The sequence below is a fragment of the Nannobrachium achirus genome (assembly GCF_963921795.1).
Source record: "Nannobrachium achirus genome assembly, chromosome: 13".
Taxonomy (NCBI): domain Eukaryota; kingdom Metazoa; phylum Chordata; class Actinopteri; order Myctophiformes; family Myctophidae; genus Nannobrachium; species Nannobrachium achirus.
Window position 1 is genome coordinate 27816484 of NC_137833.1, and position 106984 is coordinate 27923467.

Genomic DNA, 106984 nt, shown 5'->3' on the forward strand with positions numbered 1-106984 from the left:
CTTTCTCACATGTTTCTGTCTACAACGATATACATGTACTAACAACATCATCACCTACCATGAATGATATGAAGGACAAGCTGTTCTACAGTGTGTACTATTTTCTGAATTGTGTATTCACACCTCCTTAGTTAATTGAGATATGTTAATAAATGCTTTAATCTCTGAACGCAACTGCCTTTTTTTCCCCCCTCACTGACCCTTCTTCAGGACCAGGGAGGAAGGGGGTGGGGAGCCAGGATTTTGGCCTAATTTGGCATCTTGGCTGTAAGGCCAAGTTAAACTATGCTTGCTGCTGCAGCGTTATTCTGGCGTAGCACGCCGGAGTGGAGTTTGGGCGCTTGTGTAACGGGCGAGACGCGGTCCACCAAAGCGAACGCACCCAACATGTGGGCAGTGGTGTGTAAAGTAACTCAATACATTTATTTAAGTACTTTGATATATTTGTACTTTACTTGAGTATTTACAATTTCCAACACGTTTACTTCAACTCCACTACATGATCTCAGAGGCAAATATTGTACCTTTAGTATACAATTATTTGAAAACTTTATTAGGCTAATACTTTGTAGATTTTGATTACTATAAAACATACACTATCCACTTCAGCCCTATATTATGCCCCATATATTATACATTTAAAATAGCTGATCTACAAGTTCACACTGCGTCGCAAGTTCTCGCAACTCATTGTGAGCTTGCAGATCTGCTATTTTCAAAAGATTGAAAACTGGTGAAAAGGATCGACATTCTGCATAATGAGTACTTTCTACTTTCGGATTTTCAATTTTTCAATTAACAATACTTTTGTACTTTTTTTCTCCGGTGCATTTTGAATTCCGGAGTTTTACGGAGTATACTATATTCTAGTATTTCATACTTTTACTCGAGTAAAACATTTGAGTACTTTTTCCACCACTGGGTTGGTTGTGGGCGTCCTCGTTCTCGCTGACGTCATTCAATGACAGCTAGCTGTCAGAAAGTGAGTTCATTCCCCGAGCGGAGCCGCGCAGAGAGACGGAGAGCCGTCGAGACTTTTCTGCCCTCCGAAGCGTCGTTTTATCTGGGCAGCTCTTTGAACCAGCGACACACACAACACAATAGGCAGACCTTTCGCCCCCCCGAGCCCGGCCATGGACGAACAGGCAGGGCCCGGCGTGTTCTTCAACAACAACAACAACAACTCCATTCTACCGGGGGGTGGGAAAGGAGCGCTGCCCGACGGCGACGGCGGGGAGGCGGCCCGGGCGCAGTACTCCATCCCGGGGATCCTGCACTTCCTGCAGCACGAGTGGGCCCGCTTCGAAGTGGAGAGGGCACAATGGGAGGTCGAACGGGCCGAGTTGCAGGTAAAAACCCCACGATATGTATTTGTTTTTACGTGTTGGTGGCAACACCGGGCACAGGGTGTTATTTATATCCGGCAGTCAGTCCGCCGCTAGTCGCTCCATTTGATTGTGCTTAGCCTAAAGCTGGGCTATAGCTTGTTAGCAGTAGCATAGGCGGACTATAGCGTAGCTGCAGCGCCCCCTGCGGCCAGCCTGGCTGTAATAATGTGTTGGAAATGCAAGCCTGTTAAACCGCTAACTTGTTAGCACTGTGGCTGCATTTCGAAGACGGTCAGCAAAACGAGCAATAAATAATGTTTTTTGCAGTTATGGTGGAGACGTGGAGTCTGTGTGTGTGTGTGTGTGTGTGTGTGTGTGTGTTGAAGATCTTAGATGTGCCACTTAAAATGGAAACATTGGCCCGTGAAGAACTGGGACACTAATGCAATTTTGTCTTGTTGTTTTTCGAATATCCTTCCTATTACAGTTTTAATCTGGTGAATGTGGAGGAAGGGCAGATTCTCTAAGTGGTTTGACCTCTTAAGAATTTTCATTGCAGAGAGCAGTGTAGCATGAGCATACTACAAGGATTGTGGCCTTGATTTTATCATTATGTCCTGTGTTATTTATCAAGCCATATGTCCTTTCAATGCAGCCAGTAATAGAAAGTCAACAGTAAAATGTCCCTAGTTTTGAATTAAACAAAAACATTGCAGTGCTTTGGCTGTTATAGATCAACCTCTGTCCTGGCGTAGCAAGCAATCCATATCTTATTTATCTACATATTAAGCTATAAAGGAGACAGGTATGTTTTCCTGCTCTGATTCTGAAACAAACTTTCCCCAAGGGGAAGAGAAATAGTGAATGCAGCCAGTTGTTGTGAGAGCTTATGAGATGCTAATCAGCAGTTGTTGCTTTCCAAGAAATTCATCAACTCTGAAGTCCACAGTCTTTTTGTGATTAAAGTATGGTGTATTATATTGTATATTTCTTTACTTTGTTAAATACAATTGCCAGGTCTAGGATATACCTTTTACTTCATTCATTTTCCTTCTTTAGAAAGTAACTATTCAACTATGTGTCAGAACAGGACAGGTCATGACTCATGATTTGGGCCAGAATTTGTCTAAAATTTTCTCTGTTGTTTACCCATCTTACCAGTTTTCAGTCTCTTCGTGTCTGCAGAGACAGAGCAGACATCTACATCATGCTACATGGCCATGTTTAGGTGACATAGAAAAGGGCAATGCTGCTGAGTGTTGGATTTTAGAGCAGGCTCTTCCAACTATATTCCTATCTTAGGTGACAAAGGATGGGGCATGGTTATCACACAGATGTGTCAGTATGTACTACAACAGTACTCTACAAGTCTACATAGGTGATGTAAATGCTGATAAGTGTAGTAGGACTTTGATTCATTGACCTCATGCAGCAGCTGACTAGCTTATGATATGATTTAAGCTTCCGTCATCAGAAAAGACAAAGTGACAATTTCTTTCAGTGGCGTATTGGATGGTTTGATTGTGGCGGCAAAACAGGGTGCTCTCTCTCAATTTGAGTTCTTGTTTATATTTCCTGTGTCACTCTTGCGTAGGAACCTTATACCACAGGCCCAGCTAGCTGCCGCTTCAAATATTCACCTTTGATTTTGAAATCTTAAAGAGTGGTTCGAACTATTGCTTTACTCATCATTACAGTCTTTGACTCGGGGCTTACAAAAATAGACAACTATTTTTGGATTTTTTGAAAGAGGAATAGAATAACAGCAATATGATGGAAGGAAATGTATAAGATGGAGGTGCTTTGCTTAATTGTGCATATAATTAAGGAACTTACTTCTAAGTGGTATCACCCAGGACACAGATACAAAATAAGTGGTATCACCCAGGACACAGATACAAAATAAGATACAGACTGTTAGGTTTTTCTTTCTTTTGTTCCAGTGCTATAGTTATCAACTAGCAAGCTACCCATTGTGTAATTGTTTTAAGAAATGTCACTCACTTGCTCAGTCACTGAAATGAAAATAAATAAACATGTATCATTAATGAAAAGTTTCAGTGGAGTAAAAGCCCTAGTCGAGGATACCAGACATGCATCCATGTTTTTTTCTTTCACATTCCTAGATGGCCTACATTTGTTTTCATTATTGTAGCTACAGCATTATTACGCACTCATGGAATACTATCATTTATACCTGAGGTGATCAATACTCTCTAACATTCTAGGATTCCCTTTAGGCCCATTATTGCTCATTTATAGTTTTTCTGGGTGGTGCGGATATAGATATAATACAGGTCATAAGCACCTGACTTCGTGTTCCCAGGCACCTACTATGCTGGGAGTGGGACTTATTGCTATGGATACAGGAATCTGTATGGTGTGCAGAGTGATTCTACATTGAACAAATGGGTCATGGAACACCCCATGGATTGATGATTATACTTGTTTCCACACGTTTGACATGAAGCATGGCGTTGTGAGTCTAAATGTCTGCTCTATACTTTACTTACTATATCCGTGGTGTCTACGCTATACTGTAAAATAAGTGTTAATTTAGCTAATTGTATATCTGAGTGTATACATGGATGGAACCAAGTGGACTATTTGGTTCCATTTTGTACACTCAGAGTAAAAATTAACAGAGGATTTGACTGTGAATGTACTGAAGACATTTCAGTCACCGTCTCATGGCATGATGGCACTGGTTGTGACAAAGGCCAAGCAAAACCAGGGCTTGTAAGGAATGCAGTCCAGCCAGACTGTTAGGTCATATTTGGTGCCACTCCTCTCAGTCACAGTAAAGCTACCCTCAGTAAATGACTGACTAGATTTGATGCTTCTGTCCATTTCTGGTGCATAGGATTTTGCCATCCATGATTAAATTGCAGTTCAGTGTTGGGCTGCAGTAAGTCAGACATATCGATTGAAATTATTTATTTAAAAAAAAATAGAAAAAAAAGAAACTGAAAAAGTAATCAATATAATAATCACTAAGAAAATAATCAATAGTTGCAGGCCTAGTTCAGTGTTGATAATCCACTGATTGACCCCCGATTCAAGCTGGTTTGCTTCATTGGCGTTGACCATGAGCGCTTGTTCTGTTCCGTTGTATGTGTGTGTAAGCTTGGTGCTAATAGTATGCTAATAGTTTTTAACAGGATTTTGTGTACGTTTGGGGGTGAGACAGTACGTACGGTAATTGCGTCGACATACATAGTTGCTCTCTGACTCGGTTCAAGTTGGAACAGGCTTGAAGCCAGATAAGTGGGGACTCACCAGTTAAGTGTATTTATTTTTAATTAGTGTGTGGAGTACACTAAACATGCTGATAAAGACTTAAAAGCTTTGATTAGCAGCACAGAACCTCTCCGTGCCTGATTGATGAGATTGGATCAGTTACACTCGTGTGTGTGTGTGTGTGCCAGGCAGTGATCCACTGTGCTCCATCAGCCCTCTGGTCGTGGGGAAATCCCTCCTTGATGGGGGGGGGGGGGGCTATCTCCTTTGCCAGGAGCCTAGCTGTCAGCAATCATAATTTGACACCTGGGGAAGGTCAAAGGTTATAGTGGGTGTTAGGTGGCTCCAGAGGGCGCAGCAGGAGAACGTGGACCAGTTAACCCGGGTTAAAATCAAGATGCCTCGTATTCCCCAAAGCAGTGGTTTTCAACCTTTTTCATATCAAGGTCCATTATTTATTCAGCATTTGAACCACAGACCACCATTTGATGAGATCTAAAGTCTCAGACCCAAATCTTGGAATATTCTGATATCTTTGGAATTTGGATAGGATGTTGTCCACAATTCCATGCTGTATTGATGTGGTACTGGTACCATCAGTCAAACGTTAATCAAAATAACAATTCTTCTACATTCTCTAATTTTGGAGACCTCTTGTAAAGTAAGTAATGCAGATGTTTAACAATAATTGAACTCTTGAGAGCGTAAAATGAAACCAAATGGACTCGTAACTTAAGGTTTAATTTTTACAATCTCAAGAGTTAAAGATCTATAAGGGTCCACTTGGTTACCAACTGTCCATCATTTAGCTGGGGACCACCTGGAACCCCCTCAAGGACCACTCGTGGTCCCCGGACCACTAGTTGAGAACCACTGTGACACCTTTTCTTCCCCCAGCTGCATGTATGACGTAAGTTGTAAGTCCTATATGGAGCTAATTGTAGTCAGGATTTTTAACGCTGTTGTTGAGCTATTCTAAACTCACAAAAGGAAAAGGCTCTGTACTGTTTACATTCCCCACACGATTTGCCACGGCTAATTATATAGAGCAGGTTGCTAGCCTACTTCAGTTAGATGACTGAAGCCAATGTGCCGCATGTTTACGTTTACCAATAGCAAAGCCGGAGGCAATATTTAGCTCAGTGTTGCAGCAATTGAAGGGGAGGACTCCAGTCCAAGCCACATGCACACATACTGTGGCATTCAGAAATCTGAATGGGTGTCACCATCATTCCTCAGGCCATGCTAGCTACCTCCACCCCCACACTGTAGTTATTTTTGCTTACCCACCATAGTGGGTGGCTCAAAATGGATGTATACGAAATGGAAATACTTGGAACAACCCGTGTGTGTCTATATTGCTGATCGTAGAGAATGGGGTTAAACATTTGTTTCGTCAATTTCAGGGACTGCATACAATAAAATACAGTACAAAATCATGTGGGGAAAAGATTATAAATGAAAGATGCATCAATAAAATTGGTTTGGCAAATTGGTCTACTACTCTGTATCTGCTCAAGATCAGAATACATGTACAGCATGTGCCACAATTCCAGATGGGACTGCATGGTTTTCGGATGTAACATCATGCTATGGAAGCGTATTCATGCAAATTGGCCATTGGTCATTGCTTTTGGTCTTTTATTTAGGCCTACATACAACCATGTGGCATTTGTTTGCAAATGCTGTGCTTCTTGATTTTGGCCTGTGTGAAAATCAATCGAACCAGCGGCAAAAGAAACTGTTTCAACACCACATTGTCGTCCAGAGTCAGACCACGGAAGCAGACTATCTGGTGTAAAAATAAGAAAACTCTTCACAATAGCGCCTAGCATTTCATAGTTCACCACATTCTGATTATTAGTAAACTGTTTTAAATGGGTTAACTAAAGGGTGGCCATGTTTACTAAAATGAAATGTCTAGTGTCCCCGCACCACCAAACCATTTCAACCCGGCTGTGGTGCTGCCTTAAGTTGTCAGGCTTTAGCTAATTCCTCTCTTTGCCGTCGCTCCATCCATTCACACATACAGGCTTGGTCTGTCTACGTGGGTGTGCAGGACAGCTGCCTGGTCGTGCTACAGATCTGCCAGTATAGCATCCCCCCACCTAGAGGCCGGCAATTTGTTGTTGTTCTGAATTCTAAATGAGTTTGTTGTACTCCCTACTGATAGGTACCTATAATATACAGTATGTACTTCATGCACATTTTTCTGTAACAGTTGATGGTCATGGTCAGCTGCTAAAATGTTGCGATGATGACGTTCTGAAAATTGGTCAGTGGCAATGCATTTTTATCATAACAAACAGGATTTCCATGGCACCTTGACAGTAAAGTATAGTCCTCTTGGGAGCTTGACATTCCAGAGAAATATTGTCAATATTGTCACCAGGCTGCTACCTGACACATTGAGCCTTGCTGTCTTGTGACACACACACACACACACACACACGCGCACACACACACACACACACACACACACACACACACACACACTGTGGAGAGGCCAAAGTGTGCCAGCTGCTTCCCCGGCTACTCTCCTAGTTGACAGGCTTAACCACTTAAGCCCTATATATACTTTGTTGTACGACGTATAGCAAAGATAACTGATCATACAAGCTCACAACGTGTTTCATCATTGGCATGTTGTGAGCTTGTAGATTGACCATTTTCACCGTTGACATGCCCACCAGGTTGAAAATGGTTAAGGACACACACACACACACACACACACACGCACGCACGCACGCACGCACGCACGCACGCACGCACGCACGCACGCACGCACGCACGCACGCACGCACGCACGCACGCACGCACGCACGCACACACACACACACACACACACACACACACACACACACACACACACACAGTTGTCTCGGTTACTTCCCCAACATCAGCACGTTCCTTTTCACACACTGCATATTAGTCTAGAGACTCTAGACTGTTGGCTCCTCTAGGGCACTTACCCAAATCACCCTAAATCCACTCATTTTCAATGTAGTATATAAGTATATACAGTATATGGCATTGTTGCTGATTCTGTCTGTTCAGAACATGGCATTTTGCAGGAAATTACTTGCCTCAAATGCCAAACAACCTGACCTAACGTTTGCGTATTTTGCGCCATATCAGACTCCTTGAATGGTGGCCCAGAGCCATCATTTACATGTTCCCTTCTTCAAGCTTCTTTGTACTACAGTATCTTTACGTTCTACTGTGTAAAGATATACACAGTACTGTTGTACAAGTAAGAGTCTACACACACAGTAAAATCCTGTGTGATTTAACACTGAGAGACCGTTACGGGTCCATTGTTACATTCTCAGAGCAGAAAGAGAAATCCACGGATGTTGTCCATGACTGCACCTTACAGACTCAGGATCCACTCATCGGGGGGGAAAATGCTGATGATGAAAAATTCAGCTCTCTGTGTGCAGCAGCACACTGCACACGCGCGAAGAACGCATGCCTGCATTTTGTGTGTGCATGTGCTTTGAGTGTGCCCTATGTAATATTAATGCAACAATACGGTTGCAGCATTGTGCTCCTCGGTAATAGGCGACGTGGTGTCTTTGTTTGTGCCTCCTGCAAGGTAATACCACAGTGTTAACCTGCTGCCAGCACTAGAACAGCAAACTGTGAAATGGAGCACAGTGGAAACGGGTGATTACTTTGATGAAAATGCAGCAAATCTGTGGCACCAAGGATTAGAGAAGGAGGGAATGGTGAATTGGGCTGTAAATTAAGAGGGTTTCCATTCAAGACCAGTATGCTCTGAGTATATTTGGAGGTTTGTTTGTAACTCTTTTCTTTATTAATCTTTTACCTGAAATCTTTGACAATGAAAGAAATCCTGGGCTCTGCTGCTCTCCCTCTACCAACCTGGGGAGGGCCCCGAACTGAGCTCATGCTTCCTTCAGTGCATGAGGAGTGAGCAGGCCACTTATCACCTGAAAGGGGGGAGCTTCCCCAGTTGGACCAAGGAAAATTGGAGGAAGAAACGTCATTTTCCCCATCATGTAATTCCAACCGGCAGATTCGTCAACAACTGCAGCCGGAAGTTCGGTGGAATGCATTGGAGTCAATGGAAGCCCGTGGACCAGCTCATGAACAAACACTATTTCTTAATGACTGAGACCTTTGTAAAGTAATCGCTTCTGGAAAATAAAAGAAGACAAGTCACAATTTGTTTCTGCTGTGTTGAATTTAAATGTGCACACTGTAATTTTAAAGAGTTATCTAAAGAGTATAAAGTATGTTTGCCGCTGTTTAGATCCTCAATACAATGATGTACTATGCACATCGAAAAGCAAGTGATTGTAAAAATACCTGTGATATGTCTTCTTTTATATTCCTGAACCTATTATATAAAAAGGTCTCAGTCCTTCATAAATAGTGTTTGTTCATGAGCTGATCCAGCCGGCTCCATTCACTGCCAATCTGCAATGTATTTCATCGTACTTCCGGTGTGAGTTTTGGCACCCATAGTGAGGTGTCATGGCGCATCCCCACTGTGTACGTGTTTCCCTTCCTTCTATACTTTCCTTGAGTTAGACGTAGCCACCTGTTTCGAATGATTTCAGTGCATTGAATGAGAAATTATCAAGTGTTTTCAAGTGTTTGAATGGTCTGGTATCTCGGATACTCAATTCTGGGTATCCCGGTATCTCACAGTGGATGGTTGATCAAAACAATGAAACAGTGGCTTGATTAGTAGTGAAATGTCGACATCTAGTGGTCAACCTCAGAGGTACACAATAACAAAACCTGAGCTGAATTCGAGCATCGAACTAGAGGCCATGGATTCTCTGTTCCCCGGTGTTTTACGGGGTCTGTGGCTCCACGCCACAGACCCTGACGGAGCGGCGCGGTATTGAGCGCCGATGACCCCCGTGAGTCGCCACCGAGGCGAGCGCCAGCGAGCGGAGTTGCCGCGACGAGCGGTGGAAACGGCGCTCAATCCCACTCAGCCGCGTTACTGAGATATGTGCCGTTATGGACAGAATAGTAAATATTCAGTCCCTCACTATCCACGTCTACCCCACTGCACGTCTCCAGCACCCACGTCAAAGATAAATGCACAAAAAAGGAGTCGCATCATCCGTTCTTTAGCTCAGTCAGTAGAGCACGGATGCAACAAACCAACGGCTTGGGTTCGATTCCCGTGAGGGGAATATAATATTCGAGGCGACAGATATCGGCGCATGCGTACAAAGTGCACGGAAACAGGATACTCCGTGGATACCCCGTGGATACCCCGTGCATTCAAACGTCTGATAAATGGTGAAAAAGTCCGATTGAATTCGAAGAGAGCAGTCGAAGCTGGTGACGTAGCGTGTGGAAGGAACACGTTATTCCAACCAGTTCCTTTCCCCTCCATCAGTTGCCCCAGCTGGCCAGGGGGGGGCATTATAGAGACCAGGATTACTGTATGTTTTTGTGAGGGTATCTACCCTAGGAGACATGGGGAGAACATCGCCAACCCCACCTAGGGTGTGGGTGCTGATGACACAAAGGAGAGAACACGCCCCCAGCGTCCCCCGGTGGGAATCGAACCCAGGACCTTCTAGCTGTGCGGCGACAGCACTACCGACTGCGCCCAATACTGATAATTCTACACAGCATGTCTACACTCATGTCATCAACATGGATCAGGAAGATTTTGGAAAAACACATTTTTGCCCTATTTGTGGAGATAAGCCACCTACGGTCGCTTATCTCCCGATTAGGGAGTCTTACTGGTAATCACATATTACAATTTAGGCATTTCATTTAGCAGACACCCTTATCCAGAGCGATTTGCAAAGTGCAAGGTCGGCGTTGCCATGAACATCTTTTGTCAAACAATAACAGGGTAAGGAATGTGCCACAAAGTGTCAGGGTAATCATTTCAAATAATCGTGATTTCAGTACAAACCTACCATTAAAGATGTAGTGGTGCAACAGTTAATCAAACCAATCGATTATATCAAATAATCAATTGAATAAAATAATTATTAATCAGTCCCTTTTTTTCTGAAATTTTAAAAATCTTTAAAGAAAATACCTAAAATAATCTACAAACACATGATGTGGCGCGTTGTGATCTTGTATAGATATGCAATTTTTGCATATCACCTTTGTGTGTCGAAGAATTGAATAGGGTTTAAGCGGTTTATCAATTTGTTGATATGTAAAACATTTCAAAATATTTTAAAAACATCTTGATTATTTGATTAATCTGGAAAATATCAATAGTGTTGCAGACAGCCCTACATTTTTGTTGGTGCCAACGGTAATTTAGTGCTAAGGTGTTTCTTTCATGTTTCTGTGAGCAATTCTTTTTTATACAGGGCTGTCCCATTTTAGATCTACCTGTACTTTACACAAAAAAAAAGATTTACCATTTGATTGGCTCACCGACAGCCTGACTAGGATCATCCTGAATAGATGCAGGCCTGTGTATATGAGCTGCTGGCCTGGGATACATGTGATGCCTTCATGTAAGGAAGTTCCGAAGTGACATAATTGCTAGATGGAGACGGGGTTTTCACTTATGTCGGGGGTGAGAAACGGCCGTGTGTTTTTTACTATTCCTAGTATTGTCTGATACATTTGCCTATGTTTAATAGAGGCCTATATACCAGTTAAACCGGTAGAGGGCAGTGGCACCGGTGCTGTCGGTACCAGCACCACTATGCTTCGATCCATTGTACTTTTTATACTTTTTTTTTTTGAATAATATGTTTATTAATTTTTCAAACATACATTATTTGGACAACAACACACTATACAACACACAACACTATACAAGAAAAGGAAAAATAGACAAACAAACTGAAACAACAAAAACAAAAGAATAAACATAACAAGCTCAGGCAATAAGATTAATACATGATGAGCGAAGCACACAATCCCCAGCCCCCCCACGACCCCCTCAGAATGGAGAAGGCAGGCACCCAAACCAGATCGGAACTAGATTCACTGAGCACAGTTCAGCACCAGTCAAGAAACTTCAAGACAAGTGAAACAGCGACAGATAGAAGTCAAGGCCGACATGGGAACCCTTTAAGCACAGCAGCAGACAGTGTGGGCCCGATAAATCTTAAGTAGGGGTCCCAGATTTTATAGAAGGCGTCTATCTTGGAGTGTAACATACATGTTATGTATTCACAAGGAATACATTCCATTATAATATTGTGCCATGACTTTTTGGAAGGAGCAACATCCTTGATCCAAAATAGGAGAATATTCTTCCTGGCAGCGAACGTTAACACATTGAATAGCCTCTTATGATTGGCATTGACAATATGACCATCTGGGAGACCAAGTATAAGACACAAGGGGTTTGGTTCTATGGGGACACCGAAAATGGTTGACAGTTCTGTTACGACATCAGACCAGTAGTTCTGGAGCTTCACACATGACCAGAGACAATGAACGTAATTACCAATTTCTGTTTTGCATTTGAGGCAAAGTGGGGACACACTAGGATCCATTTTGTTTTTAAGGACAGAAGTTATATGTATACGATGTAATATGCGGTACTGTATGGATTTAGTCCGATTGCAGACAGAAATCTCCTTTGCGTACGTCCACATTTCATTCCAATCAGCATTATCGATAGATATGTTGAAATCTTTCTCCCATAGCTGTTTGACAGCATGGGAGTTTGTGGAGGAATTTGAATTCAGAACTTGGTAGAAAATAGAGATAAGGTTTTTAGCCAATCGGAGAGAAAGAGTACTTTCCACCTGTGAAGCACCCTGTTGACAATGGGGCTTGAAGTGTGTGACGGAAGTGCTGCGGTTAACGGAAGTTACGTCATGCGATGCGGGTCTGTTTACATTCCCCAGCGAAAAAACTAAAATAGATTGTAGCTCTTAACTCACTCTGAATAGGTGTAACATTGCTTGAATCAATGTTTTTGTTTGTATATTGTTTATTGCGAGCGTAACCGACGGAGCAGGAGACGTAGACCAGCTTTTTTCGTGCAGGGAATACGTTTGCAGGAACACGGCACCGTGACAAAAATACAGCTTCCGGGAAAATTCAGCCCCCCCCTCTTCACGTCTTCTGCCTTCTATTGTCACCAGGCTTTTCTCTTCGCAGATGAGTAAGCCAGGCTACGCGAGGCTACCTGTGAAGCCGAACAATTGGTTAACAGTGAGGTGTCTTTAGTAATAAAAGCTCTGATTTGGAAATACCTAAAAAGTTCAGGTCTCAATAAACCAAAACGCTGCTGCAGCTATGCGAAGGACATCAAAATTGGACCTTTAAATAGATCTCCGAGCTTCCTGATTACTTTTTATACTTTAATGTGAAACGTTCTCGTACGTTACTTTCTTCATTTTATTTAAACCGTTTTTGTTTCCGAATTTAAAGACTGGGCGATCTCCTCCCAGCTGTTCTGGACTTTGTTTTTGGTCTTGTGGTCAGGGTTTGTACACTCATAGAGCGATTGATATCCATGGACTAGTTGGCAAAGTTGTTCTTCAAATCTCCTTGTTGTCATGCTGGCGTTCAGTGTTGCTATGTGAGCGTCTCATCATCTCATGCTGGTGTTTATGTTCTACCCATATCGATGTACAACGTCAATTCCACCTACTCTTTGTTGACGAAAGAGGGACCAGAGGAAAACCTTTCTCTCACAACTGTCCCTACAGTTGACAAAGGTTGCTAAGGGTATGTTTAGGAAATGTACGGTGAATGCACTTTGGATTGAGTTCAGTCCAAAGGAGGATGGATGACAAATTTGTTGGACAAAACTTGACCAATTTGTCTCACCCCTCCGCTCTTGTTGTCTACCCAGTACCCACGGGTCTTATGGAAACTATGTATGGGACTTAAACCCATTCAGGCCGGGAACACATTTTGCTGTTTGGGAGGGGCTTACAGTACATGTACAGTATGTAGCAACATATTTGTTTTGTAGGCTAATTTCTGATTTAGCCCTATTCTATAGGTTAGGCCTAAATGGGTTAAGGCACACACAGTCTAGTTGTAGCCAGTTAAGTAAAGCCTAAACTCAAGATCAAGATCAGGATCAGATTTGGGAGTTGTACATTAATGGCCTGAAAACTGCAAGGTGTTGTCAGGCACTGTTTTGTCGAAGTGTCGAGAAATGCTTAATAATCGATTGTATTTTGTGCGGTTTGTCCCACGCTGTTGTTGGTAGTAACTTGTCAGGCATGAGCAGGGCTGAACACCCTATTCAGTATCTTGAATTGTTGGCAGGACTATTGGGAAGGAAGAGGATTTCATTTGCATTTGCCCCTAGAAATAGATAAGTGGGATCTTGAAAAGAGTGTGTGTGTGTGTGTGTGTGTGTGTGTGTGTGTGTGTGTGTGCGTGTGCGTGTGCGCGTGTGTGTGTGCGTGCGTGAGAGAGACTTAAGGCACTTCACGAACACAATTATTTTATGGAACACACTAATTTCTGGGAAAATAATTACCTAAATTAACTTGTAAAACCCAGGGGTATGTTCAACAACTCAAAGAGTTACATTCATTGGCGCTAACATTCTTTGGAGTCAAAAGTTAGACATTTATTCCCTCTCACGCAGGCGCAGAGTAGTGCCATCAACTGAGTTCTGTGCCATGTGTTTTGAGAAACATTTAAACATGAGACATAACGCAACGTCACCCAATATGATCTCCCAACCGTAGAGATCAACAGACCAAGCTGTCAGGAGAAGCCAGCCTGGTCTGTTCAGACCTTTTATACCAGTGGTTTCCAAACTTTTTAGCTCAAGACCTAAAAGAGAAAACACATGTTTGGGACCCAAACTAGTGAAAATAGCAGATCTACATGATACACAATGCCTCGCTTCCCGCCGCATTGTGAGCTTGTAGACCTGGTATTTGTTTTCTAATTTAGGGAAGTTGTTTGATTATGTTTATTTTATTCATGACGTTTCAGAAAAATGTTTGAATCTCTTATCAAAATGTGTATTTTTCCCCCCTTTTTAATATTTTGAAAATCTTTTAATAATGACAAAATTTAGGAAACTAAAGAGATATTCACTCGCGAGTCGCGACCTGCGAAAATTGATCTGCGACCTACTAATGGGTCCCGACCCACTGTTTGGTTTAGACTTTGCTTTAGACCACAAATGAAATCGGTGCCTTTAAAAGCTCTGCTCAGGTGCTTTGTTGGCCAGACGGGGGTCGTGGGAAGAGACTGGTTCTTCTAACGCAAGCAGTGAAATGATCCCAGCTGCCATCTGGAGGTGAGTTAAAGGGACAGCTGCTTGTAGAAGTGTCCCGGGTTCACTTCCACCGGGAGGAGGATAAAGGAACTTTGCCCCCCTGCAGAGATGCATGGGTTTCCTTCTCTTTAAATAAATCCTGCATCGTGGCTACGGGTGTGCTGCCTTTTTTCTTCACCAGTTCACCTCTAAGCCCCCCTGCATTCCTGAAAGTTTAGATGGATCAATCAGTACTTTAGTGCAAACAGGAACAGATCTCTCTCTCCCAAAGCTAGAAACCAGAAAACATGGAAATTATTTCAAGCGCCCATTTTTTTTAATGCTATTCAAACTGCTTTCTTAGAGCGAATTTCTGGTTCAGAAGTGAAGAGGGAAAAAGGCTGTATATACATACAGTATTTTATTTGGAACGCTCGAATGCCATGATGATGATTTAGGCTTTCTCACTTTCTCACTTTGTGTGTCATCTGATAAATAACAAATATACTAGCATGTAGTAATTTTAAACATCGCCTAATGTTATGTTAAACTGAGGTGTGTTTTTATTTGTGTTGCTTGTTGTATTATTTAAATATTTGGAATTCCCAAAATGAATGGAAACGTACGTACAGTAGTTCCTGGAGCACAGCAGCAACCCCGTGCCTTTTCCTCTCTTGTTTTGCTGCTTTTGTCTGTTGGTACTAGTGTAATGGAATGCGTGGAATGTACTTGGCTAGTTATCAGGTCGGCCATCTTGGAGTTCACTGGAGTTCTGCGGTAACAGTCAGAGAGTAAACCCTGTGTGCATTGAAAAGTAAGGTTGTTTGCATTGTAAATACGGAGGGGGCTTAGTTACCTCGGCCCTTGTTCCTGCTTCAATTCCTGACCACCACAGCCAAAGGGCCAGCATGGGGAGCAGCATATGTGACCTATTTGTTGTGTGTGTAGGCTCTGCGGATTGAGGATGTTTAAGTATATAGATTTATTTCACTATCTCTCTCTCTCTCACCACTGGAAAGTGGTGTAAAGTAACAAAGTACATTTACTCAAGTACTGTAACTTGAGGTTCTTGTATTTATATTAGTATTTCCAATTTCCAATACCTTTAACTCTTCTCCACTACTTCTCAAAGGCAAATATTGTACTTTTAAGCCCTTTGCACACAGGACAGTTGCGTTTTTTTTCGTTTGCGGCATGAATAAAACGCATTGGATTTGGTGTGCAAGGCTGTGCGGAATCGGCGCTGCGGATCCAAAAAGGAGTCATAAAAGGAGTGATGAGTTTTTTACCGCATGCGACAAGACACACGAATCGAACTGGGTTCGATCGAGAAAAAAACGCACGGCGGCAGCCACTCGTCGCACGGCTAATTCGGAGCCGGTGTGCATGAGGTCATAGAGAATCATTGTTTTCTTTTCAAAAAATTATATTGTCCGTTTTATCCGTGCGGTTAAACGCGCCTGTGTGCAAAGGGCTTTACTCCCCTATTTACTTAGTAGATTTTGATTATTTTTACAAAACATGCAGTAACCAGTTCAGCCTTAGACTAAAAATCTATTGAAAACAGCCGATCTACAAGCTGACAATGCAATGCGACGCAATGTGAGCTTGTAGATTTGCTATTTTCAATAGATTTTTATACTTTTGAAAACTTAGTTGAAATGTGAAATGGGACATTCTGAAAGTAGTGCAGCATTGATACTTTTACTTAAGTAAAAAAAAATGGTGAGTACTTTTTCCACTACTGCTCTTTTCCAAATGGAGTGAGCTCAATGTGGCTGTTGAGATGTGCGGGTCTTTTCACAGGCTTCGCTGTTTGTCCGCAATAAATGGTCTCATTGTGTTTCAAAACGTCTTGGGCGATGACGCAAACCCAGTCTGGAAGAGAAAACACGCCTGGAATGTGCAAAAAAATCAACCTTTAGGATCCTCAGTAAGAGGAAATGCGGGGGGGGGGGGGGGGAGTGTAATCTGGCCTTCTATCGTCTGAGGCATAATTAATTACCGTAAGAATCAGAACAGTCATCTTCCCTGACAACTTGAATGGAAGTTGAGGTTTTTGGGTACCCTATTTTCTCTCTCAAAGCTAAAGTTGTTTTGTGGTTTTTATTTGTCCACTGTTATTTGGCAGTTCTTCAATAGTTTAAGTAGCTGGTGAATATAAACAAAGTATAAACAAAGTAAACCCCAAATGATGACGGATGCGTGTCACAGTGCCTGTCTGGTGTTTTAATATCCCTCCCTGGCCAAAAGGTTATCCGTTCCCTGTCCCTTTTCCTGCCTCTGAAAAGGATGGATGCCCCATTCTACATGTCTCCTACTGGCACAGACTGAGAAGCCCTTATCCACTGGCCCAATAATGCAGTCAGTGTGGTGCCTAGAATCAAATGCTTCCTGTGTCTTTTTATGGCCCGAGTTGACTCACTGCGCTGCTCCCAAGGTTAATGTTTGATGGAGGAGAGATGAGGAGCCAGAGAATTCACAGAGCTGCACTCTTCTCCATCTCTGGCACTGTGGGGGTGCAGAGGGCTGACGAGCCTCTACTTTATCTGAATTAGCAAGTGAGTGGTAATTAAGTGTCTCCATTAGCTAGCCTATGTCAATTTTATGTCCAGCAAAAAGACTGCCCTTTTTCCATTGCACATTGCATTGATGATGTAACCCTTTCATTGTATGTGTGCAAACCTGACTATGTATTAGTGTTGGGCATGAACCTACTTGCAACCAGACTTTTGTGCAATTGAGACGTGGCCTTGCTTTAGCTATCATACCACGAGTAAGCCGTTCTGTCTATAGATGAAGCCATGGTAATCTACCTTAAGAATCCATTGTATAAATATATTGCCTGTCATCAATATTAACTCATTTAGTGCCACCCTAGTCACCACTAGAGGGCGCCCAGTGGCCATAGAAAATCCCATAGAGATATGCTGGTATATGCAGAAGCCCTGCAGCCATGACTTGCCTGAACACTTTCCTTTGTGCATGTACAGGAAGAGGATGAAGTTAGCTTGAAGTTAGCTATTGGCTACCAAGCATTTTAGAAGCCTTATTTTCGTCAACTTAGCCATGATTAAACCTTGCACACCTCATGCATGGGAAAAAAACAGAGAAGAATGAGCTCTAAAAAATCCAATGCAATCCTGGATTGCATTGGAGTGGATTTTGCAGTTTGTTCACAGCTTTCAAACAAAAAAATCCGATTGGAAATCCGTTCAGGCATTCTTGAGATAATCGCCATTATGTTTTACATGTTATGTAAACAAACATGGCTGCCCTGTATGTTAGATGGGGTTGTATGGGGGTGGAACATGCAAAATCGCGATTGAAATCATGTTCACTAGATTTGATGGGGTCCAAAAAAAAAATTCATTTTTTTTTTTTATTTTTTTTTAATATCCCGAACTAGTTCGGGATAGGCACTCTGGGATGCGATAATATATCCCGAACTAATTCGGGATAGGCACTCAATGAGTTAATATTAATGATGCCCTGTTAGAGAGATCACTGTGATGCCAGGGGGAACAAATCCCTTTTTTGCCCATATATGGAGATATGGAGATCCCTGTGATGCCAGTCCCTCATCCACACAACGGTAGAAAATAAGCAACATGATCAGTTATAACTCTTGATTTAGCCACTTTCATGGGTTAGTTTTCTACCTTTGCTTTTGTTGCGACCGTCAGGTAGCAGTTACTATCAAAACCTGGCCTTCCGTCAGTCAGTCCATCAGTCCCTCCGTCTGTCTGTCCATCACGTCACGTCACACTTTTGGCCCTACTCTTATCTCCGGCACCGTTGCCCCTTCCATGCCAAACTTTGCACACACACTCCTTGGTTGGCAAATCACAACCTCCGCCTCTCATTTCTCACATGCCCTTGTTCTAGCGCCACCATGAGGCTTCTTTTTGCTGACAACATTAATGGACACTGCTCCTATAGATCTTGCCTAAAAATCACACAAAGTTGTACAGTACACTATCTCGCAACTTATGTCAGCAACAGCAACATGCATCTGTACCATTTCCCATATTCCCTCCTGATAGGCAATGATTGCCTTCTAAAGTTTGCTGGATTGCTCCCTTTTCAACATAATTCCACAAATCATGAACACCACATGCCTTTTCTTTGCAATTAGTGACGCATATTCCCTCAACACATAGGCACACATGCCACTTAAAATCTTCACATCTACCTCCACATGGGCTAGCGCCACCATTTGGCCGATTCTTGCAAAACACATATTTTGCCACTGCCCCTACTGACTTCGCACACAAATCACGCGAAGCGGTAGACATTATCTCTAAACTCAGTAATCCCACTTGAAGGCCAATTTGTGTATACATGCGACCTGACGGACACTTATCTCCCGATTAGAGAGTCTTACTGGTGATATAATACAATGATACTGTATCATGCAAATTAACAAGTTCAAGTCTGATATGTATCAAACATTGGCATTTTTGTCGATGTAGAATGTGTTGTTATGGATCCAGTTGTGGCACAGATGCACATAAATAGGCTAAATATGGTTCTATATAGACTCTGTAAATGTATTAGAGATGAACGTCTGCACCGGGGTAGATCATGATCATCATGATTTACTTGAGTCCAGAAGTGGGGATGTGCGCACGCTGACTACATCTGCAGATTAAACCTTTTCCAGTTATATCATAAATGCTTTGTCATCTTAAGATTGCTTGGAGGCTTGAGTTGCTCCTTGTATATTTGAATTTATCGTCTTGCTATACCAATGTGATGCTAGCTGCTATGGTAGCTAAACACATGTACTGTTGAAAGTTAACGCTTAAGGCGTAGGTGGGTGGTTACTTCTATGTAGGTAACTCCTTAGGTCTGCTATCTTCATTATAAAAAGTATAGCGTTAGTTCATGCAGGACATGGCAGTCGCAAATGCAATTGAACTGCTCTTGTATACCTGCAGGGGGACTTTGCATAGCTTTCCCTGATTTTGCTTAGCATGCTGCTTAGCAAAATTAGGGAATATTTTAAAGAGCAGATCCGTTAATGCCAAGTTTAACTGTATTCCAGTTGTTGCAAAAAATGGCTAAATCTACTCTGGCGTGAGTGTTCCTGACTGAATTAATATTATCCTCACTGAATTGATATCAAGGTGTTTAGTATATTTTATTTTGTGCATATTGCCTAGCCCTACAACATCTTGTACCCATGTTGAGTTTTGTACAACACATGGACAGCACAAGCACATCATGGGATCCAGCAGCAGCCCTTGTTTGTTTCACTATTCATCTGTTAGTCTGTTACACTCACTCCTTTACTCTCTGTTGTTGGCTCTGTCCATGGCCCTGTGTGCGAGTCCTGCTTCCCGTAGTCTGCTCTTGTGATAGGCCAAGTTCAAATCCCCTCAGACCTGTGAAAAAATGCTAATAAACTGCTTAAATGTGGGAAAACTGAAGAATCAGCTTTGTCAGTCCTGACTATGCCAATGCTTGATTTCAGATCGATTGTCCAACACACTGAGGAGAGGGGGAAAAAGGATGCTCGCAGACAATGTTTACTCAATTTTATAGTAGAATTGGCATAAATACTAGCAATCTCTTAACTCATTGAGTGCCAATCCCGAACTAGTTCGGCTTTATTAGCGTATCGTAGTGTGCCGATCCCGAACAAGTTCGGCTTTAAAAAAAAAAAAAAAAAAAAAAAAAATTTTTTTTTTTTTTTTTGAAAAAAATTTTTTTGAATTTTTTTTTTTTTTTTTTGGACCCCATCAAATCTGGTGAACATGATTTCAATCGCGATTTTGCATGTTCCACCCCCATACAACCCCATCTAACATACAGGGCAGCCATTTTTGTTTACATTACATGTAAAACATAATGGCGATTATCTCAAGAATGCCTGAACGGATTTCCAATCGGATTTTTTTGTTTGAAAGCTGTGAACAAACTGCACAAATCCACTCCAATGCAATCCAGGATTGCATTGGATTTTTTAGAGCTCATTCTTCTCTGTTTTTTTCCCATGCATGAGGTGTGCAAGGTTTAATCATGGCTAAGTTGACGAAAATAAGGCTTCTAAAATGCTTGGTAGCCAATAGCTAACTTCAAGCTAACTTCATCCTCTTCCTGTACATGCACAAAGGAAAGTGTCCTTTCCTTTGTAAAAAAAGTCATGGCTCCAGGGCTTGGGCATGCATTACCAGCATATCTCTATTATTCTCTGGTCACTGGGCGCCCTCTAGTGGTGATAGGCTGGCACTCAATGAGTTAAATTGCTGCCAACAGCACTTAGCGTTTTTTGTTGTAGTATATGTTCTGGGAATCGTATCGCAGACAGTAGTGGTAAGTATGAGCGGCACTCTAGAGAGAGAAGCTTTGGAGCAGGGTTTTGCTGTAGAACCTCTCTGCAGAGAAACATAGATGGTGTGAAATCATGTTATTAATACCAGGCAGATTGAAGCCTCGTCATGACTCCTTGTTAGCAGTGTTCGCCCCTCATGGGGAAAAAAAAATCATAGCCTACTCAGTCTGCCGAAAAGCTGTGGGCTTTCAGTGAGGTTTCTCTGTTTCTATCCCTTCTAAACTGATGTGGGTTGGCAAGGGATATTATTATTTTTTGAACCTCTTAAAAATGTGTTTATAAATTTAGCGTTAAAGGAGCTATAGTCAACTTTTTCATTGTAGGGCCGGCACTTTGTTTACATCCTAGTCTATAGACTAGAATGTAAACAAAGTGTCAGTCCTACAATGGCCAAAATTATTATTTTATCATTATTTTACGCTTTTTGTTGTAATTTTTGAATAGAAACACATATATGAAGCTTATTTTTTAATAAAATATTTTCGAAACATTATTTTTATTTTAGCATCCGTTTTTCAAGAAAAAGTTGACTATAGCTCCTTTAAATATAGCTTTCCCAAGAGGGAAGTTTGATCCCACGAACCCTGTTTGAAACTAGAAATCAGCTGCTGTTTGACCGTACTTCAATCATTTGCTGTTGCACAAAAACACTGCCACTTTCTGCTGCTTCAAGTTTGTTAATTCTGCTTCAGATTGTTATATTTACTATTCAGTTGTGATTAGATTAGAAGAAAGAGGCTAGGTCTTAAGTGTTTCTAAACAGTTGCTCCTAGAGTCATGTTTCTTCCCTGTCTCGGTTGTGTCTCTGTCGGTGGTGATTTAGAACAACAAATAGTAATTGTGAAACTGTGAACTAGGGATGTCGGCGGTTAACCGGTTAGCCGACCGCTAAGAAATAACCGGTTATGCTTAACGCCCGGTTACACGGTTAATTTTCATAACAATATTATCGCATTGTCCTGGTCCTGGAAAGTGATGTTTGACTATGGGGATGTGATTTTGTTAAACAGACTGCTGGTTTGGTGTCGCGCACTGCTGTGTTTTCATTTCCTCCTCCTCCTCGCCTTGCAAAGCTCGCTTGGAAATCAAATGGCAGCGCCGTCGCGCCCGATGATTTGGTCAAGATTGGCGATAAAACACGTATACGTATCCCTCCTCGTCAACATCAGTGATGTCAAATCACATCAATGCGGTCAGAGAGCAGTGGCAAACTTTACCGTGAAGCTGCAGTGTGGAGCAGAGCTAACCGTGAAACGAAACTTCGCCACCGTTGTGATGCACGACACATGCAGAAAAGATGATTTGATAGATAGCCAAAGATATTATTATGCCAAGGTACTATATTAGTGTTGTCGTGGCCGTGGGGAAAGGCTTCCGAGGTGATTTATCCAACCAGAATACACTGTGCCGTGTGCCCTGTCGCCAAACGGCATCGCGATGAGAAGAGAGAACGCTGCTCAGTTATCCGGAACGTTTGTCCAAAACACACTTTTTATGTGTAGGAGTGCTTGGTGGATGTTATCCCGGGGGCGGGGGCGATCATGTCTTTGGCGAGTAGAGTATTTTGCATCCGCATCTCAACTGCACAGCAAAAAAATAATAATAATTAAAAAACGTTAATTAACCGGTTACCAAATTAACCGTTAGTGACATCCCTACCGTGTGTGTGTGTGTGTGTGTGTGTGTGTGTGTGTGTGTGTGTGTGTGTGTGTGTGTGTGTGTGTGTGTGTGTGTGTGTGTGTGTGTGTGTGTGTGTGTGTGTGTGTGTGTGTGTGTGTGTGTGTGTGCGATCCGTGCACTATGGATTACATGGCAGTATATGGAGAAGTTCAGCCTGAATGTGGCCATTTTTAAAAAGCAGCAAATGAGTTAATCCAGAGCAGTAAGCAAGGACAGCACAAGGACAGTCCAATAGGATGCCAAGTCAAAAATGGCATGGCATCCATCTATATATACGGTAAATTACATTTTAGCCTTTTGCGTAAGCCTGTACGGTCATCGAGGGTAGGCAAGGGTATAACAAGGAATCCCGCTGAAGCTCCAGGACGAAGGCTCACTTGACATCGCCTTACACTGCTGTAGACAATAACTTAATACAGGCCATGAAAGGAACTAGACTTTGTTTTGTTCCATTCAGTTTTGGCCCATCTTTGTTCACTAGGGATGTGAATAGAGAGGGCCAGTGTGTTGGTTTGGTTACACTGCAGAACAACAAGTGAAAAATTGTAAGGGTTGTTGATCATGATCCTGCTGATATCTGTTTCACAACCTGGTGAGCATGCATTGTTAATGTACACACACACGTTTAAATGGTCACCGATCAGTGTAGCGTTCCTATTTACAGATCATAATAAATTACATGTTTTTAATTTTGCAATGCAAAGTCAATATCTTTAATGTTCAAAACTATTATAGCAGAAACTATAGCGGAATATTGAAGAATACAGTGACTTGAGCATGTGTGACCTGATTATTGTAGTGTGCAGTTTCCAATGTGGTGGACAATCACCTCTGGTGTCATCTATCCTCGATTGTGTTTTAGTTTTTTTTTAAGCTGGTGTCGTCGAGGTCGCCTCTAGGAGTCAAGTCTACTACTGTGTGTGTGTGTGTGTGTGTGGGTGTGTGTGTGAAAGAGAGATGCCTTATTGTGACGTAATGCTGACTCAGACGTGGTGCTAGTGCGACAACAGCTGCCTGTCTGCTGCTGGCGGTGGAGGAAGGCCTGATTTATACTTTGTTGCGTGCCGGTGTCGCGTGCTAAAAATAGCAGATCTGCAAGCTCGCTGTATACTAGGTCGGCCATTTTCGACGCGCCACACACACACCAGCGTGTGCCGAAGTATAATAAAATCGGGCTGAACGCTGGTTTGCACAGGATGGTTGGCTAGGGGAGAGAGAGAGAGAGAGAGGGAGAAGGAAGGAAAGAGGGAGAGGGAGGGACGTTGTGTGGGAAATGAGGTAGGTTGTACCAAAATAGAACGGTAACAGATTGTCTTTTTATTTACCATCATACCACACACATTGATTTGACAGCATCCTATTTATGGCTGCTCCTCTGTACGTCTTCAGAGGTTTGCACCACCTGGATGTTGTTGACCTGTTATGTAGCCTCTGGTAGCGGAGGATGTCAAGCACACTGAATTATATCACTGCATTGGTTTATATACTATGTATACTGCGTGAGGTCATGGCCTGACAGCAGTGGTGGAAAGTACTGTGCTTAAGTAAACTTTTGAGGTATTTGTACTTGAATATGTCCTCTTTCCAATACTTTTACTTCTACGCCACTCGGAACCAACTGTTGTTGTACTTTAACTCCACTACATTTATTTATGAACATATTAGTTACTCTGTATGTTGACTATTATTACAAAATATACATTAAAGGAGTAGTTCACCCCCAAAATGACTTTTTTTCTATTGATTAGTCACGCCATGGAGACTAGAGTTCAATAATATTTTTCGTTTTTTGTCGCATTCCTAAGACAAAAATGTGATAACAATAAATTTACCCCCATTCGTTCCGGATTGGAATCAATGGGGATCCGGAATCCGGAATCAATGGGGGTAAATTTACTCGAATCAAATTTTTGTCTTAGGAATGTGACAAAAACCAAAATCTACTCTCCATGGCTTGACTAATCAATAGAAAAAAAGTCATTTTGGGGGTGAACTACTCCTTTAACCGCTTCAACCCTCTATATGCAATATTTGAATACTTTTTCCACCACTGCCTGACTTTCTTTTTTTTTGTTTTTGCGTTTTCAGGCCCAAATCGCATTCCTGCAGGGGGAGAGGAAAGGCCAGGAGAATCTGAAGAAGGACCTTGTCAGGAGGATCAAAATGCTGGAGTATGCCTTGAAGCAGGAGAGGTGGGTGCCTGATCATACCATCTGCTAACACCTGCATCTCCTAATGGACCACTTCACCCACTTTCATCTTCATATAATTGGTCCTCACTAGTGCTCATGATACATCTTTCTACTCTGCCTGTGTCTCATAGGAGCAGTGTTTAATTTTGACTGCAAATTCATATACTGTGTATTTGCCGTTCAACTATAAAATATATATTGTTTTTAATGATGAATGCATTGTAATTAGGCTACGCTCCCAAATCCATATTATTATCGTCTGTTCGCATATAGAATGAGTCCCGCGGCGCAGCCAATCTGGAAGATGCAGGTTGGAACGTCATTTTATGGAGCATGTTTCACATTATCAGCGGGGATGGGCGACATAAAGTCGTCAAAAAAGTTCTGTCCCCCGACGGACGAAAGACAGCGGAGTACATGGCAGGGGTTGACACTAAGGTCTCAGAGGCACTATGAAAATAATCATAGACCTGGTTGCTTGTTTCTCTCTCACAAACAAAACCTGGCAACACGGACAGCAGACGAGTCGGAGATGTACACAGAACGCTAACATGCAGACTACAGTGGACACAGTGACACACATGCTGCTCTTGATTAAATGCATTATGTAGCGCAATAGTGTGGATGTGTGTGGCTGGCTACCAACAGGGAGTTGATAGCACGGAAATATTAGACGCTTCGCACGGAAAATAGACGATTCGCGGACATTTTTAGCGCTTTAGCGCTGGAGCTCTCCTTCAGCAGCCTTTGCTATAGATTTTGGCACTTTTACGGGAATAGTTCTGTCTTCTTTCACTTTCTCCCCACCGTAAAGCGTGTGCATTAATCTGGCCATGCTTTAGCATAATGTGAGTTTGCACGCCTTGTAGATTAGCTGTTTTCGACTGCTAGCTCACGTAGCCACTGCTTTTACAGTCTATGAGGAGCCACTGGTTGCACGTTCGTTCAGTGAGTGTGTGTGTGTGTGTGTCTGTCTGTGGAGGCGGAGGGATGGACTTGGGAGCGAGAGTGAGATAGAGAGACGGAACACTAGCCCCGTTCAAGTAGGCACAGATCTCATTAGTGTAACTCAAAATGTGCACTTGCCCTGTCGGGCAACCCAGTAGCAAACTTCACCTGCCCGACCTCTTTTTTTACTTGCCCCGGGCAGTCGGGCAACCGTTAGTGTCAATCCCTGCATGGGTATGGCAGATACCATATCTTGGCTACAGGGGAAAATAATAAAATGTACTTCTTAAAATAAATTCAACATGCCTGTTGCTAAGGATTGGTAACATGACTGGTGTCTTGCATGTGTGCCTTCGCACATGCAAGACACCAGTCATGTTGCCATACCTTAGCTTTTGCTGAACTGATGCTGCTGGCTCTGGAGCGGCGCAGCAGACTATAGGAGGAGGAACTTTTTTGTGATATTTGTGATGAGCGAGTGTGTAGTCGTGGTCTCTGACTGGACAGTAACAGTTTATTAAATAATATAAATAATATAGGTCTGACTGCAGTGACTCGCTGCCGGCTGCACACGCATCCTGCAAGTTTATGCGTCTGGAAAATAGCCGATCACAAAATAAACTAACTGAATAAATAAATGAACTGACGCCACTGTCATAGGCAGTCTGTGATTTCTCTGGAAGTCACAATCATACAGTAAAGTAGCCTTGCATTATGGCTTTAAGTTAGCCAGTTAAGGAAAGGCACAATATGTACTCACATTGGCTGTTAAAGTTCCACCATTCTTCTTCCCAGGAGTAACGCATACTGTATGTCCAATATGTCCCCCTTCGAAAAGTGAACCTTTTTCATTTAATAATAACTGACAGACAAACACACACCATTCCTCTCGGGGGAGGGAGAGGGGGTTCTATGACCAACGTCATCGTATTCTCCCATATTGTTTTTTTTTTTTTTTTTTTTTTTTTTTACACAGCTGCGAAAACGATACGCAAACGCACTAATCCACTTCCAGACCCGAATAAAAAAAAAAAATCGGATTAGGTCATAAAAACGTGTCTCTGTGTGTCAATATGGCCGTATCAGTAGTAAAAACTAGTGGCCTCAGGGGCATTCGTCCTTGTGTAAAAATACCATTATGCACCTTAAGTTAAAGGAGCTATAGTCAACTTTTTCTTGAAAAACGGATGCTAAAATAAAATGTCAGACCGACACTTTGTTTACATTCTTGTCTATAGACTAGGATGTAAACAAAGTGTCGGCCCTACAATGAAAAGGTTGACTATAGCTCCTTTAAATCCCTGCCACCTATAGAACTGAAGAACAGTACATATGCAGCCTGATTTTCTGATCATCCAGCTACTCAACACGTGCTGTCCAGGCATACGTAGTTATATCAAAGCTTTCTGTGGATGTAAAAATGAAAATCTAGCTCTATCAAACAGACTAGGAGACGAGAGCATGTCTCTATAAACTGGAGTGAGTTGAGGGATGAAGTAATGGAGCAAGAGATTAAATTGTCAATTTAGGAATTTAGCAGACGCTTATCCAGAGCAACTTACAAAGTGCAAGATTAGAAATTTAGCAGACGCTCTCATCCAGAGTGACTTGGAAAGTCAAGATTGGACTAAACAGCACAAAATCTTGTCAGTTATATAGAGTGCAAACTGCAAAGAAAACACGTTTTAGTGTCTGAACAAGTAAACAACATACATCTGAATATTTAAATACATGATAATAATGCCTATAAATAAATGGGCAAATAAGGAGGAGTTCTAGTGGATAAAATGGAGACCCAAGAGAGTGTAGCTTTCAGACTGCAGTGGAAGATGGGAAGTGTGTCTGCAGTCCTCATGACCAGGGGTGGTCATTCAGAGTTCATTGATTCCACAGCCTGGGAGGCAGGAGGGGGAAGAGACTAGGAGCTTTGGCCAGGGTGTGTTCGGTGCAGTGGTGGAAAGTAACTAAGTGCATTTACTTAAGTGCATTTCGATACCAACACTCTTTTGTACTTTTACTCAATTACAATTTTAATTCTGGACTTTTACTTTACAGTATTTCCACAATGCAGTATTGATACTTTTACTTAAGTTAAATGTGTGAGTACTTTTTCCACCACTGGTTCGGGGATGGGAGAGACAGTCGTTCTGTCTATGCCTCTTGAAGTGTGCCGGGGCGGATGTGGATTATATCCTTGCAGGTTGTGGGGGGAGCATGTCCTTGGCTGCCTTGTAGGTTATCACCCGATCCCCCTGGAGAAACCCAGTTGTTTTGATGTCTGTGGATGAGGGCATGCATTGGAAGGACAGCTGTCCGACCCATACACGGCACTGTGCATCAAGGTCGGGGACCAAAGGCAGAGGAGAGCCCTCTCCAGTGCAATGACCATGACCATGTCACCTTCGCAGTTCTGTTTTTCTCCTCAAAAACGTCTGGAATATGTAGTCTGCGCCAGCCTGTCAATGCCACACACAATGAGGTCCCCGTCGCATTAGAAAATGACAGAGCACAGCATTTTCTTCCCCTGACTCACCACATGGATGCACATTGGGGCTCTTTTTTTTTTCTTTCTCCCAACACATTGTAATATAACTTCAGCGTGCAGCATTTTGCTGCAGCATCAAGGTCATTTAAGCAGCCAATCCCCACATGTGTAGGAGCCACAAAAGGCTCAATATAGGCTATTGACTAAAAGCCTGAGTTATACTTGGTTGCACACCATGTCGCGCACAGGAAAATAGCAGATCTGCAAAGCTCGGAACACACTGTGTTCTGAGTTTGTAGATTGGCTCTTTTCGGTGTGTGACACTGACCTGTAACTAAATACAAATGACCCTTAAAAACGTAAGGCGTGACGGGGAGATAGCCAGGTAATTGGTCAGTAGCACATGCCCTCTGTTTACCTCTGCCTTAAGCAAGGCAGCCTTAAGCAAGCCAGCTCACATCCAGCCTCTCCTGTAGTACTGCTCTGTATCCAACAGTAGCAGGGGTCATCGCCATGTTGGCTTGTGGTAGACATTTTTGTAAAAATTCTATTTTTGCCATGGACATTCACATACAAAACGAGTATTACCAGAAACGCAAAAAGAGATAGCCCTGAATGACCATAACAGGTCTGTAACTCTGAGAGTGTACAAATGTACACTCTATATAGTTATGGGTAGGGATGGAGCTCGTTAATTTTTATTGATAATGAGCACCTTATCGATCATGCTTATCGAGCCCACTATTGAGCATTTTCTGTTATTTTGTGGAAAGACATGAGACACTATCAATTCTGAAGTTTTTTGTAAAATTATACTATAAATTGTATGGTATATAATATAAACTATAGGCTAACATTTCCATGTTTTTTCTTTTTTTTTTACAGTAATGCATAGGCCTATCTATTTTTTCCATTATCTTTTTGTTTGTTTTAAGCAACAACAAAAATCTATGTTTGCACTACATTTGACTAGGGCCTTCAAATACAGTACTTTAACTTAACAGACAGAAGGCAAGTAACCTTTTTATTTTTGGAAAATATTTGAAGAAACTAAATGTGTACTGTCTCTTTAAAAGTGTAATTTATAACGCATAGTACGACGGTGTCACGCAACAAAAAATACCCAATCAACAAGCTCACACAGCGTCTGCTCGCACCTTGTTGTGAGCTTCTAGATCTGCTATTTTCGGTAGACTGAGAAGAAGTCACGCTGGCGACACTACGGATTCATTCGCACAGAGCGATATATTATAACTCCGTGGCAGGGATTTTGAGTATCCCAAACAAATTATTATCAATGGAATCATTCATATTTTCAAGCACCACATACTTTGGGTGGAAGAGAACGGTTGTCGCGCTGCTGCAACAGCCGACGGCCCGACGCTGCCGTTGTTTCAACTCGTCGCAGACATTCAAAGTTATTGCACTTGGGTGGGTCTTATGTGATGCACTATGGACAATTGGTGCCTCCGCATTGTCGAAGTGTTCCCTCCCGAGCATGTAACCGTGGCCGTGCTGCATATAGCCTATTGCATTTAGCTCTCCCCTTGTCTTTTCTAAAATGTAACCAAACTTTTTAGTGTTTCACGAGTTCAACCATTGTTCCACGGCACGCAATGTAGCCTACCTCCCGGCTCCCGTCCCAGCCCCCTATAGCGTGACGTGACGTTATGACGCTTACCCGATAACAGGCTCGACAAGCAAAAGCTTATTGATACTCGGGTCTCGATAAATTCAGAACCGGGTTTGTAATGGACCCGGTTTTCGGACTCCATCCCTAGTTATGGGGGTCCTTGCAAATATAACCTTTGAGAACCACTAGTACTAGTAGACTCCTAATGTGGCACAGTGTTGTAGTAAATCAGTGTCATACACATTCTAAAGACACATGGAGACTTGACATTCAGTAATTGGATATTATGATCAAAATAAGAACATTATAATGGTGTGTAAACGGAATATCCATCGGACAAGACAAAGCCTTTACCACGGACACGTTGATGACCCCTGAACAGTTAAATAGGAATGAAATTGGTGTATGCCTGACTGTATGTGACATTAGCCTCTATAATACAGTGTTTATTATAGGCTAATATTCAGTGAAACCTTCCCTCCCTGGATAAATAAAGGTGGGGGAAAATAAACCTGTGATTGTAGTTATCTGGTTAATTTGAACAGTGATGCTGATGGCTAATGAGGGCCATAGTACAGCAGGATTAGATAAGGGTCAAACAGTCAACTCATGCTAGTGTCTCAATTCCTTACAGTGTAGTATACAGTCTAGTATACACTATACGACTCTTTATAATATACTGTTGGCATTAAATAAATTCACATGACACCTTACCTGGTGGACATCATGATCCGATTTCCAATTGGACAGCTATAGCTTATATTTATTTTTGATTTATTTTATACTTTTCAATAATGGCAAATAGCAGATCTAGTCAATCAGCTAGTTTGCTATTTTCCATGACAAAGTTTACTATAGGGCTTTAGGGTATACTTATTTAGGCTATTATTATATTATTAATATTAATAATATCTATCAAAAACACTATTCAAAAAGTAGCTGATAGTATATTCACTATGAAAATTATCGATAGTTGATTCTAGTTGTGGGCCCGCTGAGAGGCGAGACCAGTATGTTATACCTAATCTTTATAGGTCACGTTTATTCTCCTCCAAAAATTACCAACAGTACAAAGGCAGGACCTTTAGCCAATGAGGAGCAGCGTTCTTGGTGACATCACCACCAACAAGTGCAACCTGATATAAATAACAACACCACCCACATGAAATCTTTGGGAGACATGGAATCTTTTGTAGCATATTCTCCCAAATCTTTATATAGGGGATCTGAGGGATTGAATGTAGGAGAAGTAATGTTGGAGTGCCCGTTGGGCAGATCTTTATGCTCATTTATGTTGGAGTGCCCGTTGGGTAGATCTTTATGCCCATACATGGTGTTCCATGCGAGCCCACACTGTTTCGTAGGAACAGTATTTCTAGTTTATTTAGCTGTTTATGGCTGTAGTGCAAGCGTCTTCAACAGGGAGTCTGGGACCCCTAGGGGGTCCTCAGAGTCCTACAGGGGGTCCTCCAAATCTTTGTGTGATAGGAACCTTTTTTTCTCCTTTTTTATATTGACCACTTGAACCCTAGCGTCCATATTCTGAGAACTTTAGCCAAAAATAGCAGATCTTAAAGCTCACAACGCCTCGCGCTGCCTGCGAGGCGTTGTGAGCTTGTAGATCGACTATTTTTGGCAAAGAGGTTTGGTGTAGAGGGGAAAAAGAGCAGTCTAAGTACAGAGTGAAAGGTCTAGTTTATTAAGTATTGACGGTTCAAGTGGTTAAATATCTGAAAACACAAATTGCCGTGAATCCAAAATACACTGACGATTGTTCTGTCAAACAATGAAACTATATGGAATCTATGAACAGGTTCCCTGCTTCATCTCTCTCTCAACTAAGGGGTCCTTGGCCTGAAAACGTTGAAGACCCCTGCTGTAGTGTATGGTATGGATGGATGGCTGGAATTGGGACGCGGTGTCAGTATTGCCATTCCTCCCGGCATTGTGTGTTAGGAAGGGAGGGACATGAACATGTTCCCACACCTAGTCGCTTTTACACATGGAGTTCCCCTCCCCGGCGGTCTGACTCCGTAGCGTATATTTATATATCCTATTCCTTCCTCCGCCACGGGCCCCACAGCATCAGGAGTGACACATAACCTAGAATGAGGGCTGCTTTCCCTGGTTGCTTGGCAACAGGTCATGTCTCAGAGGCCTCAGATAAAAGGAGTAAGTGGGATAGCCTTCCTGAATGCAGGATGTTCCCAATTTAACAAGGAATTTGATGGTTAAAGATGGATGTCTTCTTGGAGCACTGGTTCCCAAACACTGGGTCGGGACCCATTTGTGGGTCACGGACCGACCATTTTTTATGGGTCACGACTCAAGTAAAAATCCCATTTTCTCTTCCTACAAGTAAGAAGTAGCGAAAATAGCCAATCTAACGCGACGCGTTGTGTGCTTGCAGATTTGCTGGTTTAACTAGTTTGGCTCGTGGGGAGACATAAAATCTCTTTCGGGTCTCAAGCTAAAAGGTTTGGGACTTAGAGGGAGGAGAAGAGGGGGAGGCTGTGGAAGGCGGGACAGTGTGAACTGCAGGGCATGCATGCTTCAGAGTTCATTCCCAGACCTGTGCCTCTGATGTGGGGGTCTCTGATGTGGGACGTGTGCAGTGCACGCACTGCAGTAGCTGTCAACACAAATATACACTGTAAGAACTTCTGTGTAAAATGTACTCTTGAGAGTGTACAAATCTAACCAAATGGACCCGTAAGGGTTCGTTTGGTTACATCTGTAAACTGTCTGAGTTATAAATGGATTTAAAAAAGAATTGTGCTGTCTAGTATACACAGATGTGAGCAGCCGCAAATTTACTAATATTCTGTGTTCTGTTCTAATGCTCTAAATGTATGCGAATAGAATCGCATCCGCAAGTAAAGATGTGAAACAAGCTAATTGGTTCCTGTTAATTAGCCCACATTACTGATCGGATGATGTAACGCAAAACACTGTGCCAGATGCTATGCATAAAGGGTTTTCTCTTAATAGCCTGTTTTCAGACCTTGTTAATCTGCATTGTTCGCTTCTTCTGTCTGTTTTTCCCTCTCATTTTCCTACCTGCAGAGCGAAGTACCACAAGTTAAAATATGGAACCGAGCTGAATCAAGGTGACATGAAGCCTCCAACCTACGACTCGGGTAAGCCTATGGAAAAAGCAAGGCGTCACCAAGGCCTTCACTCCTAAATCACTGCGATTGCTGTGTTCACATACCTCAAATGAAATGTCATCGAGTCATCCCACAGTGTGTGTTAGTCTGCATACTTGCGTACATGTCGAATCCTGTAGTTTCCTGCTCACTAGTTTCATCACTGTGTCTTCTTTTCCCTGGGAACGAAACAGAGGAGTTGTTATGCAATAGCCACTTCCCAAGAAGGAAGATTCATTCAAGTCGAGATCTGCCGTTTGATTTATATTTTTTTTACTGAGCAATGTTAAAGGGATATTTCACTTCCAAAAAACCTTTTGGTTATTTTATCGTCTAATTAGGCTTTTGGGAACACCCAGGACAGTTTTTGAATTGCTTGATTCAGTATTTAGATATATGATATTAATTTGCCACCATTTGCCCCCTTCCTATAGACCGACTTCCTGAGCGACACCCTGTAGAGTGCGCCGCCGCCGCCATTTCTGCGGGGTAAACAGTAGTGTAAAGTAACTTGTAGCCTACATTTACTTAAGTACTGTACTTTTTTGTACAATTTTAAGTATCTGTACTTTACTTGAGTATTTCCCATTTTCAATAATTTTACTTCTACTCCTCCACTGGCTGTTGTTTACTCCGTAGGAATGGTGGTGGCGCTCTCTACAGGGGAGCGCTCGGAAAAAAGTCGATACAAACCCATTGTAACTTCAAACTCCATTTTAACCATGATAGATTCGATGAAAACACCCGTCCTTTTTTCTGGTGACTCCTGACACCCTCCGAATACGTGAGCTGTCGGTCCAAATGATCCAACAACCTTCTATATATGGAACAAAATCTTTATTTGATCTTGGACATCCTGCTGACTGACATCTCGATGTGCCATTGGTTTTGTAAAATTGAGGGTGAAAACATCATATGCTATTAACCTATATTATACCTTGCTTTCAGAGATATTGGTAGTAGTAGACAGAGCAGTATCAGATATACTGTACGTACATCAGATATCACCGTGTGTTAGTGTGTGGTTGCATCGTGATTTGTCAAAAAGATTCTGTCACGTTTAAGAATCTTTCACCCGTGGGTGTGTAACTGGGTCATTATTGTGGCTTGCGGTACCGCCTGTTTTAAGGTTCTTTATTTGGGCCACCCAACTTTTCTTTTATAAAGGTGTTAAATTAACACCATGTGATGAAGCAGTCTCCCAACACTCACACTGGAGCTCTATGCATCCCACTCCATTCCAACGTGGTAAAAATCACACCCAGTGTGAAGTGAGTTAATTTCATTATGTCCCGCGCAAGCTTGGCCAATGCCAGGCTTTGCGGGACACACAGACGGACATACATAACGCACAAAGCCAGATTAGGTCTTAAGACCGGCAGCCATCCTAGAAGTAACTCAGAGGCCCTTTTCGCAGCTACTGCAGACCTCCACTAAATGTCAAAATGTTGAAAATAATTGAATTGGCGTCAGGATTAGATAACGCTACTTGAATGTATGGTTGAAGCATCACTTATTATCACTGCATACGCCTGCAGCATGTTCTTTTTTCCTTACGCCAGCATTTCTGTCACCATGATGCGAAAGGGGCTTCAAGATGTCCATTAATTCAAGATGTCCATTAATTTAATAACTTGCTGAACTGTCATCACTTCACTGAGTGTTCAATTTGTTTAGTGGCTTAACATAAGAATTTGCAATCCGTAGGCTGGCCATATGTCCTTGGCTTTTACATATTTAAAACATTTAATTGAACTATCATTTAATCGATGATGATAAAAAAGATAATCAATCAATTACTACAATAATTGATTAATAATCCCTATTAAGTATCCCTATTTATCAGCTCAGTGGCCTTGTGGTTAGAGTGTCCGCCCTGAGACTGGAAGGTCGGGGCTCGATCCCCTGCCCGGGTCATACCCTAACCCTAACCCTAACCCAAGACCCAGTAGTTGAGTCGAATCCGATACTTCCGTGACCGTGGAGAGCAAAGGTCCGTTTCTCAGTGGTTTTGTCAACTATGAAGGTTAAATGACAAATTGAGCTCCCATGTACCTCGCAAAAATGTGGGCAAAATGTTTGACAGCCACTGAAAGTTTGTGTCTCATTTCACTTAATATTCATGGGTTGCATTTGTAGTCCTAAACCGGCCATATTGAGGACCAACACAGGTGTTCAATTTGTCTGATTGGCATAGAACCAATGTTCTACGTTAATCAAAACACCTGTGTTGGTCCTCAAAATGGCTGGTGTAGGACTACAAATGCAACCCATGAATATACTATACTATAAAGGAAAAAAATAGTACCCCCAAAAAATCAAACTTGGGGTTTTTAATTATTCTGAATTAAAAAACCCTAGTTTGACCCCTCACATGCTACTTAAAGCAGATTTGTTGGGGGTATTTTTTTCCTTTACGGCCTGACTACAACAGCGTGCGCTGTCTGTGTGTTTGCGACAAGCCCCTGGCTACACCAAGGAGGGGGTATATGTGCGGGAGACCAGAGAGTCTGTGTACAAAACGCATAAGTGTATGTAAAAAATAGAACCGTTCCTATTTTTACAGCATGCATATCCGTGGTTCGCGCTATCCGTGAGCCTGGTGTAGCCGGCTGAATTGATATACATTGGTTCTATCCAAAACCCGCATACGCACGCATATGCACTGACGCGCGCAAAACGGCTTGGTGTAGCCCGGCTGTTATAGTATAGTGTATAGTGACTTTGCTCTCCACGGTCACGGAAGTATCGGATTCGACTCAACTACAGTGCCCACCGCTTGGCACTCGGCATCAAGGGTTGGATTGGGGGTAAGTCCCTGCGAGCCGCTGCGACATACTAGTGTCATGTCCAGGGGGTGTACTTGTACATCAAGCTGCCTCACACTATAGAAACAGGAGATCGGCTCCTGCCCTATGGGCCTCATGGCTCGGCAAGGCTTTCAGGAACTTTCAGGAAGTAACCAAAAATACACAGGGAAGCAAATGTGCACATTATAACCCAACCCGGTGGTCTATTAGAGTAATGTTAACTCTAAAAACTATGGCACCACCTCTTTAAAAAATAACAAATAAATGGAAATGAAAAGACTCTTTCCACTGTCCCTTCAATATTTAGAAAGTATTTAAAATATATAAAGTAGACTTCTGTAAATGTGTGATGTGACAATAAAGCTGAAGCTTGAAGACAAGTAGTCCTAGATAAAATTAAAATGTGTCATATTGGCGGTGGGATTGTATTCAATTCCCTGTGGGTTTCATGACGGCTCGCTGTGGTTATGTGATGGTGCGGTTATTGCCACAGCCCTAGTTGCACTACCTGTGGGTTTAGTGGCTAGCCTACCTGAGGTATTATACTGTATATATTACACCTGTTTCCTCAACTGTTTCAAAGCTTATGTGCTTTTTTCCAACAAAGAAAGTTGGAGCTATCAAAAGTGAGTTGCGAGCCCCCTTTCTGTTCATAGTTAGTACCACTGTTTTTGCAGTTTGGCTCAGCACAAGGAAACGGAGGATGTGCGTTACTTTTCCTTTGAAACTTTTTTTCCCCAACAAAAACATAAAATAGGGTGTTGATTTGTGATCTTAATCTTGTTAAAACAAAACAACAAACCAGTGCGAAAATATAATGGGAAAATCTGTAGTGGGAATAACTTGCCTGTTGGCCTTCAAGACGTCATCCCTGTAGCACTCCATTGGACTGCCGTCGTGCACCTCCCCGTCCCGCTCGCTCACGTCAGCAGTCCCATTTTGATAGTGACTCATTCCTCATTGCTCATCCCTATTCAAGAAGTCTGTTCTGTTCTGTTCACCGAAAGCCCTTGGAAGTGTTGATGAAAGAGAGGTGGGGGGGGGGGGGGGGGGGCGATGAAGGGAAAAGGGGATGTCCTACGGTGGTGCACCTGCCTACTCATCACCCTCCTGAATTAGACGTGACCCCGTTTCGGGGCAACCTTTGTGACTCTGCTGCGGTGCCAACTCAGCCCTCTAAACACCTGCTGGCACTGTCCATGTCCTGTTACCACCACAGTGCTCCTGTGGTTAGCGTTGGAGCCACCAGAGTGCTGTCAGTGTTGGATATCTAATTAGTGAGCCTTGACTCTCATTGTCATTGTCCACCATACTGTAGATGGCAGTAATTAAAGACAGCACTGATGTAGACTTGCTCTGTCACACACATCATGTGACCTGGTTAAAGCCACCCACGATTTGCCATTTTGGCGTTGGAAATATTGAAAACAATATTTGTTACAATGTTTTATGAAGAGGAAAGGCCTCCACTGGCATGTTCTCATTAGTAACAAACATACTTTTGCGGCCGCTATGTGGCAGGTTCGAAATGAACTATTTAGATTATTACAGGTCACATGCCTAACATGGCACCGTGGTTTCAGTGATAAGAGGTTATTTTGCCCTGAAACATCCAAACTTAACATGGCCCTGTAATTAGCCCTATCCGTGGCATATTTCTATTGCGGTGCAATGTCAATGACGCAAGCAGCGGAGGAGGATGCCTTCCAGTTTTGAAACTGCCCCCAGTGCCTAATTATAATCCTCTATAGACTAGATGACAACATCTTAGAGCTGAATGTGTGTAGGTTCTTTGCCTGCTGGTGGCTGTGTGTGCGTGCAGGAATGCTCTGATTTGTTTACACAGTGGGATTAATGTCAGGGCTGTGTGTTTAGCGCTGAGTTGTGTTGTGATTTGTGTGTGTGTGTGTGTGTTGTGTGTCTTGCCCTAGATGAGGCCAATGAGAACGAGGCTCCTGGGTCTCTCAACAATCAGCTGTCCTGGAAACATGGCCGTCAGCTTCTCAGACAGTGAGTACCACACGCCGCTGTCTGGTTCTTAGGAAGGATGCGTCCTTTCACCTTGGCACCTAAGATCCTTATCTGGTACCGGTCGGTCGTGTCCAAACAGTGACATGAATTAACTTGAAAGGGTAGTGTGGCGATGCCTCCGGTTTCCATGGTACATCAAGCTTCTCACGAAATCTCTTCTCATCGATGCACGACTTAATATAAATGTACTGTCTATGGCTGACAAAGTTAAAAATGTTAAAAAGTTATATATATCTTTTTTTAAATAAAGGCATGTCTCTCCCCTTGGCCGTATGGGCTATTCTATGCAGCCACTTGATTTCATCAAACATATTGCATATTCATCAAACAAGGAACCTAATTAGTTTGCATGCCATCTTCCTTCTCTAATGAGGCAGTCCTAAGCGACTGTACTAATACCCTACCTAACTAAGAAGATTGCTCTTAAATGAAACATATTTTTCTATTTCTTCTAAAAATGTCATATCCACCGATCAACGCTTCATTGTTTCTACTAGTGTTTACTAAAGCGTTAGTTTCAGTTCTCAGTTTTCAGTGGTATTATTAGTCATAATAATGTAGGTTAACACAGGGTCAATGATGGGACAATGAAATGTGTGGGGAAACGGGTCAGCTCAGTCAGCATCAAGAGCTAGTCACCAATAACGGCACTAGTCATGTAAAGATGAATTTAAGTGACCCTCTATAACACATACAGTAAATACCCACTATCTAGTATAAAAATACATAAATGTGTATTTGTACATAAACGTAAAAGTGGCATATGTTTACACAAGTATTACACATTGGTTATGTATCAGTCCTGATACAATTAGCCTGGAAACCAAACCAATCCGCCATTGCAACAACAAAAATTGCCATTGTTGGATTTGGTCTGGCACTGCTCAGTTGTGATTGGATTTCACTCCCTCCATATCTACGCAGTGACATTAGTCTGGCTATGATACAATAGCAGCAGTCAGGTCTTTTGCATACGGCAGGTAAACAGAGACGCAATGTGGAGTATTTACATTTTAGGTTGTGAGTTGGATATTCATTCGCCTTTTGTTATCAGGTGACAGACCTAACAAGAGCTGGTTAAATTCTATTAGCAGCAGTCCTCCAGTCAAAGATACTATGGGCAAGAGCTCCCTCAGCTGGACATCAGTAGTCATTACCGTACTGGTCTTCCTCCTGTTGTGGCAGTCTGCACTAGCTGGCTCTGGAGCAGTGGTGCAGTGTTGAGTTCCTCGACTAAAACTATGACGAACATTTTTTGTCTACTACCTTTTTCCACTGACGAAAACTAAGCTATGATGATATCGTCAACAAATAAAAACTAGACTAAAAAGTTAGGGAGGGACTAGTTGAGAAGAGATCATTTTACGATTGGTTGCGTTCAGGTGTTGCGCTCCGAAAATAGCAGATCTACAAGCTCACAATGTGTTGCTGCTTGTATATCGGCTATTTTCAGCATGCAACCCAGTGCAAAATCAGGCATTATGACGCCATCAAGGCCCGCCAAAATACATTTTAGTCAACAAAATCAAGACTAAATGATATTTAGTCATCTAAAATTAGACTAAAACTAAAAACATTTCAGATGACTAAAATATGACTGAAACTAAATAAAAATGTATTCAAAAGACTAAAAGAATTTGCTGTCAAAATCAACACCGCCCCAGACACCATCAGGCAACTTCACAGATCATCTGCTCTGACACGCTGGCAGACGAGAGAAATACGCTATACACACACACCTTCCACCCCCGGTGTACTGTATGTCCCTACCGGGTATGTATCGTGTGGAATGAGAAGGCTGCATGTCCCAACAGAGCTAACATCCATCACTACTACTAGGCTGGTGCCAGAAGACATACTGTACTGTAACGCGTTGTGCGTTTACAAGCACCGTTTCTCATCTTTCAGCGCGTTCAATTGTTGACATTAATAGCTATTGGCTTTAAAAGTTAATTCAGTAAAAGGAAGTTCAGTTATATTGGAAAAATATAAAAAATACAAAGGTTTTATGCGACACATCGTCTTCCTGGTTGAGTGATGTTGTCAAGCATTTAAACAAACAGCTGTAATCTATTATGTGTTTGGCAGAATTCGCTATTATGGAAAGTATAATTTTAAACTGGAACTTATTAAAGGAACATACCAGCCTTTTTGACATGATAATCCTTTGCCATCAAATAGATGTATATTTAAAAAATAGGTTTTGAAGGGGGCACCAATAACCGAATGGTTACAGCGCCTACCACATAGGCTCTGATGCCTGACAGCGAGTCCTGCAATGTTTGATCTGTTTAAAAGGCTGAGATGTTCCTTTAACCTTAATATACGCTCCATTGTATGTGCATTGACAGTGTCGCTTGCCAAATAGAACAGATTTTCAAGCTAACAACACATCACATCACAACAAACCTTAAAATTGTTTGTCTTTAGACTAGGGCTGTCACGATATGACATTTTACATGACGATTAATTGTCACTCAAATAATTAACGATTTAATTGTGTTTTTGACGTTGATAATTACATTCTGTTTGGCTTTTAGGCTTTGAAGTTGCACATGGTAGATATGACACATAACCTAAATATACAAAGAAATTACTGACATATTTGACAACTTTATACTTAAAAAAGAACAATGATAGTGAAAATAGCCGATCTACAAGCTCACAACACGTCGCGATACGACGCGTTGTGAGCTTGTAGATCGGCTATTTTCACTATTTTTGACTTTTCTTTTAAATATATGAACATTTTTCAACATGGAAACGATTATGACGATTATGAAAAATAATCACGATTATTTCAAAAAAATCACGATTAGACTATTATGTAGTAATTGTGACAGCCCTACTTTAGACCATAATCATTCAACCCAGCAATGAGTTTATCTTGCCATGTTTCAGGTACCTGCAGGAGGTGGGCTACACAGACACCATTCTGGATGTGAAGTCTCAGCGGGTGAGGGCCCTGTTGGGCCTGGCTGGAGATGGAGGTGGAGGCGGGAGAACAGGGGACAGGACTGGTTCGGAGCCCCTGGTCAACGGGACAGATGCATCACCAAAGGGCATGGGCACTAGAGGGTAAGAACTCAGGGCAGGGGTAGCGATGGGACGATATCACATGACATGTCATGTCACGATTGTTGTGACCAAAGAAATTGCGATTTACGATATTATTGTGATAATCAAAATATACCCAACATCCTGAGGCGGAACATTTGCAAAGAAATAGCAGGATCTACTGTACAAGCTCACAACGCAATATTTGCCCTGATATGGAGATGCACACGGCTCCAGACTGGCCTCCAAATACTGACATGGCACAGGGAAGCCATGTAGTCATTAGACCCAGACTGGTTTTAATTTCCATTTCAAGTCCATATTTAATGAAATAACAATCTTTGTTTTAGTTTCCATTTCAAGACCATGTTTAATTAAATAATAATACCAATGTAAATATAATATTGACTTAATTTCCATTTTAGGATAATAAGGGTTGGGGTAAGGTGCCTATATGAGAGGAAAGACAACACTTAAACCACACAACATTGCAGTGCACTATAGCAGTGAATAAACCATAACCATGGCTTAAGTGTTACGACGCTGCGTCAGGAATCCTTTGGTGCTTGCTATTTTTCAACCCTTTTAACCTATGCATTATTGATGCACCAACTTCCTCTCTACAATAGTAATAACATAACATAATTGTTGCTTTTACTCCATGGCACCAATGTGAATGTTTTAAAAAAAAAAAGAAAAGAGGAGATGGTTTGCTGTTACAAAGTGTGCTCAATAAAACACGCCCTTTTTACGAGTTTCTTAATCGATTTGGATCTCTCTCAGGGGTATAAGTCACAATTGTAACTTTTTCAAGTGATAGATCGCTTTCGGAAACAAAAGGGATCTTTATCCAAGTGGGAGTTGAAGAAACACAAGCTTGTCTAGTCATTAGTGTGACATTCATGCCGTCATGCTGGATTGGTTCCAGGAGGGATAAAGTGAAATGTGATGATGAAATGTGATAATGTGACAACTTAATCACTTGCCTGTCCGTCATCGTCATGTGTAGACGCTTGACGTTTTTGGCAAACGGCATCTCTATTCCCATCAGAGGATTAACCACTTTAACCACCACCGGGTCACTATTTTGGGTGTGTCGTTATAGGCAAACATTGTTTAAAAAATATGTAAAAACATCAAGATATTCTCAATTAAAATAATAGAACACGTCTACTGGCACGGTGCATTGCAAATTGCAGTGACCTTGTAGAATGGCCATTTGTTGTATGACAAAATATATAGCGCTTAAAGTAATTTTGATAACCAACAGCGGTTCCCTACGGAGACACAAAGGAGACTCTTTGTGTCTCCATAGGAAACTGGGAAAATTAATTGAAGTCTCAGTGGGATCAGTAATCGATAGAAAAAGATGAGAATGTTGTTTCGTATGGAGGAACAATGTAGCGCGTGACTCATGAATTCTTCCAAGGAAACTGTCATTATGAATTTCACCCAGTCTCATTCATGTACATTATTTCCACAGGAAAACGGAGCTGTCCGACACCAGTGCTGTCTTGGAGGCTTTCAAGTTCATAGAGAGCGCTGCGGCCGAGTTCAGTGATGAAGACGAGGAAGAGGACAGCGAAGGGAGGGACAGGAATATCATGGAATCGAGGACGGTAAGAAAACCCTTCCACTCTCTCACATCCCCACGGAGGAGGCCCTGTGTTTACGCAAGGCTGTGTCTCTGTGGGTGGGTGGCTTTAAAGTGTTATCACGCTAAATGCCAATGTCTTTTCCAGAAAACCTTAATTACGCAATATAACGACGTACTGTAACCTGTTTGTTTTAGACTACACTCCTTTATTTGCCGAAATCGGGTATGTGATTAACACCAGTGGTTGCAGGTCTTGCAGAAAGGCAATTTATAGTGCTTTACATAGGGCGTCAGAAGGCATTTAACCCATTAAGACCTGGAATTGTGTCACTTTAGAATAGATTGTAACCGCTTTAACCATTTTTTATGCTTTTTGAATAATAGCAGATATACAAGCTCACAGCGCGGTACATATAATTCTAGAGGTCCTTGACATGAAAAGGTTTGACAACCACTGATATACAATAGAAACATGCTTTTTAGCCTTTAGAAGACATTTATAGAATCTGGTCAAAATATTCAACACATTTTCAATATTTTTCAAAAATCACTGCTATTTTTTGTTTGTTTTTTATAGCTAAAGCATAAAATAATTGTTAAAACGGTTCAAGTAATAAAATGGAGAAATAAAAAAAATTAGGTCCAATTACAATTATAGTTTCACCTTTACGTTTTCTAGGCTTCATAGTCTCAGCAATAAACTGGTTTGAATGGTACAGTGTCCTATTATTTATCCTTCCTCCATTCAGCCACCAACATGTGGAATGTACCGTGATGTTATTACTCATGTTGGCAATACACGGTCCCAGAACAACAAGAGGAGGCAGTTCGGTTAATTACGTATTTTCTTCTACAGTGCAACTGTACAATGGTATGTACAGTATAATTACTAGGGGTGCAACGGTTCACGGTATAAAACCGAACCGTACGGTACGCCCTGCACGGTTCAATACGCCTTTATGAACCGCGGATTTTCGGTTTTGCAATTAATTAATTTCTTACAGCTGGACAGACACTGTGCATCGTGCACAAGACAATCTCCACAAAACCCCGCTCCGCGAGTAAACACGCACTAATGTCAAATCACCGTAGCCCTCACCCCCACCTACTCTCTAACAAGTGCCGACATTCACACTCGCAGCAGAGCAGTTGAGTCCTCACAGAGATGGAAAAACAAAACGAAGCCTTGCTAATCGCTAAGCTGTGCAGTGCGGAGCGCACGCATTGTAGTTGTTGTAACGTGGAGAACAAGTCCAGGAGAAGTCTGCTTGTTGTTGTTAGTCCCATATATCATTACAGACTGTTTTTAAACTGGCCATAAAAGGCACCGTTAGCAAGCAACAAAGCCAAACGTAGCGTAGCCCCCAGCAAGAGTGTCAGTCAGTGTCTGACTGCATAGTGGAAGAACAACGCATGGTGTGTTGCCATGTCTGATTATTATAAGCCACGTTGAGCTTGTTTTTATGTAAAGTTGCTTGTATGCTAAATAATGGTGGATGCGGTGGTGAGCTTGTAGATAGGCTCGGCCACTTTCAAATAGCCAACGTATATAGGTTTAAAGACCTCACGTGGCCTATATTCACTTATTTAAGCCTTGTTTTCATAGACCTGGTTGCTTATTCCTCTCGCAAAATTTGGCAACACTGAACACACTCACAGTCTCACACCAGTCTATTTTGGTTGTAGTAACGACTGAAAACTTACAGAGGCTATTTGCTCAAGCTTGAAGCCTACTATAGTATCTCTTGTTGTGTGCAAAACAATTTGTTCATAAATAAAGCACCTTGTAACTGAAGACGATGGCCAATATTGATGATAATGATAATAGAAAAGAAAATCTTTTTTCCCCCTTTTTATTTTTATTTTATATTGTTATTTTTTTTAACCCACGTTAAGGCTAAGAGTCACTGTTATAATTCAATTTGCTTAGAAGCAAAATAAAAAGAGATTTTTGGAAAGTCAAACTTCTTGTTTTTTTTATGGAAAACACGTACCGAACCGTACCGAAACCGTGACCCCAAAACCGAGGTACGAACCGAACCGTGGACTACACGAACCGTGGCACCCCTAATAATTACAGTACTGAAGTGACTAAAATACAATAAAACTAAGGATATATCAATAGTGACATTTTCCTATAATTTGTTAAAACCTCAGGAGATGTCTTGTCAATCAATACTGAGATATCTGTTCTGTATAATAAGTTTTCATAGCAGCGCATATCGACAACATATACACCAATATTAACCTATTTGTGATAGACCTGTGATATTTGTGATAGGTCCTTCCAGGGAGGGTGCTCATGTGTCTGGCTGTGACACCCTTTCTAGTTTATTTTCCTTTTGAGTTGTTTTTGTTCGCACTGATTTTTTGACACTGCACTATTAGGTTGTGTTAGTAGTTTTTGAGTATTTTGCTTGTGTTTGACCTGATAGTGAGATACTTGTTGCACTAACTAACATTGACTGCTATGGTCACTTTGTTTTGGACACCACTATTTTGATAGTTGTGCTTAAGGACACTTTATGTATATATATATTTATATATTATTCGTTCACTCTTGATGTACCTTGCTCTTTACTGTACTCTGTTCTTGTTTCTTTTCTTTTTTTCTTCTTACTTCTCTGTAACTTTGTAAATAACCTTATACTGCTGTGCTGCCTCTGGGCAACTGATTTTCCCCCTTGGGATAATAAAGGTATCTATCTAGGCCCGTATCGGGGCTCTAGTAGTTGTACCTTTTATAACTGACCTTATGCTGATCTTTGCTTCAGATCATGAGAAAGAAGCCCAACTCCTCGCCGTCGCCTGCTCTGTCTCCCAGCATGGACACCAGCGAGGACCCCGATACAGAGGAAGCCCTGAAGGGCTTTGACTTTCTGTCCAGTCCCGATGAAATGGACACCTCACCGGAGTCCCGGGGCCCAGGGGACACCACGGACTGGGGTGAGTCCCTAGCACGCCTGGGGTCGGGGGCATGGACATTCTGACAGACAGCTTCTGTTGCTAGCAGTGGTCTCGGTCTGCACGGACAAGGAACTATTCACTACCTGTATAAAATGTGACAATTAATGTGTGTCTTTTCTTTGTATTCAGTGGACGAACCACATCATTTGAAGATTTCCTTTCTTTCTTTACCTAGAAATATACCAGATTCAGATTGAAGATTTAGATTTATTTTGTATTCATCTTGACTTTTCCCACTTCTCCTGTCACAGTTGACATCTACTCATAGTTCGGTGATCGTTTTTGCTCATCATTCATCATAAATCATGACTGTTTAACACATACCTTTTGTGATCTTGTCCATTGTGTGTGTTCCCATAGCCAGCCTGTGACCACAGTGTGTTTATGTCCCACCCTTGTGTTTCATAGAATCATCAAACTGATTCCCTCAAAAGGCCGACATGAGTCCAACAGATTGTCTGACCAAAGCAGGAATGTCACAGTGTGGTGTTTCTTTTGTTCTTTTGGTTTGATGAATTATATTTACTCATGATTTGTAATTGTTGATTCATTATTTGTGATTCATCACTGTCCAAAAAAAATGAAAATAATTATTATTACAATAATAATTTATAATAAATGTACACGGCTAGTCGTATAATCTACAATCCATGCATCCAGACGAAAGAACACCGCAGTTGACATCATGTTGAATCAGATGAAGCCTCCGGGCTTCAGGTTAAAAAGATGAAAACAGTTTGCTGAGAGTGCAGGGTTCACTTCCATCAGCAGGGTTCATTAACTCCATGAAGTGAAGTCTGCGCCTCTCGTTGGTCAGAGTGAACCTCGAGATTCAAGCGTCAGTGGTCTCTTAACAACAGCAAAGACGCCTATCTCACTTCTTTAGAAAGGCCCATTACTCTCCCGGAGGGTTCCACCTCCCTGTGAACCCTCCTTGAACTTTCAAACCGAGCTCTCAGGGCATAGACGTAGAAAGGTAGACGCCTCCTCCAGCTCTGGGGTACAAAAAGGATTGGCAATTTTTAAGGCAAGCTTCAGGAATTCTGAAGCACACTTCAGACTTCAGTTCGGTAGGCCAATCAGATGCCTCTTTCCCAGAGGCACTTGCTTTGGCAATGTAAACGTTTGTTTCCTCATGCCAATAAAGCTTTTTTGAATTGAATTGAAGTCCCGAAAAAGACGCCCTGTGATTGGCCAGTAGTCACTTTGAGTGGCAGTGTTCCGCACGTCTGAACTCTGAACTTCCGCCAATCCTTTTTTACAAATCGCTAACTGCAGTGGCGGAAGAGGTATCTAGCTTTCTATGACTAAGTCTCTGGGCGGGAGTGGGAAGAGGGCCTGGGCCGGCTTACTGTGCCTGTCACCCTATCCAGTCCGGTCAGACAAGCTTCAACATCGTTCAGGAAATAGGCTATATGCACAACAGCCATTTTGGAGAGAAGTCTCTTATCACTTCCTTCACAGGTGATACCAATAATACAAATGAAGGCTCTGTTCCATTCTGGTCAAACAGAGTCAGGGTGCTGATATTGTGCATGTTGGCTCACTGGAAACACTGCTACAGTGTGTTCCAGGGACCCTCGGGGTTCCCGGGGGTTAGAAATGACCCCATAAAAGGTGTATAACTCTGAGAGTTATGGGGGTCCTTGAAATAAAAGGTTTGAGAACCACTGTGATACATGAAACGGAACAGAGCCTTCATTAACACATTTACTGCCACAACCCGAGGAACCCGGAAAAATGCCGCTCTCTCTCTCCGCCAGGGCCGAGGAACCTGAGAATTTAATATGCTGTAATCGCTATAAAACAATCAAAAGTATGATCGCCGATCCACTGTTTTTTAACACTCTAGAGACAGTACTTAACCGAAAACGGGGCGGGACAACACTTGCATTGGGGATGCAACTCCAACGCATTACTTCTTTGTTTACGCTAGTAGCTGTAGTGCAGACATGGTCACATGGATTATCACAGAGGACTGTTGTTTTGCACGCACAACGACAACATCTATAGCAGTAAATGAGTTAATATCATTGGTAGCACCTTTGAAGGAAGTGAGAAGAGACCTAACTTCTCAACAGTATGGCTGCTTGTGCATATAGCCCTATTGTCCAGGGTTAGTTGACAACCTCCAGGAGAGTATGAGTCTGAGAGAGAGAGAGAGGTGTGACTCGCCCCTTCCTTGTCGCTCGACGCTGCTTTGACCAGGGCGGCCCCCTTTTTTTGAACAGCCTCTCGGTCTGGTCTTTTTTTTCCCCTCCCCTGTGTAGAAAAGGACGAGCAGGGTCCCATCTCTGAGGCCTGGGATGTGGACCAGGGCCTGATAACCAAACTCAAGGAGCAGTACAGGAAGGAGCGCAAGGGGAAAAAGGGGGTGAAGAGTAAGTCCTGTCGGTCACTGCTGCCTCCCTCGCCTTCCTCTCTCTGCGTTTTTTTTGACAAAGTTCAGCAGAAAAAAAAGGGACAAAAAGATCAACAGCAAACATCTTCACTTTCTTTCTTTGTCATCTCCCTCCTACCTCTGGCCGCTCCTCCCTATGCCTTCTACCTGGCATAGGTCTGTCCTCCATTCTGTCCTCTGTCTGTCACATTATTAGAAAAAAAAAAGGTATTGCCTTTGTGTTTCTGTTGCTTTTGCTATTTGTAACCATTATTTCCCAAACTGGAAAGCTCTTGTTTCCATGCTGCATGCTTTTGATCCCCCATTTCATTTATGTGACGAAAATGTATGTTTTCAACGCCATCTTGTCCACTCCCCTCAAGTATCATAGATTATTTAATATTAACATGAGTTTCCACCACAAGTTCCATCTGTCACCGATCTGGACTAATGAGAGATTAGAGAGTCATCTGTTCAATATTTACTTCCCCTTAATCATCATGACTACATGACAAGTGTTATTTTCTCATCCATGTTTGTACTAAAGTGATTATGGTAGAAAGTAATTTTGGAGTTGGTTTGAGTTTTTATTTACAATAAAAGCCTGTAAAGAGACTTGCTAAAACTGTAGATTTCAACATTGCTCCAAGACCAAGCTCTACACTGTTTTCGGTTTTATTTCTTACAATTGATCAATTTAATGACAAACCCAAAGCTCACACCCAACAAACACCATATCTCCTTAATTGTTAAGCTTTGTTCATATTTTGATGGGCATTCTGTCATGTTTGCGTTCTCCTGTTCTCTTCTGCCCCCCCCCCTCCTCTAGCTCTGTTCTGTTTTTGTTCTTCACACCGACACTGTGGCTCATCACTTCCGTGGGTGTGTGTGGAGGAAAATGTGTTAGGATGTGGAGGATTTTATTTCAGCGTGCCTGATACAAAAAACGGCTCCTCTAAAAGCTTTAATAAATGGAGCTGACTTCCCTGCTTTTCATGCAAAAATGGCACGGTTACAGTTACACGATTACAATATTGCATTGTATACCTTCCTGGACTGAATCTTTTTATAGACAGCGCTGATGTTGCAAATAAATGCCTCCACACTCAACCCTCCTTGTAAACTTCTATTCCTTTCTTTCCGTTCAGCTAACAAGGACTCTGCTGTCATACATTCTCTGATTTATTCCTCTGCATTTCTTCTTGGTTAATGCTTTGTTTCTCCTCATTCATCCTGCTTTCTTTCTTTCAGAAGATACTTTCTTTTTTTCTTTTTCTTTTTTGCATTGTTTGTCCTTGCTTTTATCTATAATTACCTTTTCTGTCATATTTGTCTTTTCTCCATTTGTCTCCATTACCTCATAGCTGTTTGCTAACACTGTTCATTTGTTGGAGCAGGGCCCAACCGGTCCAAGCTACAAGACATGCTGGCTAACCTGAGGGACGCTGAGGACATGTCCCACATGCAGCCTCCCTCCGCCCCCCAGCCCCGACCCACCGTGGCCCGACTCAACGAACATGAGGCCAACCGGACAGACGAAGGTGATTATGTTCTGTAGTGCCCTAGCTAAGTTCTAGAAGCGAATATACTGTCCATAATTCATAGTGCATGCTGAAGCAGTCATTATGCAGGGACGATTCATGGCCCACTGAATGCTGTGAATAGTCCCTGCATTTGAACTTTATCGCCAGTAGCGATCGCCAGTTTGTTGTTACAATTTGTTAATAAACACTCGAAGGCATTACAAGCAAGTGGCAATTTGAAGACCTGTTGCAGTGGGTTGAACTAGCCATCTTGAAACGATTTATTTTGATTGGACAGTTGATAAAGGTGCCCCACATCATATGAGCATTTCTCAAAAATGTTAAAACTATTGTCAACTTTTAAAGCACTCCGCTTGGCTGATAAAATCTCACTAAACTTTTACGCTATGCCCACGACTTTTGCTCATTTCTCAGGTCTTTTAATGTGAAAAGGCAATGCCAATTTTCATGTGAACATGCCCCAAGGGAAATAACTAAGTAAAAGTCAGGTGAGTGACCTGCGGGACAGTGATCATTCAGTCATTGAGCAACATTCTCTTTCCGCTCCGCAGTGGAGGCTTTGACCTTCCCGCCCACCTCAGGGAAATCGTTCATCATGAGCACTGACGAGGTCATGGAGAGCGAGCTGGGCCTGGGGGAGCTGGCAGGCCTCACCGTGGCCAACGAGGCCGACGGCCTGGCCTATGACGTGAGTAGGAGCATAGTAACACAACAACGGATGTCCCCGGGGAAAAGCTATTCCTGCTCATTTGATCCTCGGTGGCCTATGGTGACCTCGTGTGAAAATACCCTTCCTGAACACGTTGGCTCCCAGTCATTGATTGATTGATTGATTGGTTGATTGAATACCTTTTAGCCGTTAAATTGTACAGTTCAGTACACGGTCTGCTAAACCCAAGAAAGAGCACTATGGCTTGTTTCCATTGGGTCCTACATGTATTCATTTAATCAAAAATTTTAAATGGAATTAATGGAGTCTTTCAAAATCCACGGCTCCTGACCAATATCTCTAAAAAACTTTCAAAGTGGATGGATGGGTCTCTAGGTTCCTTTTATGGGAGTCTATGCACCCTTCCAAGTCTGTAACTTTGACAACGAACAAATGGAACCAAATCGACCTATCAGGGTCCATTTGGACTAAAATTTAAGAGGAGACCTTCAAATTTCAATGTTTGAGAACGACTGATCTAAAGCACCTTTCAGAGGGGGGGGGGGGTATTAACGCGGGCATCCTCGATTGGATCAGCGGGGATCGCACCGCGGTGGAGACAAAAACGCAATCGCTCCGTGAGCAAATGCCGGGCGATATTTACAAAGACGACCACAGTCCAGCTCTTGCTGCCGGCGAGCACATGCACACACATGAGAATTTCACAGGAGCGCGCGTACCAAATAATCTCTCTGGCTCTCCATTTCAGATCGGCAACAATAAGGATGCCTTGCGGAAGACGTGGAACCCCAAGTTCACCCTTCGGAGTCACTTCGACGGGATCCGCGGCCTGGCTTTCCACCCTGTGGAGCCTGTGCTGGTCACTGCCTCAGAGGACCACACGCTCAAGATGTGGAACCTGCAGAAGACCGCTCCTGCCAAAAAGTAAGGATGTTGTTTTTTGTTTGCCTCCAAAAGCAACCTGCAAAAGTGCACGATTTGAGCGACCCTTTGATGTGCGTCTTGTCTTTCTTTCTCGACAGGAGTGCTTCTTTAGATGTGGAACCCATCTACACGTTCAGGGCCCACAGGTAAACATGTCTCTCCAAAAAAAAATCCATAAACCTTTCTATGTTGAATGCCGTCAAGCTGTATTAAGGTATTCCAAAGTAACACAGAGAAGCTGCAAGGTCATGGTTTTGGCTTTTGAAAAGCCTTCTGCAATGATAAATCCCACTCCGTGGTGGTCTTCTGCCCACAGGGGAGCGGTGCTGTGCGTGGTGATGAGCAGCACGGGGGAACAGTGTTTCAGTGGAGGGATCGACGGTACCATCCAGTGCTGGAACACCCCCAACCCTAACATTGACCCTTATGACTCCTACGGTAATTGCAACTTCTCACATGCCCTTTTATCATATCTTGTCCTCTTTTACTTAACAGCAGCAGGAGGGAATTAATCATTTTTCCCACTTTTTCTCCACCGAGTGGTCCACAAACCACTAAGTGGTCCATGTCATGATTTACAGGTGGTTCATGGGAATATATTAAAAAGTATCTTAACTCTTTTACTGCTTCAGACGTTCCCGTTCGCCCCAATTTTGACCCTAGCTCGCTGCCAATACGAACGCTCGTTCATTTACTTAATTTTGATGACTGTAAGCTGATAACTGGTCGGGCCGCCGTGTACAGTAAAAACATCTCCTGTAACGCTGCTCTAAAGTTTCCACTGCACGTAAACAATAATGGAGTCCCAAATCACTTCCTGGCTGTTTTCTGTGGATCTGATCTAGAAATGCATTTCTATGGTCTGAATGGACGGCAAGCGGAGCGGCCCAATTCACATTAATTCTTTGCATAAGGCTTCCCTCTGCCGCCAGCTTGGCTAAAGTACACATATAATAGATCCAATGAAAAAAAATCGTTTGGAAATAATCAATAGATCTTTTTCTTTAACATCGCAAAGGTAAGCTGCTTTTTGCTGGCACCAGCCCCAATAAATAAATAATAAATCTGGCAGTAGAACTGTTAAGTATACCTTTCCGTTGTTTTTTTATATATATATTTCATAAATTAACCAAATTTAAGAAGACAATTTTAAATGACTAGACTGTGATATGCCTAGGTGGGGTGGAGTGGCACTTCAGGATTGTAACAAATTTGCTAGTGAGCAGTTCAAAAGATTATTGATTGAATATTTTACTAGCAGTTTGCAACAAAAAAAAAAAGCACAGGAAAGTACAGTTCAATACAATACTGCCAAGAGGATTTTAAACCCAAGAAAGCACCATTGCTTGTTTCCATTGGGGTCCTTTGTACTCAATTAATTTACCCTGTTGTTCCCTGTGCTGTGACAGAGCCGTCGGTGTTGCGTGGGCCGCTGTGTGGACACACGGACTCGGTGTGGGGCCTGGTGTACAGCAGCGCTCACCAGCGCCTGCTCTCCTGCTCTGGAGACGGCACCGTGAGACTCTGGGACGCCAACAACACCTCCAACGCCCTGGCTGTGTTCAACGAGGACAAAGGTAAAGCACAGCCATATTGTAGACCAGGGGTCTTCGTCGTTTTCAGGCCAGGCCAAGGAAGGACCCCTTAGTTGAGAGAGAGATGAAGCAGGGACCCCCACAACCTTATCATAGATTCCATATCGTTTCATTGTTTGTCTGCTGCAGGGTTCTGTCTCACACAGTACATGTGGGTTCAAGGAGTAGTCTGGCACGTAATCTTTAAAATGTTAGTGTTGCAACATAAGGGGATGCTTTTGGTTGGCCCCCACTACACTGTTATGGTGACCAGATGTCCCAGCTTGGCCTGGATCGTCCCGGAGTCAAGCTGGGACAATAAAAGGTCCCAGTTTTCAACAATTTCTAACAAATTGTGCCTTGTTTTCACCACAATCTCAAGATAATAATTGTTTTGAGCACGTCAGCACTTTTGAAAAGTGCAGAAACTAGGAGGTGACCATAGTTGGTCATGGATGAGACACGAAAAAAATAAACAAAGGCTGGTTTCCATTGTGCCCAACATTCAAAACTCTGTGTGTGTGTGTGTGTGTGTGTGTGTGTGTGTGTGTGTGTGTGTGTGTGTGTGTGTGTGTGTGTGTGTGTGTGTGTGTGTTCCTCAGCCCTGGGCATTCCCTCCTCAGTAGACCTGGTGTGCAGTGAACCCGCCCACATGGTGACCTCCTTTGCCAGTGGTCAGATCGGTCTATTCAACATGGAGACCAGGCAGCTGGTCCTCAGCCTGGAGTCCACTATGGAGCCAGGTACGAAGATCACATCCATGAGCGCCGCATTTCATTCAACAGAATTAGTTAGCAGTTAAATGGATGCCGCTGTTTTATACTGGGTAAACCTGCTGGATTCAATATTGTATCATGCCTGCTGTAGAGGTTACAGGGATGTAAAAGTATGGAATTTAATTTGAGTAATATCCAGGTCTGGAAAAATATGTTCCAGACTATTATCACTGTTCTGTTTTATAAATGATATTGGTTGAAGAGTCTGATTATTGCACCATATGATTGCTGTAGGCCTGGAAATGGGGTGAAATACTTTGGAAAGCTATGGAAACATTTTAATGTGTGGGAACCCTGTCTAATGTTGATCTCTGCCGTTGACCAGGCACTCCCTGTACGATCAACAAGGTCCTCAGCCACCCCACGCTGCCCATCACCATCACAGCGCAGGAGGACAGACACATCAGCTTCTTTGACAACAACACAGGGAAGCTCATCCACTCCATGGTGGCCCACCTGGATGCCGTCACCAGCTTAGCTGTGGACCCTAATGGACTCTATCTGATGTCGGGCAGTAAGTAGCACAGCTGCTATTGTTAACAGCAGTATCTTGTTGACAATCTGTACAATTTACATGTGCGCTACAGTTTTTATGGGTGTATGCAAAACATGCCCCTGGGCAGCATCGTCTGGAAACACATTTTTTACTTTTGTAAAAGTATCGATACTGCAACACAGATATACTCTGTTACAAGTAAAAGTCAGGAATCCAAAATGCAATTCAGTAAATGTACAAAAGTATTGGCATCAAAATTTACTTAAAGTACCAAAAGTAAAATGTCCCATTTCAAGTTTCAACAATCTTTTGAAAATAGCAGATACAAGCTCACAATGCGACACATTACTATTTTCAAATGGGACAGAATGTATATAGGGTTGCAGTGGTTAATTTATATTTTGTAATGATAATCAAAATCTACAAAGTAACTTTTCTAATAAATGTAGTGAAGTAAAAGTACAATATTTGTATCTGATTTAAGTACAAATACATCAGAATTGTACACCACTGTTTGGGAATTGCATCATAACCGCATCTATCCGCATTAGAAGGTTGTTCATGTTCACAAATGTGGATTCAGCCATCCTAACGCTATAGAAAATAAACAACGCCAATCTTCCACTCGTGCAGGTCACGACTGCTCCATCCGTCTGTGGAACCTGGAGAGCAAAACCTGCATCCAGGAGTTCACGGCGCACCGGAAGAAGTTCGAGGAGTCTATCCACGACGTGGCGTTCCATCCCACTAAATGCTACATAGCCAGCGCCGGGGCAGACGCCCTCGCCAAGGTGTTCGTATGACGTGGCCTCGGCATGCCCTCGTCAACCCTGCAGCCCCGCCCACTGACGCAGCCTCCCAAAGGACAGGGACCAATAAGAGATACAGACGGGGCAGGACCTTCAACCACGGGTCCAATCCCACATCACCACAAAGCCCTCTCTCTCTCTGGCCCCTGGTTTCCCTGTTTGACTGGCAGACTATGTAGCCGCTAGCCTCAAACTGGGGCCCTGACTATTGATAGAAAGGGCCGTAGGTTGGCTGGGAGGCCAGCTTGGAGGAGAACTGCTATATGGGCACACAGCTACCTATGTCCCCCAACCCCCCCTCAACCATCCAGGCAGGCCTGGGTGTGACGGGCCACAGAGCTCCGCCCCCCCCCCAACCCCCCATACATACATCCATCCCTCCCTCCTCCTCAGACAGCATCCATATAGATGAACCCATACTTTACCCTCTGAAGCCAGGAGGGTCAGGACAAGCGTTGTGAGTGAGTATGGCCTGGAGAAGTGAGGCTTCACGCAGGTTTTCCTCCCCCTACAACATTATGCTCACCCCCGACTCCCCGGCCGGGGCCCCTCACCAGGCTAAGGTCTCCTCTGGCTTCAGTGTGGACAGGACCCCTTCCTCCATGTCAGGTTTTGTGTTATTATTCTAGAAACGTGGGGGTACCTGAAGGCTTGCTGGTGGGGCTGTCCTGGGAAGTCTCTTTCGCTTTTAATTTGCTTCCCGAGACCGACTCGTGTCTGACGGCCTGCCCTTTGCTTTCCTTTTTAAAAAACACTTATTGACAAAATGTGCCTTTGCTTTAAAAAGGTCCTGAAAAAGTTATTTTATTTTACCAAGCTTTTGTTGGGGGTGGGGGCGGGGGGGTGGGTGGAGTTGAAGGTAAAAAAAATGAAAGAAAAAGGTTGTCACAATGTTGTCCATTTTAACAAAACATTGGATGTAAAATTACAAATACTTATAATAAACAAAAATATATATTCAGTCTTAAAACTTATTGTGCAGCGTGAGTTTGAGTGCTCCTTTTTGATAAGTGTGGTTGGGGAATCAGTTTTGTGCATTTCAAAACAAAGCTGGCACAGTGAAAACAGACCATTACAATATATTGCCTGTTTGTTAGATTTTCGAGTAACTGTACACTTCAGAAGTAAGATTACAAAGAGTAACTTCAGAAGTAAGATTACAAAGAGTAACGTCTCTCTCAGAGTAAACCATTTTGGTTCTGTCAGTGGATTCTAACTTGGTAATAGATGTCCATCTTAGGAATAACCAATCGATTTTGGCCACTTTGCTCTTGTTTGAATTGAATGGCTTGTACCGTTTGTAGTTTTTCCCAATTGTGTGGACATGCCTGACTGCAGTGTGATGTATCAGATATCTACAGTAGTCCAATGTATTTTAGCAGGAAGTTAGTGCAGTTCTGTAGGACTATTTGAAATCATGAGCGATGCATCCAAAAGTAAAGGACTTAATGTCCTGAATACCCAGAGCTGCAACTTACAGTATACTGTAAACGTTCTCTGATGAGGAACTTGTCCCAAGTAAATGCAAATCAATTGAGATATTATTATTTGTGTACAGTACAGCTTCACATGAGCCATTTTCTCAGTCACTGGTTTGTATATGAAAGTCTGTTCAAAAATAAAACTGCTGTAAAATGTAATCTGGGGGTCGTAATTTCATTTTTTGCAAAAGTGTGGGCCTATTGGTCATATTTGTGTAGTTTAGGTTCTGCACAGCACACCTTAACCCGCCGATTGCTTCATAAGGCATTTTAACCCATTTAGAACGGCTACACTTTATTGTGTATCATTTTATGCTTTAACTATTGAAAAATAGCAGATATACAAGCTCAGAGCGCGGCACCGAGTGCCGCACTGCGAGCTTGTAGATCTGCTATTTTTGAAAAAATCGTGAAAATTAGAATTTTGACCCGATTCTATAAGTGTCTTTTGAATCCTTCTAAGGTTTTTTGAAAAACCTATGTTTCTATGTCAGCAATCTGGCCAGCCATCGTCAAAGAAAAGGTCCTTTTCACTTAACTGGAGCTCAGTTAGTCTGTTCTTGAGAGACTACTATGTCAGTGGTTCTCAAACCTTTTCATGTGAAGGAGCCCCAAAATGATATGTATTTGGCCACGGACCTCCATCCCAAAATAGTTTAACTAGTTCCAGGGACCACCCCAGAAGCAAATTTTGAGTTAGAATCGTTCGCTTTTAAAATACATATATTCAAAGATTTGCACACATTTTCACGACTTTTTCAAAAATAGCAGATCTACAAGCTTGCAGCGCGGCACTCTGTGCTTTATTTGCAAGTACTTCATTTGTGTCAAAGTTCTTAAAAGTGATTGAAGGGAGTTAAGAGTAGAGTTATTTACATGGGATTTAAAGGAGTAAAAGTAGTCAAAAGTGACTGGTGTGTAAAAAGTACCTTGGGTAAATTTACTTAAAAGTGATTAAAGGAAATTAAAAGCCCTTAGAGAGGTTTTTTTTTTTTTTTTTTTCAAATGTTTTTTATCCCACGGTTTATGCAACCCATTTTTCTCACCCGGTGACTGCCTAACCTGTAGTCCTGGTTTCCGCTCTCCCCCTGCCGCGCCAGGGGACATTGGGGAGCACCCAGCTGGCTAGGGGGAGGTAGTATAGAAACCAGAACTACTGCATGTTTTTGTGTGAGGGCCTATGCCCAAGGAGATACGGGGAGAACATGCAAACTCACCACAGAAATTAAAGGAGTAGTTTACCCCCAAAATGACTTTTTCTCTATTGATTACTCACACCATGGAGACTTGAGTTCAATAATATTTTTTTCGTATTTGTCGCATTCCTAAGACAAAAATTTGATTAAAGTAATTTTAGCACCATTGATTCCGGATGGGGACCCAAATGCATTCGGGTCCCCATCCCCATTATTGCAATCACATTTTTTCTTAGGAATGCGACAAAAAAAGAAAAATATTATTGAACTCAAGTCTCCATGGTGTGAGTAATCAATAGAGAAAAAGTCATTTTGGGGGTGAACTACTCCTTTAACTCATCTACTGCTTATGACTAGTTTGACGAGTTATATTTTTGGGTCCACTCTGCTTATGACAAGTATGACGAGTTTGGGAAAAAAAAAAAAAAAACATCTTTCATACAGGGCAGCCATCTTTGTTTACATTACATGTAAAACATAATGGCTATTATCTCAAGAATGCCTGAACGAATTTCCAATCTGATTATTTAGTTTGAAAGCTGTGAACAGCCTGCACAAACATGGTGCATTATCTGTGCATGGGCGTGCATGATCTGTGCACTGTGCACTATAAATTACATGGAAGTCTATGGAGACTTCTGGCAGGATATCCTGAAAAAATGGCATTCAAAATGGCAGGAAATGAGTTAAAGATACTTGGTAATTATTAGAGTTTAAAGTAGCTTATTTGAGTCAAAGTACCTGAAAGTGACCAAAGTGAGTAAAAAGTAGCACATACAGTATGAGACACTTGGTTTAGTATAGAATTATGCTCATCAGATTTTAGTTTTCACTTTTATTAAAAATTGCAATAAAATACTGATCAATGTATTTGAACATTATAGGCAAAATGCTTTTTTTTTAATATGCATTATGTACAAACAGGACTTAACAGGTAGAATATAAATACTCTTTTCAACAAGACCGAGAAATGCCTGCAATGTAAATAGCAAACCACGCTATTAGAAAGTGAGCGATGATGAGAGGAACTGCTTACATTCCTGAGAAGCAAAAGATTTGTGTTCACTGTATACAGGGTAATGTACTGGACAACCTGCAATGCGCTCCCCCTATCCTCACTTCTTGAACTGTCCAAAGTATTGTTCCATATTTATGTAGTGGCTTTAGAAGCCTTACTGTACATGGCCTTTTCACATCCATTTGTTAGTGTACATTTGGTTGATGTGAACAAACGGGATAATTCAAGCCATCAAGCAGATATCGGCACCATTGTCTTTTTGAGAGGAACTTGAGAATGTCCCTACCATCAAATCTCCTATTAGGATGATCAAAATGCCAAGTATGGCCTCTTTAATGCTAAGTATGTCCTCTTTAAAGAGAACTGTATTAAAAAGCACCATTTTAAGTTTATGCAGTACGTTAAGCCATAAGAGCAAGTGCTAGGCATGCAAAATCTAAGTTTATCTGCAAGCACCATGTCCCAATAAGGTAGTTTTACTTTTGTCCATCATATTGCATAATAAAGAACGAAAATACACCCTGTTTCTATGGCACTGTCACACTGGGAATATGGGACCTTGTGTTCAGTCTTTAACATGGCGCAGACTCTATACGTAGCCAGTTAATATGAGTGGGTCGCAAACTAAACCGTCTTATAATTTAAGTGATAAACGTGGTTAGAAAACTGCTTGAGAACACACTGTGGAAGGCTGATGATGTCCACAACATTCGTATCGTTCAATTCCCCCTTGTGCTGATCTCTTAAATAAGATTTTCCTGTGGGACCCACTCATTGTCCTATACAGTAACTCCCTCCCCAAAGCTGCGTCTCAAGTCCTTAAATCAAATCCTATTTCCTAGTTCCTATTTCCTTGCTTGTATGTTAGTCCCAAGAGGGCGATAGCAAGAGGGTGCAAAAGACCTGTACTTCCCGTTTCTGTGTGACGTAGGTAGATATCTTTTTAGGAGGCGGAAGCATGTTTGGAGTCTATTCATTTACAATGGGAGAGCTAACGTGAATACAGAGCAAAATAATAGTTCAGAAGCTATAGTCACTGAACTAAATATTGGACCAGATCATCACAAGCCACATAATATTAACAAAATTGTCATACTAAAGTGGCTTTTTTCAGCGACACAACAACTGAGAAAATCAACTTTATTATTGCTCTTTAGCTGTCCCAGCAACACACTCTCGCGGGATCTATAGCACCAGTAAACAGGACGTGCGCGAGATTTGTCGTCAGAGCCGGCGCCCACTTAGGAGTCTATTTGTAGGATTTGTGTACCATGTCGCACTCTAGTGGATCCAATGAGGATGAGCTATCTTCATTAATTAAATATCTTTGGTTAGTCCCTCCCATTGAGGAAATAGAGAAGAGGAGACGTCCCATTTCTTATCACAGGTGATAGGCCAACCAAAGATATTTAATTTATGAAGATAGCTCAACCTCATTGGATCCACTAGAATGCAACATTGTACACAAATCCTACAAATAGCCTCCTAAGTGGGCGCTGGCACACGTCCTGTTTACTGGTGCTATAGATCCTGCAAGAGTGTGTTGCTGGGACAGATAAAGAGCAATTATAAAGCCACTTTAGTATGACAATCTTATTAATATTATGAGGCTTGTGGTGATCGGGTCCAATTTTTAGTTCAGTGACCATAGCTTCTGAACTATTATTTTGCTCTGTGTTCACGTTAGCTCTCTCATTGTAAATGAATAGACTCCAAACATGCTTCAGCCTCCTAAAAAGGTATCCACCTACGTCACGCAGAAACGGGAAGTACAGGTCTGTTCTGGCCTCTTGCTATCGCCCTCTTGGGGCCAACTCCCTTGTAGGGGCGTTCTATTGTCAGTGGGCAGGACTAAGGCAGGAAATAGGAAAGAAGTGTAGGAAATAGAATCTAATTTAAGGACTTGAGACACAGCTCAAGCATGATGTAAGGGCAAAATGGCCACCTTGTGAATATGGTCAATGACGAGACACCCACAGAGATGAATTCCAATAGGTGACATAGCTTCAAAGTATCCCTTGAAATATCAGTGTGGCTGTGAGCCAGGCCCTTTACCAGGAAGCCTGAACTTTATTACTGTGACCCACCCAGTGCCTCTCTTTAGTTTGATTTGTGCTATCCAAACCCCACAGTCCTCACCGAATTTCTAATAACCTCCCTGTTAAAATATTTGGTTCTGTAAACCAATAAAGCGCCACCGTCTGGGCAACAGATGAACTATCAATGTTCTGTCAGGACTCGGTGCTCTGACAGATGCAGCAGTGACGCTGCAGGATCAAGATGGTCACTTCCATATCCCCCACACTATCCTCCTTCCCTCCCTCTCTGTGTCCCTGCACCCCATGTCCTTTGGGTGAAGTGTGTGTGTTCCTTTCTCAGTTCCTGGGCTGGGAGTTGAACTCCTGGCAGATGTTGTGGATGATCTTGGGTACAAATTTGTAGAGGCTGTCGAACTCGTCTACAAAAAAGGAGTGCTCTTTGTCGGGGTCGGTGGCGATGTACTCCAGTTCGTCCTGGGCTGCCCACGCAATACCAATGGAATAGGCAATAACACCTAGGACACAGGAGATGAGAAACAAGACGTGATGAGCACTTTGCAGAGACGAGGTAGCACGGCAGAGGGTTCAAACCAAGACAGTACAGTACAGTCATTTTCAGGCAAACATTTCCACAGTAAGCTGAACATGATGAAGTTTAAACGGTGATTCTAGGTATAGGTTTGGAGCTCTAGTAGCCTGCCAAAGTTTGTAGCCTACTTTTTCCATTGGGCACTTAAAGTTAAATATTTAAAAAACTACAAATTGTTTCAAAGTAAAAAATCTCAACCATACATGTCCACAGTAAGGTGTAATTTTTGGAGGGAAAAATCAAACCTTCAGGGTGAACTGCTCAGATGCAGAAGTGCTGCTGCTCCTCCAACTAAGACACCCAGACACACATAATTTGGGTGCCCAGTGCATTTTTAAAGACATTTTGAGGTACTCATGCATATCTTTACAAAGAACATTCCAAAGTACTCCATCATCAAACTACAGGTAGACTGGGGTTTTAATATGGAACCTCTCTGCTGAAAGTCAGATCATTAGACCACTTTACTACCTGTCAGAAACTCAGGGCACAGCTCTCATAGTGTTTTGAAGTGTTTTTCCCCCCTCCTATTTCTATCATTCTAGCCTTGAAAAAAAAAAAGTTAATGTTAACTAAGAGACATGTCCCAAGAGAGCCTGAGAGGTGGTATAGTGGTCCAATTATTAGTTCTTTGCCTCAGAGGTGCCAAGTTCAAACCCCAGTCTTACCATAGTTCAATGGTGCACTACTTTGGAATTTTCTATGCAAACATATGGATGACTCAAAATGTTTTTATAAATGCATTGGGCGCTCACACATTCTGAGTAATGGTAGCTCTGTTGGAAAAGACTTAACACCAGATGGTCATGGGATCAAATCTCAGCATCTCTGCATCTGAGCAATAGAGACTGATAGCCTAATTTTTCTCTCCTTTAAAAGGCCATTGTCATTGTCTCCACCAGCCGAAGGCAGGGGGAGAGTATGTTTTCGCCCCTGTCCGTGCGTCCGTCCGTCTGTCCGTCCTCCAAGTTTGTTACCAGCTAATCTCCGGCGCCATTGGCCTGGTCGCTGTCAAAATGAGCACACACACTCCCTGGATGCCAATTCAGAACCTCTGCCCCACATTTTTCAAATGGCCCTGTTCTAGCGCCACCATGAGGCCGATGTTTGCAAAACACATTTCTGTACACTACTCCTACAGATTTTGTCCAAAAATCACGCAAATCGGTAGACAGTATCTCTACAGTCATGTGATCAACATGGATCTGTCTGATTGTCCATATTCCATCCTGATTGGCTGAGATTGGCTTTCAAAGTTTGTAAGTTTGGTTCGTTTTGGACAAAATGCCTCAAATCACAATGAAATCGCGCACACACGTTCCCACTAGGCTGAGGAAGAAATGCCACTTCAACTTTTTGAAATCAGCCTCATGGTGGCTCTATAACAGGCCGATTCGTGGTTTTACCTATAACTCCACCGATCAGTTTCAAACTTTGTAAGCGCACTTGGAAAAGACTTAACACCAGATGGTCATGGGATCAAATCTCAGCATCTCTGCATCTGAGCAATAGAGACTGATAGCCTAATTTTTCTCTCCTTTAAAAGGCCATTGTCATTGTCTCCACCAGCCGAAGGCAGGGGGAGAGTATGTTTTCGCCCCTGTCCGTGCGTCCGTCCTCCAAGTTTGTTACCAGCTAATCTCCGGCGCCATTGGCCTGGTCGCTGTCAAAATGAGCACACACACTCCCTGGATGCCAATTCAGAACCTCTGCCACACATTTTTCACATGGGCCTGTTCTAGCGCCACCAGGAGGCTAATTTGTGCAAAACTACCTTTTGGCCAGTACTCCTACAGATTTTGTCCAAAGATCACACAAATCGGTAGACAGTATCTCTAGATTGGCTTTCAAAGTTTCTAAGATTGGTCCGTTTTGGACAAAATGCCTCAAATCACAAACTGATCTACTGCCTGTTCATCACTGCTACAGACCTACAGTACTTCATCATGTTCTGGACGGTAAGCAGGCTCTGATATTTTTCTCAGTAATTTCATGAATAGAATAGAAAGAAGAAGTGTGGTTGCCGTGATGCGAGTCACACTTGAATTCCGCCCTTGTCGTTTTATGCCCAAAAAATTCTTATTTTTATTATTCCCAGTGTATTTTTCCACCCCAAAAAATACAATTCATTAACTTTAAGCCTTGGTTTTCATTTCTGTGATTTTCTGAGTGAGTGAGTGTGTCCGAACAGTTCTCTCCTGAAAAGGGGACTGGTGTGATGTCACACCAGGGCCCATTTCCTATTGGACCCCCTCGAGAAGGGGGCGGTACTTTTTGGGAGGCTATATTTTATTGAGACTAGGCCTATATGAGGTGGAACCATGAGGTAAAGTGGTACTAAAATTGGAACGATACAGAGAAGATAAGTATGGTGCCATGCTAAAATTGGAACGATACAGAAAAGATTAGCATGGCGTCATAGTATCAAAGACAAATGTGGTCTAGAACCGCAAACCGTGAGCTTACGCTGCACTCAGACTGGAACGCACAAGTTGAGTGAGAGTTGTGTGGGGGAGGCGGGGGGCAGAGACAGCACAATGCATTGCGGATGGAAGTCGAGTGGTTTGAAGTCTAGTGCGAGTCGTGAGCAAGTTGGACGCAACCACACAACACCACACGACTCGCACTCGACTTCGAACCACTCGACTCCCATCCGGAATGCATTGCGCTGTGCCTGCCCCCCGCCTCCCCCACACGACACGCACTCGTTTTTGTGCCTTTAGGTCTGTAGCCGGCCTTATAAACCACTGACATAGGTCTGCTGCCACAGAAGCATGGAAAAGCCTTGTCAGTAACCATCACCATAGTAGTTAGTCAGTACCATGGAAGAGCACACAGGTCTTGATCATATAACTGTTGATGTGCGTTCCGTATTGCTTAATGTTAGGATGCAATCTGTTAGAGAAATTTAACATTTGACTAGTGTCGTTAAAAAACTTTATGTTTTATTTTGTTCCATTATTTCAGTGTGTCCTGTTGTTTTTTTTAATTCTTGTGTTCCTTTCATTCTGTAGGCATTATGGTCCTATTTTTCCTGTTCTACTCTGTTACCGTTTTATCTCACCTCCCTGTGCTTGATAGTTTTCTCCACCTGTGTCCTGTTAGTCTCTTAGCCAATCCCTGTGTTGATTGTCAGTTGTGTTCACCTGTGTCTGGTTAACCCTGTGAGTATTTAAACCCTCAGTTTCGTGAGCTCTCTGCCAGTAGTTAAATGCGTGCACAGTGTTCAGTAGCTATCGTCTAGTAGATCTGCTCTGCCTCTTGACTAACACTTGAGTCACACCCTGACTAAAAGGGGTTTAGTATGTTTTATGGGAGTAATCTATGAAAAATGTCACTTAACGTCATGCTAAAAAAAGAATGTCATACTTTCTTGTGAGGCTAAATTGTTTGCAGTACAGCTATCAGTTGTTTGTTTAAATAATTGGTGTTTTTTGCAATAAATACATAAAATGGAAGTGGTTGTTTTCAATTTACAGCTCAAAGCAATGCAGTTCAGAAGTTTTCTCGAATAAACTTAATTTAGCTAATCAATGAAGCTATGGTTATAATACCACATTGAGAAACTAGTTGTAAACATAGTCATATTTTTTTATTCAAAAGTGAAAACCGCAAATGCACTTGATTTAACAAAAAACATTTAAAAAAAATAACTTGGTTGAAACTGCTATAGTCTTTCTTGATCATCTGAAACTAATAAAATGTGCTTTCAATGAACGTGTAAATCTGGATGTTCTAATAAGATGGTTTTAAAGAACAACCAAAATTGCAGTTGTCATAATGAACCCTGGTCATAAGAGGGTGTATCTAGTAGATTCAGTCACTCTGTCAGGGGTAGAGGTGTTTGCTGACTGGATTTTCATCTATTGACCTGTCGGCTCTTCTTTTCACTTTAAATATAACCTCCGACATGTCATTAGTGTGAAAATCCTGTTGGTGCAGTGGTAAAGCAGAGGACTCACAACCTGAAGGATGTGGGTTTGAATCTCACTACTGGAAAATCTTCAACTTTGGTCTTTTTAAGGCGAAGAGCATGGAATCAGCCCACCGCCCTCGTCAACCCCTCTTTTAGCTCTGGTAGGAGAGGGAGGGGCCTAACCTCTTCTTCACGCCCTCTTTTAGCTCCAGTAGGAGAGGGTGGAGCATAGATAAAGCCCACCTCTAGGAGGAGGAGTTTAGGAAATTTACATATTAATTATATAATTACATTTTATTTATATAATTACATTTTATTAATTACATTTTATTGTATGATACTTTTTAGGGGATGGTTATTGTTTAATTGTGTTTTTACCCCATTGCAATTTTTTTTCACCCTTTATTATATTTATTATTTTATTGAGGCTTTTGAGTTGTTTATTTTTTTTTAGTTGACTTTGAGTTTTGTTTGAGCTTTTGAGTTGTTTTATTTGGGTTGACTTTTAGTTTTGTTTGAGTTTTGAACCTACAACCTTTGATATATGAACCTTTGATTCATCTTTTGAGCCACGCTGGCATAGGAGAACAATCGGGAATGTTATATTTAACCCACCTTTTAGAATTCAAATGGACAGTGAAAATGTTTATCTTGAGTTTCGAACCCCAGATCTTTCATATATAAACCCTAGACTTATGTCTTGTGCCATGCTGACATGAAGAATCAATCAGGAAAGTAATATTTAACCCACCTTTTAGAATTCAAATGGACAGTGAAAATGTTTATCTTGGGTTTCAAACCCCAGATCTTTCATATATAAACCCTAGACTTATGTCTTGTGCCATGCTGACATGGAGAAATAACCAGGAATGTAATATTTAACCGACCATTTAGAATTCAAATGGACAGTGAAAATGTTTATCTTGGGTTTCGAACCCCAGATCTTTCATATATAAACCCTAGACTTATGTCTTGTGCCATGCTGACATGAAAAATCAATTAGGAAAGTAATATTCAACCCACCTTTTAGAATTCAAATGGACAGTGAAAATGTTTATCTTGGGTTTCGAACCCCAGATCTTTCATATATAAACCCTAGACTTATGTCTTGTGCCATGCTGACATGAAGAATCAATCAGGAAAGTAATATTTAACCCATCTTTTAGAATTCAAATGGACAGTGAAAATGTTTATCTTGAGTTTCGAACCCCAGATCTTTCATATATAAACCCTAGACTTATGTCTTGTGCCATGCTAACATGAAGAATCAATCAGGAAAGTAATATTTAACCCACCGTTTAGAATTCAAATGGACAGTGAAAATGTTTATCTTGGGTTTTGAATCCTACAAATCGGTAGGCAGTATCTCGACATGGATCTGTCCGATTGTGCATATTCCATCCTGATTGGCTAAGATTGGCTTCCAAAGTTTGTAGGATTGAGCCGTTTTGAACAAAATGCCTCAAATCAAAAATGCAAAGTGCAATTTTCATGAAATCGCACACACACATTCCCACTAGGCCGAGGAAGAAATTCCACTTACATTTTTTTAAATCAGCCTCATAGTGGTGCTATAACAGGCAGATTTGTCGTTTTACCTATAACTCCACTGATCAGTTTCAAACTTTGTAAGCGCACTCCCTAGAGGCCAAGGAAAAACCCTTTCCCTGCATTTTTCACATCAGCCTTTTATAGCGCCACCATGAGGCTGTTTTTTGACAAACACATTTTTGACACTTCACTGTCTCTGAAGCTAACTTGTCCACTCACCTGACTCCGCTCATTCATAACCACCTAATTCAATACCACCCAATGCACACCCACAACCAACATACCACACCTGGTGGAGACCTGTGCTCGGAAGAGCACTGCTTCTAGTTGACAATGCATTGGGCGCTTAAAGTTAAATATTTCATAAACTACAAATTGTTTCAAAGTAAAACTCTCAAGAATGCATGTCCACAGTAAGGTGGATTTTTTAAATTGTGAATCAAGTTGCTCGGTTAAAGTATGTAGGAACAGCGAGGTGCCAAACCTTTAAGTTTTAAAAGTTAAATATCTCCAAATCTACAAAACATTTCAAAGTAAAACGTTCAAGCATGTGTGTTGGTAGTTAGGTGAATTGACAATCTGCCATTAAGCCCCATGTTAATTTTCCGAATTTTGTAAAGACTATATCTCTAAAACAATGAAACATTGCAAATATTCATTTTCAGGCAAACATTTCCACAGTAAGCTGAACACGATAAACTTTGAATGGTGTTTCTAGGTATAACTTGGTTGCTCTAGTAGCCTGCCAAAGTTTGTACTCTTTCCATTGACAATGCATTGGGCACTTAAAGTTAAATATTTCAAAAACTACAAATGATTTCAAAGTAAAAGTTTCAACCATACATGTCCACAGTAAGGTGGAATTTTTGAATTTTGAATCAGTCGCTAAGTTAAAGTATGAAGGAACAGCGAGGTGCCAAATTTATCAAATGTGGGTTTTAAAAGTTAATTATCTCCAAAACTACAAAACATTTCAAAGTGAAATCACACATTAAAAGTGAACCTTACTTTGGACTTGCATGCTTGAGAATTTTACTTTGAAATCATTTGTAGTTTTTGAAATATTTAACTTTAAGCGCCCAATGCATTGTCAAGGGGACGGACAGACAGACGGACGGACGGACGGACGGACGGACGACAGACACGCGTTAGTCCGGGCCCCTGGCCCTTTGGGTCCCTTAACAATTTAGTTGAATACCCCTGCTCTAGAGTATATTCTGCCTGAACCAAAACTTGCAAGCTATGTAGACCTATAATTTCTTATTCTGTCTGCTTCTTCTTACCTTGGCGATGGACAGCCAGTGCGGGCGCTCTGACGTCATCATAAGAGCGTCCGTCCGTGATGACGATCATGATCTTGCGTTTGTTCGGCTTGGACTTGCTGAACAGCTGGTCCGCGGCATAGGTGATGGCGGCGCCGGTGCTCGTGCCGCCGCTCCAGTAGTTGATGCGCTTGATGGCGTTCAGCAGGTCGGCCTTGTTGTTGTGCTGGCCGAAGGCGAACTCCAGCCTCTGCTCGTAGGTGTACTGCACAGCGCCCACCCGCGTGTCCGTGTCGGAGATCTCAAACTCCCTGGTGACGTTGGCCACGAACTGCAGCACCGTGCGGAAGTTGCCCGTGCCCACGCTGCTGGAGCCGTCGATGACGAAGGCGATGTCGTTGGCGTTGAGGCAGGTCTTGCTGCACACCAGGCGGTCCGTGTCGCACACGCGCTTCACCAGGGGCTGCACCGCTTTCCTCAGGCCAAACCAGCTGGACACGGGCAGGGAGTAGAAGCCGTTGGTCCGACACACTGCCTGTGGTCACACATGGAGCTCGGTTAGACGTTTTGTTTGGTCAACTTATGTATGTACAGTAAGGGAAATGGTGACATGTTACCAGCCTTGTCACAAGATTATCAGAACCTGTAACAGGGCCTGGGCCTGGCATAGTTAGTGCCATAGTCATCCATAGCAATAGACCGTTTGTCAGCCTTCTGATTGGTCCCTGAGACTCCCTGACTGGCCAACCAGAAAAAAACATTCACTTTTTGCTATCGGGGGTGGAGTTTGTGCAGTGGAGAATATTGAATGTGGCTTTCAACAACTGTCCGCAGTGCGCGACACGGAGATCGGCCGGTACGGTGATAGCGACGGCAAGCGTCAAGCGATCTCGCTCATCATAACGAATAAGCTTCAACAAACTAGTTCACATGTACCTTATCAATGGTCTAAGAGTCACGATTGGGTACATATAATTTAAATGGGCAGAATTACGAAAAGCCAGCCTATTATGTGAGGAGAAACATTCTCTCTGTCCTCTTCCTAGTACCCAAGATGCAATGCGCTTCTCTTTCTATCTCTGATCCAGAGGATTAAACTAATTAAAACATTTATTTTTCGGGGGGAAACTACTGTTTTGCTATGTAATTACTGTACCTTTTTCTTCCCTTTTTATTAATATCACGTAGATGTGTTTTTTGTGGTACTTTATATAGCTGTAATGAGGCTATGAAGGGAAAAAAAATCCCATCCACTACCACTATAAAAGAATCTGCAAAGAGGATTCTGTCCCACTGGGATTAAACAAATTAAAACATATATTTTCGGGTAAATCCCCTGTTTTGCAATGTAACTACTGTACCTTTGTCTTCCCTTTTTATTAATATCACCTAGGTGTTTTTCCTTTGGTACTTTATATAGCTGTAATGAGGCTATGAAGGGAAAAAAAATCCCATCCACTTCCACTATAAAAACAATCTGCCCAGGGTTAATGTCCCATCATAGTAACAGGGCAGAATGGGGCGGGATTTGCAAAAGGGTTTATTACCATAGTCAGTGTCACAGTCATTAAGCATAGTCAGTACCAAAGTCATTAACCACAATCAGTACCCTAGTCCAAATCCAGTGGTAGACAGTAAAAATAAATCCTCATATTTCTTCACTAAAGACAGAGTGCCTTGGAATTATTTTCCTTATTAGTCTGCAGTCCACACCTTTTTGGAGCTAAGCAGTACTTCTTTGAAAAAATGTTGTTGTTTCTTTGTTCATATATCCCTACTTGTATCACCAAAGACCACCTGTCTATTAGAGCCACTGATCCCTGCAGCGCTTCTTTTTTCGTTAGGACAATGTTTAAAGATCTGTGATAATACCTTGTCAACGAAGTTGGGCTCGACCACATTTTGTTTCTCGTTGTCATCGGGACCCTCGATGGTGACAAAGAAGATGTTGATGCCAGACTCCCTAGCCAGCCGGGAAGCCTCCTCCACCTTATCTGTGGGCCAGCCGTCCACCAGCACCACCAGCACGTTGGGAGCTGCTCCTCGGTTGCCATTGACATCACTGAAGTAGTGCTTGTTGATGTAGGAGATGGCCTTCCCTATCAGGACACAAGGGGGCAGTAGATATTCAGTGCACATGGATGGTGGATATTATAAGCAACCTTTGAGCATCTTGGTTAAAGTACAACCATATTTATTCAGATCATTTTTAAACAGGGGTGAGATGCCATGGGCTCGCATGGGCTCAGCGAGCCCACACTTATTTTGCTGCACGCACGCGCGCCTCATATGCACACACTAATTAACAATAAAAACACTAATTAACCATAAAAACAGCGTGCGCGCATGACGCCATGAATTTAGAGGACTCACACTTCTAAAATCCATATCACACCACTGTTTTTAAATGGGGCTTGTTTGAGATATAGTAAAATGGTCAGCACACTAATATGTATTCTATTAGTATGTACTTTATTGTATTCAGTGAGCTCAGATGTTATTACATTTTTGAGCAGTGCTCCTGGAAGGAGCTAAGCTCCAACATCTGGCCTTGTCCGGGACACGAAGCTTGGCCTACATCTGGCCTACATCTTGGCACAAAGCGCTCAAAGTTTGTACACTCACTAAATGTCCGGGCTCTGAAGCAGGCCTACATCTGGCCTACATCTTGGAACAAATCGCATAAAGTTTGTTGTACGCCCAGGGTGACATTGGCCAAGCTTTGCGCAACGCTTAATGAAATTAACTCATAATTAGGACCGCTCACTTCACACTAGGTGTGATTCCCCCCCCCCCCCCCCCCCCCCCCAATACAGTCTGCAATTTCACTATTTATTCACGACATGCATGCATGTGCTTTCTAAACACGCACGCTGTAGGATTGTAAGTACTGTATGTTAGGTTGGGTTGAATAATGTGAAATCTTTTGATTACTTCATTATGGTATCGTGTTTTGCTCTACCAGGCCATCGCATAAAATATCAAATCCAAATTCAAGATAATTATTTTCAAATTTTCTCTGAGGTCTGAGGAAGGCGTGAACAGTAGACCAGTTGATATGTACGCCCCCAGGCTCAGATAATCAGGGCTCTGTAGGGCGGAAACGTAGCCACGTTACTAGAGCAACATTCTAAGAATACATGCATTCATGTCTTCCACATACAAATATCACGTTCTACTTAGAACGTATACAAAAACATTTGCGTCTCTGCAAAGCGTACAGGCTGGTACAGTTTAGTCTTTCAGAAAATAGTTACAATATATCATTAAGCCTGTCAAAGCGCAGCGGGTGGTCGATGCTATGTCTGTGAGAACAGGAGGAGATCAGTATTTAGTGACTATGAGGTTGACATTGTTGCTCGAGGGGGGCTCCTTAACTTACACAAACATCACTTCTTGTATGAGGCTGCAGATTCGAGCCAACCCCTGGAACACATGTGGCAGTGAATGTGTGCTGACGCACCAGCCAAGGCTGGAAAATAGAGCTTGCTTCTTGTAAGCTGAACCCCTTGAGCTGGTAAAACCAGAATGCTTTTGGTCAGACCAGGAAGAAAACACTGCTTTGCGGAAGCAGAACTGTAATTTAGCAAACGGTGTCCTGGGGCAGATTTAGATTTAATTCTATCCTTGCATGTGAAAATGGGAATCGCCAAGCGATAATTGTGCCCCTTTTCACTTTCACAGTTGTGTTTGTGTGATGGCCATGCCTGTCCAGTGGTGGACAGTAATGAAGCACATTTACTTGAGTACTGTACTGTTTTATTTTCGTAGGATTTTTACTCCACTGCATTTCAAAGACAAATATTGTACTTTAATTTGACTCCGCTACATTTCAATGAAGGTTGTAGTTACTTTTAGGAAGAAGAGAGGTCCGCACACTGTTCTGTAGCTCCAGCGACAATTTATTTAGTAAATAGTAAAATTGTCGCTGGAGCTACAGAACAGTGTGCGGACCTCTCTTCTTCCTATGGTGTGTATTTTTTGGTTCGGCACCTGAAACATTTTTTGAAGATGTGCGTGCTTCCCTCTCCTTGCTCTGTAGTTACTTTTAAACATAGCTTCAAGTCAGCAGTTGAATTTTTATAAGTTTGACCAGGCAGACAATTCCTTGTCACCTTGTCACCACTAGACCTGTTTCAACTCATTTGGGATGAACAGTACAATAGACATCAGTAGATGTCTTTCCCGACAAATTGTTTACATTGACTGCAGAAGCTAAACTGAGTAGACCTTGGCTCAAAATGAAAAAACTAAATAAATACAGTAGTTTATGAATTAATACAATCTTTATTGAGTTTCTCTCTGTGATAGCAGTATTGTTAGGGGCAGTTATAAAGCTAGAAGGGAAGCTGGGATTGTACAGTAGGTTGATTGTTTTATCTCAAGGTGGGTAGTGCTAAGGTGAAAACCTGTTATACTTTTTTGAAGTATCCTAGTATAATCATAATACCTGATGATCATGTTTTATGGGGGGAAGAAATCATCGCACCCCGTCTTTAAACTCAAGTAAACATTTGAGAAACTTTCACTTGTAGTGGAGTAATATTTTACATGGAAGTATCAACTGTATACTTATTACTTCTTTGACTCATTTATTTTTGGTTTTTTTTTGTATTGATGCATTCATTACCTTGTAGAGATGTTGATGTATTGATGTATTACCTTGCTTATTGTTAGTGGCTCTGGATTAAGAGCGTCTGTTAAATGCCTAAATTGTAAATAGTAAATTGTTATGTGGTGTCCAGGTGACTCACCCACATTGGAGAGACCCCCCTTCTGGGTTATCTTATCTATGGCTGCCTTCACATCTCTGGAGTTGGAGTAGGTCTTCAGACTCAGCTCTGTAACAGGGTCATCCCTTCACACAAAAAAACACAACAACAATCTCATTTTGTGGGTTTATGTATAGTATATCGTTGCTGTTGGGTGGAAACCTTGTAAGTCCAAATTATAATTCTAAAAATGATTTAAAATAGTGAATATAGCCGATCTACAAGCTCGCAACGGGTCGCATCGCAACACGTTGTAAGCTTGTAGATCGTCTATTTTCACTACTTTTGTGTGACACTCTTTTATGATGAAGTAGGGCGTTAATTTACAAAATAAATTGAAACAGAGATACAAGGTTTTTACGTCTAAAAAACATTATCCCGCGATTTTTGTAACCCATTTTTTTTGCTACACTCCCTCTGCCAACCTGGGGAGAGAACGGACTGACCTCATGCTTCCTTCTATGCATGAGGAGTCCATTCCGCTTCTTTTCACCTGACAGGGGGGAGTTTCCCCGGTTGGACGTAGCACGTGGAAGGAACACATTATAGCAACCAGTTCCTTTCCCCTTCATCAGGCACCCCAGCTGGCCAGGGGGAGGTAGTATAGAGACCAGGATTACAGCATGTTTTTTGTGAGGGTACCTACCCTAGAAGACACAGGGAGAACATGCAAACTCCAGAAAGAAAGGCCCTTTCTCCAACCCCACCTAGGGTATGGGCACTGATGATGCGGAGGAGAGAACACGCCCCCGGCGCCAACAGCTACCCTAGTAAAGCCATTTGCACACAGGCGCGTTTATCCGCACGGATAAAATGGACAATTTCATTTTTTTAAAAGAAAACAATGATTCTCTACGACCTCATGCACACCGGATCCGAATTAGCCGTGCGACGAGTGGCTGCGGCTGTGCGTTTTCTTCTCGATCGAACCCAGTTCAATTGCGTATACTGTAGTTCCTTGGCTATTTGATATGGGGGGGGTGTATTTGATTGTTCTTTTTGTTGAAAGGTGTGAGATCTAGCTCTCTCTCTAAAATCAAGGCAAAAAACCTGAAAAAAGTGAGGGAAAAAGCTCATGCAAATGAGGTCCAAGTCAGCCTAGAATCTCTCGATTACAGACAGCCTTCTAGAGGTCTGACTTGGACCTCATTTGCATGATTTTTTTTTTTCTTCCTCCGGGTGTTTCGCCAGGTTTTGCCTTGTTGGGACTCACTTTTCTCCGGGTGTTTCGCCTTGATGGGACTCACTTTAGAGATGAAACCACAAGCCAGTAGGCTACGTTTAAATATGTATTAGTTGTCCCAGACAACAGGCCAACTCTTAATGTTATGCCCTGACACCAATGATTTGCAACATCATGCAACCATTATGGCAGTTGCAAAGAGTTGCTTTGGTGCGGTTGACTTTAGAACAGTTTTGTTGCAAGGAGTTGCATGGCGAATCATTAGTGTAAAATTCAATAAAACACAGGAAGAAATATATATGTTAAGATTAAGTTCTTGGGGGAGGACCCTCAGACCCTGTTTAGGGAATCTCCCCACTACCCCCTTAAAAAATAGAAATAGAAATCTTATTGGTTCTGGCATTCCAATGTTGCCAACCCTGCATATGGTCTAGAGGACTGATGATTGGTCTCTCAGTTCAGAGCAGCCATGTTCAAATCCCAGTTCTCCCATAGGTCACTGTTCTTTTACTTGGACCTTTTCAAGGTTCAAATACAAAAGAATTACTCAAGAGCACTCAAATGTTAGTGAGAGATGGAGTAGTGGTCTGAAGATCAGACTCTCATTGCTGATGTTCCATGTACAAATCTCAGTCCTCCTACTTTGACATTTTCATGTGCAAAGTACTAAATAATTACTCAAAAGCACCAGATGTTTTTTAGATTGGAGATGGTGTAGTGGTCTAAAGATCAGACTTTAGGTGCAGAGGTTCTGTGTTCAAAACCCAGTCACCCTACTAATTGCTGCTCTATTAGCCTACTTGGATCTTTTCAAGGTTAAAATACAGATAACTACTCAAAAGCACCAGAACACATTACAGTGAGAGATGGCCTAATGGTCTAACGCTCAGAGTCTCAGTTAAGAGGTTCCATGTTCAAATCCAGCTCAAGCTACATACAGTCCATCTCTGGAGTACATTGACCTTTTTAAGGCTAAAATTGTCTAAATTTTCTCAACTTCTTCCAGTGATCTCAAGGCATATGGGTAGGTTTTTTTTTTCTGTAAAATGTTTGTTGGACAGAGTTCTTTCAGATATAACCCCCCACATTTAGCTCTCAGGAAACAGGGGGAGGGACACCCCTCCACGATGGTCCTCCATGTACCTTGGGCATGGGACTTGAACCTGTCTGAAACCTGCCTGTAACAGGGACAACCGATCAAGCGACCATACCATTGAGCCAAGGCACCTTTGGGCCCTCAACAGGTATCTCCTGGTGCTTTTGAGTTGTTCTCTTCTATTTTAGCCTTGAAAAGGTCAAAACACTACAGGAATGGATTTGAACATGTGACCTCTGCATTCGGAGTCTGATGTTTTAACCACTACACCATCTCTCACAGCAGACTTTATCTGGTGCTTTTGAATACTTCTTTTGTATTTTAACCTTAAAAGTAACACAACAATGATTTGTACAAGAACTCTGATTTGAAAATGAGACCACTGAACTGAGGGTCTGATCTTTAGACCACTAGATGCATTTTCCAGTGCTTTTGACTAACTCTTTTATATTTTAACCTTGAAAGAAATGTTAAAGTAAAACAGCAACATAGGAGGAGTGGGATTTGAACACAGAAGCTCTGCACTGAGAGTCTAATCTTTAGACCACTACACCTTCTCTCAACATAGATAGCTCCTGTTGCTTTTGAATAATTCTTTTGTATTTTAGCCTTGAAAAAGGTCCAAGTAATACAGCAATGTAGGAGACTGAGATTTGAACCTGGAACCTCAGGACTGAGAGGCTGATCTTTAGACCACTAGAGTAGACCATCTCTCATCAGAGGTATTAACTTTATTCCTAGTAGGACTCGGATTAGAACATGGATCTTTTGAACTGAGAGTCCAATCACCAGTCCGCTAAACCATATGCCAATACAGATATTTTGAGAAGTTCTTTTGTATTTTAATGTTGAAAATGTATTACAGCAATGTGGGAGGACGGAGATTTGAACATGGGACCTCTGCACTGAGAGTCTGATCTTTATACAACTACACCATCTCTCACCATACCTGCCAACCCTCCTGTTTTAGCAAGAAGTCTCCTGTTATTTGACCATGTCTCCTGTTCCAGAATGTACCCCAAAACAGGAGATTTTCAGTTCACCCTTTTTCACATTTTAAAGTAGCCTTAGTAGTAGTTTTTTCTTTTTCTTTGACCATTTCTCATTTCACACTTTTTGTGTGATAAGTAGGCTAATGTGTCAAAGACCCACTGATATGCAGCCACGGCCATTATACTGTAGTTCCTTGCGTCTTGTCGCATGCGGTAAAAAACTCATCACTCCTTTTATGACTCCTTTTGGGATCTGCAGCGCCGATTTCGCACAGCATTGCATACCAAATCCAATGCGTTTTATTCATGCAGCAAACGAAAAAAAAAACACAACTGTCCTGTGTGCAAAGGGCTTAACTCTTCCAAGTTACAAAATGTTACAGATGGATAAATGTATGGTTTTAGGAAGCGTATAGAACAGTATTGAGGGTCTACCCGTATTGGATGATTCCCATCATGGGTCCAGCCACGCCCACATTGATGACCTGGGCCACCTCGGCCAGGAAGTCCTTCTGGATCTTGAAGCGGCGCTTTCCAATGCTCCAGCTGCCGTCCATCAGGAAGGCCAGGTCCACTTTACAGTCTGCCCAACCCCCCGGGACACAACACATGAACATTACTTTACAGTCTGCCCAACCCCCCAGGACACAACACATGAACATTACTTTACAGTCTGCCCAACGCCCCAGGACACACACAACACATGAACATTATAGCAGTGGTGGAGTAAAAGTACACAAATGTTTTACTTAAGTAAAAGTTTCAATACTGCAATTTAGAAATACTCTGTTACAAGTACTGTATTCAAAATTCACTTGAGTAAAAGTACAAAAGTATTGGAATCAAAATATTTTGAAAATACCCGATCTACAAGCTCACAATGCCCAGGGCCGCTGATAGGGGAGGGGCAAAGGGTACTTTTGTCCCCCCTGCCAGAAAGGGGGGGCCCTGCGGTGGGGGGAGGGGCGTTGAACGGGACTCGGGAGCAGTCTAGTTTTTATAGGAAAGATTTGAGTGACTGTAAGATTAAGACATCATGCTTTATATAAACCCTATTATATTAAGCCTAAACGGTTCTGCCGCCATGTAGAACTGTTTTAACTTTTTTTCTTTTTACTTTAAAAATGAATAATTTCCCGTGAAAACTCGTATTTTTCGGCCCGCGCTAATGCGAGGGCGAAAAACCGAGAGGGACCCACGTGGAGGGGGGGGCCAGGTTGTTGATCCTGACCCCCCTCCCAAAAATCTGTACGATGGGCCGTGAGCTTGTAGATCTGCTATTTTCAAACGGCTGAAAAAAAAGATGTAGTGGCGTAGAAGTAAAAGTACAGAAAATTGGAAATACTCCAGTAAGTAAAAGTACCTGACATTTTTACTTAAGTACAATACTTGAGTATAACATAGTTACACCACTGCATTCTAGTGCACATGTGTGAATAATGAAAGCAGTATTTACAGTGTGAGGAACTTACTGGGGTCTCCCTGGGACACAGGCTCTGGTATCCTAGGAACAGGGTCTTGTTCTCTCACACCGAAGCCTGGACATTTTAAAATACACACACACTTATAATGCAGAGTAACAAAACGAATGTTGATTTTAGCCAAATTGCCCTTCAAGTAAGTTTGCCTTCCAAAAAGATTCTATCATATGACGATTTCTGCGTTGCACATTTTCATGACATCACGTTAAATAACGCCACATTATGTCACAGAAGAAGCTTTGTTTGAGATAGACAGACATGTGTGCAAATACTTTATGAACTTCTGAGATAATATAAAAAATCTTCTAAACGGTAGTATTCCTGTAGTTTATCTGTCAGCAAAAAAAAATCAAACCTCGGTTCGAAGTGGAGCGGTGAATTTGAGCAGTTCCAGGTAAATATATATATATATATATATATAATTGAAATATATAATTAAAGTGTCCATGGCATGAGTAATCAATTTGAAAAAAGTCAACTCAATCTGAGTTCCCAGAGGTAATTTCTTCCGCCACTAGGTGGCGAAAACAGTTCAAACTCAACCAGATAGTTGTGGGACACTGGACACACATTGTTGTGGGACACTGGACACACATTGCTGCTCATAGCGGAGCTGTGCTTCACACCGCTCCAAAAAGAAAAAGATACACAGTATGAGTACAGGAACATGACAGTGTCAAATATAATTCAAAGTCATAGAACTTTACCCGTCTTTGTGCTTGAGAACACAGACACATAAAAAAATTTAGGGGTGCTTGGGTGGTACCGGGGCAAAGTACCTGCCAGTGCACACTGCATAGGGGTACAGTGTGTCAGTGTCCACCACCGGAGTCTAGGGGATTTAATCCAGATGAGCCAGTAGGGTACAGTAGCAAATGTGTGGGGAGGATTACATTGGGAATGTTTTGGCTACTCTAATCCAAAATGTAAAAAAAAAGAAAAAAGGCCCAATAACAAATTTGAAAGTCGAATTGGGTCAAATTCCCCTTTCATTACATTTCCAAAAGAATTCTCATGTGTATACTGCTGCGGCAGTTGTGGCAAGATTTTATACCAAACGGGAACCGATTCATTCACCAAGCAAGCGTCCCGTTTGACAGTCATTCTAAATCAGTTAAATTACAGACTGAGCAGCAGTGTGGAAACCCAGAGGTTTTTTGGGGGTTGACGGTTTGAGCAGCCTTCTCCTCGGATGACCTATTCGCTGACCATCACTCGAAGAAGACGTACTGGACAAGAGGTGGGTGTGAGAAACAGAACCAAAGTTTTGCGACAGAGCAAAGGCATCTCACCTAAATCATAAGGGTTTGCTTCTGGATTCCAGGCATCCACTGGCTCCACTGTGTGTGTAGATAACATCATACGAGCTCACCATTAGCAACGTGCACCCACAAAGCAGCAGGTAGATTATAATAATCATAATATCATTATTATAACCATAAAAAAGGGATTTCAAACTGGCCCCAATAATGAAGAAATATATCAAAGTAAGACGCTCCTCGAATACGAGAAAATATGTATTAATTGCTATTAAATAGCGCAAAGAGTCCAATCAGCACTTAAGTAGCCAAGAGGAAGACACCTGGTTTCTTAATAATCATAATAATCTTTAATAGCACTAATAAATATTCCATTGCATTCAAGGAGCTTCCTACTACAATATATTTCTTTCAATAGCTTGATATAATTATCACCATATTTTGTACAAAGGAAAAAGCATGACTCAATCATGATCATTTCTAGAGACTTAATCATGATCTTCATAATTGGAAAGGTAAACATAATTATGTTTCTACACCAGAAGAAGATCCACTCAACAAAATCCCAAATAAGGAGTCCCTTGTCTTGTATGCAGTGGCCAATGTTATGACCTCGCTGCATACAAATCAGTATTAAACGATAAGAATCCAGAAGATTGCCTTGAAATTGCTGTACATCAGTGGTGGAAGATTGCCTTGAAATTGCTGTACATCAGTGGTGGAAAAAGTACTCAAACGTTTTACTTAAGTAAAAGTATCAATACTGCAATGCAAAAATAAAAGTACAAAAGTATTGGCATCATAATATACGTAAAGTACCAAAAGTAAAAGTATTCATTGTGCAGAATGTCCCATTTCAAGTTTTCAAATGAATGAAAATAGCAGATCTAGAAGATCTATGGAGCTTGTAGATCTGCTATTTTCAAATGGCTGAAATGTTTATAGTGTTAATGTATGTTTTGTAATCATAATCAATATACAAAATAGTAACTAAAGTTCTCGAATAAAGTATTGAAGTGAAATCACAATATTTGGATCGGAGATGTAGTAGTAGTAGAAGTAAAAAATATTGGAAATCGGAAATAGTCAAGTACAAATGCCTCAAAATTTTACTCTTTACAGTTTTTAAGTACAATACTTAAGTAAATGTACTTTACACCACTGCTGTACATCATGGCTATTCTAAAGAATGCCTGGAGACAAATGAGTGTTGAACGTCATCCTGCCGTGCCACAGCACTCACCTCTGGTATGGGTTGTGTCCAGAGGCACTTTGCGGCTGCTGTCTGAGTCAGCGGAGCGGGGCACTGCAACGTAAACACTTAAAACAGTCATGCACACGCCCTGGCGTTAAGGCCTCAACATCATCTGAAACAAATGCCAACAACACACCAAGGCAGAACTCCCAGTCCCCCTTTTTTTCTGCTCAATCTCTCATCTGGTTTTGACGTGTGGTTGTGTTGTGTGTCTGTGTGGGGTAAAGTTGGAAACAGGCACTGGTTTTCAAATAAACCACTCCATCTTCTGCCCTAGATTTAGATGCCTCGACAGTGTCGTCAAACAGATGGATCCGTGGTCTATAATCTTGAGATGCGAGCCGTATGTGCCTGGCTGCCACGTGGCTCTGACATGAGTTCATACACTAAGCAGCTGTTTTGGTGTTGGTGATTTAAGGGCGTGTTGTGCGGTGTGAACGCCATTGACGAAGACAAATCAAATTCTCACACTTAACGTTTAGTAGGGCTTTACTATGTGCTGTTGGATACATTCAGTACTGGCATGCACCGTTGTGGTATGAAGTATCTCTTCATACGGGAGGTTTTAGTTTCATTGCATAGATATGTGATAAAACCTGATGAATCAAATGCGTCACACGTCCTATAATATGACGTTAATAAAATAACAGACTGTAACAAAATAACAGAAACTTCATGGTAAGGGAAAGACAATACAGTATGTTTAAATAACCCTGATGTCAAAAAAGAAAATCGTGTAGAGAAAATAACTCTAAAAGAAAGTGATGGTAGTGTGTGTGTGTGTGTGTGTGTGTGTGTGTGTGTGTGTGTGTGTGTGTGTGTGTGTGTGTGTGTGTGTGTGTTGTGTGTGTGTGTGTGTGTGTGTGTGTGCGTTCAAAGAAATAAGGGCATTAGAGAAGGAGGTGGGTCAGGATGAACATGTTGCATGTGTGGCGTTACACTGACAAAACATCATGTGTTATAATATAACAGCAAATATTATATACACTATGTGACATCATAAAACCTCAACAACACCCAGATCTGTTAGTTATAGCTCCCAGTAGTAAATGGAATAGAAAGTCACTTACGGTACGCTCCAAAGTTATAATACCATCGCTCATACTCTGAGATATCGGGCCTGAGATCACGGGCTAGAGGAGGAGACCCGTGGTAAGACCCGTTAGTATTCCCACAGAGGACATCAGAGGGAGACACACAATACATTTCCATGGCTGCGATTGGTCAAATAAGCACAGCCTTCTAAGCAGTGTTAATTTTGTCTAAAGACTAAAGACTACATTTCTTTCACGGACAAAAACAAAATAAGAACAAAATAAAAATAAGCTATGATAACTAAAAACTAAGACTTAATATATTGACAATTTCAACAACAAATACAAACTACACTTAAGTGTTAGGGAGGGACTAGTGGGGAAGATATGATAGAACTAAATGACAAGTCATTTTATGTTTGGTTGCGCTTGAATGTTGCGTTCTGAAAATAGAAGATCTACAAGCTCACAACGTGTCGCGCTGCGACGTGTTGGAGCTTGTAGATCTCCTATTTTCAACAGTGAAAATCAGCCATTTCGATGGCCTCACAGCCCCGCCAAAATACATTTTAGTCGACTAGATCAAGATTCAGTCGAGTAAAATCTTATTTGGTCAACTAAAACTAGACTAAAATTAAAACATTTTAGATGACTAAAATATTACTAAAACTAAGCATAATTTTATTCACGACTTAAAACTAAATCAAAATTTGCTGACAAAATCAACACTGCTTCTTAACCAATCCCAGACCATTGAGGAGAATGGCCTTGTGCTCACTCATCCCCCTTAACAGAAACACTCTCATCATCATGCACCAACAATAAACCCCGCAATTACGATGTGATACATGACAGGAATGGTGCATCTCCCATATGCCAGGCATATGGCATGCATTAAAAACATCCCCGAGAGCCCTCTGGCGCGGTACATAGAGTGGTACCAAAAACTCAACACACACACATGGTCACCAGATACCAGACTATATCGGTCACATCAGGCATGCTAATGCTGTTTTTGAACATGCACTGGAAACAGATATAAATGGACACCAGGCTGCGGTGTAGTAACCGGCTCCTGTGGGAGGGGGCGGTATACACACAAAGCATGTCATGTTGTGCTGTGCTGTCTGTCTGTTTGTCTGCCAGTGGGTGTCAGCTTACCTGTGATCTCAGGTGCGTCCACCTCGCTCCACGTGTATCCCGAGTCTGGGGCTGCAAAACTAACATCTGAATGTACAACAGTGGAGAAGGAGCGGAGGTATCAGCAACTACAAGGATCACATTTCAGGCAGATAAAGGCCAGTTAGTGTGCTTCGGTTCAGCAAGTGTTATATCGTGATGTGGAACCCCCAGTGTGGGATTTTACGTCCCACGAAACGACTGCAAGCATACAGGTCGATTATTGAAGCTTGGCACGTGCGTGCTGTAACCGTAGCTTCTCAAATCCCAACCCCCCAATGTTTACAGACAATGCATGTGATCAAATCATTCACGAGATTCAAAAAATCATGTACTTGATGGTGGAATATTTCTCATTTATTATTATCTTATCATTTGTTTATGAAGGTTTATAGGGAGGATGAATTGTCCTCGTTTAATACCTGCTGGACGTCTAGCGGCGGGGAACCAATCGGGACGAGGAGGTGGCCAATCCCTTCTGGGAAAAGCTGTGCGGGGGGCAAGATTAGAAAGCCGGCGTTCATAGACAAGCTTCAGCCAATGTCATTACTAGGACTACTACCATACTTGTGTGACCTCCACTGAACCTGCAGCGTAATTAGTGGAGCATACACAAGATGATCATTCTCAGTCAGTCAGTCAGTCAGCCGTCCCAGGGACAAGACAGTGACTGAGTGACTGAGAGTTGTGATGTTGTAAAATAAGAACCAAGCTATTCCTCTGTGACTTTGCGTTCCTTCAACCTGCATTCTGTCTGCAAAGGAAGCAAGCCTTTGGCAGCTTGAGAAGTACAGTATAGGCTAGAACGCTCACAGAGCAAGTTGGTCTATCATAGGCATGTGGGCAAAAAATGTGGCATAAGACCAGCAGCCAAAAGAACGAAACCATAATAGTACACCAACGTTCAATTTAACAGCATACTTCTCTGAACCAGGAGCTTACAAAAACACCAAGGCCTATGTTGTGCAGAGTGAGTTCCCATCCAGCTCCTGCTAGCGAGCAGTGTCTGTGTTGACTGGGGAAAGGCTGGGAGAGCCCAGCTCGAAGCTCAGCAGAGCGTGGGAGTATTGTTGTAATACTGGTGTCAAACCAGGGACAGTATATCTACGGCAGGGGAGTAGAGATTAGGGTAATCTGCTGCTGGTCAAAGCCTCTGTGCTGTAGACAGTAGACAGTTTATGTTGTTCTTCTGATTAAAGTGGTGCTTACATACCACTTAAACACTCTAGACTTGACGCGAGTTGGCTCTGTAATTGGTCTGCTCTTTTTTACCGGTGAGTTGCGTTTGTGACACGAACTTGGATTTAGTTACAAATTGTGATTTTGTTGCAAAGGCAATGATAATAAAGCAATTGAATTGAATTGAATTTATGTTAATATAATTTAATTTAAAGCAACGGAGTGCAGGCATTACATGTTGTTTATGGTTATTGGATTTAGCATCTCTCATAGATGTGTCAGTGATTTAGGCTTAGCGGAAATCACTGACAAAAACAATTCAATCTGTTTGCACAAGCACTGGTTACACCTATTCTTACACTGCATTGCATCTAAAGGTTTTTAGAGTACAACACTAGCCCACAAACTCACAACCTATCATTTCCAAAGTCATCTTTAGTTAATGCAAATAACAGCACAATGTTGACACTGCATATTTCAGTCAACCCATTGTGCCATCCGCCGTACCATCCAATTTGAGGGATTGACGGTTTTTGCATTCCACAGAAGCAAAACAGAAACACATTCCTCCGAGGTCGGTCTGGGTTGGACTTGAACGACTTAAGAACCTTTCTATTCCAGACAAGCTGGAAGAGTGGACCCAGATCCTGCAGCAAGCCCCAACGGCATCGTGGACTGGGTCAAGTGTCACTCTGTGTCGAGCAACGTGGTGCCGCAGCTTTCATCTCACTCCCTCTGAAAGCGTTTACAAGGGAGTGGAAGAGGTCGGACCAGATGGGATCTGTCACAGGATATTATTACAGCACTGACAGAGTGCCTTTCTCATCATGGTCTTATCAAAAGAGAAAAGGCTTAGGGCAGGAGTTCACCGCCGCCGTCTCATATCTGATGGAGATATGTCCCGAAATGATTCGAAACGAAATGAAAATCTTATCTGTCTTGTCTCTTTCTTTGAGGCAATACCAGCCATACCATACGGCACGAGAGTTCTAAGTTCATTTCCTTTGTTGTAGGCATCACAGTTGGAAAGAAATAAGGTGGTGAACTTAAAGAGGGTCCAAGCCAAGGCAGCACTGTTCAGTTTAAGTAGAAAAGTATTTTTATTTCATTAAAAAAAAAAAAAAACGCAGCTGACCAACGCAGCTGACTGACCAATGCGTTTCAGCCCGGAGGCCTTCATCTGGGTCCACTGACCACATCATTTTCCGTCATGTTATGCTTGGCAAGATAGAGGTCAAGAATAATGAACAAAGTCTGTTTTTTTACCCTGCTATTTCTACTGGAGTGTATGTTTGAACCACAAACGGTTAACATTGGAGCGCCGTTATAAAACATTTCACCTTGGGTTTTTATTGTCCTGGTTATTTCCCTGTTTGATCGGATGTGTTGCCTTCACTGCCTCTCTAGTAAATTGCGGATGTTTTGAAGTACGGTTTTAGGGATGCAGTTTTAGGAGACACTTACTGGGGTTCGGCTGGCCAGTGTGCAGAGTCCTCTCAGGTGGGGCGGGCTGAACCCGGTTGAAAGCTGTTTTGTAGCAATGGGAAACAGGCGGATAGGAAAATAGGAATGAGGGTTGGGGATGAAGAGGAGGGAGGAGGACAGGAGAGCTTCAATCCTACGGCTCCATCTGCAAATGGAGCCCAGCTGTTTTTTTAGTTTTTTTCACTTAAGTTGAAGGCATTTTTCTCCACAGCATGATATCAAATAACAAAAAGGGATACATGCTGGATATATTTACCATGCCTTAACTCAAGCCTCAGTGAATTAATTCCTTCTTTTCATCTTGGAAAATAAAAACATCAGTGGGGGAGGGGTGTGTGTCTGACGGCAGTGTGCAGTACGGTAGTTAATGGCAGTGATTTTTTGGGGGGAAGGAATGCTGTGATGCATGATGGAGTGGATTAGTGCTGACCCTGGGGTGAAGATCACAGAGGCTTAGGGGTGTGGACATGAGGGTCAGACTTACAGCAGTCAGCCAGAGTCTCCTGGAACGCCAGCGATCCCACCGCCGGCTACCCAGAGCCATCTGCACCTCTCTGGTTGTCTATCGAGTGCCCTTGACCCCCATTCCATGTCATTTCCCTCCATCATGTCTGTCTCATTGCAGTATGTGTGTGCGCGTGCGTGTGTGTGCGTGTGTGTGTGTGTGACAAAGCTGACCTGAGCCGGCTGGAGGAGCTGGCTGTCTCCTAACAGTAGGCCCTGCTTCTGTCCTGCGCACACCTGTTGCCCAAGAACAAGACAGACTTTAACATTTACAATATGTTTCACCGGGAACAATCACGATTTACTGTATATGCATAAATAAGAAATCTACAGTAAATGTGAGATGTGCCATTCCAACTCTTCAGGCTTTACAATATGTTTCACTGGGAACAATCACGATTTATATGCATAAATATGATTTCTTTTTCTCTCTGTAAATGCATGTTTCCCTAGGTTCTTTTCACGGTAGCCTTGTTAATTATTCTCTTTTGTTACTAAAAAAAGTGTCACTACTCGATGCTTCTTTTCAGCAGCAAAACAGAATCTGAATTGCATTTACTACACCTTGCTCTCCTTTCTCACTGACAATGTTCTGACAATGCAATGACAATCTGCTGACTTGCCAATGGCAGTACATGTGAAGTTCTCAAATGGCACATCTGGTATGACAAACATAAACATTTTAAGCTACATGTTTGAGCAAAATGAGATGTGTTAAATTGGTAAACAATCAAGCGTGGTTAAGCTTCAGCAGGAGCCAAGGGGCTCAGAGAATGGCATTGATTAAAGGGGAACGCTGCAGCAATCCAAGTATTCACACATGTACTCCTGTTGGCCTGGTACTGTGGGGCAAATATTCAGCATGAATCATTCATACACACAACTCAAATCTATGATGAGTCTAAGATTGAAGCCTGGAACTGTACCACTTACAAAGAATGGGAAGACTGACTTTGTGAGATCACAGAGTGCTTCTTGCTACAGTATGTTATTACGGTATGTTATATGACTTTCTTAATTCTAATTTTACATTTCCAAACCACACAAATAATGCCAAAATCCTAAAACAAAATCTCCCTGGATGCTCTCACAGGTATTTGCCCAAGTCATATTTCAGACTGTGACAACTAAAAAGTGCTACGTGCATCAAAGGTCCATCATAGTAACGATGGGCCATCAAATGCAAAAGGTATTTTAAAGGGGAAAGACATTCTTTGCATTCGTGTGGTTTTTTTTTTTCTTTACGATTGACATTGACATTCCTATAGGGAACTAAAGAAAGATGAACGCAAGCCGATCTGTCGTTTGACAGTGGGATACATGTGAATAATGGGTTTTGGAAGCGTTCTACTTTAAAAGACAACAGAACAGACAAAGTGGGCCATTCCAGAACATTCTGGGTCCAGCCTTGTGTTGGCTCTGTAGTAAAGGCTCTGTAGTAAAATTCATGTAGGCAGCTGTGCACATAGAGAACAGAGATACCACGCAGAGATTAAAGATAGTATCTCAGTGAGAATGAAAGAGTGTGTATCTTGTGGGACATATAAAAGAACAAAACTCATCTTCGTGTGTGTGTGTGTGTGTGTTAGGGTTGCCAACTCCCAGAGTTTCAAATACGGGACACATCCTAATGAAACTTGCAGCGCCAAAGGTGCCGCCGAAAAATCGGGTATTTTCGGTTATAAAGTTGGCTAAAACGGGTATTTTCCTATATTAAATCATATTTTTCCTTTCACAATATTAATTCGGGTGTCCTTGGGCCACCTAACCTATTACCTTAAAATCATGTAGTGTAGTCCTATATTGTATTTCTCTCAATTTTCCAAAACATATAGCCTAGGTCTACCTGGTTCTTATGTGCCCACTCTCTGGTTACCCAACACTAGTTTAATCATATTGCCATACAGTAATAACCATTAGGTTTTAAAAACAAAATCAACGCATGCTTATGTTATTTCACATCCCAGCCTGTCTGGGGTCGCTTTAGTTGGCAGACAAGACTACAGTAGTGTTCCCAGGAATACCATCCCATGGCTTATTTTCTGCTTGCTTGCCTGCTTTTTCAACTTGTTGTTTAGGCTATCACCTATCATGGATTCATGTCTAATCTGTTTGTACACAATCTTCTGTCACACGTTTTTTTCAAGACATTAAACAATGTTCTGAGCCGAGCACTATCGTATGCTCGCTCGCACGCACTCATATCGTCTCTCGCAGGCAGCTTGTGGACTGAACCTACAGCCATGGGAAGGGATTGGTGTAGGGGGCGGAGACTGTGTCTTAGCAACACTGTGTTAATAAGCCAATGAGCCGCCTACAAACAGCGCAACGCCACACCCAGCAATGGGATGCAGCACTTGTCGTCTCAGAGGAGAGCAGAGTGGAAGTGGACGCTCACTGACAGGCAGAATCGCTGTCATTTCTCAATTAAATCATCCCGTCATTCATATTTATCCCCCAACCTTAAAATACGGGACAAAGAGCGTCCCGTATCAGTTCAATACGGGACACGTCTTTTAGTTTCCAAAAAAGGGACGATCCCGTATTTTACGGGACGGTTGGTAACCCTAGTGTGTGTGTGTGTGTGTGTGTGTGTGTGTTTGAGTGTGTGTGTGTGTGTGTGTGTGTGTGTGTGTGTGTGTGTGTGTGTGTGTGTGTGTGTGTGTGTGTGTGTGTGTGTGTGTGTGTGTGTGTGTGTGAGAGAGACACTTGGGCTAGCCCTGTTCCAAAGGTACGGTAGACAAGGCACATGACAAATGACACATCAGGAATATTAAAGCTTGGTTTTACCTGGATTAATGCGCTGTGGAAATCTATTCGGATAGCCAGTCCCTCTGAATACTTTGAAGAGATTTGACGGTTTAGTTAGACTTGAATCATTATTTTCTTATGAGAAGGACTTTTGAGGATCTTCAAAGTCAATGAGAGTGTTGACATACCTTGGCTGGGACCGTTTCCTTGACCATTCTGTGACTGCCCTATATCAATGTTGAAAGTTTTAAAGAAATATTTATTTGTGATTTTTAAACATTAATTCCTGGTAAATTTGTTGTTCTTATGGTTAAATAGAAGCACATACTATACAGTAGCTTAATTCACAGGTCTACATTAGAACGAATTTGTGTTTTAAGTGTTTGGTTTAAAACAAGTGAATTATTTGTAAAATACATTTTAAGTTAGAACTGAAAGTTAAAGATGATTTCAAGTATACAAAGTTGCTCTGATCACACTTTAATAGTTACTTTAGGAACACTAATACCCTGGTAAGCTTTAATAAAGAATATATTTTATCCTGATGGACACCAATCCCAGAAGTGGGACTTCTGGGATTGGAAAACAACACCGAAACAACATCAAAGCACACTATCGCACCAACCAAGATGCTGGGACTCCATAAGGCTTTCTCTACACTTACTTGAGCTGGCAGCTGCTGCAACAGAAGCAAAGTATGGGTGACTGCTGCCTAGATAGAAGAATCACATTGGATCCCAGTGAGAAAAGAAAGATAGAAATTAAGATAAGAGTGAGGGTGGAGGAAAGAGAGAGAGGAAGAGAGGGAGAGTGAGAGAAAGAAAGAGAGAGAAATGACGGGAGGCAAGAAGCAAGCACACTCTCATTTAGGACATCATTAGACAGATACACGAGTACCTGTTCACTGGGACAGATCGCTCAACCTGATCGCCATCTGACATCGCTTTCATTTTGTGATCAATATTATATACGCTTCTGTTCAAGTCAAATGTACAGCAAGGTCAGGCAGTAGAGTAGGAGAGCAGTACGGCCCCAAGGTTATCAGCGACCAGCTGTAATTTGACAAGCATCACTCAAATGAAAGCTTGTTTTTGATTGGCCGATCAGAGAGCAATTCCACAGTTGATGCCAATGCCTCTTTGGTTGACACAGTAACTGGATCTATCAGTCTGGATTGTTCTTAAGGGATCAATAATGCTGCCTTTATTAATCAGAGGATGTACTAAGCATTTACATCCGAGTGAATACACAATCCGCATACATACATAGATCCAAGTACTATCAATATCGAGGGCTTGGAGCGCAAAGGGCGTAAGTGACATTTTCAAAAATGTACAAAACAGCTTTTCATCGATTGTAATAATTAAAAACTATATTAAAAAAGTATATTTTAAAATACCTTCTAATCGCATTCTAATTCTAATTGCTAATTGCAGCCTAATAATCTGCATTAAAGTATAGATTGCTTAAACATATTGTTTTTAATTAAATAATTCAAATCAATGGAAAGCTGTCATGTAAAGTTCAGGGAATTTCACTTACACCATTTGCGTTCCAAGCCCTCACTATGTAACATGTATGCACGCTTGCTTGGGCTTATCCGGGAGTGAGTGAGTGAGTGAGTGAGTGAGTGAGTGAGTGAGTGAGTGAGAGTGAGAGTGAGAGTGAGTGTGAGTGTGAGTGTGAGTGTGTGAGTGCGTGTGCTTGTGCGTGTGCGTGTGTGTGTGTGTGTGTGTGTGTGTGTGTGTATGTGTGTGTAAGTCACCTGCATCCCTGACTTTGTGGACAGCAGCACGAGCCTTGGCGGTGGTGGTGGTGGTTGGTAGCGTGGTGGTGATGGTGGTGGTGGGCTCTGGCGTTGTGGTGGCCTCTGTTGTGGTTGTGGTCGTAGGTTCGGGGGTCGTCACGGGTTGGATGGTTGTGACAGCGGCTGCTTTGGCCTCCTTTTGACCTGAAAGAAAGATGCAGATGGTAAAAGGTTATTAAAGGTTATTATGGAGGAAGAGCATCTACAGTAACTCCTGTGTTGTCACACATTCTTGGCATTCTTCAACACACTGCACACTGCACACGGTGCACCGGTCCGGTACCCCAACTCCACCGCGGCCCGGGTTCAAAGTGCCTGTATGCCGTGCTGATCATGTGATCTGTAGACTGTGACAGTCAGGAGGTCATCCCATAATAAGCCCTGTCCTTATCGTTTTCTTGTGTGATCACTGTGAAATGCCAAACTTCTCTCAATCCACCCAGTAACAAGCGGGGCCTTTCATTATATTATAACAATAACAATGTGGCTTCCCTGTGCAATTAAAATCATGCAATTCATTTAGATTTCAGTTAGCTAAATATCTGTTATCTAGCTAACTGGCTTGAAATCCCCCTAGCCTACATCTTGAAATTCTTATTGTAGTGGGACAGTGGCTGTATCCCATCTGCTGCACCCAGTAATTGGGCTACTTTTGTGGGGACAGAGATAGAGAGCAACCCTCTTCTAGTCGGCAGGCCCCTTCAGTGCCATGGCATAACAAGGTGGTGGAGGAAATGGGAGTTTGTAGAAGAAAACAAGTTGACATACTAAATGTCCATGTCTGGCACCATTGGAAGCGGCTCGTCAGCCCAGTTACAAGGAGTCCCCTGACACACAGCTTCAAGCCGAAAATCATAGATCTTATCGACGGCTCCCTGGGAACCTCCAATGGCACCCCGTTTATGCAATAACAAAAGCAATAATGTGCACAACCTCACAGATGTCTGTCACTTTACCAGTCGAATACTAGCTCCCTTGAACCAGGAAACGCATTCCGTGGCCCAGCCAAGCGTATTTTGGCACACTGGAACATGCACTCCTACATTGTTGTGAGTGGGATTATCATATAGTCTACCATGTGGGAAAAACCTTTGTCAAACTACACAAATAACACCAACATGTAGGCTATGTCATGACTGGAAAACGTTTTGAATATCAATTTCACCCAGCACCGATTATATGACTATGATTATATCCCGTGTACCCTGGAGATGTCTGTCTGTTGGCAAAGTACTCTCATGAGTGCTTACGCTGTAGGTCTAAATAAAGCCACATTCGAGATAGCTGAATAAATGTTAAAGCTTTAAGATCCCGTTTTAAAAGGGTGACTGATAAAACATCCAAACTAATAGATTGTTTTTAATACCTCGCTTTTATATGCTTGTAATTATGTCAACTCTAAATCCTGTGATTACAACTCCCTAATTATGTTAGGGATACTTACTTAGCTCCTTAAGATGTTCAGTTACATTATTTTAAGTGAATAGTTGCTACTGCATAATGTTTAAATGCCACCTGATTGCCAGACAATGCTGCACCGCATGTCATGGCGTGAGATTTGACTGAAGTGATGATAGAATGATAGATGCCAAAAGTTAGGGTGATCTCGGTGTACACCCGTTTCTCAGTCTGAGCAAGTTTGATCCAGACTGTATCTACCATATCGACATCTGTCATAATTATCCTAATTCAAACTGTTATGCAATGATGTTTCCAAATAAAACTTGAACTATCTGTGACCGTCCCACCAGAGCATGGGAACTTGGAAAGTAAGAGCGAACCAATCATCATCTGTACGTCCCCACATTTAGCAGAAAAGGCCTTTTTGCTTCGTTGGACTGTTGCCACAGTCAAAAGTCCATATGTGCAAAATGAGCCTCACTTGGTTTCACGTAGGTTGGTCTTGAAGGGGTGAAGTCCAGAGTAGATGGGTAGATCACACCTTTCTTTGGCTTCCCCACTGCAACGCAAAAAAAAGCACAACATCAATTCCATGCACTGTGGCCTAACTTTATCACAATTCACGTTATATTGTGCAAACATTATTTGTAGCTGAATTTGCAAGTTTAAAGCTAATTCATGCTCCATCGCACAATAGCGTCGTAACGACAGATTTACGGTGAGCGACAGTATACCTGAGACTACAAAGGACTCCCTCCATTTTGGCAGGGACAGAGAGCGCACGCCGTTGGAATTGCTGCCCTTGTAGACATTCTGCCCGGCCATCTTCCTCACAATCACCTTTCCTCCCGAATTGGTGATGACGCCGCTGTGAATCAAAATTCAAACCGTCTGTAAGGAATGCTGTGAAATTGTCTATCTGCCACAACGATGCATATAAGCTACTCTACACACCAACATGTGAAACGACTACTCCCAGTCTCTGGGGCAAAAAAAGAGAAAAAAAGAAAAATCATGCAGCTGCTCTTTTCATCGTCAACCACTACTATGGCGTTATGCCACGGGTGCTTTATGTTTGGGGTTTTTTCATGTCTTTTTCATTACAACACCGTGAAATCACTGGGAGTCACCAGCGTTAAGTGAGTGAAAACACTGGTTTCTCCTGCAGGGCAGTAATTACGTTGGGATGTTATAAACGCTATTAAAACAAGGAGAGTACATCACATTTTATCATTGCGGCTTGACAGTCCAGTCGTTGTACCTGTGCAGGGCGGTAATTACGTTGGGATGTTTTATAAACGCTATTAAAACAAGGAGAGTACATCACATTTTATCATTGCAGTTTGACAGTCCAGTCGCTGTCAGGGGCGTCACAAGGGGGGGGGGGGGGGGGGGGGGGGACTGAGTTACTAGGGTCCAAGGTGGAGGGGCCTTAATTAGTTTATACTTTAGATATTGAAAAATAGTAGATATATAAGCTCAGAGCTTGTAGATCTGCTATTTTTGAAAAATGTGTGCAAATCTTTGAATATGATGTATTTTTAAGCAAACATTTGTAACTAAAATTTTGCTTCTGGAACAAACTATTTTGAGATGGGGGTCCGTGGCCAAATACATATAATTTTGGTGGTCCTTCACATGAAAAGGTTTGAGCACCAAAAAAAAAACCTTAGAAGGATTTGAAATATTCAAAGCACAAATTTTCACGATTATTCAAAAATAGTAGATCCACAAGCTTGCAGCGTGGCACTCGGTGCCGCGCTGTGAGCTTGTATATCTGCTATTTTTCAAAATGGGTTAAACCCCCTCCCCCCATGAAGAACATTCATGGGGGGCCCGCAATGAATCCTTGTACCCAGGGCCTAGAATTTGGTGCGACACCCCTGGTCGCTGTACAGTACCTGTGGATGGCTGCGTTGCAGATGCTGGAGATGGAGGCGAAGACTCCTGTTCCATAGACCTGCTGCTTGGTCTCCTTACAGTGCGATGGACATTTCACTATGAACTCTGGGAGGTTGACCTTTCCTGCTCGGATGTCACACTCTATGGCTGGAACGACTGAGGCCAGGGTGTGCACAGGAGAGAAGGGTTGGGGTCAATTCACACAAAAAAACCTTTTGACTGCAACAAATTTATTAAGTAGCAATAGGCTTATAGGCTCCACTCTATGCCATGAGGGCTGCTGGGGAAACTGGACAACAGGGGCATTTCTGCCTAATAGACCCCATGGACAGTCATTTGGGATCAACAGAACTAGGAAAATGAGCCTAGATGGTATTCAGTGCAGAGTTGTCCTTTAATTCATCCAATTCGGGAAATACAGTTTATTTCTAAATAAAACACTGGACATCTTTTGGTGCAAACATCATCAAAGCAAAACCATGTTGATTCAACCATGGAGAAGAGTAGGAATCAACTGTATGCCAGTGTTTATGTACTGTGTCCACCACACCCCTGTGGCCACACCCATAAAAGGTAAAACACTTTCACTCATTGGCTCTTAAGTGAACAAAATACCTCAAATCAACATGTCAACGCGCTGTTGATAAATAGCTATACTGTGTAAATGTATGTTACTATGTAACATACATTTGACAGTCTTACATAAAGTACAATGAGGGTAACTTAATAGTAGGAATTATACTTTCAATGTACAGTATTTGCAATAGGGTGAACTGAAAGGGAATTGACCACACCCCTGTGACAAAGAGAGTAGGTGGAGATGATAATACAAGGGCTGACACCCAGATTATAGGCTTGTTCTTGTGTGATGTGTAACCTTGCTTTGGTTTCTTGTTCTTTGATCCGTTTGGCTTGGCCCAGCAAATACTGGACAGAAGGAGGCCTGTGGGGGAACATAGAAGAGGTTAACACAACTCCACGGTAACATAAGCATCAGCCTGTTTAATGTACACAGAGGATTTGTATGTTAAAATAATGTTCATAAATACACAATAATCAAATGCAGTAATGGATTAACACCAAGGGGGAGGACCATCTGCCAGATATACATATATTTTTTTTTTATTGAAAAATGTTAGATTTTATTCCTGGAAAACTTTTGCTTTTATGAATTTATTATAAAAAATCGTCTACAGACCCACAAATGGATCCCGACTCCCAACCCATTGTTGGGGAAACACTGAGCTACAGTATGCACTGTGTGTTTTCACTATGTTCCATTTACACTTGGTTTGTGTCAGTAGAGAATTAGGGCCCATGCATATTCCACTTTTAGAGGCGAATTTATTTCGGCTCGGTTCGGGGAGCCACAAAATCTCGGCAGCACCGAGCAGCCGAATTAATGGCGGTATCCGCCCCCCGGAACTAGTTTAGACAGAGCCGAACCAAAATAAATTTGTCTCTAAAATTGGAGCATCAGCCCTTAGTGCTGTGTGAGAGAGAGAGAGAGAGAGAGAGAGAGAGAGACAGACAGACAGACAGACAGACAGACAGACAGACAGACAGACAGACAGACAGACAGACATACCAAGGCACATGACAGTGAATGGTAGTCTGGTCATGGTGGGTGGTGGTAGCAGGTTGGCCAGATGTTCTTGTATAACCCCACACCCTGCAGGAGACAGAGGAGAACCAGAGAGGAGCAAGACGTCATCATCTTTTATTTCATAGTAAATTCCGCAGACTTTGTTTAATCACGTAGAAACAGGACCAAGTGGTCACTCTGGGTTAATTTAACACTGAAGATCTTACTCTGCTGAAAGTGTTAGTTTTTCAGTTTCTCAAAAAACTCCCTCCTTGAAAGCTTTTTGAATAGGCAACTAACTGGACATTGAGACATAACTGGAGAGAGAAATTTCCAATGCTATACATTTGACAGATTTGGCCCTATACCAATGTGTCGGTCTATTTAGAATCAAGAAATATATTCTCTTTGAGGTAATGTGCATAAAGCACCTTGTTTTACAGGTAATGTTAAATGGGCATAATCACCTCGTTATGCTCTCTCTCTCTCTCTCTCTCTCTCTCTCTCTCTCTCTCTCTCTCTCTCTCTCTTCTAGGCAGGTTAAATGAGGACTTTGTAGAAGCTAGCGTCAGAGTTAGATCATCTCTAATTATGGCTGATTACAAAAGGCTTAAAAAATGAGCAGGGCATCTATAGCAACATTGTTCAAGAAACTCTAGGCTGGTTAGACACAAGTCTAGATGTGTGAGGTACTCCCAAAATACCAAGGGCGTTCCATTACTAATGTAATACAGACATTACAAACATAATAGCATAAATGAACCCAGCTCCATTCCATCATAAATCTATCATTGGCAATTTATTGGCACGGCAAGTTGATTCACGACTTCAAAAACCTATCAGTGTTTACAGTACATACGGAAATGTCTCAGAGCGAGTGAGCTTGAATGCGCTTCACTCATAAAAGGTCAATAAAACAATGTCAGATCTTTGTGTCAACAAGAACATAACTTGGTTGCCAAGGCGGCAAACCAGACGCCACAAGTCGTTTGTAGTAATAATACGCAGGTGTAAAATCCTGTACAAATGGAGGAGGGTCCATTTGGTTCAATTCCAACTCCAAAACTCCAAAATGAAGCTGATAATCCTGATTTCTTGTGCTCTGCATATCTCCAAAGCATTAATATAGTGTTCTACACCTGAATCTGGTCTGCAGATATACAGTAGCACTCACAGTGAGTCACATACCAAACACCAATAACAGCCTGACTAAAGACAAGCATTGGTTAACGATGAAGTATATGCAGGGACGTTATTGAGTGGTACAAAACAAGAGCTCTTCTCCCATCACAACATGTGGGTCCAGTGACTCCCGTCAATGAGAATGAAAGGCTTGTTATGATTGTGCTGTGGTGCAATTTCGGTAAGGATTGTTCTCTATGGATGCTCGTTGGACCACCTGATCGAACAAAGAATACATATTATTAATAGATGATGGAGTAGTAAATGAGGGCAAAGATAGAGAAAATATAAAAGTAACAATATGTTGCAAATGTATTGTAAATTGGGACGTTTTTTTGCGGGGGAGAAAAATACTTGTACGGTACATGTACATGTACATGTGTTTATTTAATTGTTTCTTTCATTCACTCATTCACTCATTCATTCACTCTGAGGATGTAAACCACACCAAGGCACATGTGGACAAGGACTTGCACACTGACTGGAATTTTACTGTGTTGGTTTTGTACGCCTGCAGAGCTTGTAATCACACAGTGACAGACAGAGAAAGTCGTCCCCTGTGTCCTTCACACACAGACAGCTTAGAGGTTCTGCCCCACTGCCCTGCATCATGCTTTTAGGCCAGGAACTGGGGGGCGACCGCCGCCCCCTGCGAGCAGCCAATTCCTGGCCTACGCCAGGGCAGCGAGGCAGAACTCATCACAGGGGAAGGTGACGATTGAAGCCAGGGGCGTCACAAGGGGGGGGGGGAGTGGGACTGAGTTACTAGGGCCCAAGGTGGAGGAGCCGTACTTATTTTATACTTTAGCTATTGAATAATAGCAGATATACAAGCTCACAGCGCGGAACCGAGTGCCGTGCTGCTTGAAGATCTGCTATTTTTTTAAAGTTGTGAAAATGTGTGCAAATCTTTGAATATATGTATTTTTTAAGCGAACATTTGTAACTCAAATTTTGCTTCTGGGAGGTCCCTAGAACTAAATATTTTGAGATGGGGGTTCGTGGCCAAATACATATCAGTTTGGGGGTCCTTCATGTAAAAAAGTTTGAGCACCACAGTGCTCAACAATATTCAAAGACTTGCACACATTTTCACGATTTTTCTAAAATAGCCTACTGTAACAGATCTACAAGCTCGCAGCGCCACACAGAGTGCCGCGCTGTGAGCATGTGCTATTTTTCAATAGTTAAAACACAAAATAAAGCGTAATAATGCGTTCCCAGTCTAAATGGGTTAAACCCCCTCCACCCTGTGAAGAATATTCATGGGGGGCCCGCAGTGAATCCCTGTACCCAGGGCCCAGAATTTGGTGCAACACCCCTGATTGAAGCCTCCCGGTTAACTGTGGAATGCCATGCCTCGCGCACAGGAGGCAGCGTCTGGTACAGTAGTACAGTACGTCACTGCTGCCACACGCTGGCAGCTTTCATTTGATGGAGTGGAGACGTGATCATACAGAGAACCCTCAACCCTGAGGCTGGATCAGATGCCATGCAGTTCAGTCAGTGTTCCATGTAATACAGGATTAGTAGCTGAGTGACATATTAGCAACACACCTCAAGACCCTCAGTGCCCTCAGTGCTGCAATCCGTAACTTATTCAATGCAGGGGTCTTCAACAGGGGGTCCGGGACCCTTAGGGGTCCTCAGAGTTACTACAGGGTGTCCTTCAAATCTTTGTGTGATAGAAACCTTTTTTCTCTTTTATATTAACCACTTGAACCCTAAAGTCCATATTTTGAGAACTTTAGTCAAAAATAGCTGATCTATAAGCTCACAACGCCTCGCAGCGCAGCAAAAGAGGTTTGGTGTAGAGGATAAAAAAGAGCACACTAAGTACAGAGTGAAAGGTCAAGTTTATTAAGTATTGACGGTTCAAGTGGTTACATATCTGATAACACAAATTGACATGAATCCAAAATACACTGATAATTTTGTTGTCAAACGATGAAACCATATGGAATCTGGGGGTCCCTGCTTCATCTCTCTCTCAGCTAAGAGGTCCTTGGCCTGAAAATGTTGAAGACCCCTGTTCTAATGGATGAGACGATGCAACATAACGAAGCACATCTGCAGTGGTTGTAGTTGGTCTCCTTCTCTTCCGCTAATAAATGTAAAACCTGGTGTCAGGTCAGGTAGGACTCATACTAGTTGACAAGTAGTTCAGTCAAAAGCACAAGCTCTGGCCAGGCAAGGATTCCATCTTAGAAGAGCGTTAGAGGTTTGGTCTCCCACGTGGGGTTTGAATACTCGGTTTGGACACGTCACTTTAACACTGAGTCTGTGTGTTTCAGAGGCGGCCGGTGCATGGAATTGTACGATTTCTCACAACACGGAATACTGAAAAGGTCAACCAGCACAGCTGTGACAGAAGTCACCAAGAGTCAACTCGTGCAATGTCCATTGTACGACTTTCTATGTGCCGTATTATTATTTTGCATTCATAACAAGTATTGAAACTTTTTTTTCCCCCACAGTGTTGTGCTTTGACAGCCAGGCAGATTGGACTCCAATGTGCACTTGCAGGGAAGACAGCTGAGTCTCGGAACAAGCTGGGGCAGATATATGCGTCTGTGGAAGACCAGACCTCCGCTGGATAAAGCAAACTACAGAGCTCAATTTGTCAAACGTCTGTGAAGACATCGACACTAAATCCTGCTGTAGACCCATATCTTCACGTGTTATGTTCATACTATTTTTGTTTAATAAAGGATTCTTAGGGTTTAATGGTTGGCTGGCTCCATAGTTTTTTTGATTAACTTTCTTTTATATGAAGAACATAAAGGAAATGGATTCTGAGATGATTCTTGAGGGTTTAAACGGTTCCTGTTTTGTTTTGTTTTTGTTGTTTTTTGTTTTTTCCTGAGAGAAGTCAAAGGACGGTGCACTATAAACTCCTTAGCGTCAATTTAATTTAACTAATTTAACACAAAGTGTAATGGAATCAAACAATTTGGTTTCATTTGCACACACTTTGTCTTTGGAGTTAAATTAACACACGATTTTACTGTGTGAATGGAATAGAGGGTGGCAATCATTCGGGTTCTCATTTTCTGGTTTCACAGTGTTTTTTCCATGCAGCTATGAAATGCAACCCAAATGATATCCTTTCCCAAACAGCGGGGAGTTCCCTGAACAGCAGACAGTAGATCTTGAGGGGACTTGCAGAGACACAAATCTCCAAGCAGGATAAAAACAAAACAAACCGATCCAGAAGACTTATCGCCCATCACCTGCGTACCGGTAGATAGCTTTGCAGTGTGTCATGGTATGCCAGGACTTTCACACACTCACTACTTATCATCATAAATCACAACATGGGCGGGGACACATTATTGTATCTGTATTTAGCTTGAAAAGGGGTCGTCCCTATGTTCTCCAGGGTCTATGTTCCCCACTTACCTTAGGGTTAGTAATAAGGGTTAGGGTTAGGGAAGCGGGGAACAGAGTATCCGGGGAACATAGAACCTGGGGGACATAGATAGGCCTACCCGGTACACTCGCCTTAAAAACACCTGTTCTGAGCATTAGACACATTTATGGGGCAAGTATGCTTTAGTTTTCCATCATGAGTTCTTTGGGCATTCCTAACAGTGCATCTCTCCTACCAAAGCAGGGATGCTGATCAAGAACTGCAGGCTCCCGACACATTGTACCTCATGGTACGATCAAATAACTGATTTACAATGTGTTATTCTCTGCAAACAACACTGTATAAAGTGTGCTTAAGTGAATGCACTTTATTTGCAAACATCTGTGACAAATTAGCACAACCAACCAGCGTTGTTTTGAAGGCCTCGCTAGAAAATGTAGATGACCCGCTCAGTGCATTCTTAAGCTGAAAACTGACTGAGAATGGACTGAGAAAGAGTATGAAACGTCACTGTGGTGGTAAAATATATGGTCTTCTGTTTTTCGGTTTTCATGCATCCATCACCTGATATTCCATTCTTTGATTTGATTGTGCACGTCTGTGTAAACCTTTTGCTATCCTTAAGCTGCCTCGGCCACTTCTACAATACTCAACAGCTCAGACATATCACATGGTTTGGGTAATTAAACCCCTATTGCACTGGACCCAACATTCTCACCACATCATTACATCAGTGGATTGTATGTAACTAACTAATACCAAGCAAAGCAGTTCTGCAAAAACGAATATTGTGTTGGAACGGGATCTCCTGTTGCATAGTGTGGCAGCACATTCATGGGCCTTTTTCCCCTCGCCAACAGAAATGTGATACTGTAGACTGGAATCCTCCAATGTTTTCCAATGAAAAAAGCTGATAAAGGTGTCTAGCGATAACATAATGATAAAGCACAGGCAGCTGCGGTGCAAACAGGATGTGTATAGTAGCTGTCTGGGCCCATTTCTAAGCTCGCCTCACAATAGATTCACAAAGCATGACAACAGACCACACACACCTGGCTCTGCTACTGTACAATGGTGGGCAGGTACACGTTACAAGTCCTGATTGTTTATTTCACCCTAATGGAACCAGAATTTAGCTGTGTACACAGTAAAATCCTCATGGGTTTAACTTATGCATTTACAACTCAAGAGTGTACAAATGTAACCAAATGGACCATTACAGGCCCATAAGTGTACAAATGGACCCTGAAGCTTTTACTGTGTGAGTAGCCCTGGTGAGGAAACATACATTTTTCGCCTATTTGGGCAATAATGCATCAACTTTTGTGGTATTCGCTGACAAATATAATTAGTGTGGTTGCTATAGGTAACACACTATTGTTCTCGGTCCAAGATTTTTTTGCCAGCAAAGTGAACCTGCTTTTTGTTAACCTTCGAGAGGTTAAAAGAGAGGTGAAGTTTTTGGTCATGCTTCACACACTGTTGTCACTGTTGTCATCTTCATATGACATCAAAATATATAATAAAAATGGTAATGGTGTCCCGCTTCAGTGCAACCACACTTGCAATTTCCCAGAATTGCACCTTTCTACTTAGCAGATATAGTTGAGACATTCAAAGTGTTATCTGCTGACAATCTGAACTCTTCAGCAAATACAGTGACCATCAATCATGGTGAAGAAGAAGAAGAACCGGACATAAATCCATGGACGTCCCTTCCTAAAGAAAATCACCATAATTCATGTTAACTGCATGGCAGCAGTAACTGTGTAAAAACACATTCCTTTTCTATGGAGCCAGAGCCAGGCATAAAATGAATGGAGGATATTGGATGAAATGGATGCATATAGGCCAATATCAAGACCAGCTGTGAGCATGGTTTTACAGTGTCTCCGAGTGACGACATGGGTGGTTTTTAAAGCAGCAATTCACCCACGCCCAGCACCAAAGAAGTGGCCAGGTAGTGGTAAATTCCAACATTTACAGGTGTTAAAAATGTCCTTAAAGCACATTTAAGTGTGCCAAGTGCTGTAGAAACAAGCCAAGGAGACAGACCAATGCAAGAGATCAGAGGCAGGGGAGAGCCCAACATGTCTCTACAGGGTCATTTCCAGTCTTGTGCATTTCATATTCCAGCTCAGCTGCATGGGCTGAGGCACATTGTTTGTTTATTGAGTGCAGACTGAATTACTTTAATTCTTGGCCATGTCTTTGCATGCAAGTCAGAGCTTGTAAACTCTATTGCTGCTTGGACATAATTTGTCCAACAACCAGCTGAAATATAATCCCTTTTACTTCTTAACCACACACAATGAAAGAAGTATGTAAAACAATACAGATCTAAATAAAATGAAATCAAATGTACATTATAGGATATGCATAAATAAACAAGCAGCTGATGCTAATAACCACAAAAATTCAAATAAAAACATACATTTCAAAGGATTTCAAGTAACCTATCACACAGGAGGGGTTGTGCTCTGAATGATGACTAGTGGCTTCACTTTCCAAAACGTGTTTCAGTCAAATCAATTGAGAAAGGAAAGGGGGGAGGCAGCATGCATGCATGCAGAGCTCAGCAGTGTACAGGCAACCAACCAGGTCAAGTCCACATAAAAGTGGGTGCTGCAGTATTGACATATTGAATCTGCTTTAATATTAAATAATGCCCAAAGTAAACCCTTAAATCTTCACGACTCAAGTATGACGATTTAATTATCCTACATAACCTACATGAATGAAAATAATCAAATGAAAAATAATCAAATGAAAATCAATAGGTTATTTTACCGTGCAATGGATTTCTTTTATATGTAGGCTAATATAGACTATATTAAAACAACACATTAGGCCTATTATAGGCCTATGTACCACCAAATACAAGCAGCTCCATATCGAGGCAAAGTGAATTCCACGCCGTGACGCGCAGTAATAAAAACAGTAGAACCCCCATATTTCACTCCACGCTACGTTAGGTTTACAGTAACAGAGCAGAGAGAGAGAACTTACCTGCGGCAGAATGTAATTCCCAAAGTAAGAAATCCCCAGAGGAAATGTCAGTATAATATAACCTGGTGGTTCATTGCATGGAAAATACACAATCCGGATCAACGGTGCAAAACACGCGTGAAGCCAATCAGCACAACTTCCACCTGGACTTTAGGTCTGCATGATGGAGTGGAGTTAGTTCTGTGCAGGGAGCTGTTCGCTCATTAAAAGTGGAGAAGTGAACGGGACGGGGCCAGTCCAGAGCAGAGCATAGGCTACCCCCCTTCAGTGAGTCAGTCCATCCCACTCTCCAAGCGCGCAATGTTTCCACCACCAGCGCAGAGCAACAGCCCCCAAGGGCAGGCAGTTTAGTTCAGGAGGAGATGCTTGCTCGTGTCATCCTCCGAGGCTCCGACATTCCGGTGCTGCAAGCATTGTGAACTTGTCAGCATATATTTGTGCTTGACGTAGCCTATTACCTTTGCAATAAATCATATTCATAATTCAGCAAGCCACCAACAGCAGGCGATTTCATCATTACATAGTGTGCATGTCATCTGCTTCTAGGCCTACTGACTACTGCACTGAAGTAAAGATAGCAAGAGATTCACAGATTCGCTTTTCCGGGCTCAATAGCTGAGGAACGAAACATTACAAAACCACAAAAAACGTCTCATTCTTATCCTGGTTAGCTAGAGAAACAACTACAACTTGATTTCCATCCAAAAAAAACAACCTCCGAGTTTGACAGATTACATGCGTCTCTATGTAAAGCTGAACGGTAGGCGAGCGGCTAGGGACCGTCTACAAAGTGCAACACTGAAAGCGAAAATATTCAATAGCTTTATGAATATGCAATGTATTACAACCAAATTCACTTCAGACATCAATGGTGTACTTGTGAGTGTACTACAGCAGTTATTTGGGATATTTATATAATTTTTATTTTTCCCCTATTGACTTGAATGGGAAAAGGTGTTTCGAACGAAACACCTGTTTGTAAAGCTCTGGAAAAAATTCCTCAGAATTTGTAAAGCCTACATGTCCAGAGGCCTATGCATATCAAAAACGAATTACACCAGTTTACCTCATGGTGGCGCTATAAAAGCCCACTTTACATTATGGCCTATAATTCTTGAACCGTAGGTTTGTGATTTCAATCGGAATTTGTACAGCCTACATGTCCAGAGGCCTATGCATATCAAAAACGAATTACACCAGTTTGCCTCATGGTGGCGCTATAAAAGCCCACTTTACATTTTGGCCTATAACTCTTGAACCGTAGGCCATAGAATAAAAATCTCTTTTCCCATGGCTTCCTTGCATAATGACGCAGTAGTTAACATATTATGAAGTGTAGCACCATAAAAATAACAAATTATGAAGTGTAGTACACTGAAAAGCATTGTCACCACTAGAGGGCTCCCCCTGGTCATACTACAGCAATTAGTTTTGTAGAAATGAACTTTCTTGAATTTTGGTGAATTCTTCTGCTTTAAAAATCAATAGGGAACAAATTATGAAGTGTAGTACACTGAAAATCATTCTCACCACTAGGGGGCTCCCCCTGGTCATACTACAGCAATTAGTTTTGTAGAAATTAACTTTCTTGAATTTTGGTGAATTCTTCTCTGCTTTAAAAATCAATAGGGAACAAATTATGAAGTGTAGTACACTGAAAATCATTCTCACCACTAGGGGGCTCCTCCTGGTCATACTACAGCAATTAGTTTGGTAGAAATTAACTTTGTTGAATTTTGGTGAATTCTTCTCTGCTGTAAAAATCAATAGGGAAAAAATTATGAAGTGTAGTACAAAGATTATCATTGTCACCACTAGGGGGCTCCCCCTGGTCATACTACAGCAATTAGTTTGGTAGAAATTAACTTTGTTGAATTTTGGTGAATTCTTCTCTGCTGTAAAAATCAATAGGGAAAAAATTATGAAGTGTAGTACACTGAAAATCATTCTCACCACTAGGGGACTCCCCCTGGTCATACTACAGCAATTAGTTTGGTAGAAATTAACTTTGTTGAATTTTGGTGAATTCTTCTCTGCTGTAAAAATCAATAGGGAAAAAATTATGAAGTGTAGTACAAAGATTATCATTGTTACCACTAGGGGACTCCCCCCTGGTCATACTACAGCAATTAGTTTGGTAGAAATTAACTTTGTTGAATTTTGGTGAATTCTTCTGCTTTAAAAATCAATAGGGAACAAATTATGAAGTGTAGTACACTGAAAATCATTCTCACCACTAGGGGGCTCCCCCTGGTCATACTACAGCAATTAGTTTTGTAGAAATTAACTTTCTTGAATTTTGGTGAATTCTTCTCTGCTTTAAAAATCAATAGGGAACAAATTATGAAGTGTAGTACACTGAAAATCATTCTCACCACTAGGGGGCTCCTCCTGGTCATACTACAGCAATTAGTTTGGTAGAAATTAACTTTGTTGAATTTTGGTGAATTCTTCTCTGCTGTAAAAATCAATAGGGAAAAAATTATGAAGTGTAGTACAAAGATTATCATTGTCACCACTAGGGGGCTCCCCCTGGTCATACTACAGCAATTAGTTTGGTAGAAATTAACTTTGTTGAATTTTGGTGAATTCTTCTCTGCTGTAAAAATCAATAGGGAAAAAATTATGAAGTGTAGTACACTGAAAATCATTCTCACCACTAGGGGACTCCCCCTGGTCATACTACAGCAATTAGTTTGGTAGAAATTAACTTTGTTGAATTTTGGTGAATTCTTCTCTGCTGTAAAAATCAATAGGGAAAAAATTATGAAGTGTAGTACAAAGATTATCATTGTTACCACTAGGGGACTCCCCCCTGGTCATACTACAGCAATTAGTTTGGTAGAAATTAACTTTGTTGAATTTTGGTGAATTCATCTCTGCTGTAAAAATCAATAGGGAAAATATTATGAAGTGTAGTACACTGAAAATCATTCTCACCACTAGGGGACTCCCCCTGGTCATACTACAGCAATTAGTTTGGTAGAAATTAACTTTGTTGAATTTTGGTGAATTCTTCTCTGCTGTAAAAATCAATAGGGAAAAAATTATGAAGTGTAGTACAAAGATTATCATTGTCACCACTAGGGGACTCCCCCCTGGTCATACTACAGCAATTAGTTTGGTAGAAATTAACTTTGTAGAATTTTGGTGAATTCTTCTCTGCTGTAAAAATCAATAGGGAAAAAAGTATGAAGTGTAGTACAAAGATTATCATTGTCACCACTAGGGGACTCCCCCCTGGTCATACTACAGCAATTAGTTTGGTAGAAATTAACTTTGTTAAATTTTGGTGAATTCTTCTCTGCTGTAAAAATCAATAGGGAAAAAATTATGAAGTGTAGTACACTGAAAATCATTCTCACTACTAGGGGGCTCCCCCTGGTCATACTACAGCAATTAGTTTGGTAGAAATTAACTTTGTTGAATTTTGGTGAATTCTTCTCTGCTGTAAAAATCAATAGGGAAAAGATTATGAAGTGTAGTACAAAGATTATCATTGTTACCACTAGGGGACTCCCCCCTGGTCATACTACAGCAATTAGTTTGGTAGAAATTAACTTTGTTGAATTTTGGTGAATTCATCTCTGCTGTAAAAATCAATAGGGAAAATATTATGAAGTGTAGTACACTGAAAATCATTCTCACCACTAGGGGACTCCCCTGGTCATACTACAGCAATTAGTTTGGTAGAAATTAACTTTGTTGAATTTTGGTGAATTCTTCTCTGCTTTAAAAATCAATAGGGAAAAAATTATGAAGTGTAGTACAAAGATTATCATTGTCACCACTAGGGGACTCCCCCCTGGTCATACTACAGCAATTAGTTTGGTAGAAATTAACTTTGTTGAATTTTGGTGAATTCTTCTCTGCTGTAAAAATCAATAGGGAAAAAGGTATGAAGTGTAGTACAAAGATTATCATTGTCACCACTAGGGGACTCCCCCTGGTCATACTACAGCAATTAGTTTGGTAGAAATTAACTTTGTTAAATTTTGGTGAATTCTTCTCTGCTGTAAAAATCAATAGGGAAAAAATTATGAAGTGTAGTACACTGAAAATCATTCTCACTACTAGGGGGCTCCCCCTGGTCATACTACAGCAATTAGTTTGGTAGAAATTAACTTTGTTGAATTTTGGTGAAGTGTAGTACACTGAAAATCATTCTCACCACTAGGGGGCTCCCCCTGGTCATACTACAGCAATTAGTTTGGTAGAAATTAACTTTGTTGAATTATGGTGAATTCTTCTCTGCTGTAAAAATCAATAGGGAAAAAATTATGAAGTGTAGTACAAAGATTATCATTGTCACCACTAAGGGACTCCCCCTGGTCATACTACAGCAATTAGTTTGGTAGAAATTAACTTTGTTGAATTTTGGTGAATTCTTCTCTGCTGTAAAAATCAATAGGGAACAAATTATGAAGTGTATTACCCTGATTATCATTGTCACCACTAGGGTGCTCCCCCTGGTCATACTACAGCAATTGGTTTGATAAAAAGTCACTTTCTTGATTTTTGGTGAATTCTTGGCTGAATAAGCTGGCCTGAAAAACATCATTTGGTTTCCTGTTGTCCCTGCATTAAAAGGGAAGACCACCCATTTTCAATATTGAACTACAGTATGTCATTAATATACCTGAGAGGACAGAGAGTTGTGTGGAAATAAAAAAAGAAAGTTCCCCTTCTATGTTGCCTA

At 42.0% G+C, this 106984-nt stretch overlaps 2 protein-coding genes across 2 annotated transcripts; one reads left to right on the forward strand and one right to left on the reverse strand.

Moving 5' to 3' along the window:
• Nucleotides 1-1000: 1000 nt before the first annotated feature.
• On the forward strand, nt 1001-56427 carry LOC308296857 (striatin-like). The gene is made up of 17 exons (XM_080740207.1): nt 1001-1349; nt 24851-24954; nt 33087-33160; nt 37911-37989; nt 40912-41088; nt 42551-42686; nt 45439-45610; nt 47902-48012; nt 49409-49552; nt 50107-50243; nt 50974-51149; nt 51248-51295; nt 51466-51587; nt 52559-52726; nt 53326-53466; nt 53825-54013; nt 54629-56427. The coding sequence occupies exons 1-17, from the start codon at nt 1134-1136 to the stop codon at nt 54796-54798; spliced, it is 2364 nt and encodes a 787-aa protein (XP_080596333.1). The 5' UTR covers nt 1001-1133; the 3' UTR covers nt 54799-56427.
• Nucleotides 56428-60874: 4447 nt separating this feature from the next.
• Nucleotides 60875-99170, reverse strand: vit (vitrin; the record flags this gene model as incomplete). Its single annotated transcript, XM_080740657.1, has 24 exons — nt 60875-61053; nt 67878-68391; nt 69729-69955; nt 72611-72714; nt 76335-76482; nt 77372-77437; nt 78673-78720; nt 79883-79945; nt 80965-81027; nt 82090-82155; nt 82530-82595; nt 84751-84813; nt 85131-85202; nt 85450-85512; nt 88066-88116; nt 88215-88253; nt 88691-88738; nt 89792-89977; nt 91716-91793; nt 91969-92102; nt 93136-93292; nt 94014-94079; nt 94725-94808; nt 99137-99170. The coding sequence occupies 24 exons, from the start codon at nt 99168-99170 to the stop codon at nt 60875-60877; spliced, it is 2619 nt and encodes an 872-aa protein (XP_080596783.1).
• Nucleotides 99171-106984: the final 7814 nt, after the last annotated feature.

Excerpts from the sequence above, each read along its gene's own strand:
- LOC308296857 (XM_080740207.1), top strand. The coding sequence starts at position 1,134 with ATGGACGAACAGGCAGGGCCCGGCGTGTTCTTCAACAACAACAACAAC. Across the intron at positions 45,611-47,901 it reads AGGGGACACCACGGACTGGG|AAAAGGACGAGCAGGGTCCC; the intron begins GTGAGTCCCTAG and ends TCCCCTGTGTAG. Across the intron at positions 49,553-50,106 it reads GGCCAACCGGACAGACGAAG|TGGAGGCTTTGACCTTCCCG; the intron begins GTGATTATGTTC and ends TCCGCTCCGCAG.